At 38.1% G+C, this 144,179-nt stretch overlaps 1 protein-coding gene across 1 annotated transcript; it reads left to right on the forward strand.

The window, feature by feature from the left end:
• Positions 1–18,125: 18,125 nt before the first annotated feature.
• On the forward strand, positions 18,126–110,277 carry LOC140245097 (Krueppel-like factor 6). The gene is made up of 3 exons (XM_072324694.1): positions 18,126–18,391; positions 57,581–58,166; positions 108,437–110,277. Exons 1-3 carry the CDS (start codon positions 18,290–18,292, stop codon positions 108,610–108,612), a joined length of 864 nt encoding a protein of 287 aa, XP_072180795.1. The 5' UTR covers positions 18,126–18,289; the 3' UTR covers positions 108,613–110,277.
• The last annotated feature ends 33,902 nt before the right edge of the window (positions 110,278–144,179 follow it).

Below are 144,179 nucleotides of genomic sequence, written 5' to 3' on the forward strand. Positions count from 1 at the left end.
GTGTTGTTGTTGTTTTTTTTTTTTTTTGGAAGAGTATCATTTGGTTGGATGTACTTATCGAGTTCGACACCCACCTTACAAGTTATGCAGCCCACGAATCATGAGGCTCATGAGTCCGACATTCGGCAACCGCGGCCCACGAGTTCAACATTATTTAGTAAACAAGGCTCACAAGACCGACACAAGAATCTCTGCAATGTATACTGTTGGTCTCGTGGGCGTTTTTTCCAAATGTCGAACTGGTGGGCATTTTTTGCACAGTGTCGAACACGCGGACCTTGTTAGCCTAGTGTCGGACTCACTAGCCTTGTGTGCATAGTACGAACTCATGGGCTGTATGACTCGTGGACTGCATGACTCATGGACACCTTTTCAATGTTGAATTCGTGGGCCGTATGACTCATGGGTGTCGGTCTCGTGGGATGACCCCATTTGGTTACTCTAGACTTTAAAACACAGAGAAAATAAAACGTGAAACGGTCAAGTGTCCCTCTTACTATTACTTATTCAATCATTTTTTTTCACATGATATAAAACAGATTTAGACCAATGTTTAGAACAAAGAGCTTAAGATTCTTTAAACCATCAACGTGGTCAAAGTGACTCATTTCTAATGAAAGGTGATACAACGTTTTTATTGTTTTGTGATTTAGAGAATTACATTCGAACAACTGAACAATCGAACTATTTTTGTTGCATCCAATGATAATATTAATTTCTCTTTTTTTTTTTCATGAGAAAGGAAGCCAACTTTAGGGTGTAATATTTAAATGAATTACTGATTTTTTCACCTGTAAAGATAAAAGCACGTCTTGACAAGGCTGGAAAATAGCACCTCGTTTCCTATGAATATCTTACGGCAACGGGTCGTTTCCTTGACGCCCCCTACCTGCCCAGCTGCGCCAGTTCTCGTCTTGTCTCTTACGGCTTTCGAGCGGATAACCAGCAAGAAGGTGCGTAAAGGCGGTGTCACACCTGTCCGGTCAAGCTACGCGGGCTTGTGGCGAGGAGGTAGTTTAAAGCACGTAGAAGATTTTCCGCGGGCGGACAAGAATGTTTGCAATTTTCGCACTTGTTTCTTACTTACTAGACGCGTGCTACTTAGCTTCTACTTGCGTGCGTTCCGTGTGACTCGCGTGAGAGCTTTGAAACCGATCCATTTTCTGTTACGAGCGACTTACGGGGATTGCAAAGTACCTGCTTTGGAGTTGCCTGTGAGATGCTACCGGTAAGGGTTTCCTACTTGTGTTCTGCGCGTACCTCTACGGGCAACTCCCGTGACTCTTCCGGAACAAGTTTTGAGCATGCTCAAGGCCTTGTCATACCGTATCTGGGGAAGTTTTGCGGCTTGATTTGCGGGGAAACAAATTTGCTACCCGGAGCTCTCCGCAGTTGGTCCGAACTTGACAGTACCTAGCACTTATCTCGTCCTTAGTTGCCCGAAGGTGCGCATGCTAGTCCAATTTTCCCGCAGCAAAGTTTTGAGCATGACCAAAACTATTTCCGGATGAGTCGCGAGGATTGCCCGAAGAGTTCCACGCAGAATACCCGTAGGAGGGCCGTAGCCGCCGCAATTCACAGGCATTTGACCCACTTGAAGTAAGTAATTTACCCGCTGATCTATGCCTATGTGAAGGGAGTGCGTGCCATTTGTGGGCTCATTCTCTTCTTTGTCCTCTGTCCTCTGTGGCGTCGAGGACTACCTGGTCCCTTTCAGCAGCAATTTGATGCATTTGCTGTGAATCTTCCGGGCTTTGTGGCTGTCCATCCACTGGACGTTCTCTGCCCTTGTGCACTTTCGTCTACGGGGCATCTTCACTTCTTGAAAGCTAGTTGACAAAATGATTGTTTGCCCATCCACTCAAACCAGCCTATTGTTCAGGCTAACACTCACCTCGCAGGCGACTAGTACGCAGATAACACGCAGTTGTGGCGCAGGTACTTCGCAGAGCCCGTATGTCGCCCGTAACTGACATAAAAGAAGCTATCACGAAGCTATCACGTGACACCCACGCGCCTAACATGCAGTTCAACGGAATACACGCAAGAAGGACTTAGGTATCACGCGTTTATCATGTAATACCCACGCCAAACTCGCCCTAAACCTTGTCCGGCCGCAGAAATTATTCTGCGTGCTGAAAAATCCCCATACGCAATAAGCCCGCTTAGCTGGTGTGACAGGGCCTTTTTTGGCAGCGGGTAAATAGAGCCAGCGTGCGCACCTCCGGGTAACTACTTTTGAGATACATGCTAGGTACTGTCATGTGCGGGTCATCTGCGGGGACCTCCGGATAGCAAAAATGTTCTTCGGAAGTCGCACGCAAGGCTGGTGTGACACGGCCTTTACACTTTAAAATATTGCTGTAAACCTAACACCGCAGTGGGCTAGGTTTGATTGTTGTGTGTTAGCCAAATGTTAGCATTTAAATGGATAAAGGAAGTTTTTCGATGGAATTGAGATTACGCGTCTCTCTATCAGTTGATCTTCCGTATCCTTTGGATACTTGAAAGCCACCACAAAGTCAAACATATACATGTATAAGCAAAGGATGTAAAATGGATTTAGTAAATCAATGGCACTGTATCAATCAATCAGAAGAAAAAAAAAATAACGGTCTTAATGGTTGAAATGGTTGAAATGTCACATTTCAACGTAATTACTTGTAGTAAAACTGTATAACATACAAATCAACCCTTTTTATCATCCTTATACATTAATAAACGAACATGATACGACCTTCAATCTCGTAACATTTTTTGTGTTTTCTTATCCTATGTCCAGTGTACCTCATTTCACGCGGAAAAACAACCAACAGTCAGTTTGCTCGGGACCAGGAATACGCGTGGCGGAGGAAGCTCGGCTTTTTTTAGATGCTGATCTTTACCGCAGCGACTGGTTGTCGTAGCCTCACGGAACTTGTATCATGAACGCTGGATCGTTCAAATGTCGTTGAGCTTTTTCTTTCAGCTCTCACACTGGTCCTATCAGAAACCAAGTGAACACAGAGAAACTGAAATGTCCAATGCTGGTGTTTAAAAGCATTGTTTTCCATTTGCAGATGAAACAAAAACCCAGTTTTGTGCTTCAAAATAGTTAGAAAAGAAGTTAAGGATAGAAACAACCGATGTAAAAATTTTAATCACTGTAATCGATGTTAGGTATTGGTGAATGTTAGGTATTGTTAAATATACAAAATATGAACAATAGTTATGATAAAACTTCTTCTTAAATAAACCATCTACAGTTATGATTTATTTTTAAAAAAAATGTCATATCTCTTTACATCTATGGCTTTCTTCCAGAATCTTTACATGGTGAAATGTTTTGTGATACGACTGACCTGCCCATATGCGTCAAATGTTATAGCTCGAACATTTTCTAAATCACTGCTCCCGATAGTAAACAATGCCTTTAAATAATGAACTATGAATCTGCATTTTATCTGACAACTACCAGTGACTATACGCAAGGAAAAACAAATGAACGTTTTATCGAATGAAAGTACTATGATGAGTATCCAAACGTACTAACAAAAAAAAAAAGAAGAAAAAGATGCGATATCTGGCAATTCAAGAAAAATAAAGATTTGAAACACTCAATACATAAACTCCATCAAATTAGGTATCGTTTATGCATGTATTACTGCACAATGATACTGTAGAGACAGATTTTGGCCATGGCGTTAACGGTCAAGTGAAAATATCAAAACGTTATAATTTTGCCATATTTAAAAAGAAAAAAAAAACTAAAAGAATCTATGAAAATAGAAGTTGCCATTTTGTGAATATTTGAAGAATTGTCTGCTATAGGGTCTAGGTCAAGTGAAAAAATGCTCGAATTCAGAATGTTTGCTCCCTTGAACATTTTAGCAATCCATCCAAATGAAATCTATGTCATTACAATGTTTTGCCAATTCTTTGAAATGTCGTCTCACATTGTCAAGACGTACTTGCGGAGGCATATCAGTCGCCATATTGACATTTATAGTTTTACTTACTTTTCATTCTGTCTTGGGTTTTATGTGCATACATCATGTCATAAGCAAGCAAACTGACATTGTAGAAGTTCAGCATTGCATGTTTTCTTATCTGTATTCTAAATAACTCTTAATATTCAAATGTTGTATTGAATGGTATCGTATCAGTAATGGGTATTTCAATTTCTTGTGCAAGCTTCTTATCTCATATGAAACGGTGTAACTATTTTGAATATCGCATTATTTTGAAATGTTGTTAGCCGTCACCCCTTTGGTAAATTAATTTTGTAAATATTCTCTGGTAATGTATGGCATGGCTTATTTGCTCTTTTAGTTAATGGTATATACTTGGCTATTGAAAGTGAAATAATTATATCACATTATACTTTTTTATGGTTATACATGTCATGTAGTACCATTGATACCTTTATTTTGGTAATCTGCTTTATTTTCTATATTGATCACTGTCTCGATGTTTTACTTTTTAATTATTTAGCTGTAAATTTTATATCATTTTAAATTAGTATGCCGTAATTTTTGGACACATTACCTCCTCTTTTTCTCCGTCTATACTGCAAAGCTGAATTGATAACATGGTGTAATTATTTGATTTAATATTGAATTATACTTGCTTTATTTGAGGTAATGTTATGTGCATCTTGTCATTTAACCGCATGTTTTTAAATAAACAAATTGCATAAATCTCATATTTTAGCTGTATATATGATATATATACACTTATATATAGATATAACTTGCCTTAACACCACCCAAAATTAAAAAAAAATGAACAAAAACAGAATGTTAACTTTGATATATCATGATAGGAGAAAATGATTTTACTTGTATTAGCTAAAGATAACATTTTTTTTCCAGAATTTTCTATAACATTGTAAGTGAAAAAAAAAAAAACTATTATGACGGTATGGCATCATCAACTCCCTCATTTGGATATTCATAAGGAATGGTCAAGAAATGTTTTCCGAGGAAAAATGTGAAATTAAAGATGTCTTATCTTTTTTATCTGTCATCCGATTTTTGTCATTTTGTATCATTCTGTACGGAATATATTTCTCTTTCTTTTGAAGTTTATTTATTTTTGAGGTGGAATTCTTCTTTAAGTTTACGTATGTCCTTACGTAACACTCCTTTGCCTGTTCCTCCGTCCTTCCTCAATGTCCAAGCAATGTATGTGCAAGTATAAGTGTAACGAAAACTGTCAATGGACGTTTAAATGGTACCACATTATGAAGGGTCCCGTTGCATAAAACTTTTTTAGCAACCTTAAAAAATTCAGGTTGGGATTTGCCCAACCTGATTTTTTTAAGGTTGCTAACCTAAGAATGTAAAATCCGTTGCATAAAAAACTCTGGTTGGGAGCTTCCAACCGGAATTTTGTGATTTCAACCGGAAAAAAATCCGGTTGGAGTTTTATGCAACGGGCCCAAGGTGTGTAAAAAGTAACCTGTTCAAGCCAAACACAACCACTGAGGTACAGCGCCATCTATAGCTCGTTAAGACACAGATTCAGGGATAGCTCTTATTTTAGACATGTTAGAGTGATAATGTTCCAGATTTGTTTTTGTTATTTGTTTGATTGTTTGTTGTTGTCCTTGTTGTTAGTGGTGGTGATGTCCTCCCCCCCCCCATCTTTTTTTTTTTTTTTTTTTTTTTTTGGCATCGCCCTTACTATCCTATTCATTAACATGACTGTTATGTGTAGTTGAATGGTGGCTAAAGTCAATTTAATTCAATTCAATTTATTTTATATCTCTTGAAAATGCACAAACCGAGACATTATTATGTGTACATTATACAGAACACAACACGGAAATGTACATAAAACAAATTTAAATCACAAATAGTACAAGGACTGTTAACCGTAAAAACGAAAAATAGATTGAATTGAATTGAAATGAAAAAGAAAATGAATTGAAAAAAAAAATGAAAAAATAACGTATTTCATTTGCACAGCGTGACTTCACTGACTATCCCGTCTACCATATATTTGCTGTAAACGACACCAAAGCTGCAACTTAAAGGTACCCAACAAAACAAAAACAAACAAAAACATGTTAGTACTACATTCACATTTCACTCGCACACTTTAATAAGGGAAAATGGTGTCGGCTGCTTTTATCACGGAGACATTAAAAAAAATAAAAATAAGAAGAAAAAACAAAAGTAGTAGGATGCAAAACACATGAAAGTTATTTTATTTTTGTCATGTATGATTTTTCTGTCATTCATTATAAATCTCTACTTTCATATCATCAATCCATCATAAATCATACTAAAAGTCGACCTGATTTATTAGTAGGCCTGAAAATATAAAGTCGGATGAACTCGCTTTGCGTGTTTTCAGACTGAATAGCCAACAAAGTTGCGCTTTGTTTAAAGTAAACGTTTCGAAGTCCGAAAAATAAGTATTAAGCAGTGCTTTAACAGTTTATGTACATCCGTGATTACATGTCTGTTTTAAGTTGGATTTTTCTATCTTTCACAATTGAAAAACCGACAGAAATTTGAAAATGCAAAAACAAAGTGGGAAGCATGAATAAGTTTTGGTTTGTTTGCCAAAAAATGACCATAACACTCTATAGTGTATTAGTAAAACGCACGCACGCACACACACACACACACACACACACAATCATACAAATATTGTTTGCACATAGAATAATGATACAGATACATATGATAATATCATATAATAATAATAATAAAGACCATATGATATTCAAGACTTTAATTTCTCGAAGCGAAAAGTGACACCACGACAAACACAATGTCATTATCGAACAACACTTGTCGAAAGGACTTCTCATATAGGCTGTGCGAGTGTTTTAACTTATTTGCGAATTTTTGGAAATTATGGTAGCATTGAAAGGAGTCGGTAGGCCTATACGCAAAATTCTGAACAGTTTATTCAAACGACAATAACAGCAAAACAGTAGGTCGTCGACAGCACATTTGTCTAGCGCCCCGTATGGACAGAGTAACTGCCCCATTGTGTCTCAAGAGATTTGCAACACGGACGTTTAGACAATTCACATTGACCGTTCTCCTCTCTCCCTGCGTCGTGCTGAAAAAGTAGCTTTAGATTACGTGAAGACGCAACCTACAAAAAGTAACGGGTGCTGTCGTTATTCCGAAGGTTCGCTATTCCGAAGGTTCGCTATTCCGAAGGTTCGTTAATCCGAAACACACAAATTCCCTATACCTAGAGGTTCGTTAATCCGAACATTTGTGGCGTTATGCCGAAGGTTCGTTATTCCGGAGATTCGTTAATCCGAAAATGAAATTCGTAATAAAGAATCTTCGGACTAATGAGCCTTCGGAATGACGAACCTTCGGAATAACGAGCTGTAACCAAAGTAACATGGCGCCCCGTAATATGATAAGTTCATCAATATTTCACTATTTTATTTATACATATTAGTTTATACCACATTTCTCCAAGCTTGTCTTTTACGTGGGCCTCTTTTTTCCAATAACACATTATTTTGAACGTTAGTTTCACACTATCATTTATTGTTGTTTACATTGCATTTTCCCCTTGAACTTGTATCGACAAAAATGTGCTATTGGAGATAAAATCTCAATAGAAATTGAATGTAGTAGCTCTCTGCGTCGTGAATTGAACGTTAAAATAGCCCTGAACGCTTAGTGAAAACTCAGACGACGCTGAATAATTAGATAGAAGTTGATAAGCATTTTCCCCTCTGAACGTCCTCGATGCAAAAATCTTAAGCTTATTATTATTACGTAAAAGGGAAATGGATTTGAAAACGAAAATAAAGTTGTGAAATATCTTATATGCAGGTTGCTTAAATTTCCCTGCTTTTTGCACGCTGTGGGCAGTCACTTTCTTCAATCCGAGTTGCCGTTTCGGTGTTCATCGCACACAAAAGATGTCTTTCTCTGATCAAAAAAAAAAAAAGTGATTGGATAAATACATATGATTTTTGTTTCATTTCCAGAAAAACATTATACCTTCATAAACACAACATGATTAGATGAATAAAAAAAAAGTCTTTGCATATGAAAATAAACTGTTCAGGTAGTTAAAAATGAAGTCATGTGGAAGTAATTAAAATTGTGTTAAACAGCGGGTAAACAGGTAGACTGTTGGTCAGAAATGGAGGGGACTGCCACATTGCAATCCGCTCAAAAAAAAAAAGGAAGTTGGAACAAAGAAAGTAGATTGACAAAATGATGGATTGATTGATTGATTGATGGATGGATGGATTGATTGATGGATGGATTGATGGATTGATTGATGGATTGATTGATGGATTGATGGATTGACGGACTGATTTTCGAACGAAGAGGAATGAACGGCACCCCTGCAACATTAAGGAAAAGACAAAACAAAACAAATCTTATAGCGTAATAGGGCCGATTGGAACGTAATACAGTACGCTTGATGACTGCGATATTTAAACTGGCTTTGTGTGTGCCGCTATATCTATAACATACTATATCTGCGATACAAGAACTCTGAACCCGGAAGTTGTGGCGATGATGCGTACGAGTCGCAGGCATGTTTCGTATCCCGTTCCAAATAGGGGTTTGTGGCTTATTATGACGTTTTCTCTAGATATTTCGGAGCCACTGCGATGAGAAAAATAGGCGTACATGCAATTTTGATCGATGAGGGCTGTGTTTGTATTTCATTGATAAAATCAAAATAAATATCTTATATATTATGAAGAGTTAGAATGGGTTAGGCGCCACTTTTATACATTTTAATGTGAGTCTATTTGCAGACAGGGGAAATTAAAACTTGTTCTTGTGATATTTCACTTGTTTAACACCAAGGAATAGTAGCTATATCTAAAAATTATAATGTCTTTTTATTTCATTTTCTTGCAGTTTTAATCGCAAGTATCTTAAATTGATGCGAATGGAATTAACTCGCTTTTGTGATAAAATATATATATATATATATATATATATATATATATATATATATATATATAATCCCATCATATCGTACCTTATCATATCATATCAACTTATCATATCATATATAAAATAAATTGACAAAGGGCAGGCAGGGTGCCAGAAAAAAAAAAGTATATGTTCTGTAAATAAAGTGTTGGTATTAACAGAATGATACATTTATGGAGTTCTGACATGTGTTCTCCTACTACAATGTATATTGATTATGTCGTACAACCAACACGTGGACTACAAGTTACCAAACATTTAATTCAGTAATATTTTAATGAAAACCTGGCAGCTGATCACGATTCCACTATTTTCTGATAATGAGACGAAGGCAACAAGGATCATTTCTGAGCGATGATAAAACAAACAAAATCCAAAGACAAGAACCAAACTTTGTTGACATCTAAGATTCAATCCACATGCAGTATTTTTGTGAGTGTATTTTATTCTGATTCTAATGCGGTGGCCACAATGATACCCAGCCGTCTCGAATCTGAGACGGGGAACAAACGAATAAGCTAGTGTGGCTCTCTCTATCGTGTATATGAATATTTATGATGGGTGTATACCACGGGTTTGTATATATGCGACACAGCTGATCGTTCGCTAGCTACCATCGGCAATCACCGCAACCCCGGAAAAAAATGTCTGCAAAATGCACGTCATGTTCGATGATATTCTCTCATGGAATACATAACTTGAGAGTTGAGGAAGCCACTTCACACCATCGGGTACGGGAGCCTGGTTGAGGTGTCGAAAGCCAGAGGTAAGTGATAATTCTTCGTCTGAAAAAGCTGATTCTGATTGCGGGGGCAGTAGAATCGAGTTGGTGTGGCTGCGCGAGCGCATGTAAACAAAGACACACGTGTCGGTAAGCCTACCGCAGCTGCTTCCCGCACAGTCAGCGGCAGACCCTACTGCACTCGCGTCTATGTCTACCTGTCTTAACAAGTTTATATGCCGTATCCTAGGTATAGACGTTTGTAATTAAAGGAAGTTTCTCACTGTGTTTTGCTGTACGATTGCTCGGCATATTAGTTCATGTTAGTACGCGTTTCTAAGGAGGTACAGAAAGGCACTTTCCAGGTGAACATATAATAATACAATTCGTGCATAATAATGACCAGTTACGCCTTTTCACTGTGTGTTCTCTTTGTAGGTCGACTGAAATACAGATACATGTACTTGTATGTCGCTTCCTTGATTTGTAAGGCAAATGTAATTGTATAAGTTTTTCAGTGAAGATATTGCTTGCTCAGTGATATTACCATTGCTCCGTGGTATTCTTACATGTAAAGTGTATACATCGTCAATGCAGGTAGACAATGCACCTGTTCTTTTGTCCGTGGTGGTATGTTCGCGCGCTGTATGAACAACGCACACACTGGTAGTGGTGGATTTGAAATTCCTCCGCACGATCATGTTGACTTTCTGAATACGGGCAAGTACAGGTACACCGGTTAATGTGGAGGCACAAAACCTTATTTCACAAATCTGTTTCAGATGACACTGGCAATCTTGTGCAGTATAATATCGATAATACTTGTAATATAATGCCGATCGATTGTAGTCAAAATGATATACAGTAGTCTGTAGGGCATGAGAAATTGTTATGATGACTGCTAGAAACAATGTCAATATACTAATCAAATATATACAATATTTTTATGTGTGATTCACGTTCTACAAGCTTTACTTTTATTAAAAGTGGGACACTCTTTTTTCCATCACCATAATAACTCTTTTTTCTTTTTCTTTTTCTTTTTTTTTTGGGGGGGGGGGGGTGGGTTAGAATGGTAACAATTCACTACAATATTGTATCATATCATTGTATTATATCTAATGATTTGTCCTTCCAAATTGTTAAACAATTGAAATGATAAATGTATCACCTTATGTTATGCATTTTCTTTTATTAATGGAAATAAACAAAATATTGAAATGTATGTAGGATATAGAGGGGAGAGGGAGAGAGAAAGAAATAAGGATGTATGCAATGTGATGACTATTTGTAGGTATTCATTCGGTTTATTCCCGATACATAGAATCAACCTGTAAAAATCAAGTATAGACGCATAAACCTACGAACTATTATACAATACATAATGACTGAAATTGCGATATTTTGTACAACAACAATGAAATGAATGTGAGGGACCCCCCCCCCCTAAAAAAAAAAAGGGGGGGGAGGGCAAATTTTGTTTTCCAACGCTAGTCCCCTTTTTTTCTACAAAACCATGGATTAAAAATAGAATAATTATGATGATGATGACGATGATGATGATGGTGATGATGATGATGATAATAATAATAATGATAATATTAATAATAATAATAATAATAATAATAATAATAATAATAATAATAATAATAATAATAGTAATAACAATAATAATAATGATAATAATAATAAAGAGGAATAAGGGGTCGTGGCGTGCCTAAAGGTGGGTGGTAGTGATCTACATGGTATCGAACTATATGGAACATACTATATATCGATACCATATATCTTTATGGAACAGAATTTTTGCTAACTTCAGTGTTTGCTTTACATTGTGATATGCCGTGTCTTCATTCTCTTTTGTAGTAGTAACTTAAAAATGCTAGGTACTGCTTTTTGTGAAAGCAAATATACGTAATATTCATTCTCATCATAACATAAAAAGTGCTATGATTATTGTTAGTAGTACATTTGCATGATTTTTTTTATTCATGTTCCATATTCCACATTTCATACAAGTTTTATATTCCATTTGATTTTTGAAAAAGAAATGTTTTTAACACAATGGTCAGTTTGAACCAAAATTGCACAAATGTATAAGGACGTATAATTAACGTGAAATATGAGGAACCCACTAAAAAGCAAAGCTTGTAGGATGTGGGTTCCAAAAATATAATATAGGCTTTTAGTACAGTATACCAATTTTGTCGCTATTATACTCATAATGAAACTATTTTTTCCACATCATCGTATCAATCTTGAACTGGGATTACTGAGTACTACGAGGAAAGTGTGTGTGTGTGAGTGTGTGTGTGTGTGTGTGTGTGTGTGTGCATTTTTTTATTCTGCATATTTAGACAAACGCGAACGCAAAGATAACAACGAACTTACAGACAAATTAATTGATAATAATATTTTACAGCCACAGAACAATAACATTAATCGTATTCACTCGGCTTATGACTTATTCATTCGAATGAATTTTTATATACATGTATTTTATACACTAATCATTATTCATTCCATCTTCAGAGCAAACCGAGAAGAATACAAGAAAAACCGCCATCATATTCACCAAATTTGTCTAGGAAAGCGGCCTCAAGCATAGCCTTTTGTCAAGGCCCTCTCGCTGTATGGTGAAGAGAGCCAAGCTGAGTGGGGTTTACTGGCGCGCTCGTCTGGGCTCGCTTCGCTCGCCCATTACAGCGAGAGAGCCTTGACAAAAGGCTACCTCAAGCATAGATGCAAGATGTGCAATGTTTACCTCCGACCTTCCCCAGACTCACCCCAGACTAGTGCTTTGTGCTTTGGAACGATTGGAGACTGTAAACGGGGTTTGGGGGACTGTAAACGGGATACAAGATACCATCAAAGGTACAGTTTACCATTGGGAGCAGTGATTTTGATATGTTCGAATTTTCACATTTGATGCATAATGTGTAGGTCAATTGTATCAAAAAATATCCTACCATATACTGTATATATATATATATTTTTTTTTTGCGATAAAGCCTAAAATATAAGGAGATATCACTATTTTTCTTACTAAACCATAACTGCAGACGGTTTAGTCTAGAAACAATCTTATTATAACTATTGTTCACATTTTGTATGTTCAACAATACTTAACATTAATTATCCTGATTAAAATCTTTACATTGGTTGTTTCTATCCCTAACTCATATTTCAGAACTATTTTAAAGCACTAAAGCTGGGTTTTTGTTCCATCTGCAAATGGTACATTATGCCTTTATCCCTTTCTGTGTCAATGAGGCAAATGTTCACAAAAGATACATATGAAGAGTTTGTTTGCAAAAACCGATAAGTCCATTTTTGAAGATTTTGAAGTACGGTCTATGTCATAAAGTACAAAATAACACCTTTTAAATGATATATTGGTCAATACATAGAAAGGTACATTTTTGAAGTTATGGTCAAAAGAAGCAAAAATTTTCTTACTATTCTCTTTATTTTTCTTGACCTTCAGTCGCAAATATCTCCATTTGACAAATATGGACTTATCGGTTTTTGCAATCAAACTCTTCAAAATGTTCACAAAATTCAGCGTGGCAGAGGTTTCATAGGGTTTACAAACCGACAAGATTTGTCGATTGGTATATCGACTGCGCTTCAGTGACGGGACTGTGAACTATGGCTTACAGTATGCCATTCTGTGAGCTTTACTTCGGGTAGGAATACACCCGATGGTGATATAACTTGGCAGGAATAATGAATGAGATGAAGATAATCCTTAGTAAGGCATTATTCATTGTTTATGTTTCCGAAGAAGGTTTTTTTTTTTTTTTGTACAGGTTGATTAGAGACTGCAGAGAGCGTAATTTTCCTCCTGAGTGACATTGGCGAAATAATTCCCTCATCTTTCTATTTTATGATCGATTTTAATAACGCTTGAAAAACTTGTTTAAATGTACGTTCTATGCGTAAAGTTGAAGCGACTTATGACTCTTGATACAAGGGATGAAGAAGCAACACATACCGTCGATTTTACCCGTAATATATTTCTCTTTTCTTCTCTTCTCCTTGTACTTTCTGTGCGACAGATCGTTTGTTTCCCTCCTTGTTTCGAGTGTTTTTAGGTCGAATAAAGCGTTTCGCTCCTAGACCGTCAAACAAATGAAGCCCACAGTGGGAAGATGGATGCACCTGAATAATGATTTTTGATTATTTTAATTATTTTCGATTATATTAATATTGTAAAAAGAGAGTGGTAAATATTATGTGTATTAAAATTACATATTTTGCATAACTACTGCAACGAAGAATGGTGAGCCAACACTGTGACTGTGGTAGGCATAGCGCCATCTACGACTCGATTGTAGCATCTGTGCCAAGAAATGCAAGAAATTGAGGGTCGATTTTGAAGGAACCGTAGAAGTTATGAATGAGTGATAGAGAAAGGAGAAAAAAAAAAGAGAGAAAATGATAAGAAAGGGAGAAAAATAAAAGGAGCAGAAAAGAAGAATTGGGGATAGATAGAAGAGAAATAGATATATTAGGAACTGGCAGATGAACAGACACTTTTTCAAATAATATTTTTTTCATTTCCAGTCAAATAATACGAGAAACACCAATTCACTTTAGTATTTTCTGTACAAACATAGAATATTAATTCCTTTGCATATAACTGAAATAATTGTACATTTTCATGTTTCAATATAACAAAAATGGCAACAGTACAGCAATTACTTATTTAAGGGAAAAAAGGAAGTATATCATAAAGAAAATAAAACATATCCCCCATATCAATTCTCCCTAACCCTAGCCTCACAACCCTTCCTACCACTCTTCACTGGCACTTGTACACACACACACACACACACACACACACACACACACACACACACAAACAGAAGGGGAGGTACAGAGATTCAGGAAGAGAAAAACGATATACACAAAAAAAACCTTTGAATAATATATTATTTATTTATTAAAAAAAAAAAAAAAAAAAAAACTTGAATATATTATTTACTCATTACTTATCTAGCGATCCACGTCCCACAAGCTTTGCTTTTTAGTGGATCACTATTTTCCATAATCAAATCTATTTTCCGCACGCCCACGAAGTATATATGCATTGTTTCTCCTAATTATATAAATATATGTTATAAAATTTATCTCGGATATTACATGCATCTTTTGCAAATGTTTGAACAATATTATTTCATGACATGTATACTTTGTACGATGTTTTTATTTTCGTTGATTGGAAATAAACTATGATTGAATTGAATTGAATTGAATTGAATTGATAAAAAAAAGAAACTGCGTCATAAAGGGTAGATGAACAGTTGCCGTGTACGCTGAATATATTTTGATGAATAAATATGTAATATTTCTACTCATTTCCATGGCAGGTTGATATGGGTACTTTATACCAAAGTGGAGAATGATAGAGAAAAATTCACCTCTGGGATAATGATGAATTGACAATTATGAGAATTAGAATTCACGGTCAGAAGTCATCAAAATCTAGCTAAAAGAGTAATTTTCAGCTGTAATGTTACTTGCATAGAGCAATTCATAGATGATGTAATAGATAGACAAAAAGTGGGAAATATTTCCAATTATGCAAAAAGGTCAATCCTCAGGGTCATCGGTCTAGATCTATTAGCTTCATCAGAATGTAAATGAAGGGATTCTGTGTTACGAATGTTAATTGATTTTGACTACATGAAATGAGTACTGACGTCGACTTTGCACCATGAGTTTTTTAAAAAAAGTCTTTCCTTTTCCCCCTAAAAGAGCAAAATTGTTCTGCCTTCATTTATGACGCTGTAGTTTATGTGGTTAGAAATACACACATTCTTTCTTTTTCCCTTTTTCCCTCTCTTTCTTTCTCTGTAACTGTAAAAGGTCGTAGGCCTAGGTCGTCATAATCAGTAAGTACAGGGGGTATCTTACTGAGTTCCGAATGTTTGGGAACGTAGCAATTTTTAGCGAATTTTATGTTTCGTCAGGGTTCGTAAACAGTTGCAATCAAGTTTTTCTCGTCGCAAAGAAATTTTGAACACGTTCAAAATCTCTTTACGACAAGAAAACCGTTTACGTGATTGAAAACTGTTTGCGAACTCGTTTGCAATTGTTCACGAATGTGTACCCTGAAATTCTGTTGAACTCGCTACGCTCGCAAACATACGCAGCTCAGTGAGATACCACCTTTTACTCTTCGATTGTTAGGCCTTACGTGACCGTAAGAACGATAGTGAAATAGCGCCATCTACGTATTAATCCTAGCAAGTTGCTAGAGTCGCTGGCTGGAGCTGTGCGAAGTATGGCGTCTCCTGATACTGCGATTATTTGTGTTGGTCGACTGTAACTGTGGAAACAGCTCAAATGCTCCCAAGTGATAGGATCGAAGTTTTAGTTGTATTTGTCACTGGTAATACGGGAAATATTTCCCGTACAATATTGTAAACCTTTGTGGGTCTAATAACCACATTATGATTATAAGCATGTGTGATGTACACGTTGTATATGTTGTAAAACATTATTTTGTTACCTGAAACTTTCATTTTTTAAGTGTATTATGTTTTTTGTTCAACGATTTTTTTCTTACACGTAAATGTACGTCCCATTAGAAACCACAACATATTTCTTACATTATTATTGCTTAGTCTAATACCAATATAAATGACTAGCATCATGTGGTAGTGAATATTATTTGTTGTGCAAACAAAATGGCAATCAATATTCAGCAAAATGTCGATAATGTGCAATCGATAACAATTATTCAGCGCAATTCAAAAATGCTTCTGATGTTAAAAAAATCCAGTACGTGGGTATCTTCCAGATTTTGATGAATCAAATATTCGATGATGAAATGTCAAGGTTCATTCTTAAAGCGATTCAACTCTTTTAAGTGCATGAAGTCTTTAACTATTACAGGTATTTTTTACGTGGTTTAGAGTTGCATATTAAAATACTGTAAGCCTACATACCTCTGGCGGTGTCGATGTCATTCGTTATAGATGGGTTCATATAATTTCTTCGATCTTTTGAAAGAAGTATATCTTCTTTGAGATCTATTGTTGTTTGTTTGTAAATCACAGATGATTGCCATGACATCAAGGCCCCGTTTTAGCAAAAGATATAATCTATTATAAATTTGCTTACCACACAGGCTGCCATATAGACTCGTGATAGAAATCAACTATATAATCAATTATAAATCTTCATAAAACAGGGCCCAGGACTGGGTTTCTCCCCGCTCCTCCCCCCTCCAGTTGAAACGTTATCGATAAGAATAAATCAAGAGGAAGAGATTGAAAGTAGCGATAAATATATTCTATCTTATTTCATGCGCATATTTTGCATCGTGTTATTTCACTTCATTACATGTAGTTTCCAATGTCGCCCTCTATACATTTATTATATATATATATATATATATATATATATATATATATCAGTATATATATACACACACACATATATAAATATATATATATATATATGCCACTATATGCCAAATATATTTTATATTGGTTTAATATCTCTTTGATATTATTATTATTCATAAAACATGTGCATAGACATGCATATATATGTGAATGTGTACAATGTATTAACGGCATGCTGGCATGTTTTTTTTAATCACAAGTACTCACCATACATAAAAAGTAAGAACAACTTCAGTTTTACTATTTCACCCTAAATCACTGCGTATTCGAGGTGTAGATAGGAAAAAAAAAAATGTGAATGACTCCCGACTTTAATGAAAACATATTTGATTTGCTCTAGGAGTAAGGCGATCTCATAAGTAATCAATCAATTTTGTCCTGTGAAATACCAAAATATAGCTACTAATATCTCAGAATCAAAATAAAATAAGGAAATTTGCGACCATGCAATTTGCAAGGAAATATTTTTTTTTTTTTTTTTAGATAGAAAGAGGATAAGTCACGTGTGGTGAGCCCCTTTTGCCACAAAATCAAGCACAAATATGATTTAATTGAATTTGAGAAAGTCCATTGTCTATGTTAGTCTTGTTGAAAACGTGAGAAGGAGATATTCTTATGTATCATGATGTACACCTCTACTAAAGTAAGTTCTAGTACATCGGGGAAAGTGTCAGAAAGCGGAGATGGTTGTTTTTCGATGCAATCTCCATCACAACTTGATGCCCAACTGAAACCCTGGCAGAAGATAGCTCGGCCAGCTTATATACCGATCCAAAAATAGAAACTGATATATTAATCGCGATTATACCAAATAAGGAGCCGACTCGATAGGTCTCTCTCCAATCGCAGATTTGTTGAATAATTCATATAGGATTGGGCATAAAACAAGCATTCGGATTGGTCGATTTGGTAATTGGTTTTAGAGCAGGTGCATCTCTAGCTGCCATTGGTCAATCGTGTGGGAAACTTTATGAGCATAAAATGCATATTCATGTTCGCTTCCGCGTTCGATTCACGATACACCGTGCATGCGCAGCGACCGAGGGGGGCCGGGTCGTTTGCTGTCGGTCCGTACGGTCTGGTCTGGCTTATCAAAACATTTCCCCATGTCACTCTAGAAATCGGCTAGGTAGCTGTATGAAACCTGGTGAATTTCTGGAGCCATTTCCCTCGGTTTTCTTGACTCTGGACTGGAAATTGGACGGTGACTGACAATGGATGCGTTACCCAGTGGTGGAATTTTCAACGAGCTCGAAATTATCGGCGAAACTGGTTGTTTTTCTGCCTTACCTTCTGTCGAGGAAACATGGAGTCAGGTACAGGATAATTATTCGGAAAATCACAGTACTACGCCGTGTTTTTAGTCAATTATATTCTGTTTTTGACCTGTGAGGTCAAGCATATTTTGGAATATGTTACATCTATGGTATTTCTCTCAAGATGTCACCAATATGTCAGCCATTTAAGCGTTGGTGGAATTTTAGCAGGTTTTTACTTCGCCTCTTCATCGAGGAAGAATTCTCACGTGTAGTGTGCCCTCCTCCATAGGTTAGCCTGCAAAGCGAGCACCTCGCTCGCTCGCTCGCTCGTAAGCACGTACAGGGAAAAAAAAAATCTGCCTCGTCTGTGTGTACAGAGCGACGAGCGTGTCAAATGTCTGTGTGTGAGCGTGTGTGTGGTTCATACATATTAGTGGTATATGTACATCAATGTCGTATGTCTGTGTGTCTGCCTCCCTGTGTGTTGATATGTACTATACTTTACTGACAAAATTTTGTACGTGTGGAATAATTGTATTGGTGGATCAGATCAATATTTTTGTTTAATGTGATTGTGTATGAGATTACTAAGAGTATCACATTTGCAATGCATTTAGAGTTTAAGCATAGGTCCATCTACTGCAGACATGTTTTTGCATCCACAGGTCATGCCAATTTCCCGAGGATGCAAATCATGAATATTAATGTACAAGATTCATAAAATTAACCTGTCTGGGACCATATTTAAAGCACCTCTGCATGAAGATCTGAAATGGTCGGCTAACATTTGAATCAAACCTACGCTTTGATGTTGGCTCCAGTTGACAGAGATATCAGACAATATACTGTAAGCTACATTTTTTTTTTAATTCTCAATTATCATCTTTCATTTCTTCATATTTCTGTGTTATGAAGAAAATTAGTGTAACCACCAACTATTCAATTTTTGAAATCATTTTCTCTTGAGGCATTGAAATGTGGAGAAATTATAAGCGTCAGATTGGAATGGGGTTGAGATGAAAAATGATGCACTTGCTGATTATTTGAAAATTATTTGTCTTCTTTAGACAGATATTTGACTGAAAATTGTTCAAAGGGGATGGATGCATGCAAATTACATGGCACAATTGCAATAGGATGATACAAAAAGGGATGATTTGATTATGCTTGATAAGTCTAGGCTAAAACAGATTCCATCTGTAACTTTATTTTTAATATGATGTAGCCTTTTAATAAGGGGCTCTCTTCTGGAAAAAAACAAAAAACAAAAAAACACTCATATTTTCCAATGCCTTCAAATCAGACTTTATATGTCATCCTGACGCAACATTAAAAAATAATATTTTTCTGTTGATTTCATTGGAAACTGTTATTTGGTTATGAAAAACAGTGAAGAAAAAGAGGTTTCTGTCCTGTGATTGAATTGGCTTGCATGTACTGAAAGTTGATTGTGCATAGGATTTTTACTGTTTAATAAAATCTGATTGATATGGCTGTGTTTGATATTGTAAAAGATGTGTAATATAGATGTTTAGGTATTTGCAGAAAGAATGAACAGGGTCTTCATGAAAAAAAAAAAAAAAAACCGGACAGCTCATTTCTGGCATACTTTTGTAGGAAATGTAGCAACGGCTAGTTCTGCCTCATGTACACTGATAAGTATTAGCAGTTGGTGCTGCAAGTGTAAGCATGTGTACCTATACCTTCTAGGGCTGCAGTGTGTTTGTATTGTCTTGCAGCGATTGTTAATGTTCCCTAGAAGGTTGAAGCCACACACTCCGATGTCCTCTGTGACAGCCAATGACACGGCATGTACAATTGGTAGTTGGCCGGATACATGTTATGTAACAGCTTTCGCCATGATGTCACTCCGGTCTGCTGATTAGAACCTGCTGGTCACTCGGCTTCCTCCTTGCAACACTGAGGCTGTCGTGGAAAGTGATGACTCTGTGAATGGAGTCGACACAAACGTGGCATTGTACGATTTTTCGCTGAAGAGTAGTCGCCATGGTGTTGTTGAATCACTCATATGTATTTGAATTTATGTGTCACTTATATTCCCTTCATCCATTGGGGAGGGGGCATTTCATGGAGCATTTTGTCAAGATGGGACAAATTTACTCTCAGCCAATCAGATGCAAGGATTTCGGTAGCTTATAACTGTCAGGAAAAAAAAAAAGTCAGACAAAATGCTTTATGAAATGCCCCCCAGGAGCAGTTCAAAGGTAGCTTGTGTTGTGAATGTCTCATAAATGGGCATATGTGACCACCCGGCTCAAAACCCACAAAAAGTTGCAGTTGTAATGGACCAAAATAGTAATCTGGGTTGACCCACTCAAATTTTGATGATTTACCATTTAATCTTACCTGGGAGAGTGATCTCTTCTCTAACCTACTGTCAAAATTTGGCCACTTAAAACAAAACTACTATTAGCTTTTTTTCTGGACCATTTATGTATATATATATATTATTTTTTTTTCCCCAGACAGGCACTGCTTTCACTGTGATTTTCATTGATGCTTCTGCACAGTATGCCTCAGTGACCCTAATCTGTAAATCCTCTTTACTCCCCGTTTCTATAAAAATACACCTCATAACCCTCTCTTCTCTCAATCACTTTTTGAATGGGTTTAGGATGGTACAATCCTAACAAGTTATGTATCATGTTACAGGTTAGAGCTTACCTGTTTAACCTACATGTATGTAGAAAAGTTTGAATTCATTTTGACCTACTTTTTGTGAGTTTTGAGCCAGGTGGTCACATTCTATTTTTTGAAAGTTTCGAGAAGATGCAAACAACCAATGTGGCAGCCCTCTGTGGTGTTTTGGTGATTCCCCGAGTTGACGTTGCGTCATGTTGATTGCATGTCATGAGATATTATCATCCTGGTAGTCTGTGAACACTCAAATTTCCCAGAAGGATTTCGAAGGGGAAAAAAATAATGATCAGATATCTTGGGACATATTTTATGGCCACATTTCATATGTCATACTCGGTGCTGTATTCTACCTGATTGGTTCGAAAACGCTTTGGAGGAAACCCCTGGAAATAAAACCATTTGATCAGGATGATCAAGAATTCATGGTTCAGTCGTGCATTTCCAACCATTCTCGTAGCTGCCAATCTGTGGGCCTACTACTGTAAGTCCCACGTCGCATGCTTCCTTTAAACCGAAAATTATAATGCGATTCTCTCTCGATCCCCCCTTTCTCTTTCCCTCTCCGCATGGTCAGTATCTCTGTATAGGCCCGGAGCAAGGCTATCTGTACGGTAGAAGCTTAATTACTCCTCAATGGAAAGTTGCTGGCCCGTTAATTCAGCCCCTCGTTTTGATTCTAGTCTTATTCTCAGACTCTTGTCACTGTTGAGGAGGAAGGTATTGATGCGACAAATAGAATTTGACACACTGTCACCAGCATGTAATATTTGCAAATAAACTCAGTGTTTGTTCTGTGTAGACCATGGAAAAATATAATTTATCCCTGCCCCCCTCCCCCCCCCCCCCCACACACACACATTAAAGTAAACATCTGTAAAAACTGTGCAAGTTAAATTGCACATTAATGGTTTCAGGGAACGATATTGCACATTATGCAGACACAGATAAAATCTTGATTGTACTTTGACTGTACAGCTATCTTGTTGGGCCACATTGTACAAGTTATTAATACCCAATTCACTTTTGTTGGTGTGTGTGCATTTGTGTGTGTTTGCGGATCTGTTACTGAAGTTGGTCTCCTTTTAATCAGGATTTCGAAACGTGACCTTCCGCCACGTGTGGCCATTGAGGTCACCGAGCCACTTCCTGTTTGCGTCTCTCCTCTCAAAATGCATTTTCAATACAGGTGATGCAGCAATTTGGCAAAGCCTTGAGTCATGTGATTAATTACTATGCCACGCGAGATAAGAGCATCCGGCACAATATTTGACCGCCCTCTGCAATGTGAGCCACTATATTTGGGAAAATATTCACAGATAAGGCTAGAATCTGAAGCTCAAATTTAACAGTGAAAGATGGGGGAAAAAATCCCTCTTATGTTAGAACATTATCCCCTAGCCATTCAACCAGTCTGTAACTGAAAGTGGAGTATAGTATGTGTTACAAGATATCGTGTGAAAGGCATGACACCCTGATGTACTATCCCATACTGATATATTTTGAAACAAAGGCAGTCATAATAGTAGATATGATGAGAGTTTCTCATGCAGTTAAAGTAAATCACATATAGCGGATGATTGTTTAAGAAATACAGTTACCCCATATAAGTGTTCATACAGTAACAAAATACAGGCATAAGTATCAATTTTTATCACGATATAAATGCCATTGTTTGTGTGAAAATTGTTAATGGAAATAAGTTGTAGTACCATTTCTTCTCAACCCTATTGATAAATTGCATCGCACACTTCAAAAAAATAAAATAAAATAATGTCAGTCATGTGAGAGACTACCATCGCATGATGAAGATAAACATTCATGAGTGGTGTATGACCCATTCCCTTCCGATCAATGCTACATAGCACATTACCCATGCAACCTCACACTCCCAGACTTCCCTACATTATTTCGTGCCATATGCTCTCTGTTGAGCTGCGTGTTTGCTACAAGTTAGTCTGCTGTTCTTGACACGTTTAAATTCACGGTCATCGGTGATGCAACCAAGGTGAAAGGCATGAACAGCATTCAACTCATTGCAAAAAGATGATAATTGCAGGATAGTAGCTGTAAACATAATTGCATTTCCAGATGAAATATTAAATTGTACAAATGGTGTCTATATTTTTTGTTCAGATGTGGGAAACATAGGCCCTATCTGCGTAGGGATACAATTGTACATGCAGTTTCCCATAACAATTCTATGGAGGAGACATGGGCAAATCTGAACTAAAATACATGTACCAAGTTTATTTGTCATAAATGTTGGATCATTCACACACATCACACCATATCACGTTCAGGTAGTGCACATTGAAAGTAAACCCCAAAGCAATATTACCAGGGTCTTTGCTGTAGCCTAGCCTTACATGGTGTTGTGTAATTATATGCAGTTGTGTGTAAGCTGATATATGGCCATAAAAAAAAAAAAACACATATTGGTGCAGTCGTTGCTGTCTAATTACCAGGGTATTACTGGAGAGATTGTACCAATATCCCTTTGTGTTCTTTCATGCAAATGAGGACTACGTAGAGATTTTCAATGTCGATGATTCATCCCACGTTGTTTACGTTGAGCGAGGCCTCTTTGTTCAGCTGTAATAGAGACCAGATGAAAGATGGCGATCAATAATTCCTTTCTATGTGAGGTGTCTACTCTAATATCACATGTGTCTACAATTTTTCTAGCACATTGCACATGTGCAAATTTGACATAAAGTAATGTGTAACTGAATATAGGCATATTTGCACTTGCTTTTGTTAGTCTGTGTTCAGTTTTTCGAATCCCCAACGAGTCGATGGGAGAGACCTTTGTCATTTTCTTTTAACTCGTTCTATACTGAATTCTGAAATACCTACAGGAATAGACTATAGACTTAATACGCAGGCCACTAGGTTCCCGTAAAGGAATAGGTTAATATCAGATTTGTGACTTTCACAGAATTTGATTGTTTAATCTTATCATTTGGTGGTACAGTAAACTCATACTTCAGTCTGATAAAATTCTCAAGATGTATTGTGTGTTTTCGGTTTGTAAATGTGTGAGACCATCATTCAACATTTGTGTGTTTCCATGAAAAGAAAAATTACCAAAAGATTATGTTTGTGATGCTTTACATTTACACTTGTGAATGTGATTATCACAGTAATGTAGGGAAAAAAGTGTTCAGCTATAAATGAATTCCTCTGCAGCTCAACATGATATAAAGAAGTTGAGAACTGTTTGCTTTATGTGTGCTTGTGAAATCTATTTTGGGCATGTGAGAGAGGCTACCCCAGTGATAGTTCTTTACATTTACACTGTACACATGCTCAAGGTACATACGAGACATTTAAAAGTAGGTTGCCTGGTTACATCTTTGGCAGGGCACTCAGTTGACGGAGAATGTTTATCTCTGCTCAGACTTTAATTGAAAACTTCAGATTGCCATGTTTACATTAAAGATGATGTGGGGGGGGGGGTGGGGGCAGCGGCATTACATTTGTGCATTTCCTTGTCTGTCTTGATTATAAATATTGGATTGCAGTGTTCACACTATGTGTTTTGCGCTTCCTTCTTTGAATATTGCTCAGAATGTCAGAGTACATATTGCGCTGATCAAATATGTATTAAAGCAGTCCAAACTTCCTTGTTGTGCCTCTATGAATAGATTCTATCAATATGAAACACTATGGTAAAGGCCTGGTATAGTTTCAGTGTTAAAAAAAGATGCCCTCCGAAAGAAAAACATGTTGGTACAATGTATGTTCCATTCAGGTTTCCTAGTTAGATGAGTTCCAATGTGTTGTACAGTCTACTGTAAGTCATGTTTAGTGCCTGAGTTGTATTGTCCTGAAATTATTGATAATACAACATGCCTGTAGCATTCACTCTTAAACAAAATGAATGTAAAAAAAAAATGCAGGCATGATGGAATATTACTCCTTGCCTTTTTACAAGATCACAAGTGCCTTTTACATGTAGTGTACAGGAATGTATAATATTATGATAAGTGCCTTTTATCATGATTTCATGGACAGCAAAGTTGTTAGGCTGTGTATGGTGGTAGTTTCTGTAAGATTATATGAAAGATTTATGTGTTGATAAGTGTTCTAGGACTTGTGCTCATAGGAGGAAATGTGTTAAAAAATAGTGATGTATTTAAAAAATTTGGAGGAAGTGGATTCTAGAGATCATTGTGAAGAGAACAGGAAGGAAGGCGTGTCCTAGGCCATATGGCTTATTAGAGGAACGAACATTCAGAGTTGGATTCGAAAAAAAATATATATCATTCGTCAATGCCAAGTTATAAATAAAATGTCTCTTTATGCTCATTGTAGATACATGTTATACCTGTTTGGTGTTTCTTTTTCTCAGATTGACACATGAATGAATGAGATGTACTCGTAACTTATTGTTTCATTGAGCTGGAATAGTTCCTCTTCTATTATTCACAGATTTCGAATGAGCAGGAAGATTATTTTGGGTTTGTCGCTTGTAGACCATCAAGTCTCAATTTGTTCCAGTGTGCAGTAGATGAGTGGAAGAGGGCAGGTATCCTTGACGATTCACCGGCATTCATTCTCCGGGCAGGTGGAAAATTTTGGAAGATGATACGATGGCCTTGACTGTCCTCATCTGCTTGCCTCTTGGCGAATTCAAATCAGCTGAGATGATGCGGACATTTTTTTTTTTCCTTAGTGCTAAACATGCTTGACTTGTGAATATTCACATGTACACTGTAATGCCTGCAAAGCTTGATTTTTGATGATGTTATTTTCATATGTGTCCATAGTTTGGTGGTTGAGATGAAGAGTGGAGATGGGAAATGGAATTACAGTATGTGACTTTCTAAAGATCTCTCCTTGACTATCTAGTATCTATATAAAATAATCTAACATGACAGTGTATACACGAGTCTTAGAAGGCTCTGCATTGTATTGTTCCTGCATGCATAAGATATAAATTTCCCCACCCCCAAGTCTGAACTGTGGGTGACACTTCAGTTGAGTGACATGTGAAAGTCAATCATCACCTCCAGAAGATGATCTCATTAATCACAGAGTCCTCCTGCTCCAAGAAATTTGCTCAAGAAAAAGAAAGAAGGAAAAAGAACGCTAGACACATTTGTTCTTGACTAATATTTGTTGTACCTTTTTGCAAATGATAATATTCTTCACCTGTGTAAGTGTTTGCTTAAAACCTGTGCTGTCTTTCAGTTTTAGAAGGTAAAGTCAGGAGGGGGATGCAAAGGAAAGGATAAAAGTTAGATTTGACCCTTTGAGAAAAGAGAGAAAGTAGGCGGGAGGATTTGATAATGGGAAGCACGTATTGGTGAACTTCACAGCTTTAAAGTGCTCGAGCAGACTGCACAGCCTATCTCTACACTCTTGTTTAACGGACTTTGCTCTCAGCCAACACAAATATTTCCACGTTACGTGCCAGGTTGCATACAGTCAGCTCTGTTCCTCAGGCAGTGTATGACTTGACCAAAAAGAAAAGGAAAAAAAAAAGAAGAAAGTAACATTCTTTGCACATGATTCATCCAAGAGGTACAAATTGTAGCTTCAGTGTTTAAAAGGAACCTTGGACACGTTTGCTCAAGAGCATTAGACTATTAAATGTCTTATCTTCTGAACAACATGTTTGTCTCCTTTCAAATATGAACACTCAAGTCAGTTTGATCAAGTTGATGTCACATACATATGATTATACATTTGAATCTGGCTATTAATAATTAGGATCTCAAGTAAACACTGATGGAATTGCAATATTCTGAGCTTGTACACTTGTATCTGGGCTGAATTGTGCTTACCTGAATCCAATCAAGGCATAATGCTCTTTGAGCTGTAGTCATGCATGGCAATGATTGCATTATGACTTCTCCTTGTGGATTTTTTTTTTTTTTTTTGGCTGCAAAATAAACAGCTTGTTATAGTCACCAACAAATTTGACTGCCTATAATATATTGGAGAAAGATCCAATGGAACTAGTTACAAATGTATATCTCTACCAAAACAGAAAGGTATTTAAGACTACATGTACCAAAATTTACCAATACTTGGGAGAGAAATTGGGATCTTTTTTTTTTTAATGTGCTGCCATTTGAAAAATTTGTTGATAGATTATGAAGGTAAGAGACTTTTAAATTTCAAAAAAGAATTAATTATCTTTTGTTTGTTGATATTTTCATGAAATGAGAGAAAGATTGTAATTGAGGAATCTATACATGATAACACATAGGATTGAAACTGAGGAGCTAGTTGTTAGTCAATGCAGCATTCAGGTTTGCATGATTACAAACTTCTTGAGAACTAGTTCAGGTTTGATTGGTAGTTTGATCACTTTAGTCTTATATGTCTGCTAACATTATACAATTGAGAGTATATGACTGTACTCTCTATTATATTATGTACATCACCATACAACACACACATTGTATGTTGCGTGGATGTGCAACACTGGAGCTGAACATTGTATATGCCGAGCCTTCCTGCAGTTAGTGTTGTTGTACATGTGATCACATGACGTGGCGGCTTACTGCCTGCTCATTCTGTCTGTCTGATTCTTGCTGGTTGTGATCACGTATCAGATTTCAGGATGAGTATTTTTGCCGTTGGGTTTTAAAGAGAAATGTCCTTACTCTGAGTTTTCTTTTCCTACCTATTCTAGAGATAGGCGAAAGAGAAGCATGGAACTATACACACAAGTTTATTGTCTCTACAGATAAATAAATGTAATAATTGTAATGTGAATTCATATTTCAGCCGAGCAAATCTGTGCAGTTTTACCTACCAGATTAACTCATTCAAAGCAAAGCAAAATTATCAAATTTCTGAACTTTGATTTTGAAACCCAGTGATAGTCAACCATGTTGAGATTTTCTGTCTTTGTATTGAATGTGTTTGAAAGATTTTTGAATGTTCCACATAATCCTTACTTATCAGTCATTGTAGTGCTATAGCTTCCGAGCATATTAATCTGCAAATTAGAATATGACTGCCTATGCCATAATGAAAAAGGGCATGCATACATACCCCTATTTTCTATTTTGACATTAGATACTGTTGTACACGTAAAAGTGTCAAATGTGTATATTTGCATTTTATGCCTTTTGGTGCATGCCACAAAATGGTGATTATGACAGCCATTATTGTGGATGAACAAGAAATATATCATCTTTCATGGGGTGAAATATGCTGGTATGAACTTCAAGGATACACTGTCGACAAGACATGGAATAGCCCAGCTGCATTTGATACATTACATAATTATCGTGTACTGAGTTGTATCTGATGCATATTACAGTGTACAGTGTAAGTGGTAGAAAGATGTTCAGTATCTCTTTGATAGCATTTGAGAACAATCAATGCTTTGCACACACACAAAAAAGACTCATTTTCCAATATTCTCAACCGAATGTTGGGTACAGTACATGTATGTTCAAGCCAAGTTTAGCTGGGACAGTGCTCAAATACAAATGAACATGTGTGCAATATGAAGCATGTTGCACAGTCATACATGTATGTCATGGTGAATTGAATGAATATTTAGACTGCCATGGCAATTAAAAATGTCAAGATGTAATATTAGAATGCTTATAGTTCTCCATGAGACAAATTTGCCTTTAAAATTTCAGGAGTGGAGTATGACTCAATGGACGTAGGACAAGGTGCATCTTCCTCGCCATGGTAACGCTTCCCTCAAGAGTATTAGCTCTGAATATTTTGTGACTACACCTCCAAGTGCCCCGATGTGAGACACATGAAAACATTGTGCTTTTCACCCAGTTTTTGTGTATTTGGTGACTAATGCTGCCGCGCTCATTTATATGTGCATTTGGATAGTCACAGAGACTCCCTGGCTGTTACAAGCTGGCCATGATGAATTGAACAGGCAGTAAGTGTGAATAAATGGCCCTTTTGTGATTTTGAACTTGTGCTCAAATATCACAAAGTTCGTGAGAAACTCATCACCTATAGTCCTGTGAATCATACTTGTCAAACATTGTAGATTCTGCAGAGTTTTAATGTTATAATTTTTTTTATGGGCTATTTATGGTTTGTTGCATGATTTATGGATACTTTTTCAGGAGATGAGCAGGCTCTTTTTACTCTTGGTAATGGATCAATATTACATGTATGACAAAAGGAATTCAGTCATTTTATACCTTGTACCCTGGAGCTGCAGTAGCCCCCTGTTGATATAGAAATGAGCATTCTCATGTTCCCAGCTGTCTAGAGTATGTGTGTGAGGGTATGTTTGTGTGTATGTGTGTATACAATCCCCTGTATGTGTATAATGTGTGTGTGAGAATGAGTGTGTACCCAGGTGTTTCGCCACATGGCTCAACATGCCGCCCTGGTATAAATTTTTCATTACGCAGTATTTATCTTGTTCTGTCAGAAATCACGCCTCGTTGGATCTGAAGAAAAAAAAAAAACGGTGAAGGCCACACTGAAAGGACTTTCCCACACATAGCACCACCAACTCACCAAAGTTTGAAAGGCTCTGTTGTGATGGCTTACTCTCTTTCATGAGAGTCAATACCTCTCGTTTTTGGTCCGTATCAACCCCTTAGTGTAGATTTTGTTGTTCTCCTTGCTACATCCTCCATTCCAAATGCCAACCGCAAATGTGCGTAGGCACTAATTCAACATACACATATTGACAGTGGCGGAAATTGGCTGCAAATTCCCTCCACGCATTGGTAATTAATGTTTGCCCAAAATTATTATCTTACCAATCAATATTGAATGGTGTGTGACCCGTACGGTTCCTTGCCCTCCCACTGATTCTCTTTAATACCAGCCTAAGTATTTCATTCAGGGTGTCACGTTCAGGATCGTTCAAAGACATACTGCAAATGAAGGAAAAAATTCTGAATCATTCTGACATACCATGCAGCATTTTACATAGATTTACAAAGAAAGAGCCATTGCCTTCTGCCATGTTGTCTGTCTGTCTGTCTGTCTGTCTGTTTTTGTTCTGTTCTGATTTGGGGAAGTATTGATACATCAATATGTAAAGAAAAAAAAATGATAGCAGTTTTGACAGTCATTGTAGTGGTCATTTTGTATAGTCAGCGCAATAAAAATGGCGTAAAAATGTGTTTTCTCAAACATATGAAGAAAGTAATAACAGGACATTTTGGCGGCCACTTTCACCGACTCTGCGAAGTAAACACATATTTTCCAAAGACGGGACTAGTCTTCATTAAAGGCTGTTGTAGTCATAACATCCTCTGACGTGGAAAAGATGAATCTAAGAGGTACAACAACAGTGGACTCAGTATCATTCATACAATGAACAGTGTAGCTCTTAAGACTTCCTGCTCATATTGAGGCTTGTAATCATAAAGAGGTTATCAGTTACACAGTATGGTGTCGGCTAAGAGTCAAGTATGCAATAACTATTGCTCCTAATGGAAGGTGTTAGGTATTCTGATGTGAATGAAAAAAAAAGCACTTTGTATAAACAAGAATGCTACAGTATAATTAGAATGGGGTGATTGCCTCCAGTGACTTTTAACAAAGGCTCCAACCAACCGCATATTTGTTTTTCACACCGTTTCATCTTGTTTCTTCTGCATGTTGTTCAACATATTTAGAGTTCTCTGCTGGAGTCCTGCAAAATTTGTTATTTTGCTAGAGGAGAAGTTTTAGCTTCGAAATAAGCGGCAGTTTCTATCCCTTTGTGTGATAAGGCAAGAACACGATTTTCCAACCAGTACTAATACCCCAAGAGCTTGTAACACAGTTGTGTTACTCAAATAAAGTAAGCTTGTTTTAGAGAAATAGATACAAGTGGTAGGAATGTGTGAATTGTGGTGTAGGTGTGGACTAAACATGGCTTTCTTTCAAGCCCCACCCTGTGTTTGCTCTTTGAATCTGACCCCCTTGGTGGTCATCATGAGGGGAGGGATGGGGTGAGGGTGGGTGTGTAGACATGGAGGAAACTGACCAACCATCTTCCATATCATCTGATCATTATGTCAGCTTGATATTGCTATACATATATAGGCTATATAATTTTCAAAACAAAATGTAAAGATTTTTATCACCTTCCCTAGGAGTATAGGAAGATGGGTATTATATAGCATAGTATTGCCAATACCTACACTTGGTCAATGCAAACATTTGAAGTTAAAATGTTTTGATACTTAGCTGTAGATATTTATTATCAACACATGAATCAAATATGAGTAGATCAATATGGGTGGGAAAATAGCTGGAGCAGTGGAAGCAGAAAAAAAAAATGTACGGAAATAGAGAGAGAGAAAAAAAGAAGAGAGTTAAAGAAAGAGAGGGAGAGAGATATGAGAGAGATGGAGATATTCTGAGAGTGAGTGAGAGATTGTAATATTCAAGGGCAAGGTGGGAAAGTATGCATCCATGTGTGGTGCTGAATCACAACAAATGATGTCATCGAGTGCTCCCCCGTTGAGCTCGGTCCATGGGCTGCATCCACGGCTGGCAGCCCTTCTCAGCGGTTGCCATGACAGGCGAGAGAAAGTTCGGCAGGGATGAGCACGCCCTCGGTGGGGGGAACCTCTACGAGCATCTCCTGAGTGACCTTGTGCTCGCCGATCCCACGGAGATCAAGCTGCGACGACGGTTGGCCGTGTTTGTTGTGCTGTCCACCTTTTCCTTCTCCCTCCCCTCTGCCCCTCACCCACAGACAGAGAGACAGACACACATACACACATACACCTATGCTAACATACGTACAAACATACATATATATTCTCAATTTCTGTCTCTCTCACCCTGTTACTCTCTCTTTTCTTTCTTTCTGTCTATCTCTCTTTTTCCTTGGTCTACCTATCTATCTTTTTAATCTATGACAATATCTATCTCTTTTATCTATCTATCTATCTATCTATCTATCTATCTATCTCTATCTATCTATCTATCTATCTATCTATCTATCTATCTATCTATCTCTATCTATCTATCTATCTATCTATCTATCTATCTATCTAACTATCTATCTCCATCTCTCCCTCACTCTCTCTTTCTTTCTTTTTCTCTCTTTCTTTCTTTATATCCCTGAGGTCTGGTCTCAAATGGCCATCATATGACTAAAAAGTCATAATCTTTGCCCTGGCCTGCCCAGCGGGTGTGTAATTGTACCAGGACCCACTGAAATTATCAAGTTCAGCCATCTCCCATGGAGGTCATGGATGTACGCTCAATATCCCAAGTGTGAGAAGGTGCTTGAAAGCAGATGGGACTTTGCAAATGAACATAATCATTATAAAACAGGATTGTTCTGTGGTCATCTGTTTGCGGTAGTATTATGTTTGCTTTGTCATCCCCCCCCCCCCATCACACTTTCCTCGAGTCATTTTACATGATCTATGCGTAAGATCTACTTGTATCTAAAACTTCTTCCTTGTACTAACTCTATCCAACTTTTCCTTTTACATGTAAATTTTGATGATTATTTTACAGTTTTGAAGATGCTATACTTTTCCAGTTAAAGTTGTTGCTTGTTTATATTCCTAAAATGTTATTGGGAGCTCAGACAGGAAGGCGGGAAATGACGTATGGAGATTGAGTAGTTGAAACTGATAACCAAATCAAGTTTGTCGTGTTTTGAGTTGCAAAGCCGATATATTCCGAGAGTAAAATGTTTACATTCAAATCTAGAATGCTCATCTACGTGTATGTCCATTGATGGTTTTTGTACTCCACCCACTTTCTATTATTTTTAGACTGTAGGAGTTGGAGAGGCTAAGAAAAGAAAAAAAACAAAACAAAACAAGAAAGGTGAAAGCAGACAAGATGTTGTTTTTACACAGACCTGGGAGTGTTAGCTTGCAGTGAGCAAGTTTGTGAATGTGAAGAACTTGAGTGTGTGTGAGGACTCTCTGAGCTGAAAGTGATCTGCACTGTCCAGTTTGACACACTGTTTGGAGTTTCGTTATTTGATTGTTGTGCTTTTCCATTTAGCGAGGTTATTTTCATGGGCACTCAGTATTGTTTCTTGTTTGATTCTGTTTCTATGAAATGGAGACTCAACTTGCTCAGCAAAATGCCCAATGCAGAGAAGGCTGTGGAAATTTCCAACAAGATAGAATAGGGAAAGAGAAAGAAAGATGGGAGACGGAGACTTGTCGGTTAAAAAGGAATACTAGTATGTTTTTGATGTTTCTTTGTGTTTTTAATGTTATTTTTTAATGTTTTTTTATGTTACTGTCAGTGTTGCTTCTTGGTTGTTGTTGTTGTTTTTTTTTTTGCTCCTCTTGATTGACTTGAATTAGCTTATCAAAATTGGTAAACACCAGTGATACTGTTAATGCAAAAAATGAAGGAGAGAAAGGGGGAAAAATGTGTTTAGGCTGATCACATTGTATATAAATGAGAGTATTCATCTTGGAAGAAGTCCCAATAGATTTGGTACATCTATGTTGTACAATGATTTCTATGAGGCCATTTCCAAAGCTGTACAGTTTCCCACACTGACATAATATCTTGCTCTCTTTCTCTCTCTCTCTCTCTCTGTCTCTGTCTCTCCTTCTCTCTTGCTGTCTCCTTGTCACTCCTCTTCCTTTCATCGGTCAACATTATCCCACTGAACAATGTGTATTCCAGTCAATCAGCTCTAACTACGGCATGAATGGCCAGCTTCTATGGCGTGCAACAATTGCGGTTCTTTTCGAACAAAAGCGAAAAGCCTCTTTACGGAAGAATGGATTCCGGGTTTACTTTTGTGTTCAAAGAAAAGGCGAAAATTCCGATCTGCCCTGTGATTTTTTTTTTCTCTCACTTCTCACTACAAGTACCTTCATTCTCTGGATGTCTTCCCCCTCGTTGCATTTGAATTATGAAGGAATGAAGTATTAAAGAGTACTGAGGCATTTGTGGCCGCTGAGTCACATATAATGCTCTGCTGTCCAGGACCATGCCAATGATTATGTGCCTAGCAGCAAGTTCTCCATCATTCAATACTGTACGCTCTTTGGACAAACTTCTAATGATATTGGATGTTAAAATTGATGCTATTAATCAGAACTTGCTTGACAAAACACAAACTGTCATGATGGTTATTCTCTATACCTCTGCTTGATTTGTGCACTGGAATTTGTCATTGTGGCATATGGCTTCTTTAACTATGGGCAAGATTAGGGCATGTGGATTTATTCACCTAGCAAAGCAGTAATCCTGATCTGAAGTCAGTACCATGTAATTTGCAATACTTTCAAGAGTAAAAGGTTGAGATTACAGATTCAGTGACCAAAAATCAATTCAGTGATAGAACTGGTTAAATTTTCTGTTTCACATGTATACCTTGTCTGTGGTATTGCACTGTGTCAGCATTTGACCATCCTGAAATAAATTTAGAATATTTTCAGGAGTAGTTTCCCCACTTGTCCTTTTTCTTTCGAGATACAAATGCATGCTGATCCCACAGTTCTAGCTTTGTACATCATATGTATGTGCAATGCCTTTTGTTTTCTTGATAGTTTAGATTTTAGCATTAACTGTCCACAGTTGTTGTTGACAGCTTTAGAGCAGAATTCAATCCCCCCATGCGAAATTCAAGGTAATGCCACAAAAGGAAGTGACAGGGGAAAATTTGCTCTTGTGTAGACTAGCAGTTTCTTCTTTCCAGAAACATGCCCATTGACTGTGTTTGTTGGCAGTACTGACACAAATATGGGTATGTTGGACTGTTATTGTGGTTTGATACCAATGGCATGACGGTGGCTTGATTTTGAAATTGCAATCTTTAATTAATATTTTGTGAGGAATGTCACTATTATGCTCAAAGTGAAATGCTGCCCTTCTTGATCTAATCATGGATGGAAGTTTGTTTGTTTTTTTTTTTGTATCTGAAAAGCTTTAGCCTAGATGAATGTTATGCCAATTCAAACTATGATCATTCTGTTTCTCGGGCAGTAAATGAAATTCTGTTTCTACAATGGTGAGAGAAATTTTTCTTCATGAATTGTAGATGACAGAGAAAGAGAGTGTAAAAATCAAATTGTAAATGTCAAATTTGGAGGGAATATTTACCCACATTTTGACTATTTTTAGAAAGCTTTGGAAATTAGAAATTAAAATTTATATTCTGATTTCAAGCAGTAGGAGCTTGAGAGATACAAATGAATGTGGCTTCCATGTTTGTGAAGCTGTGAAAGAGATAGCAGAAGATGTACCCATGTGACTCTCTGAAACCAGTGGAATGAGGGATCCACTTTTAAGATGATGCTGTCCCCCGCAAAGCGAACTCACAAAGGGGCTAAGAATTTGTGGCTAGATAATCTGCATTATCGTCTGCACCTCTGGGCTATCCTCTCTAGCATCGCAGGGGCTTATACCGCTCAAATTGATGGCTAATTCAAAGTAAATTATAGAGGCTGTACTTAAAGCTTTCTTCTTTTTTTTTGGTGAATGCATACTCTGGAATCACAGGCTTAAATCTGGCTGCCCTCTCATGCAGATTAGAGTCGTGCTTGCTTCACTTCACTTTGTCCAGGAAATTCAGCGAACAATGACTTTAAATCTCCATCTCCTTTGCCCTTGAACTGCAGTTGCCAAAGACACCCCTTTCATCCGATCTTGGACTCACCACAAACATTCCTCTCCCGGATTTTACGGTTAAGATCCTTATCTTCTCAGAGTTCTTTCGCGCTTTGATTTTTAAAACAGTTTGGCCATTTTCAGTCCGAAATATCTCAGCTTCCTAAATAGCGTGTGAATTAATGCAGCTATCAGTTAACCAGGAATTAGATATAAGGATGCGCTGTCTTAATTCTTTAATACCAGAAATGCCTCTATCACAAAAAATGTCCACATGAAAATATTTATGTTTCCTCTTCCTTTTTATTTGGAATCCAATCGTGAAGATTCCATGAATGTTTCTCTGAAGTTGACAGTGTCTGTTGACATTATGTTTAGAGTAATTGTCTTCCTTTGAAGGTTAGAGGTAAAATGCTACTTTGGGAAAGAGTTTTTAGTAAATGATTAGATGCCAGTGTGTGGGGGCAGGGTGACCATCTGTACACTGTTCATTTGTCATACATGCATCTAGCTCTTCCAAGATTCATAAAGCTAACCAATGGGTTAAGTGGTAGTGAATTAATGGTAATCCACTGGCATTAACTCTAGAGCCAAATTGCTCCCAAGACCAAGCTGACAATTATCAGTGAAGAAGGCAGGAGCCACTGTTATAGATCTTACAGTATATTAAAAGGATAAGATTAATGAAAAGCTGATACTTCAAGGAAGATGAAGTTCACTGACTTTAAGTAGTACCGGTAAAGTCTTTGATGCTTTTTCCTTCTCTTTTTTCTTGTACTTAATGTATTTTCCAGGGGCTAGAGAATAGGGTTGCATATGTAACTGATACTCTGCAAAGTGACAGAGACTTTCATCAGGTTTTTCTTCTTTTCCTTTCTATTAGTCTTGTTGTTGGACTCTTTTTTCTTCTTTTTTTTTTTGGGGGGGGGGGTCATTTAAATCTCTGCCTGTTTCAAGCTCCAATTGTGCATGTACAATGACTTTGGTAGAATAGAGAGAGCTTCTCAATAGCATTCAATCGATACTGTCCTCGGACCACTCCAGGAGGGACAATTCATGAATGAATGGCTCCGACTTCCAGGGGACACTACAAATCCTGATTTTCTCCCCTCCTCCCCCCCCCCCCCTTCCATCTGAAGATCATAGAATGAAGGGTAATAGAGGGAGGGTGAGAAACAGAGTGAATAGTGTCTGATGTCCACTGTCGAAGCTTTCTCCCTTTCACCTTCTTTCACACCAGCTTTAGCACCTCATTTATCCTCCCTATGGCACCCCCCCCCCCCACAAAGCTCATTTGTTGTGCTTAGAAGCCAGTCTGACTGAGGCGACGTTGGCTGAAAAGACATAACTGTTTATAAAGAATTAAAATAAAGGCAAATCCTTCTCTACCCGACATGGTGTAGACATCTTCTAAAGCCCCGAGATCTTGGCATTGTAGTGTCCAGTACCTGTGACTTAAAGAGGGAGAGATAGAGAGAGAGAGAACTGTCCTTTTCTGCTTGACATGGTAGGCATTTTTTAAAGCCTGGAGATTTTTTTTTTTTTTTTTTTGCGTTGAAGTGTCCAGTACCTGTGATTTCAAGTAATACAGAGGGAGGAAAAAAAAAGTCCTTTTGTGAGTTCTTCATATGCCTTGTTGACTTAGTCCGTATAGATTGATTGTGGTTGACATGAATGCGATGAATAATATAATTGAAGGGGTCGGTGCAATATAGTGCTAACCCACACTTTTGTCAAAATTGAGTTACATGCATTTTCATAATCCTTATCCTTCACTCTAACCTCCGTGAAAATATCATATTTTGATTCAACCAATAAGATGGTTAAAAATGCATACATTCATGTTTTATTAATGTACAATGTATGGACTTTCCAAACATTCAACAGCGATTATCTCAAAATGACTATTGTGTGGGTTAGCACTATATTGCACCGACCCCTTCAATTATTAAAGCAGCATGGATTCCATCTCTGCTGTTACTAAAATTTCTCCTCTAAACATCTTGCTTTCGCTGCGTTTGCATCTCTCGACCGTTTCTCAGCAGATCGTAAAACCAGAAACATTCGCATCATCAAACTTTTACGAATTGGACCCGTTGGCATCTCACCGATATAGGCCTATGTATGAGATATAAATATAGTAATGATTGAAATACATGTCGAGTTAAAATGAAGTTGCTAATGCTGATAGGATTCCTTCAAAATGAATACAGTTCCAGGATTCATTTGGTATCGCCAATAAGGAAGTCATTCATGTTTTGCCCCTGCTAAAATAGTTTTTATCATATGTGCTCTCTTTGCTGAAGGAGAAGGAACAACTTGTAATGAAATATTGTAGGCTTGAAACTTCCTTCTCCAAGTTGGCAAAGTAGGAATCATAGCTTCAGTAAAGGGTACCGCAATCAGATACAGCAGTGTAGAGTTTACCATTGCCTTTTCCATAGTTCTATTGAAAGTCCTATTCCTGTTACCCACACCTGTGCCAATTCCTTCCTGTGAGGTCATGTGATTACTGTTGTTGTTGTGTGTTTTTTGTTTTTTGGTGTTTTTTTTTTTTTTGCATTTTTCTCGTTCTGTGGTAGAAATGTGGAGATGAGAGTGCCTTTCCTGTTCTGAGCAGGATCTGGGTGTCAGGGTAGAATGGTGCAATTGCCGATACTGATGCACGTGTGGTGAGTTCCACACTGGAATCCACGCCAGCGATATGCCAACAGAGGCCAAGGAAACTTTAAATGATGCACAATGATGGGATAGAGCTGTCTGCGATGAGTTTTTCTATGACCAACGCATTGGTCAATTTATGTCTCATACAGTTCAGGGTCAGATAGGAGACATGAGAATTCTTTTAAGTCTGTAATACGAACAGCAGAAAATTAAAATAGCAGTAATATTTCTTCTTTACTTATTCAATTTTAAGCACTCATGAGCAGTTAACCACGTACAAGACATTTATGAAATATTGCTATATGTACATATGTCCACTTTAAATGAGGTTGGTTTTCTTTGTAAGTTAAAGGGAAAAAAAAGGATGCAAATTCAGACTTGATTCTTTTTTTAAGTATGATGGTCATGCAGGATGCATAAGATACAGTAGAGCTGCCAAGAGCCGTCGTTGGGGAAGTGGACATATATATTTGCAATTAAGCTGTTCAAATGATGCATTCTAGCTCATCTTCCCTTCATCCCCCAGGGTGAGTGGTCACTATGGTTGATTGGTCTGACTGCATCTCGTCGCCACGGAACCGTGAGATGCAGTGTCACATTCCGTGATCTAGTCTCGTGATATTAGTCCCGCATAAAGAGTGATACAGTGGACTCCCGTAATTTATAACGATGTCCTCGAGACTGTCAGTTTTCTTTCGTTATATCAAAATTTCATTATTACCGAATGAATAGACAGTAAAAAACAGAGAGAGAATAATGTTATGGGGTGAATTTTTCTCTCATTGTAACCGGAATTTCATTAACCGTCTTTGTTATAATGGGAGTGCACTGTATTGAATGAGATTTTACATTAAATCTACATGCAGTTTTGTAACATGCAGTAAAAAAAGTTCTATCAGGTATTAATGTGTTGAGTAAAGCTGTAAAGATCATCCAGCCATACTTGTTTTAGATATGACTCTTATTACACTTAAAGGGACTGTACAGTACTGGTTGAGGTGGGGATTCATGTTTTGAACATTCCTGTAAAGTGAGATAATGAGAAACCTGTTATGAAATATGAAAGAGCATGTAATTTTAAGAAGGATTCAACGTTTATTTGATTAAGAAATTGAAGGTTCATTTCGACTGTTTTCCTGTCATAATATAAGAGGAGACATCAAGAACTAAATCTACCTGAAATTTTAAAGCGACATTATTTGAAATTGGTGTAAAGGCTGATATTTTTACAAACCTGTACTCGCTAGTGGCACATTTATAATGGATGGATGGCAGTGGCTTATGTCTTTGACAATGTGGACCAGCATTTTATAGTTTATGCTTATCTCAGACAAATTGTCTGTCACATAGATTTGTAGTAGGCCTATATTATTCAATAAGAAAACATCTATTATTATCTATTCAGGACAGTATTGCAATTATTCTAGGAACACTTTCACATGCGTTCTGGGCCTATGACAAGTGTTAAAATGTAATCCGTGGTCAGATGCATGTCTGGCATCAAATTTTCATTCATTTGTGCCTAAGGAGGAGACTAATCAATACCAAGTAGGTTGTGGTTCAGTGCATTTCCATACTATGATGCAGAGTTTTATCTTGATTGATCATCAGTATCCATTTATTGTTGGAGGGGAAATGATAAAACACAAAAGAGAAGGAAAATAGACCCTGGGATAATGACAGTAGATATTAGGAGCTTAAAACCTACATTATATACCAGGTTTGGTCTCCACAAGATTATGAATTGAGTGTTTGTGCCTCTGAAGACAAATTGGTCAGAACGCACATCATGCAACCGGCGGAATATAGTGCTCAGACAGCCTGTATCATTACAACTTTCTACCCTCTTTTGAAGCTGGCTGTTGTCACTGGAAGGCATAAAAGAGGAGTGAAGAATGAGGCAAAATTCCAGAACTTGTGTTGGTGTCTGTGTTGACAATACTAGCCAGTTTGTTATGTAGGTCAGTAACTCCTCTGCTATTGTTGGTAGAAAAGCCAGTTTTTTATCATCATTTTAAGGAAGGAAAAAAAAAAAGAGAGAGATTATTCGTGGGAAGTTGATGGAGGGACTGCAATAAAAAGGAATGAAATCTATTCTTTGAGGAAATAGAGGTGGAGAGAGAGAAATATTGACATTATTGTTTGACCTAAGCTTTGCTAGCCCAAGGCAATGAGAGAACAGTTGCATAAAGTGTGCATAGATTCTGAACTTCATGCTCGCAAACACCTCTCGTTTCCATGTAGATTCGCGTCGAAGCAGTGTAGTGGGTAAAAAGGGGGTACAGGCACGAGGGGAACAAATTTCGGTCAAAATCATTTGGCGGAGACTAGCTCGGCTTGCTCTTGATGGCTGGAGAGATGGGATTTGAAAAGTTGATGGATGCACGACTTGAGAAGGGCTGTCAAGCGGGGATTAATTCTAGGCTGTAAACTACTGCAGCAACTTGGCACGCTTATCCATGGAATGATGCTCGTGCTGAGCATTTAAATGCAGAAGCCTACGACCAAATGTTCATGAGGAAAGATCCCCCCTCCCCAAGAAAAAAAAATATTTTCATACATTTTTATTTTCTACAGTGGATGTGTCCCATTCATGCACACAAAACACAAAGAGATAGAAGTAAAGGATCAGTTTTTAATTTAATTTTGTGAGACAAGCACCACTTCATGAGGAATAATTGATGAATCAAGTACTCAAATTTATTTGCCTGAAAACTCCCAATTTGCAAGATGGCAAATGCAGGCAGATTGCCATTTCTTTCTTTGAAATATGTGTTCACTGTTATATTTAGACAAAGTGTTCTTTTTGGAGATTTACTCTATTCCTGTTCTGACACAGCATTGCAGTTTTTTCCCCTCATTTCATAAAACAAATACTACATTACAGTATTCATTAATAGTACATAGTGGATAGGTTGATAAGATAGGAAATTTGATGGAGAGATAGCCAAATGATCAAATAAATAAGAATGTGATGAATAAATTGCACATTAGCTCTCCATGGCAGAAATGGAAATGTTCTTGTGGTATTTGGATGAAAACAAGTCACCATGTGATATTTTAACTAAGGGGGGTAGATGTAAATGATATGTCACATGTTATTAAATCATACCATATGTCCCTATGTTTACTCACAGCTCATTGATTGGTTCGGAGTGGGCGTAATTCAAATCTAATTCGACGTCGTAGATGTGTAAGTGATGTGTGAGAACGTGTGATATCATGTGACACGCGTAAACTGATGTGACCGCGCGCTGCCCTCGCATGTGTACCTTTGCTGTCTTTTGCGTCATGCGCTGTAATTTGTCATGTGATGTTGCGCGGTCATTAGTGAGATCACTTCGATGATGTTGGCATAATGTTGGGTCTGCTGCAGATGTACAGCATGGAGGCCTACATGTGTTTATATACTGTAAGCAGAAAAGTAGGCCTACATCTAAGATTTTTCAAGCTATATCAGGTTCTTCTTTACCTGCAGCCGGAGAACAGTTCTATTGACTGCTTAAATGTTTGTAGTCTTATAAAGCTCCTCACCCAGTTGTGTTGGTATCAATTATATTCAGAGAAATTAAACAATACCAATATTTATTATTTATTTATTTATTTATTTATTTGTTTTTGGTGCTTAGGTGGCATAGAACAGTAGTGACATCAGAATAATATTTTTTTTTTCTCCTCACATAGATGCTTTTTTGTTTTTCTTAATAGCATTTGTGATCTTATTACAAGTATGCACACTAAAGCAGAAATGTATACATTACAGCAATATGTTCAGTTTTTTCACCTTGTATTGATAGTGAGAGTTGTTTTTTTTATCTTCAAGAAGGAGAGTTTCAGCATAGTTTTATCGCTCTGTAGGCCTACTTGAAGATCAGATGCAGTTCTGGCAATTTGTTTGGGATGAAGCCGCTCGGCCAGCTATCCCAGCAATCCGCTCTGTCATATCTCGATACGAGTTCAGCCCCCTCAGATTTATGGGATCCATTCGTCTCTCCGTTTCACAGTCAATTAAAAGGGCTGGGGGCCAAGAATTATGACAGCACCACTATGGATGCCAGTCTACAACTCTTCCTTACCACCATCTGCTTGTCATATTTGTCTCCCCTGCTCTGTAAGAGGGGGGGGGGGGGGAGATTGGAGGGTAGGGGAGGGGAAGAGGGAGTGGGAGGAAGGCTGTCTGTCAGACGTCCAGTACTTGACCATGATGAATTAATACAAATTGCTTCAGCCAAACTCCCATAAAATGTGTGAGATCAGGCATGAGTTCTAGAACATTCAGTCACTTCATCTGATTAGATCTGATGTAAAGTACTGTGATGATGTGATGTCGAGCTGTGAAACAACTAAAATAGTTTGTAAGAGTTCTATGCATGTGCAGTTATTGTGTTGTATTACATTAGGATCATGGTTCAACTTTAACCCACTGTTATGTGGAATGCTTACAGGTAGTGATCATCGAAGGGATGTTCTAATATATTTTCATGATCCAGTGATTTTCCAGACTACCTTACCTTCCAAAAGGGTTTGGATAAAGGAAAAAAGAAATACATACAAGATGTGCTGTTTTTGGAAAGCCTTCTTTTCCCTGCTATTTTGATATCATGATGCATCTTGTAGCATAAAGTGGATTAGTCTCAGGGGGAAAAGAAGAATGTTGTGTGGTATTATTCCCACGATGTGTGTTGCCTGCTAGAGTACATTAAATAGCCAACACCGCCCCACCCTCAGTCCCCTTCACTAGCTGGTTCCTTTTCCCCCAGTTTTCTTTCTATCGAGTGGGCGCAGGCGAATTTCCATGTTTACTCAAAGTTTTAATGCAGCCACAAGAGGTAGATGATAACACAGCCATCCCCGTGGTAACCAGTCTTGCTCTGTTTGGGTTGGAAACGTTGCCATGGTAACAACAAGGACATGTGGGAAGCGGGGAGAGGTGAGGGGAATGATTCCGAGCGCCATGGCAAAGGGGAAGAGAATTCCCACACTCTGCCCGGCAGACCTCCACGCTGACGAGTCACAGTTCCTGATTGAACATGACACAAATTTTTGGCAGCTGAAGAGAACTGTCGCTATCCATTGTAGCGCTCTTTTAATACGTCCCACCGATAAAAACCCGGCTATGTGTAAACGTCGACAAACTCTCATGCTATCTATCACAGTAGCTGTAGAAGAAGTTTTTGATGTGGTTGATTATTTGCTAGTATGGAGGCCCTGAAACCCCTTTGCTGCACACATCAAAGAAAAGATAATGTGAACATTTGAGGTCTTTTAGCAATAAAATAAAACTTAAATAATAGGTTAAAACCTAAATAGAAATTTGTATTGTGGGAAGAGAGAAGAAAAAAATCTTTTGTTCATTGCATTGGACTTGGAGAGATGAAATATATGTAGGATGTACACTTTATTTGGAGGCTTTAAAACATTTCTATGTAAAGGTTTCAGTGCCGGTATAAATGACATCAGTTGCCATCTAATGAACAAGAAAAGATAATATAAAGTTTGACAACTTTGCCCATACAAGATTACGACACTGTTTAGAGACAAACTATCCAAGACGTAATCTACATAAGAGAAAATATAGATACATATTTCTTTGTTTCCTAGTGTATTATATTGGTTGATCAAATATCTTTTTCCTTTTTTTTTTGTGCTGTAAGTGGTATATCATGGTTATAGCATTAGAGATGTTACACGTGGTAGAAACGTATTGGGTCCGTATGCCAGGGATTGTGTGTGGATGGTGAACGTGGTGCGTGACGTGTGTGGTGCCTATTTGCTAGTCAGCGAAGAGGAAGAGAAAGTCAATCAGAGGAAGCAAATCTCCTCAATGGAAAGAAAACATATGAAGCTATATGTTCTGTTTTGACAGCAGAGTGTTGAAAACGCTTGACTAACTCTTTACTGCCAAAGAGCAAGAGAGAGAGAAAAAAAAAAATAAGAGAAGAAGACAGACACAAGATGGAGCTGAAGAGAAAACAAATCAAGCTACTCCATTTCCAGGCTAATCCGGCAGAGCCCAAAACAAACTTTTTGAAGAGGAGATTCCACAATGAGGGGGATTGTTTGAAGGGAGACGGGATGAACCCTCAAGGAGCAGAGAAAAAGAGAGGAAAAAGACAAATATTGGCTCGGAGACATCTGAAAGGACAGACGGATAATAGTCACACCATTCCCCTTTGTCGAGATCACTGAAAGGGTTGAAGAAAGTAGGCTAAATGCCTCCTAAGCTCTCGGAGGATCGATGCCGATGTCCACATCTGTAGACATCTAAAATGCATCGTTGCATGATTTACCTGTCCTGACCGAATTTTGCAAGCCCTCTGGTGTGTGCGCATGAAATTGCAATTATGGTGAAGTTGTTTATTGCGAATGAACACATCCTCCTTTAACCCATTGAGGATGGGCTGATTTTGCTACACAACATCCCCCACAGACACTTGCCCGAGTATATACATTGGATTCGTCCTCAATGGAACTTCTGTTTTGTTATGAGTGACCATGATAAATGAAATATATCATGCCAGCTCAGGTCTCATAATGGAATTGTATTTGGGGAGAAATTCTTTTGAGATTTGTGCCAAGTGATTTATTAGGCAATTTCCATATATTCTGTGTAGTGGTCTTTGATAAAAGTAGGGCTTGCTTGCTAGATACAGTGAATGCTGAAAACTAACAGTGTTATTGGGGTTTGTGTGACTGCAGTATAATAGGTTGTCATTACATTACAGGGCATAATTGCCAGCAGTTTGGACTAAATAGTGTACAATTGTATGTTTATGTCTGCTTGAATGAAATTTCATGTATTTTATTATGGGCTGTGATGTATTTACTGGTTAATTTTTGTGGCAGTTCAGTATTTCAGTACAGCGTAGGCCTGTGGTATGCATTGAAATATTCAGTGGTCCTTCAAACTATTTTAGTGCAGCTCTCTTTGTGAAAATATTCTGGCCATTGAAGGTCGCATACCTCTTGAGATTTTAGGATTCACTCAGAAATTGTGAATAAAACTGAAGAGAACAGTAAGGTTCCTTTTTTTTTTTTTATTTGTCATCACCCTATCATTCCTGATGTAACAATTTACAGTAGCTCTTCAAGGCTAACAAATGCTAACAGATTAACAAGATGATGGCAACAAAAATTTGCACAAATATCTTGGTACACTTACAGTTGTTTGCTTGTGGGTAGGTGTAATATTGTATGTTACCTCTCTATGGCTTCCATATTTTCAGATCTGAGAAGGATAAGTTGTGACAAGGCACAGCATAACCCAGGCAATTTATGAAATGATTATATCTCCTGTTTATTATAAGAGGGGACAGCTTGTAAACATAGTTTGAAAGATCTCAGTTAAATATGCAATCCACCTGTTTTGGAGTTAAGAATGATACTTTAACTCTTTGCCTGTAAGAATCATACTTTTAACTCTTTGCCTATAAGAATCCATTGAATCTCACGCAGAGTTTGTAAGGATTGGAGACTTCAGTGCATTATACATAGAGGGTGTAAAGTGTCAGCATTCCACCTGTGGTATCATAAAGTGCTGAAGTCTGATGCTTCTATGATTTGACAAGCCACGGTGGGTAGCTTGAGAGCTGCATTGTAACATGACAAATTGAAGCAAAAATAAATTGCTTACCAGTAGTCAGTCTGTCTCTCTTTCTGTTTTTTCTCTCTCCCTCATTTCCTCTGAACAAAAAACACACAGTTATGCTCATCCCACGCACATTTTCAAGAATGTGTGCAATGATGAGCTGTTTGTGTGCTAAATCTCTTCCAAATAAGTATAGCAAAAAAAAAAAAAAAAAAAAGATATCATTTTTTTTCTCTCTCTCTGCCCTCAGGGGAAGTGTATGGTTGACATGTTAGATATATGAAAAGTGCACAAGTGTATTATATTTCAGTGGTGAAATACCACTGGAGAATGAGAGAAATGAACCAAAAAGTTTTTTTTTTTTCTCCTTATTATTATTTTTTTCTTCAAAAGCCATCAACCGCAATTGTGTACAAGTACAGGTAAATGTAAAGCAGAGCACACACCGCAAATGATGTCCGTGTCTTGAAAATATGTGAATCTTTTTGATTTGCCCTAACCGCAGGAATGTCCTGAACAAGGGAAAAACATATTTGCATTATGAATATTGTATGGCTGTGTAGTGAAAGAAGAAGTTTTTCAGTAGTGGTGTTTTTTGTCAATATTTGTTGGTATGTGTGTTAATGCACTGATTTATCTACCTATCTATCCATCTATATATTTATTTATCTATCTATCTATCTATCTATCTATCTATCTATCTATATATCTCTCTATCTATATAAATATTTATTTATGCATCTATCTATTCATTTATCTATCTATCCATCTATCTATCCATCAATCTATCTATCTATCCATCTATCTATTTATCTATCTATCCATCTATCCATCTATCCATCCTATCTATTTACCTATCTATCCATCTATCTATCTACCTATCCATCCATCTATCTGTATATCTACCTATCTATTTATCCATCTATCTCTCTATCTCTCTTTCATTCTCTTTCTTTCTTTCTCCCTTCTTTCTTTCTATTGCTGCCATTCAAAGTAACCATTTCTTAGGCACCTACATTATTACTGTTTATTATTATCATCTACTTGACAACATTTTTGTTTTGTTTTGTTATATTTTCTTTTAATTTGAAGCCGATGATGCGAGAACAATAGATACTTATTTGCAGGGACACATTGGATAAGAGCAGGCCGATGTCAATCTCAATACAAGTATTTCATAAAAACAGTGTATTACCCCTTTAAAAGGGATGGTACAGTATTGGTGGAGATGAGAATTGGGCTTTAAACTTTTTGCGAGATACCGAGAAAGCACTTATGTTGTAGTACAGAGCATACCATTTTAATGGGAATTCAAAGTGTTTTTTTGATGAAAATCGGGTCTAGAATGACTGAAACATTCAAAAACAAAGTAAAACAAAGCGATTGTAATTAAGCGTGGGTCTCACACTTTATTAGAATCACTCTTTGTTGGATATCTCAGCCATTTCTAAACCAATTTTCATCAAATAAACGTTGAATTCCCCATAGATACACATGCTCTTTCATATTTCATAAGAGGTTTCTCATTATCTCACCAAAAAATGTTAGAAACCTGAAGTTAGGTCTCAACGAAAACCATACGACCCCTTTAACTTACAGTGATTTTACAACTGCATAAATAGAGAGAGAAAGATTTGCTGGGAATGTTTACAGAAAAGCTGCAGTTGGAAGAAAAGTCTGTGAACTCTGAGATTTTGGTGATGCAGAAATTGGGAAAAAAATGACTACCTGGTCTATATTGGTAGAAAACCAGTCCACCCCCCCCCCCCCAGTTTGGACATTTACATGAGAACGGGGATTAGTCCGACTTAACTGTGTAGCGCCTGGAGTAGTGTTGGGATTGTAAGGAAGTGGTGTAAACAGGGTCATGGTTCACTTCCCAGGGCACTCTGGAGGGCTTTTTACACTTGTGTTTCTTAACCCCGGACTTTCTCTGACCCAGGACTATCGTTAGTCCCGTACCAATTTTTTCAGCTTTTTACACTCGCCAATTAGTCCCGTACTATCTCTTGTCCGGGGCTAAGGAGAAAACTGACCTTTTTACACTCGTCTTTCTTAGCCCCGGACTTTCCAAACCACATGAATATTCATAATTACGCTGTGTACTGTACACGTACACGCACGCACCGGCAGCACTTGATTACCTCGTTTCTGATTGGTCAGTGAGGGTCGCACTTCGTCTCCGTCGCTTAGCCCAGGATTATTTTTTCGTTCTGTTTACACTCACTTGCTTGGCACCGCAATTGCGGTGCTAGCACCGCAATTGCGGTGCTAACCCCTGCTATTTTGCAGGGCCAGATAGTACCGTACTATCGGTGGGGCTAGCCCACTTTGGCAAAAACGAGTGTAAACAGAAAGTGGGCTAAGGATAGTCCCGTACTATCGGTGGGGCTAAGGCCCCCCCTTAGCCCCACCGATAGTCCGGGGCTAAGCAAAAATTTACAAGTGTAAAAAGCCCTTGGGAGAAATAGGTACGGTGAATCGACCAATAGGGGTCCAATGTTTTCCGTGTAGCGTCTTGTTCATTCAGCTGTAACATACCAAGAGGCCCCTAGATGTTGTTTCTTATACTTGCAGTTCTCACGCACATAGCACAGGCATGAAATGTTTCTTCTTCTTCCTTTTTTTTTTTTGGTTCTTTATCAAGTTCCTTGAGGCTTTCCTGTACTGTATAGTTTCTCTTTGCATGAGGGAGCATGAGTTGTAGAACGTGCTTATACTGCCGTCTGATTTGAAGCTCAAAGAGATGGAATTAAAGGGATCGTATAGTTTTGGTTGAGACCTAATTTCAGGTTGAGACCTAATTTCAGGTTTCTAACATTTTTGGTGAGACAATGAGAAACATCTTATGAAATATGAAAGAGCATGTACATGTAATTCCATGAGGAATTCAACATTGATTTGATGAAAATTGGCTTTGAAATGGCTGAGAAATCCAAAACAGAGCAATTCTAATAAAGCGTGGGACCCACTTCTTTATTACGATCGCTTTGTTTTCCTTTGTTTTTGGATGTTTCAGTCATTCCAAACCCGATTTTCATCAAGTAAACTTTGAATTTCTCTTAAAATAGTATGCTCTGTACTATTTCATAAGTGTTTTCTTGGTATCTCACAAAAGGTTAAAAGCCCAATTCTCATCTCTACCCATACTGTACCATTCCTTTAAGAGTGCCTGGGAATGGGATTGTATGAAACAGCCTTCACTGATCGCAATTATAATTTATATCATGCGTGTACAGTAGGATGTGTGAAGGGAACTACTGCCTTGTGAGGTACGCAAGGGAGTGAAGTGTGTCTGTGATTCGTGGAGTTGTATGGAGTAAATCAATAATGCAAACACCAAAAGTGTCATGTGTTTTCATGAATTGGCAGGGGATTTTTTTTTTCTTCCCAGTATTGTTATAGGTGGAGATGAATCTGTGGACAAAAAGGATAATATCAACGACTCTTGTTTTTTTTTTTTCATTTTCCGATGTATAACATGTCAAGTCCTCTGCCATAACAAAGGATGTACCAAAAAAAAAAAAAAACCCGCCAATAGCAGCAACAACAACAAAATAGGGTATAAGGGACAAGAAGGAATAAGTCTTCTGAAATTATCCCAATGAAGCTTCCTATTGAGACTATACTGGTGTGCAGTTTTGAATTGCAATGTATCAGAGTCATATTCTGGTGACACAAATATGTGTTAAGTATAGGAAAATAAGGGTGAATGAGACAAAAAATGTCATATTGATGTATACAATCCTTGTGTCCTGGGTGTGAGTATGTAATGTGTGTGTGTGTGTGTTGAAGGGGGGTAGGGGAGGGTTTGCATCTCCCTTACACCAAGACATCCCCCCCCTTCTACAAAGACCCCACCCTATTCTTTAACTGAGCAAGTGTTTTTACCCTTCCCTCCACTGGCACTCACCTTATACTGGGAGTTTGTACCCCTTTCCACCAGGACTCCCCTTTCAAAGGGACAAAGGGACACCCCCCCCCCCTTATTACCTTTGGATACCCTTTTCCATCAGGACTTTCCCCCTTTCCCTTGAATGTTTTTCTAACTTCCAATGAGACTTTTTACCCCTTTCCATCAGAACTTTCCCCCCTTTCACTGGAACCTTTTTTCAGCCCTCCACCTTCAACTGGGACTTTTCACCCCATTTCTCAGGGACCTCCACCCCCTCGGTCCTCATCTCTTCTCATATTGCAGAACTTTGGCTTTTTATTCCAATATTATTTGGCTCCCACATGGTGGTACATTGCAGTTCCTGTTCACATAGTATTTGAAAGTCACTTTTTGAAATGTCAATTTTTGTGCGTGAATGGACCTACCAGTACTTTTTCTCCCAAGCTCTCCTGTCATGCATTTTACAAGGATAAACACAAGTGTCAAGTGTCACTTGCATTTTGTCCGATACCCAACGAGGAGAAATGTTTATAATATTCGGCTCTACCCATGCAGAGGGTTGTGTGTCAAATATGAAATATGGGGGAAAAGTATGACACTTCAATCTCTAAAGGGATTTTTTGTACATTGTCTTGAAGAGAGCTGTAAAAACATACTGCTTGCTTAACCCGTTGAGGACGAGTCCTGAGTATACTTGGGCAAGTGCCTATAAGAAATGCGTGTTGTAGCAAAATCAGTCGGTCCTCAACGGGTTGGTAAAGAACATACCTATTAAAACAAAAACAAAAATACTCAACTAATTGATCTTTGATGGTGGAAAGGAAACTGGCTTATCAAAGAGTCTTATCTTTTAATTTTTAAATGTTGCAACATTTTTAGTTCCTGACATCTGCAGTGTTATACATTCATCCCTTTAATATTACCTCATTTGTTATCATTGAATGTTGCTTGGCGACAGTCTTTACATGGAAACCATTGCATCAGTTTTGATACATTATCTGTGCAATCCCCCCCCCCCAAAAAAAAAAAAGTTGAAATGGATGATTTGCCTGTAGTCCCATACATTTAATGTTGCGTGGGTGAATGAGCAGTGATGTCAATCAGTATGCCCACGCTCTGTCTTTGTAGTTGTTTCCCACAGATTGTGTAGGCACTGCATAAAGCCCACGAAAATTGAGCAAAACAATTTCTAACTTTTTTGTTTACTTTATAAAATGGGCGGGAGAATGTCTGTGATAAGGAGATGTAGTAAAGTACAGCAGTCACGTCTTTGGTATGAAATACAGAAACATCGTCTACTGAAGATGGGAAATGTTGCATTCACATGTTTTCAAACCTGTACGAAAACAGGAAAAAGAAGAATTCTTGTTTTGCTGTACCTCTTTACTGGGTTATACATGGTGTATCTTGTCACTAGTTCAATTACTTTAACTGCCTTCTAAAGCAATTTTGTAAATATATCTTATCTTCTTCAAAATGTGGAGGAAAACAGATCAAGAGGCATGAAGTGTGTCATCATGTCAGAAAAACAGTGATATTCTATGACTGGATTTGCCCTCAAATCTTGCTTGTGCATTTTGTACTTAAGTTTAAATTACCACCCTAAAAACAGTATTTTGGTATGCATTTTGTGACGTATTTGCTGAACAAAATGTCGCAATATTTCACCATCAATGTAAACTTTCCTACCAAGTATTACCATGTTGTTGTTCTGCTCTGTTTTGAAGTCATGGCACTGAGAGTAAAATGCCTATAGGCCAAGTTGACCGAGATATAGTTGAAAGAGAAAGTTATTCCTGCACTGGCTAGCTGCATGTTCCTGTTTTGCATTCTCTGTTGCCATGGCATGAAATGGCGTGGGAAATAATATCTGCATTGATCATCATAGAGTTTTTCTGTTTTGGTTATTTTCTTCTTATGGGTATATTTGGGAAAAGAGAAACTGAAAGTACAAGTATATCCAGTGAAAGAATGTTTGATCTAGCCAGGGAGTTACTAGTAACTTCTTGATCTAGCTGAGTTTGGAGTAGGGTCTTGCCCAACCACTTTCTGAGAAGAAAATTGTCTCAAACAAATGTAAGGGGGAAAAAAAGAAGAAGAAGAAGAAAAAAAAGCTCCGTTAAAGGAAAGTCAACTCTCAGTGTCAAATTGGTATTTATTGGCACAAATTATCCAATCTCCAACCCCCTCTGCTTTTTCCTTGTGGTTAACCCAGGAATGCAGTCTGGAGGCGTGTCTTCCATGCTCTTCTCTCATTGGCTCTGGCCAAAGTTTGGCTTGTAGCCAAGGGGGGACTTATGATGGAAGATTATGAGAGGGCCCCTTTGACCTTGTGGTGATATGTAGGTCGTTTGAGAGCAGTTAGGATTGTGTTGGAGGATCAAGAGCAAAGTTTGTCTACTTAATGCCTCTGGAATGTTTGGGGTTCCACCTTTTATTTCAGAGTGGGGTGTAGTAATTCTCCACATGAAAGGCAATAACATCAAATAATGACATGTGTATATGCACGCAATATCCTTTATCCCCATCTCTATTCTCTTTCTTGACCCTTGTACTTATGGGTGTTCTCAGGACCCATTCTGACATACGTGGAAAGTTTTTGAAAATCAATTTGTGCAATGTGATGTGCAAACAGATAATTCTTGTCTGTGGACACCAACAAATCATTAATTGTTGTGATAAGTTTTGCAATTATTGCGAAAATCTGTCCAGCTTGATTTTTTTTTTAAAGCTCTCGCATTATTTACCCTTCGTGGCGTATATAAATGGCACATGAAGAAATTATCAATGATTTTCATTCCATAATGCAACTTGCTAGGTGCACACACTCGTTTGCTCTGCAGGGTCATGTCCATGCATTGTTTAGGCAATATGACTTTTGTTTTTGTTTTTGTTTTGTTTTTTTTGTTTTACCTGTGTGAACAGTTCCAAATTAAATTGTTTTTTGCATTGTAATGCAAAAAGAAACATTCTCCCGTGTGTGAATGCAACCACCATAGTTCTCTGGGGCTCTCAGTGCTGATTACCTTGCACTTGTTGCCATGCCAGTGAATGTGGCGATTGATGAGACTACTGAACAACATCTTCCATATTGGTCTGACATCGGTGCGATAGTATTTGAGGAAGCTGCAAGAACCTTTATGGTAGGAAGAATGACGCCAAGTTTTGGCTGTTTTAGGACAAACCGTTTCTTGGACCACTACTTTCAAATAGTAGTGATTTCAGTCTTTCAAGTTTTATCTGTAACATCATGTTTGATATACACAGTGAAATGATCATCTGTTGTCGTCATTGATATTCATAACTGTAAATTTGTCTATAGGGTGCTTAGCATACTTTGTTCTATACTAATGGCCAGAGTTGTGTCAAAATGGTTTGATTTACTACACACAGGAGAAGACAAAATATATGCACTGCTACCGAATACACACCATTTTTTTTTCTTTTTTATCTCTGTGTGAAACACTCAGAATCCTTCCAAAGAGTTGTGAGGCTGTATAATTCATTCTAAACTAAAGGCCCGGTCCCACTGCACTTACGGATGCAAAGAGGATGTAAAGCGTACAAAAAATCTTGCCATCCGTTGGAAAACGCTACGAATCCGCTGTGTACCCATCGCATACGTGTTTCATCCGCTCTATCCATCGAGCATCCGTCCACTGTGATTTCATCCGCGCAAAAAGTTTTAAGCTGCTTAAAACTTTTAGAACGGATGAACTTTCCGCTGTGTACGATGTAAATCCGCGACATACGAGCAACAAACGTTGTATGTCCGTGCGGCATCCCTTAAACGTCCGCTGCATCCTCTCTGCATCCTCTGGGCATCCTCGCAACTCACATCCGCTGCAGCTAAAAACGGAAAGAGGGAGGAAAGATATGGTACGTGGAACGTCTTTACATCGTTAATAGCACGTTAATAGAATGGATGTAAGCGTATGCATCTCGTATTTAAAGCATTTCGAAAGCATCCCCTCTGCATCCGCTCTGCATCCGCTCTGCATCCACTCTGCATCCGCTTTTTCTGCTATGCGTCCGTTTCGCAATTATCTCCGGTAACCCCTTCGGAGCTGTCATCCCCTTCCATCCGCTTTCATCCGCTAGGCTTCCGATGAACATCCGTTTAACATCCCCGCTACATACTACCCACGTCCGTTCTATTTCCGTTCTGTTACCGGCAATTTTCGCCAATTTTGTCAATTTCTGGAGCGGATGAAAGCGGATGAAGCCATCCCCGAAATTTTGCTCGTCCGCTGTGTCCTTTCTGCATACGCTTTGTGTCCGTCGGCCAGTGGGACCGGGCCTTAAGCTTAAGTTTCCTGTTGTTGATAGACGTTTGTTCATTAGCTTCAGTTTCCAAACAGAAGCAGTCATAAAGATCGCCATTCTGTGATAACAGAGGGTTTATGGTGGGGTCATTGCAGAAAGGAAGCATGGCTACCAAAACAATTCTTTACCTTTAATTCCTGACAGATTGCTGGACTACCAATCTCCTCCTATACTTACTACCCTCGTTTCTGAGTTACACATGCACTGTGAAGGAATTTGGGTGCTTATTCGGGGAGAGGTTACATAAAGTAACGGTAAACAGCAAGTTTCTGTTGCAATGTGAGTAGTCTAGAGATCTGGTTTACACAGGAGGCACCATTCTATCATCACTGGACAAGACCTGTGCTGAAATCTGCGCACAAATATCGTATCGCCTCCACCGCATAGCCACTTAATAACTACAATGAAAAATTATCCAGCAGTATGCATTCCATGCCATCCACTAGAATGGAGCATAGGAATTTGTGATGCCCTGAAAAAGCTTTATTTTAATATCCTGTTGTCACAATTTTAAGTTGTGCAGATCCATTACCACAGTGGAAAAGTTTGCAGAGAAATCTGTTTGGCGAGACACCTGCTCTTAACTTTTAATCTGTTTAGTCTACACTTTGTCTTAGATGGTTTATGTTAATTTTACAAAATATTCCTGAGTGTACTTCACCACCTCACCATTGGAATATTGTAAAAGCAATCACCAGACCAGCTAGGACTATAAGTTAATTCCAAATTTGTTGCAAATTCCAACATATCGAAACAACACAATTCAAACAAACCAAGCTCAAAATTTATCCTCGTAGTGCTCAATCCACACCAAATATGAAGGCATATGACATATAATAACTCTGTGTCAGCAAAAATCCTCCATTTCTGTCTCATCTTGCATTTGTCATAAGTTCCTAGTAAAGTCCTTTTTTTTTCTCTCTCTCTGATCTTGAAATTCACGCTTCACAAATACAAAAACTACCCATTTATATCGGGAGAAGTTAAAAGTTCGATACGTGCGAGTTAAGGTACCAGTATTCGGTGATTAGAGTCCATGAGCCTTTGGTCGATGAAGAGGAATCTTTCAAGGAAATTGGCAAGTCAACTGATTAAGTGATTAACCAGGTTGAACTTCCTTTTAATGTATTGAATTCCGAAGTGAGATCCTGCATTTATTTCCTTTGATCGCATGGGCCAAAGCTGGTGAAAAATGCGCTTTGGGTCCTCTTTTGACGTGATCTCAGGCCTCCCACGCGTAAACAGTAGCTTCTGCAGTTGAAGTGGAATCTGTGTCGATAGCGGTTGGGCAAGGATGGTCATGACACTTAACCCTTTGAGGACGGGTAGATTTTGCTACAACACGCATTTCCCGTAGACACCTGCCCGAGTATATTCGGGACTCGTCCTCAATGGGTTAAGTCTCTCAGCACTATGATAGAAGATAGCCTTTGTCATTAAAACAGAAAGAAGTTTTGGAGAGAAGTGACAGAGTTAAAACCATTGTCTAATCTAACTCATCTGTACAATTGTAGTATAGACTTGCAATGATAGGGTATATAGAATATGAATAAATCAACCCATTCAATAACTTGAAAATATTGTGTAAACATGGTAACTATTTTAACAAATATGTGGGTATTATTCAATTGATTTCCAAACTGCAGTTTTCCTCTACCAGAACATATGATTATATAGCTGGATAATTTGTACTCATTGTTGATTTTTATATTTATGTAATATTATATGTTTATTCTCTTTTGATAATTGTAAAGTGCTTAAAAACTTTCATCTTAAGCAGCTCTATGTAAATTTTCCATGTTATCATTATTAGGATTATATAGACATTAAGATCAGTTACTTTTGCGATAGTTGAGTCAGAAGATTTGTGTGTAGGTCTACTGCAGACTGCTCTGAGAAAGGTAGGGTGGAAAATCGTAATCTGTCACAACTGATGCTAGCACCCTATCATCAAAAGCAAAGGCAGAATAAAACTTTTATTTTGTTAGGCCTGTAATTGTTCGATGAAAAACACTTGTTGGAGATGATGTAACACTAACCTTCCTGAAGTGGGTGGCTGTTACATAACCAAGCAGGAAATCTGTTTAAATGAGGAACCTACACTTTCATGGTAAGCTAGTCAGAATGGAAATAGACAAAAGGAACAGCATACAATGTATGTGTGTGAGATGTGTAATCACATATGTTACGTATTGCACATGAACAGATTTTCTAGGTACTGCGAGATTGTCGCCTCGTCACATGCAATTTGTGCGAATGTTTGTGGACAGTGTTCGTCTTCCGAGTATCCAAGTGCGTTTGAGTGTTCCTATATATGCTGACTTTCAGAAAATGGCCTGTGGGTGATGTGATACTTCACTGAAAGAGTCTTCCACTTATTATGATTGATGCAAATTAAGAGCACTGATGCATTAGGGGAAAAAAAGGTAAATTGGACAAAAATACTCACAGTTTTGATACAGAAAGAGAACAAATATTGCGAGAAGAAACTCTAATCTTTCAATCGATGTAGTGATTACTGAATTGTGAGATATATCGTTTTTCTGCCAGACACATCAGTTCTCAAACAACACACTTCTGCAGCCTTGTCTCATGCATAATTGATACTCACATGTATTCCATGATGTGTGATGTTGTGGATGGTTTTTATGTGATCAGGAAAGATGCCTTCAGCTGTATATGGCATGCCTGAAATGCCATAGTCAGCAGTGGGTGAACTGTTGGTGATTTCCTCTCAGCTTGTACGGTGGACTATCTATGGAGAGAAATATATGTGGGAAGTTGGAGGAGGGATAACTGCTACAACATCCTCTAGGAGGGCCAGCATCTGTGGTTGTCAGGACAACATATGAAGAGTTTGTTTGCAAAAACCGATAAGTCCATATTTGTCAAATGGAGATATTTGCGATTAAAGGTCAAGAAAAATAAAGGGAATGATAAGAAAATTTTTGCTTCTTTTGACCATAACTTCAAAAATATACCTTTATATGTAGTGACCGATATATCATTTAAAAGGTATTATTTTGTACTTTATGACAGAGACCGTACTTCAAAACCTTCAAAAATGGACTTATCGGTTTTTGCAAGCAAACTCTTCATATGTACTCTGTGAATCCCAGCAGATGGGTATTTAATGCCCCCACCCCTTCCCCTCCCATCTCCTCCCTCCTCCCCCCCCCCCCTGTTTATGTACGCCAGTTGGGCGGTCAATCAATCTTTGTTTTAACCCACGTTTGTTCTTTAGCAGCTGGGACCAAATTGCTTGCAGTGCAATAGTATACCCGGTACCACAAGCTGTGCGCATAAACGCATTTGTGATATACTACAGTCATTTGATTCGAAAGTAGCTCTATGAGAGAGAGAAAAAAAGCAGAGAGAGAGACTTTTAGACAGACAGAGAAAGCTGTTTGTGTGTACTTCAAATAATTTTTTTTAATGTTTCATTCAAATAAAAAAAAAATAATGAAGTGAAGGTTGATTTCAGCTGACTAGATATTGTAGCTGTATGTGTCTGTATTCTTTAAAACTGATTTCGAAATGACATTGTTCTGCAGGGAGTTGGGTTTAATACGAAGCATCTGTTTTATTCATTGTCATTCTACAGCACTGCCTCGAAATGGAAAGGTTGCTGAAGTCTGAGCCTCGTCCGATACGGGAGAAGCGAATGAAGGAGCCTGAAAACCCTTGGAATAAATTCATTTTACCTTGCCAGGACCGTGTCGTCGAGAAGGACTGCGACATCCTGGGCTTCTCCGACAGCGAGTGCAGCGACAGCCGGTTTGACACGATAAGCCTGAGCTCGAGCTCGAGTGGAGTGTCGTGGGACAGTTCCGGTGAGCTTTCGCCATCGCCGTCGATGACCACCATCAACTGCGATCCGTTCAAATCGGAATTCAAAGCAGCACGGATGATTTCGGAAGCAACACTCACACCTCCCTCCTCCCCTGAACTCGGCCGTAGCCGACTAGTCAGTATGCCTATGGGACTCGTAGCGGTCAGCGTAGGGAGTCTAGTAACGGACAGAGCGACGGTCAGAATGAGGAGTTTAAACCCCGCATCATCACGTGGTAGCAGTAAGCGGTCAGAATCGCCAGACCCCAAGCGAAGGACTCACAGGTGTCAATTTAGTGGTTGTCGGAAAGTTTACACAAAAAGTTCGCACCTCAAAGCACATCAAAGAACGCACACAGGTATGTCACAAAATGATATTCTTTTTCTTATTTCCATCATAGAGTTTCATCAAATACACTGTACGATGAATTTGATTTTAGGGACTGCCCTTTTACCATTTATGTTGAATGACTTGATTCAAGTTTTTTATGTTTATGGTTCATTTGTGTCATCTGCAAGGTTCTTGTGTAATATTGTAGCTTGTAATTTGTATTACTTATTGATTTTAATGACAAGTGAAATGTTGGTGTGACACTCATGCCTTTTCATTTTGATATATTTAAAAAAACAACAGTGCTTGAATGTCTGTTTATGTGAACAAAAAATCCTATGTATGATGTTTAATGTCCATTGAGATTTTACTTCAGTGTCTGATTGCTTTAATTGCAAGCTTTATGGTATGTTATTTAAGCCTGATGCTGTATGTGTACTATCTTTCCGTAAATAGTGGCCATTCCAGAAGAGTGAAAAAGGTCCATAGAACCTCATGTAGTAAGCCTTTCTTTGTCAATGACTTGTCTTGATAAATTAGAAAAGACCTTTTAATGCTCACCATGAAATTTATAGAGCTTTAGGATACTTCACTTTTCAGCGGAATTGTGATTTGATATGCCTATGTTTAAATCATGTTATGACTTGATAGTTGAGCAGACTGCACATACAAGTGCACACATACATCCAAGAATACATCGTGGTATTATGGACAGACTGCTTTTGTATTGACAGATACGATCTGTAGAACATGTGCAAGTCGTATACATCTTTTATACAAAATTGTCAATGGCAGTACATTTTTTATAGCTTGATTGCATGGATGCCCCAGAGGTTTGTAGACTGTGGACTGTTTAGTAGAATCCTTGCCTTCCGGCAAATCTCCTCACAGCAGAAGCCACAAATCAAATATGGAGATTAATCACAGGGATTAACGAATCAGGCGCCCCCAGTCTGCACGAGATTTTTTTGTTAGGACCGTCCACTCGCGAGCTGTGAAGGGCTAATTGGCTTCGATTTGGTCAGACAGCTCTGCTTTAAAATTGGCAGTTATTGATTTTTTGATCTGTGCAGTCAAATGTTTTCGTGTGTAGTCTGCAGAACAGCTTACTTCTGACTCCCTCTGGTTTGGTTGGGTTTTGACGAGCGCTGAGATAATGGCTGTGCTCTTTTGGCCAAGTCTGGAATTTGACAGTTCCTACCCCCTTTAATGCACGTAGCGTAGACTCCAAACACAAGCACTGTGTATATTGGCGATTGCTACTGATTACTAAGGATAAAGTTCACTTCTACTCCATTATCAACAAAGTGCACTAAGTTGGATCTTTCTGATAATGTTTCATATGTTAATGCCATTCACAGACTGTCTCCTTGTCGCAGAAATGATAGAAAAAGGAAGGAAAATCTTGTTTGAATACCAAATAAGAACTTCTATAATAGCTGTACATGGTAATTTCACCACTAAGCTTGGTTCCTTGCTAGATGTGCATGGCAAAAATATGCAGTTTAGGTTGTGATAGCTAGGGAGAAATTGAAATGCAATCCGGCTCCCCATTCAGGAGTACTCCTATCCTGTTTATAAAAAATTTAAAAAAAGAGGAAATGAATACAGAAAACAAAAATAATGCATGCTGCCTCGAGCGTGTGAGATAAGTACGGAGTATATGAAGATCAAGCGCAGAATATGTATGAAGTCTGAAGTGGCGAATTGTAAATGCTGGTGGTGAGTCAAGGGAGCTATGCATTAGAGGTTCTACTTCCTGCTATGGGGTTTCAGGCAGAGTATACTGCACGAAGTGTGAGCTGGGACTTGCTTGATCGTCTTGTGTACTTTTCAGTTTGGGTGAATTGGCTTACGGGATGACTCATTAATGCATAATTAATGATGAAGGAAACCTTTTTTCCCCCCTTCCTCATAGCAGTAATAGCCAGGATCTAATTCTACATGCCCGGTCAGTCTCATGAATAATTTGAACTCGGCACCATCTATCTGGCATTTTAATGGTCTCTCACAATCCCTTGCTAGATTGCATAGAACCATTCGATGTTTGTTTTGGGTTGTTTGTTTTATTTTGTCTTGATTTTTGTTCTAGAGGAGTTATGGTTTAATTTTCTTCTATTGTGTTCTGATTATGTGCTAACAGTGCTGTCTTCATCCCTTTTCTAACTACTCTCACAATCGGCATGAAAAGTAAATAATGTCATGGATATCATGCCCTTATGCAGGTTTCATGAGATTTCTCACTTAGAATGAAACATTTGTGTGTGTGTGTATGTGGTCCAAGTGTACAACAAATTTTTAGCAAGTTATGTGTATTGTGTAGGGCAGCTGTTGTAGGGCCCTATAATTCAGTGTTCACTTGGGTTGAAAAAAGATTTGAGAAATAGGCCTACCCAGTTCTTGGCGGTAAATGGGGAGATAGTCTAATCAGATACTTAGCATATTTAGATCAGATACCACAAAGCCATCATGTTCCTCAGAAAATGCCTTCATTTTGCTCCTGAGTCAGGCACTTCCATAGATGCTGTGTTTTATGACATTGTGACCATAATGTTGAACAGAAGTCTTGGACCCATGCACTAAACTCATGGAGAACCTAGAAATGAATCTCGTACGGACTCGATAAAGTTGTACGGGGCTGAGAAATAGGGGGGCTTGATATTACCCCTTTAATCCAGAGAGTGTAGGTGTAATGGCTCCACTGCACAGAGAGATCAGTGGGCAGCCAAGCTTGTCGATTTAAATCATTGTGATTGCTACGGCTTAATTGCATTCTTATCCGCATCCACTCGTTGGCATCCGACAGCCAGCCCGGAAGCCCACTCATGCGAAGAGTGACCATTAACCATCGGAAAGATGGAAAATTGAACTTGTCATATCACTCCAGAGCCTTTCTCTCTCTTTTTTTTCCCCCTGTCCCCTCCCCCGCTTGTATGATTCATCTGTGTTCAACCCATTTATGTCTCTATCCTGCATGTTGTTTGAATCTATAAATCTATCTCTCTCTTCCATATTAGAACCATATATTTTATATCTTTCTTTCATTTCCCATTACTTATGAAAACATCTGTACGTATTTTTATCACATTCTCTCACTTGCATTTCATTCTCTGTTTTATATCCTCTTGCATCTATTTTTACCCATTTCTTCTGCTTCCAATATAATTTGCTTTTTTTTGCAAAATGACTTGCCATATTTTAAATGAACTATATCTTTGGCATTCAGAGAACAGCACTGTTTGCATTTTTTGCTTCAATTTTGTCCCCACTTTTGTTGAGATATAAAAAAAGAACAATTTTGAAAGGTCTTGGAAAAGGAAATCATGAAGAGCTTTCAAATTCCCACATATTTAGGATGCTTCATTCAATTCAAAAGGAAGTATATATATATATATATATATATATATATATATATATATATATATATATATATATGTATGTATATATATATATATATATATATAGAGCAACAAAAACAAAAATAACAGCAACCTTGGCTTAATGCTCCAAATATACCTCCAACTTGAATGGGAGATCTAAAGAATGCATCAGTCATAAATAAACAATCATTTTTCAGACAGAGAATATGAACTGCAGGTAAATGTGAGCCCAAATAAGATCAATCATGTTTCTTTAAAAAGCTGCCATAATTTTAAACTGAGCTGAGCCTTTTTAAGTACTGAAGCGTAACTGCATTTTATACTTACTGTACTTGTCCCCTGATCTTTCTTCTCTTTGTGTGGTTCTAGAGTTTGAGTCATAACAATAACATGCTAACAAATAATTTAATCATTGAGTGTAGGAAATTTTGCTTCTCTCAACAAGATGATCCAGATCATGTGAAAACTTTGAATAGGCTTGTATAAGTTCCGTATGTATTTTGAAAATTGCATGTAGATGAACTGTCAAAAAAAGTGCAGAAGAAAAATGCATCTGTGTATATTCAACCCAGTTGAACAAGATCCCTTAATAAAGCACAAAAACAAAAATAGATGATTTGATGCAACATGTTATGTCATTGCAATGTTTGTACTCTGGCTTTAATTTCTCTTCACTTCATTTTTTTTTTCCTTTTTATTGTTTAGTATTTCATTTTGTTTTGATAGAGAATGTCAGCAAACATGTTTCAGTCACGTTTTCAGGACTCTTGGCTGTCTACCGAGAGCTTTCCCTGTGCCAAATAGACAAAATTCAGTCTGCTGTCATTGACCCATTTGATTAACCCTCTACATACTGAAATATGTACTAAGTCCATCTCATCTTCGGCAGGTTGATGTCTGCTGCAAAATCAATCTTTGCCATGAATCTGATCCTCTAGAATCTTTATATCTTTCAATACAAAGGGAAGAAATGTACTTGATAGTGGCAGTAAGTCATAAAGCTAATCAATCTTAACTCTTGGATGATGTATAAGTTGTGTCATAACTGGTAAAAGGAATGTTGGGAGTAAGTGTAATACAAAATTAACTTATATACAATTGTATCTTTTAATTTGGTTGGCAATGACTGTATTCAGGACATGCTGCTGTTGAGGGCTGTACTTTCCTGGAGCCATGTGCCTAGACAGTAAGGTATTACTGGCATGGGGGGGGGGGGGGGGGGCAAGAGTCTACCCAGGGACTTCAAGGGGGGGGGGAGGGGGGTGGGATGGGATGGTGTGAGGTTGAGAATGAATGGGGCCAAGGCCCTACCCCTTGGGATTGTTTTTGTTGTTTCTGTTCTTGTTTTTCTTTTTAAAGGGAGGGATGGGTGGAAGGGATCCCAAGGTTAAAAAAAAAAAAATCAACCAGGCTAAAACCAAAACCCTGGTGATTTCAGAGGGACCCTGGGGGTTTGGAAACAATTCAGGCCAAAGACCTACCCCTGGGGACATGTTTTTGTTTTGATTGCTGTATTTGTCTTGTTATTTATGGGGGGGGGAGGGCAGACCCTTGGGATTGAGAATGAACCAGGCCAATGACGTACCCCTGGGGATCTCGAGGGGGACACAGGAAGGAAAAACCAACTTCCGTCTGGAGCTTCAGCGGCTGCTGATTGTAACATGATCAGAAAAGAGAGAGGAGGTAGTGAAGGCTTCGAAGCCCGCTGGCACGTGGGATCCTGTTCCGGTATCATGAAGGAAGAGAAGATGGAGGATAGAATGGCTACATTAGGTGTGCTCATTAAAGGAAATCAGTATCATTATCTATGTATTGTATGCTGAAAATTAGCTAGTCATCAATGTAAAATGTAGAGGCCTATATGATGATGATTCCTGTAAGAGTCCCTTAGCTTATCTTATATATGGTGTAATGATACTAACTCTCCCGAAAATAGATTGAAGTTGATATTGCTAATCATGACTGGAACTATAGCAATATTGTGGAGCAGGCATTTAATATGCTTGATGATATGGGCCTTGAGAATGTGTACATGTAGTAGTTAACTTTCCTCTCAAATGCTGGGTAGAATTTCTAGTTTGTGTTTGATGCTGAATTAATGGCTACACTAGTCACTTCTCACTCTGGTTGTGGAATCAGAGGCAGAAGATGGAAAAGGGAGAGTGAATTGGATCAAGACTAGTCCTGAGACTCAAAGAAACATCTCAGAAAAGGTTGAGAAAAATGCAAGCATCTGGGTTCAGGCTGGATGGAGGATGCATCGGCCAACCTTCCGAGAGGGGAGGAAGATAGGAGAGAAACATGGTTCTAAAGAGTGGGGTTCATATACTTAAATGCAAATAAGCAGGATACAAATCTTGAGATTTGCATTGCGATCCAAATCATGTGTGGACATAAGATCCTACTAAATGGCATGATAAACATTGCGATCCAAATCCCAAGAAATATTGTGATTCTTTCAGAATCATCACAATAATTATAGAGAAATATCATAGTGATTCACACTGCAGTGAGCGTGTGAACACTAGAGTAAAATATCTCGAGATTTTTTTTTTCCTGTCATTCGAAACATACATCAGGACAGTGCATGAACATGAGGACTGGGGTCACCATTCTGTAAGATTTTCATATGCAGTTTGGTTGACAATGTAATTGACAGGATATTATATCCATGTGAACGGATGCAAAATATCTCGGTATTAGGATCGTGATTGTTATCCAGCTATTTCGTCCGTATGAAGGCAGCTATACATGTACATTGTGAGGTGGAAGTCGTGAGGATTGCTTGTGGATTCTGGGGATTACAATGTGTGTCGTCGCCGGGGGAAACTTGACTCACGGAAGGTGACAGGTTGATAACCAAGCATGAACCCTTCCTGCCACACACATTTACCCATGTGGGATGGGGTAGCATTTTGTACTCTTGTCTTAAAGGCATAATGTACCATTTGCAGATGAAACAAAAACCCATTGTTAGTGCTTTAAAATAGTTCTAAAAATGTGAGTTAGGGATAGAAACAACCACTGTAAAAAATTGAATCCGTACTATCAATGTTAAGTATTGTTCAATACACAAAATGTGAACAATAGTTAGAATAAAAATGCTTCCAGACTAAACCGTCTACAGTTATAGTTTATTAAGAAAGATATTGATATCTCCTTATATTTTAGGCTTTGTTGCGAAAATTTTATATGGTAGGATGTTTTGTGATACAACAGACCTACACATATGCATTAAATGTGATATCTTGAAAAAATTTTAAATCACTGCTCCCAAAGGTAAACTGGAGGTTTAAACTCATGCCTTATTGCAGACAAAGAATATTATTGTCCTATTGGCCATCACCATGTTATCATCTTTTAACTAAAAAAAAATAAAAATAAAAATAGAAATATCATCAAGATGCAGAGATAATCAAAACTGCAGACTCTGCGAATACATTATTAGCTATTTAACTTCCAACCTGCATATTACTTCATTAAACTGGACTGAAACCTTTAAAGAAATAATTTTTTTTTTTCTCATGTACATATGTGTTTATGCATGGGGAGAATCAGTTCCTTGTTTTCAAATGTGCTTGTCATATTTTCCACAACATCAGAGTAGAACAATGATGTGGCTTCTAGGAAGTCATAGTCATTACTACTTTTGTTTTATTTTTTTTTTATCTGTCAGTTCATTGTTTATTCAGTCTTCCCTCCATATCAAAATAATTCATGCAGATAGTTACCACTCAACTCAGCCCTTGGGGAGGGGGGGGGGAGGCGGTGGAGGGATGGGGTAGGATTATCTAATGCACCTCCTTACTGCTCCATGCTGCACATAATCCATGCACATTAAGTGGGGGGGAGGCCACTTCTATTTGCTTGCTCTGGCGGCCAGACATGCTTAAACGTGAATACATGTCATAAATTACTCATAAAGCCCCTTGCTGATTAATATTGCGCTGATGCAGTTCCATCAGGCGTATGTGTACTCTACAACGATCTTCTCCATCCCACAACCGCAAAAGTAGTACCTCTCTCTCCATCTCTTCTCTCTCTCTCTCTCTCTCAACCCCCCCCCCCACCATCTCTTCACCCCGTCCCCTTATTCTCATTCTGCAACCCTCGTACAGTATGTTCCCTGAGCTGCATTTGGTTATTGCCAATAGATACACTCTAAGGTGCATGTTTAAGTTCAGACCTTCTTCATTAGTTAAAAGTAATATAAATAAAAATAATCGAAATGAAGAATATTCCCCCCCCCCATAAAAAAAAGAAAAAAAAAATCAGTGCTACCTTGAATGCAGTTGCATTGACTGTAGCTGCATTATTAGATTTCATTCATGAATCATCTTTTTGCTTTAGATGACCCTGTCAGGGGAATGCTGCATGTCTGCAGGGCATTACAAAGATTTTTCTGCCATTTGCCCGAATTATCGACACAAATGCAGTCGTATATAGAGGAGACATTTTCCAGCAGTGACATGAAACTTTCACTTTATCTAGGCAATCTTATTCCTTTCGTGCAATTTCAGTGCCCTCCAAGTCCCAAGTAATGACCAGCAAATAATTTCTGCTTAAGAAGAGCGAGGCACTCATTACCGTGGGCTTAAAAGACAGCGTTAAAGGACGCGAAAGTGGCAATAAAGTACGGCAGGTTATTAATAAATTTGTCTGTTGACTTTCAGCAAAGGGAAGGGGGAGGGGGGGACCTGCAGGCTAGATGTGAGGTGGTTTTTTAATAAAATGCCCTTCCACGGCCGGTCAATAATTTATTCGGTCGAGTCAGTTGCCTGATTAGCCATAACTCGTGCTGCAGAACACAGCCGTAGGTAAGCTTTGCTGAGAATAAAGGTAGATGTGGCATGGATTTAGGGCACTTTATGAAAACAAAGATGTAAAAACCACTCTCAAAGTCACATACACGATGAAAAGCGTCGCTGTGAATAATTCACAGACAATTTGTATGTATTGCTGTCTCACCATATAGATATTTTTTTTTTAAACAGATTTATTCTGGAATCCATCTTTATGGAGGCTTTAAAAGTAGTGCTATTGTGAGAGTTTCCTTTGTTATTTTGTTAAAGAGAGAAAGTAAAAGATGAACAATTTTCACAATGTATTTGGCCAGTTGATAATTGTATAGCATTCAGTTCATCCCCCATGAAGTATTCATGATTTTTTTCTAACCTTTATTGTTTTTGCTTGTATTTCACAAATGTACTGAAGTTAGTAAAAATAGGAGTATGAAAATACAAAAGGATCTGCCAGGAAATGCAATATTGTTCTGTACAGGGTTGGTGAGAGAATTAGAGGTATCACTTTGTCATTTTAGTTACCATTTTTTTTTGTTAACAAGCATACTAATTGTTCAAACAAAACTCAATTTCTCAGAAAACTTGAAAATCCTCCTCAATGGCACAAAACCACAGGATATGGTTACTACCACAAAATGTGATTTTTCTGTTCATATTGATATTGACTTTGAATACTAGAAGGGCATGAGAAGAATGATGATAATTGTAATGTGTGATGACCTCAAGGCCTTCAGTGGTTACCCCTTTGCGTATGGGAACCGAGTGTGGTGAGTATGAAAAAAATTAAGGTCAATTACCTCTTTCCAGAGGGAACGAGTTAAATACTTCCACCATAGAGTAGGGGGAAACAAGGTTGGAGCAATTGCATCAGAAAATCTGTCGCATCGTTCTGTGATCATGTACATCATCTAGACTACATTATGTCTATTGGAGTTTTCAGCTTGGGGAGGAGGGGGGGGGGGGTTAGGAGGAGGGGGAAGGGAGAGGGGAAGGGGTAGGACAGAGAATGTTTGCATTCTTGTGCTTCTCGTTTCATTGACTGCATCATGAGTTGTTAAATTCGCAGTCGGGCAATCCCTTCTAGAAAATGAGGTTAGCCACTTGTGACTGTGACTTTGTTCATTTATCATGAGAAGCTTTATTCTAATGCCCAGGGCAGTGTGGAATCTAGGTCTACCAAGTAGTGAAGGGGGGGGGGGGGATGTACACCAAATACAATACTAGGCCTGTTCACATTGGGAAATATTCTGAGTTTTAGTGATTGTGATGCACATGTGTGACTGACTTGGCAGTACATACAACAAATGTACATACATGTACATGTAACCATTGCAATGATGTAACAATAGCCTAATTGATGGCAAGCTGCAAGTCTTGTGTGTAGCGACAGGGAGGAAATAGGACATCGTGTTGAAGTCTCACAAGAAATATGGCAGCTTTTCCTTGAATGTTATATTTCCGGTGGAGCGATTTTAAAATGTCCGTGTGAAGTGCCCTTTTATATGCTATTTGTTGTATACTGAAAATTAAAGCATAACCTTCCTCTCCTCAACTGTAGCTCTGTACTAATCAAATCACATGAAACAGATTTTATCAAGTAATTGCAGCTCTTATTCACAACTCCCCTCCCCTCATTTCAGTTTACCTTTTTATGTATGAAGTCTGTCTCTTTACTGATAAATTGATAAGTCTGCGAAGGAGACAAATACATTGTACAGACACTTTCATATGCATTCACCTTTTGAAAAATTTAATGAAAAATTCTGAGAAGGTTTTTTTTTCCTTCTAGCAGTGTTTGCAAATGAAGAGTTTGAATGCAAATGTAGATAAATACCAAAGTCAATCTTTTTCAAGTGAGGTTAGCATCAAACAGAGAAAAGTGAAATATTTTAAACTATAGGCCTACTGTACTTGTATGACAAGAAATATTTTTGAAGCTGCTAAAGTTATCCCATATTAATATTTTTAATATTTTCTGTGCTTTTAGTAGTTTTCATATCAAATATCTCAAATTGATGCAAATGGATATACACGTGTACCTGCTTTTTCATAATGAACTTTTTTTTTCTTGTTCATCTCATCTGTAGGTAAATAAACTTTTGTCATGGAAAAAGTATGACCCTACTCCCCTCCCCCCCCCCCCCACACCTTTCACCCTTGATCAGTATTAAACACAAAGATTTTTCAGGCTAAATTCCCCATTTAGATCAGTCACCAAAATGTCATCAAATTACTTGATTGGGATTTCCTCATTTCCCTCCTGTCCTTCACAGCAACCAAATAGTGATTTTCAGGATAATTTGTGAAATTATCTAACCAGTCAATAATTGTTAATTTGTAGCATTCTCTTTCCTATTCCTCCATAATTACCAAATATATATTCTGGGGGGTTGGGTGGCGGTGATTTAGTTTACAGACGAACAATAATTTTTTTCAATTGTTTGCCAATTAGCTCTCAAAGTGAGACATTTTTTCTGAATCATACTCAAAACAAAATGAAATATAACAATGTCAGAACACATGAATGATGTGGCAGCTATTTAAAACATATGACATACATGTATAATATGTCTTTCAGTATTGCATAATAGAAAAGTGGAACCATAAGGATATAAAATCAGTCAAATTTATCATCATAATGCCGGAACTGTAATCTCAAGGAATATGTTCTATTTACAATACAATACAATACAATACAATACAATACAATACAATACAATACAATACAATACAATACAATGAATAGGGCGTACTTTGTATGCTGTTCTCAGAAAACTCACATGTCACAGCACTTACAGCAATGTGTATGGAGATTATTAGGCCTATAGAGTTAAAATTATAAATCCTTGGATTCTGCACATTTTTCTACATTCAGTTTTAAAGTAGTGTAACACATGTCTGACTTTCACCTTTGTGCTACACTTTTTGTGTGCTTTGGTAACAACAGGCGGGTGCTGAAAGTACTGCATTTTACATACTTATATTTTCTTCTTTGAAATATCCTAGTCCTGAGCTCCATGCAGAATTTCATATTTTTCTGTGGTCTGTGAGATCTCTCGATAAAGCTATATCAATAAACAACATAAAGCACTGCTGTGTGAATCATTCACCTAGAAAAAAAAAAAAAAATTGGTGATCTATGATTTCAAAATGTCAACCAAAGATTTTTTTTCCCCCAACCACTGGACCACTGTAAGCTTGGCCACGTACTGTGTGTGTGTGTACTGACCTTGTAGATGTGGGCCATTTCCTTTTCACTGAGGAGATAGATTCTAAGGGAACCAAAGGGGAAAGGTTGACTCAAGGTGCATGTATAAATATTTGAGTGTTAGCATAGCCGGAGATTAGCCTCAAGATTTGCCAGGCCCATTTGAATTTTCAGCATACCAATCCCCCTCAAAATCTGCTTGGACAAACTAACACAGACCCTCTAAAACATGGCCCTAAAATAATCAATTGGCAGCAATGCAGCTTTGACAGCGAAACAGCTAGGCTACAAGGACAGCCTCTTGTATGTTATTTAGCTTGGTACTTTGCAGATTTGTATTTCCTCTTTGTATGGTTCTGGAAAATCACTCATGCAATTATGTAGGCAATGTAAAGTTAAGCTCCTACTTCACTGTACATACTTGTAAGTGATCATTCAAAGAAGGAGGGAGTAATATGAGTTATAGAATATTTCAATCACAGCAAAGTCAATGATTGTATAGTGATTGATATTCAAGAAAAGAAGGAAAAGAATATTGAGATCAAATAAAGCAGTGATATTTTATGAATAAAGAATAAACATAGTGTCAGTGGTAAAAAGACATGAAACTACAAGCTGTATTCAAATTATTTTATTTGAATAATAGTAAGCGGGCAGTCGTAAATGGGCTAATGATTTTTAAAGGGCGTACAAAAGCATAACTAAGATGAAGATATAGGTGCCAACAGGTTAAAAGGAGGCTAGCTCTGTCATCCCACCTGGTATGAAGTTTATTGGCCATTAAAGTTTCCTTTAGATGGGGGAAGAGTAATAAATATTGGGTCATAAATCCTCCTAATTAGACTATAACATGGCCCAGTTAATTCAACATAGTTGAGTAAATCTAGTTTATACCCAGTTTTGTTTGACCTTCCACCCCTTTCTTAAAACTCTGTTTATATTTTAGTAGCTCTGCACAAATTCTTGTAGGTTTATGAAGGCAACTGAAAAGATAATCTCAGTCTACCCACAGCTGGATGAGGAAGTGAAGTGAGGAAGAAGAAGAGGGAAGGGAGGAGGAGGAGGAGGAGGAGGAGGAGAAAGAGGAGGAAAATAAATCAGTATTTGACTTTCAACAGCCTTCACAGTAAATTGACACAAATTACATGTTGATGTAACATGCAACACACAAGTTCCAAATCAGGGTGCCATCTGACAAGAATTTGTGTGTTCGGCCACTTATTCATTTGCTGATACATTGTGAGTCACCTGCATGACGAATCTCTCCGCTAGTCTTAACGATGCGGTTGCCACGGCAACTAGCCGGTCCACATTCAGACCTGAGATGTAGCATCAGGCCATCATGTTATATATTCATCAGTTGGTCGCCATAGCCAGCGGGGAATGGGGTTACCGAGGGGGTGGTTCTTGGAGAATCTACAAGGTATGAGGTGAAATTTCTAGAGCAAGGGGATGAGTGTGAATGCTGGCTTGTTCAATTGTCACATTCTGTGTCTGTGTCGCTAAATCCATCCAGATCTTTTAGAATCTACAATTATCAATCCTATAGATGCCAAACTTCATGCATTTTTCATGGAGAGATTCTAAATCTAGGTCTATTCCTCTCTGTCTCTGCCTTGCTAAATTGAAAATGTCTCACCTACATAAGCACAAAGATGTGTGAGCATATCACGTTAGCACTGATAAAAAAAAAAAAAGGAGTTAAAAAGTCATCGAATTCTGTGTTACGAGAATGTGATTGTTTAGTCTACATTGCTACAGAATGGAGGCACAAGAGGTGATAGTGAGAGATAAGCATGAAATGTTTCACCACAGGATGATCTCTGGAATGCACTATTTACTGTATCATGAAAGTGATAGCATAGGAATTGCACACAATTTCCACATAAACCAATGACCTACCAAGATTGCCATAGCCGTTTAGATAGTCCAGCGCTCAGTCTTGTATTGTGAATGCTACCTGAAAGTTATAGGCCTCACGCTCCTTTTCCGGGCTCCCATATAAACCTGTGTTAAATGCAGCATATTCCATGAATCATAAAAAATCAATCGAATCGTAGAATTTTTTTAGATTGAAGTAGATGAAGGGAAATTTTCTCTGCTTTCAAGCAAACAACATATTTTGGGATGTTGTCCAGCTCTAAAAAAAGTTAAGAGCCTCCATACGAGACTAGTCATCCAGTCACTCTCAAAAATGATAAAAATAGCAAATTACCTCATACATCAATAAAAAATCATTAAAAATACAAAAACCCTGATTCATTCAACTTCTTCATAACCTGCAAAAGCTCCTGTCCTCAAGCAATGTCAAACACTACCAAAAGTGGCAATTTTCCACTTGACTGATTTTTAATGATTTTTTTGGTAAAAAATAACATTACCTCATCTTTGTACTGCCTTCCCGGTAGGCAATGCGCGAGTTGAATTAGGAGCGTGAGGCCTATAGAGCAGTCAAGTGCTTCCAAACACTTTTTGAACGCTTTCATCTTGTAGAGATATTAATTCCGACTACAACGATATAAAACTTTCTACATTTCATGCTTGTTTTCAGCAGAGTGGACCCCATCAAGCTACAATGCACCATAGTACTGAAATCCAATCAATGCACCCTTGCTGGCATTATACCTTGGGTTCGGTGAAATTGGATGTAGGGCCCAAATAGACAATAATTCAATGACATTCATTCAGTCCAATTTGAAGGTTTAAATGCTGGATACCCTGAAAACCTCCCAAAATATCAAAATAATTATTCATATTATATCAAGGTAAATATTTAAGTTCAATGAGCAAGAAATGGAAGTTCAATTTCACTGTTCCATGGAGCATTTGAGCCCACCACCAGGCCATAAATATACTATGATGTACTTTTAAAATATATATCACTGTAAAACTCGATATAAGGTAGGGATTAGAGTTCAGAGGTTAGAATATGAAGGATAGAATAAGATAGGATGGGAAAATAAGTGGGGGGGGGGGGGGTTCCAGGACATGCCTACAGAATGGCCCTACATAAGGGCAACAACAGAGAGCATGAGTACAGGTTTATACATTTTATGTTTTGTGGGGTTAGTGAGATGCTTCTGCTTGGATCTGGAGTCAGAATGCAAGTGTTCTTTATTCACTGTTCTCCAGTATTATTATTCCAACACATTTACAAGGTCACAGCCTTATTGACTCGGCCTGTAAAAAGCCAGCATACCACTGGATCATCACCCGCACTCTTGTCCATCTTAATTTCTAACTGTTTGGAATAATGTTTGCTCCACTCTTCCGCATTCATATCCAAATCTTCTTGCTTGTCGCCATAAAACATCCCCCCCCCCTCAAAAAACAACAACAAAGAAAGAAAGAAAGAAAGAAAGAAAGAAAGAAAGAAAGAAAGAAACAAACAAACAAACAAACACTGTTGTATAAAAACGTTCATGCACAAACCTGCTGGCTCCCTCAGATCCAGGACCAGAATATTGTGTATGACAACCTGCAACACAGATATATTATTCATTAAATGTCAGTAAATGACTATGACACTTTGAAAACTGATAGTCCTGCTACATTTTTCTGAGAGAATGATGCTGAGTTCGTTGTTAGAATGAAATGCAATGGAGTGAATGTGTAGACCACGAGTGGTGAATAAATGGCATATGGCTGGTGCGTGAACATGAATTCGTATACAGCAAGGAAACTTCCAACACAAAAAACCACTGTCTGCATGGGACCAAGCACGTCCATCACAGTTTTTACACACATAGCTCTCCATTTTCACAGTAAAAGTGAAAATAATACAGTTACACTGTCACTGGGTGCTAGTTTTGAGGTGTACAAGTAAACTTAAGGATATAGGCCCACAGTTAGGACGAGGGGAAGCTAGGCAGGGTGAGGGCTAGGGCGTTTCAAGTTACTCGGTCTAACTTACGGTCGGACTATGGTACAGTTCTACACTAACGTTAGCTTAGACTGGTCGGACTAGAGTTCGGTCGGACTAGAGTTCTACACTAGCTTAGACTGGGTTAAATTTGAGCCTTGTTCATATTACTAGGCAGCTAGGGTTAAATCTGGGGTTAGAATCTGATTTTGGGCTGAAATCTTACTTTGGGTTGGCATTTAGGGCTATGGTTTGGATTAGGGTTAGGGTTAGGTTAGGGTTAGGGTTTGGGTTAGGGCTAGTTAGGACTGGTTAGGGCTAGTTAGGGTTAGTTAGGGTTAGGGTTAGTACAGGGTTAGGGTTAATAGGGTTTTAGGGTTAGGGTTTTAACAGCTAGGGTTAAATTTGGGGTTAGAATCTGATTTGGGGCTGAAATCTAACTTTGGGTCGGCAATGGATTCAACTTTAGGGCTATGGTTAGAGTTGGGTTAGAGTTTGGGTTTGGGTTAGGGTTAGGGTAAGGCCAGGGTTTTAAAAGCTAATGTTAGGGTTAAATTTGGGGTTAGAATCTGATTTGGGGCTGAAATCTAACTTTGGGTCGGCAATGGATTCAACATTAGTTCTATGGTAAGAGTTGAGGGCAAGGGCTACCTTAGAAATAGGACTACACTTGTTTACTAGTGGTCTGACTTACCCCTTAAAGAATATTTCCGAATTTAAGCTAGCAGGTACCATGGCAGTTACCCCGGGAACCTTCCCGTACACTCTGCACGCCGTTTGCTGGCGAGAACATCGCATTCTAGCAGACGACTCTCATGCCCACTGCCTACCAGTCTCACAGTATAGGCCTCACGCTCCTTTTCCGGGCTCCCATATAAACCTGTGTTAAATGCAGCATATTCCATGAATCATAAAAAATCAATCGAATCGTAGAATTTTTTTAGATTGAAGTAGATGAAGGGAAATTTTCTCTGCTTTCAAGCAAACAACATATTTTGGGATGTTGTCCAGCTCTAAAAAAAGTTAAGAGCCTCCATACGAGACTAGTCATCCAGTCACTCTCAAAAATGATAAAAATAGCAAATTACCTCATACATCAATAAAAAATCATTAAAAATACAAAAACCCTGATTCATTCAACTTCTTCATAACCTGCAAAAGCTCCTGTCCTCAAGCAATGTCAAACACTACCAAAAGTGGCAATTTTCCACTTGACTGATTTTTAATGATTTTTTTGGTAAAAAATAACATTACCTCATCTTTGTACTGCCTTCCCGGTAGGCAATGCGCGAGTTGAATTAGGAGCGTGAGGCCTAATAGTGTACATATGTGTCGTTGGTGGTAAAATGTCTGCAGGGTGCTGGAAACCCACTCATCTCGGACATGTAAAACTTGCCATGGGGCATGTAAAATGAATAGGCTCATTCTTTGGGCAATTGGGAAGTGTTGCCTTCCCGACAACTGTCAAAGTGGATATTTCTCAGTATTAACAAATACCTGCTAAAGTGCTATAGTGTTTTGACACATAGGTATGACGATTGAGATATCAAGTGTTATGGACACATGGTAATCTCGTTAGGGTAACTAAAGGCTAATTTCCCCCTAATTAGCAAAAGAAAATGTTCAGCCCCAGTAGATGATGTTGCAAGTGGGGAGCTGTGAACAAAGGTGCCAGTGGTAGAGAAAACATTCAATAGGCAATACAGTTCTATGTCAGAGTGGATTAGTCATGAATGTAAGCATTTGCTCCCGTAGGCACTTGCCCTTCATACATGTGATTTTGATTTTGCAGTTGAAGGAGTCGGTTTACAGAATATAGGGCATGATTTGGTGATTTACGTTGTATAGGTTTGAGGTGACTAATAGCGAGAAAGAGCAATGTTGTAAATCTGGGCATGTTTGGTGAGCATACTTGTAATGTACGTGATGTCGCTGGCTCAGATCCACTCTCAGTTCCGAGCCACACTTTTAGACTCGCATGGCTGGCAGCGGAAAATGAGTCACCTTCGCTTGCGCTTTGAGGTTTCCTTTTCAAAGTCTCTGGGAATTCCTTGTTGACCTTCGACCTCCCTCTGCAGGTGAGAGAGGCGACAAGCTCTTTTTCAAGGTGTTGGGTTCTGCTCACAAGTTTTCTAAATTGAATAACGAGAAGAGGGTGGAGCAAAAAAGAGACGCTGTAAAAGCATACCTCCATGAGATAACAAGGTTTTCTGTGGCTGTTTCGCTTTTCATCCATTCAATGACCGCAAGTGCATGTTATGTCTAATACCCCTTTCATAAACTCAATAATGCGGATAATATCCGCAACATTTGGTCGTAAAATCGGAGAGGGGAAAGAATAATGCGCATTATTTCGACCCTTCTATTATCCGCATAATAGCAGCGTCGGGACGAGATTTTGAGTTTATGAACGCAAACCCAAATAATGCGGATAATTGCCGGGGTGCGGTCAAACCTCACCTGTCTTTCCCGCAGAAGGGGGGTGTGCAGTCACCATGACGATTATCCGCCTTTTTCAGGACGGGCGCTCGTAAAAATAATGCGGATTATTTTCAGAGTTTGTGAACGCATTTTTTATTGAATTGTCCGCATTATTCTTATGCGGATAATAGGAGGATGAGTTTATGAAAGGGGTATCAGTCCTTGATAAAATTGGGTCAGTAGTATAAGAAAAACTTATCAGAAAAAAAAAGAGAAATAAGAAAAAAACTGTAATCATTGCAGACTAACTGGCAATATCCAAGATTACCCTTTTCATGTTATTGTTGTTGGTATCATGTTTCTGGCTGGTGGTATCAAGCAATAAATCATGTGATTTGAGAAACAACAGATGCAAGACACTTGAGATTATGAGAATGTATTTTTATCCAACAGATTGTCCTCTTATACCATACTTAAGATGTCTGGCTCATGTTTTAGAGTTCAATAGGTGATTTTTAAAGCTCTTGGATATTTATTTCATGGAGGATATAGTGCATGTGAGTATGCTACACATTCGAGGATAACATTTTGGATACAATTTTGTTGAATATCTGTAAGAAAAAAGAAGAAAAAAAAAAGGAAAGGACATATGAAATCAGACTGAGAGCTCTGTCAAGAGTGCGGTTACGCTTTTGTGGGAGAAATTCCATTGTGTTCTCCTGAGTCGAACTCCTCATTAGCGAATTCTCAGAATGTTATTGTGTAAGTTGTCCAACCATAGGCATGTCCTGCCATATTCAAGGTGCGGGACGGGCAGGGGGAGGTCATCTGACTGTTGGTCAAGTCTCCTTTCCATATGCAAGATTCTAGAATCTTGATTTTATAAGAATGCTCTAGAAGAAAAGCACTGGTGGCATAGAAAATGAAAGACATCCTAATTATATCTTTCTTGTGTGGGTGGTCTTATCATATCTTTCTTGTGGCCTTCCACAAATCAGAGTGTCATATCAAGTGACCAGGTCCCTTTTCAATTAATATTCAGTTAATATTTGATCGCAACTGAAATCAAATGAGATATTAGGCCTTTACTCTGTCAACCGAAAGTTGTCTCCAGGTGAGGTCCCGATGGAAATTACTCCATGGGCAATAAATAGAGTTTGATTCTCATTTTAACTCCTTCAGTCTTGTTCTAAACTGTCCTAAGCCTGCTTACCTTTGTCAACCAACAGTTTTTAAACTTTCCTGTTAATAGTTCTGAGACTTGTGTGCAATTCTGATGAAGGTTTAAAATTGTCATCATTTAACTCTTTGTGAGCTTTGAATGTAGATTTACACAGATTAAACCATAGTGTTGTACACTCTTTCCAAATTCCTTGACACAAAAAGGGTTAAAATGCCAGTTCACACCTGACTGCCAGTGGTGGCTTCCCTTGGATTGGACAAGAATTTGACATACCCAATGAACTTGTAGTTTGCACTTTCCTTTATTCCTTCTTAATTTTTCTTCTTTTTTTTTCTTTTTTTTTTGCAAACAAGTGTTGACAAACACATTTGGAACTCTGAATGCCAGGGCTGATACAAATCCATAGTGGGAACCACCGATCATACAGACCTGCTGTAGCCTTGGAAAGTGTCATGGGCAGATATGGAAATAAAATCTACGTAAGGGCAGTTTATTTATTTGCGAGTTCCTCAGGGGGTGAGATCGTGTGGAGACGAGAGTGGAAGTATTTCAGCAGTGCCCTGCCGGCCTCGTGCACCGATGCCCAATTAGGCACTGATGGATGCGATTCATAAACTATACAGCTTCATCATCGCAGGTCGCGAGTTGATGGCAGCCTGAGAGATTCCTGGTATGGCTGCCAGTCTCCCTTTCAATGGAAAACAAACACATTTGGTAGTGGACCAGCAAATGTCATATAATTTTTGTTTTATTGTTTATGGGGCACCATGGCAACCAGGTGAAGCGGAATGATCGGTATTGCTATTTGAAAACCTGACAGGCCGTCTTGTGTTGCTCCAAACCCTGTTTGTACATCCTGTTGTGTCCACTCTATGGGGGCGATGGACATTGGGCGTTTGATTGACAAGATGGTCTTGTAATGCAGCCTGCATATGAAAGTTGAAACACATTTTTCTCACGTATCTTTCATTTCACATCTAAACTCATTTAGTTCTCACTTTCAATTAAGAATGGATTTTAGAAATAAGTGTACATGCAGTGTGTAGTGAAATTATATATATTTTGATCATACAATTCTGGCAAATCTTTGTGAGATTGAAATGAACCAGTCTAGTCTATGACTACTTTTCATTTTATGGGTAATCAGCACTTACCTTGATGTAGTAATCCCTTCTTGCAGATCTTATACAATTGATGTAAAAGTGTCAAGATCGAGAAATATCTTTCATATCCTTTTGTTCTTATAAAAGATTACCACACTGAAATGTGTTACTTTTAATACCAATGATTAGTCTGTATGTTTGATATCAGTTCTTCTGCAGATTTTTTCTTTTACAAAAGCAAACATACATTCCTTTTCAAAAACAACAACAACAAAAAAAAGATGGAAAGAGAAGAAGAAAAGGAGAAATTGAAAGAAAGATCTCTCACGAGATGATAGCAGCAGATTCAATGAGGGCTGAGAAAGCTTTGCCCGCTGATTTATCACTCCGGACGATCTGACGCATCCCGGCAAGTCGAGAAGAGACGAGGATGTTGTTTTGGGGTGCATCTGAGCCATCATGCTCAAGATGCCGCTCCTCTTCTTCCCACCCCACCCCCACCTCCCCCTTTGCTGTGGTTTAAACCGGTGAAATGCAATGCGGGTAGATGAGGCACAGATCCGCTGCAAGATACGATAGATATAAAAAAGCGACGAATCGTGATGCATCGCAGTGCCAATGGTGCAAATCAATGCAGAGTCTGAGGAGACCAGACTACACATCTTCACCTGTGGATGAACCTGGTCTTGGGAGATGCTGCGAGGAGGAGGAGAGCGGAGGAGAAGAATAGATTGAGGAAGATGGCAGAGGATGCGGGAAGTGGGAGAGATCGGAGAAGAAGATGGAAACGGAGCGAGAGGGGGGAAAACGAGAAAGAATAGAAATCATGGAGAGGAGTTTATTTGGGAGATGTTCATGCCGAGTTTATGGCATCCTGGGATGGAGAGAACGAGAGAGAACGAGAGAGCGAGGGGTGACGAAAAATGAGATCAAGAAGAGATGTGAAGACATTACAAATGAGGCTGAGTGGAAAATGGTTGAACTGTCTTCAGGTCAATGTTGTTTATTGTTCGGTGGATGCGCCATGTCGTGCGAGCCTCTCTTGTTATGAGTATTCTGATGATGCAGTTGTGCAGGCAGATAAATGTCTCTGTAGGAATGAGGATGCTAGCTGTGCATTTTAATACCTCTACAACAACATATAAGCCTTTCCTTGCTGGACTGATAGCGTTTTACACAGCTTTGCTTTTTTGGGGGGTCGTACTTGGCAAATGATAAAAGTCATGGGTTGTGTGATTTGGTGACCAAATCACACAGAGTAAAGAAAAAAATTAAAAAAAATGTTGAAGGATCATGGAAGTATTCTGTTTGCATGGATTTGAAGATTGTATTTATATTGGTCTCTGCAATGTAATAACAAACTTTGTCACACTGTGAAGTTTTGGAAAAGTCATGCTTTCCCATTAAATTTTATTTTAAGATAGAAGTTTCATACACGTAGTTTTATATTGCACCTCAAGGGAATGTCTGCATGATATCATTATTGTATGGCAATGTGAATAGATATAATGCTTCTATATTATAGAAATGGTGAGTTTCAGTCTAAAACCATACCAAGTGTTGATATGACACAGATGCAATGTACAACATGTAATTCTGTGTAGGCAATGAATAAAGCAACCATAATAAAGCGTGGAAACCACATAAACCTGGATGAAGTGAAATATGAACAAAATATTTACTTGATTGACAAGTTTTCTTGTGACATAAAATGCATAGCTGGACAGGAAAATTATTTGAATTTATCCTTAACTGACATGTTTTCCACTACTGCAAAATTTATAGTATTTGTAGCTTTCTCAGAGTCCTGTCCATTTCAATTGGAATCTCCGTAGAATTATGCGTGCAACAACCCCGCCACTAAATGAAGATTAATGTTGACAGTACCCTGCAGGGATTTCATTGTTGTCGCAATCAGAATGTTTATCATATTGGAAAGATTTACCCCGATGTGCTCCAAATCATGTCCCAAACAACCGAGATTTATCTCTCAGGCCATGGCTAATCATAGCAATAGAAGAGTGATTGGCTATGTCGGAATGTTACCAGGCAACAGCCTTGGAAAGAAGAAGATGATAATATCCAGCTCGTCATTGCAGGGATTGCAGCGCAGACACAATTTTGAAAATGGGAATCACCGTAATTTCAAAACCGCTGAATAACCATGGCGACCCTCTCCTTGTCCCTACAGCAAATAGAGCAGACAGTCAAAGGCATAATATTTGTTACCATGCCTGAACAGATGGATAAAAGCTGAACTCGGGATGAACCCACACAATGCACACCTCGTCTCTTGTCCGTGACGTCGGCAGCCATGGCAATTTCTGCTACAAAAGAGCTGTGCTTGATTAAAAAGTGTGACTGACGAGGGGGTATGGTGGCAATAAATAGGCGCAGACCAAACAAATGCTGCCGTACGACATTTTCCCAAGTCTGCATGAAGACCATGGCTGTCTACAGTTAGATTTCCAGTTCATAGACTCAAATATAGATCGTGCTGTGCTGTGTGTCATCTCTCTGTCACGTGTTTGCTTTTTTGTACAAAGTCAGGAACTTGTGAGGCGCTATGTGCTTTATATAAAAAAAAAAAATGTAGTTATTTGCTCCTCTGGGTCTGGTATATATTCAATGTACACAGAGCACTTGCTTTAGCTCTTTCCATGTTTGAAGAATAAAGCCATACTATTCACAGGAGTATAAACCATCGGAAAATGTGTATATAAAAAGAGAGAGAAAGAAAAATATATGTACTTACAATGTATATGTGCCATGCATACGAATTTACATTTATGTCTGGAAATGTTGATGTCTTAAAGCATCCAAATTATAAAAGCAGTACAATATAACATGAGCAATGTTCAAAGTGAAGGCAGTAGTGTTGATCTATGCCATGTGCAAGTGCCATTTGATAGGTAGAAGGGTTTAATTTTCATGATCAGATTTTGTATGGTGCTAAGTGCATTTTGGTAATCAAATGGTGAGAAATTCACCAGCTTTGCACCACTGTGTTATACTGGTCAAGTCCATACGTAAAGACTTTATACGACAGGAGGTTAGAAGGCACAGTGAGTCACTAGCCTGATGAAATATTTATTTATGGCTGTGACTGAACGAGCATTCTCCTAGAAGTGAGTAATATTCCAGAACGTCATAACTGGACAGGCCTGTGACTGTGCTGTGCAGAGGTCTGTGTGTGTTACAAATGCATTCCTATGTCATTTCTCAGCTCATGTCTGGTTCCCTCATAAATCACACTCCAAGAATATTGAGAGGAAAATATGTGGACTACGTGTGTATGTCTGTGAGTGTGTGTGTGTGTTTGTGTGTGTGTGTGTCTATGTGAGCGGTTGGGCCAACTCCAGTTTCTTCCATCAACGAACGCACATGAAAGAGCGTCTTGCTAAATGTCAAATGAATGAATTATACAGTAGAGAAATGGCCTCCCCACTTAATTCCCACAACACAGAATACGGACCTTATGACATATCTCAAGAGGTAGAGGGAGAGAGAGAGAGAGCAGAATATTGAGAAAGAAAGAAGTCATATTTAATAAATAGTGTGAAAAAAAGAGAAGGAAGACAGAGAAAAAGAGAGAGGAAAAAAATGGGAAACAACAATTGAGATTTCCTGTCTTTGAAAACCACAATAAATCTGCCTTCCAGACTAGTTTTGCCCCTTTTTTTTTTTAACTATTTTTTTTACGGTAAAACCAGACATTTTCATGTGCATTAATTTGTAGGTCCATGATGAAACTGTGCAAATTTCCTAAGGAGCTAAGATTTGCAAAAGCTTCTTTTTTTTCCCTACACAATGCATTGAAATCCAGCAGGTATTTGCGGAAGTAACATGCTGAAAAGTAGGCCGTCGGCTGTAATTTGCAAAAGTTTCCTGTCATGAATCCTTTCTAGTTTTACAGTATTTTGTTTCAAAACTCCAAACAAATATGTCAATTCTGTTCATGATGTCTTTATCCCATAATGCTTTGTCACTGATCTGATGAGAGCAGCTTTAACTTGAAAACTGCATGACCATGTTCAAATCGGGTGGAATTTACCAGGGTAGGGTTTGTATGGGGTCAGGGGAGCGACTGGGAAGGAAAGATGGGAGTTCTCCGATTATCATCACCAGGTCCTTCCCATTCCTCATCACATGCCTACCACCTGTACAAGAGCCACTGAGCACGAGGTAAACTGACCCATCAGACCTGGGAACCAGCTACTGTGTAGTCTGACCAAATCAGACCATTTATACTTGTACATTGTATATAACGGCAAAAAGCAAAACAAAACAAAACAAAACAAAAATTAACTTTGATAGATGACTTCAGAGATTTGCATATCTAAACATCATTTTACTTTGATTTGATTCAGTGTTGTTGTAGTCTTTTTTTTTCTTTTTTTTTTGCAGATATTTAACATGTGCCTCTTCCAATAGCTCTTGACCATTATTATTGTGAGATGTTCTCTCTTGTAAGAGAGAAAAAACATTGTGTGGAGTATCTATCCCGTTTAGATGAATTTGGTGTTGGCCAGAAATAGTTATGGTGCCTGAAATAAGAGACTGTTGATGGCTCTTGACATGCATTCCCCCTGAACTTGTCTGGGGAGATAAGATACAGACTGTGACCTGTCTGCATCTCTGATATGTAATATGTATAGCGAGAATCCTAATTGGAAGATTTGATACCTGTCTGGGATTCCAAAGGAGAGCATGAGACTTACCCATTTAGTCTCGGTGTCAAGACACTGTTACAATACAAAACCAAAGAGAGTGAGAGAGGTATCAGAGTTTTAAAAGCATGACAATTGACAAGCAGACAAGGCTTTTTGTCTATTGCATCTACCTGTGTGTATCAAGCAAGATATTGATACCGGTATGTGCTTGTGGTGGTCATGTGGTGGAGACCTGAAACAAATTCTACTTCTTCATCTCAATTAGTGAGGATAACTATAAATGTAGAACATGTTCCCAATTCACCACCTATCATCATAGGAAGTGGAATATATTTCTTCTGTGCAAATACATTCTCTGTTCCTTCTGTGATCACATCACTGTAACCATGTAAGCCTACATTGTAGGCCCTTTGTGTATCTGTGCCCATTTTTACTCTGACCTCCTACCCCAGCCTCCAGGGGGTATATTTTGTAGAAGACTTTACTCCCAATAATAATTTCAAAATGGTAGTTCTATGATTTTTCATATGTTTCTTTAGAGGAGGTGATGATGATTATTAATTGAAATGTACTCTTGAAATGTACTCATGTATTTGTTATGGACCAGTTTGGTATTGACCTGTTATTAGGCCAGGGAAATCTGATTGTATTCATGGAGGTTAATCTTTGGATTTGAATGGGAATGAATCATCCTCACCCCTTGCTGTTGGGTACTAAATGACTTTTGATTGTTTGGGTCCCTCTCCTTCTAACATCCAGTATTGCAGAGATTAGTTTTTGCCTCCAAGGAATAGAGTACTAAACCTTCAAATCCAAACAAAAACACCTTTATTATTAGACCTTACCACTTACCGCACATCGTATGCCAGGCTCTCCGGAGAATATTGAATCACTGCATTCGTGGGATTTGTATGCATGGTTCAGCTTTCTTTCTATTTCGATATACATTTAATAAAAGCCTGTGTGCTATCAAGCCACCAGTGTAGTGAAACTGTGCCTGCAGTCAGCCTGCCTAAGTTTCACATACTGAGTTACTTTTTCATTTCATCTGAATTTGTGGTCATAACCATTCACTTGAAATGTATATCACAGTATATTTCAATGAATGAGAGACTATGATGTGTGACTTACAAGTACACTTACTCTGCTGCATTGACAGACTGTGGACATGAATCATTTTATACTTGATATGCGTATGAAGTTTCAGTCACGCAACTTATTTGCATCTTTCACTGCATCTCTCTTACTGGATTTCTGAAATTAGAGTGAGCACTTGAGACATTAAAAGCATTTTTTCATATTGACACCAGGTATACCATGCATTGAATCAATGGGGAACCACCACATTTCAGAGGTAATGACGTATTAAATTTAGTTTTTATATTACAAACTACATGAAGCAACCTGAAACGACTGGGAAAGACAAGAATGTTCCATGTTGCGTCAGAGGAGATCTGCGTGAGAAGATGCATTTATAAAATGAGAATCTGTCTGTGAGCAGGTAATGGTGGGAAACCATTCTGTTTGGTTTAAGGAAGAGATTATCTCTGACCACCATTCAGGATTTGTCCTTATAGCTGGGGCTTCTATACAAAATGGTATGTGGCCAGACGCTAAGTAGACCAAAGAATGTCAATTATTGTGTTGGACAATCACTACCTTGTTCTGAATATTTTGATATGGAGGGACAATTTGATTTCTCTGTTGACCTTCGTCGTATTTCATTGAGCCCTCTATCCCCTTGAAAGTGCGATTTGTCAATAGAACGGATCTCTTTTGGTCTTTTTTTCCTCCTTCTTTTGCATATGCAAGAGGTTTAGGGAAAATGGGGGCAGATTTATTCTACACAAACAACCAGCACATTTGGAAAAGTGCAGAGAAACACTGTAAAGATGATAAATTACTTCTTTAGAAAGTTTATAACGCCATTCACAGAGTTATTCTGTATGAGTCACTCTTCTTTTTAAGTTTGTCAAAGCAATTTTCTCTTCACATTCTAAAAGATCCTGTGAATGAGCAAGAACCCATCAAACCAGGCCCAAGCTTTCAAAGAATATTGTAGAATGTTCCACCACAAACCTGAATAGTAAGAATCTCTTTTCATAATACCAGTTTGAATGAATCTGCTTCCTAGCTGTGAAGGAGAGGAGAAAATAGCAGTGATAATGCCAACAGGTTTTGTATTAGTTTTTTAACCCATTGGGGATGGACTGATTTTGCTACAACATGCATTTCCCACAGACACCTGCCCCCAAGTATACTCGGGACTCATGACTCGTACTCACCGGGTTAACCCTTTCTCTGCCAGTGAGTCAAATGTACACAAATTTCACACACAAACCTATGGACAAGAAAATGTGGCGCACAAAGAGTTAAGAAAGCAAAGACGGTCTGAGATGAGACTACCTCTCTGTCCTTCTCCTTCTCCTCCTCTTCCTTCTCTTTCTACCGCTCTACCCCTCCCCCCCCCCCCACCACCACCACCACCACCACCACGATATTGAATGAATGTTGTGAAAACATTGACGCCTGGCTCATCACTTGTTTGATTGCACCAAGGATCCAAGCTACTGCATGCCGGGGCCAGATGAGACGGGCTTGGCTCGGGTTCGAGGGAATTTGTAGTTCAATGACACGAAGAGCGTGAACTGGAGAAGCATCGCCTATTAAACCAGATGCAGACATAGCTTGGTGATGACGTGCCTCCATGGTCGTCAATGTTGATGCCCCTCTCCATTAAAGGGAAGGTAAACCCCAAAAGCAATGTGGATTGAGTGAAAGCAGCAACATTAGTAGAACACATCAGTGAAAGTTTGAGGAAAATCGGACAATCGATGCAAAAGTTATGAATTTTTAAAGTTTTGGTGTTGAAACCGCTGGATGAGGAGACTACTAGAGGATATGACGTATGAGTGGACAACAATACAAAGAAAATATAAAGGAAATTCAACAAAAATTCACTTTTCTAGAATTATGAAAGAGCAATGGACCAACCTCTTTCAGAAAGCAGGGGGAATAATTACTACCCCTAACATATGTCAATGTCAAGTTGATGGAATTTGTAATTTTCATGAAAAATGGATTTTTGTATAATTTTCTTTATATTTTCTTGGTATTGTTGTCCACTCATATGTCATAACCTCTAGTAGTCTCCTCGTCCAGCGGTTCCAACACCACAACTTTAAAAATTCATAACTTTTGAATCGATTGTCCGATTTTCTTCAAACTTTCACTGATGTGTTCTACTAATGTTGCTGCTTTCACTCAATCCACATTGCTCTTGGGGTTTATCTTCCCTTTAATGTTACTCCAGATGATTGTAGATGCTCTCCATGGCAATTGTGGAGATGTGCAATTTAGTTAACACTCTTGAAGTAATATTCTAAATATTCCTCTTGCTTTGTAAACCCTATTGCTTGTGCCCTTTAATGTTAGTGTACCCCCCCTTTTCCTTTCTACTGTACATTCATGCTCTGTAAATATACTTTTATTTAATTAATGAAAGTAGTGTCTTCCATTCCTACCAAAACATTTGATGCCTCCACTTTCAAGTTTTGCAGATGAGAAGTACAAGTAAACCAGCTCTAAGGGTTTCTTCCAGATGTTTGACCCATTGAAGACTAGTGAAGACTAGTCCCATGTATACTCAGGCAGGTGTCTATGGCAAATGCATATCATACATCAAAAGCAGCTCATCCTCAATGGGTAAAGCCTTGGACTGTCATATCCCAGAGTAAACCCATGTGGAAAAGCGATCTAATTTTTGCTTTAGTGAACTTTGTGGAACAAAGTATCTAGAGTATTTCTACTTTATGTGTAATCTAAAGCTATAGGCCTATTTTTCAATATTTTGACTTATAATCACCAAAAAGATATTAAATATGTACAGAGAGTATCAAGGTTCTGATCCACATTGTTTATGTATAATTGCTCATTTCATATTACAAGGAGATTGGATTTGTTCACACTGAAACCTCTTTTGAAAGTTATGCATATAAATATGCGTGGAGCTGAAGAAGTACAGCTATGGGAATGCTTGCTTGCAAATAAAGCAAATCATATTTAGAATCACATACTTTAAAGGGACTGCACAGTACTGGTTGAGGTGGGGATCATGTTTTGAACATTCCTAAGTGAGATAATGAGAAACCTCTTATGAAATATGAAAGAGCATGTAATTTTTAAGAAGGTTTCAACGTTTATTTGATGAAAATTGGTTTTCAAATGGCTGAGATATCCAAAAAAGTGCTAATAATAAAAGGCGACATGCCACAACTTTATTAGGATCTCTTTGTTTCACTTTGTTTTTGGATATCTCAGCCATTTCAAAACCGATTTTCATCGAATAAACTTTTGATACCCCTTAGAACTGCAATCTCTTTGACATCTCATAGAGTGGTTTCTGAATATCTCGCAAAACGTTAAAAGCTAAATCCTCACCTCGACCAGAACTGTACACATCCTTTAAAATGGTATTTTCAGCCCCTCCAAAATAAATGTGGTTTCACTTTCATGTCATAAACATTCCAGTGCTGGTCTGCTTGCAACTTGCCATGCATGAGATTAATGTTCTGTGACTATATTCGTCGGTGACAATTTCTCTGAGAAGTCAGCTTAAAAGAAAAGTTGGTATGCTGTTCTGCAAACTCAATAATATAATCACAAGGAGCTTGTTAAACTCTGCCGATGTGGTAGGCCTGCAGGAGATGATATCAAAATGCTTGCATGTAGTACATAGAGTGATTCATGTTATGTGAAAATTGTTGCATCTCTGCTGAGAGTAGCATAATGTTGTACAATTGTAACTGCCATTGCAGTATTTTGTATAAAGCACACCAATTAAATGGCATCTCTTAAAGTTTAATACCCCATTCATACAGGCGTTAGGAGTGCAATGTACTTGTGAAGTGCTCCAAACTCGGTATGAACAGTGCTTTAGAGATATACCCTTTCAAGGCTAGGTTCAGGAGCACTCTGTAGCACTCTAAACTCTGTAGCGTGCATTGTGTAGGCCTATATAGTTTATCCATGTTCAGAAAGGTTGCCGTAACAGTTATGGCTGTCTTAGCCATATTATTGTAGCTGGTCTTGGTGTGCAGTGACTCTCCATGATCAAACTCAAATGGGCATATAAAGTTAAAGTGCTTCAGGAGTGCTCCTTGGCCCAACTTTGTGTATGAGTGGGGCATAAGGTCTCTTGTTGTGATATGATGAATGTCATTATGGGATAATATGGGGGGGGGGGGAGAAGGGGGAGGGGTACAAGGAGGCGACACTTTGTATACATTGTCAGGTGAGAATCAGTAAGGCATTTTTTGTTGGCATGGATAATTGATTGGTCTTTAAGTTCTGCAGCATCATGCTACATAATTACATCATGTATTCATAAGGAAGGAAGGAAGGAACAGCTGTAAGTCATAAATTCATTTAAGTGTACTGCAAAAAGGCTATATCTCACCCAGGGCCATTACAGCCCACGCTCATTTGCGACCTCTGACCATCCAACATGGCCGACGACAATAACTGTCAGAATATCGGCAAACCAAATAGTGTCATCCGAGCAGCAAAACGGCTGAAGGGTGCTACTGAGCGCAGCTCATTCTTCTTCTGCACACATATGACTGTTTGCCTGAATTCTGGTTTTCTAACATAAATATCGTGTGGAACCATACCAAATGATGGGGGGGGGGGGGGACAAAACTTGACAGGTTACTCCTGGTCAAAATTCTATCCAAAACAGACCAGGTTTCCTTGGTTTCACTACATCTGTCATTGCCAACAAGCCATGAACATCACTTCTTTTCTTTCTCTTTTCATAGTCGAGGGAAAACGATGGCATTAGATCACAGCTCGGAGGAGGAATGCCAGGTTGAGAATTACAATTTATGTTTTCCAACATCTGCAATTTATGTTTTCCAACATCTGTTTTGGAATCTCCTTTCCAATTTTTTTCTCTCTCTATCTATCTCTTTCTTCCAAGCTCCATGATTCATGTGTTTATATGTTTCCTTCGAGTTAATCTGTCCACACCTGTCTCACTCTCGCTATCTCGTTTTCTACATATCATTTGTTACATTTCCACAGATGAAATCTGTAGTCTAGTGAATATTACCAGAGAGTGAGATCATCGAACCTTATCATGAAAAGGGGAATTTTAGCCCCCATCCAGTCAGGTATCATGTGATTATGCTAGGCAGTTCAGAAGGAACATATATCAGTCATACCTAATGGCATATAACTCCACAGAGTGGACATGATATTTCTCTCAACTTCCTGTATATTGGAAAACCAGAAATATTCATGGCTTGAAATTTTTTGCAAAATGGAACCAAGAGCCTTTTTTTTTTTAGCGGCATGAAATTTTCACAAACTACCACTGGCATTGAATCTTGTGAATCTTGGCTCTCGCAAAATTTGCAAAATTAAAATGCATCCAAAAATTTCTTATTTTACAGTAACCTTTCATGTATGGAGCATATCGATAAAATGCCTGTATTATATGCAGTTACTGTGAAAGATGGAATGTAAAGGAGTGTGGTCTAGATAAAAGGCTAGTGCCACAAACACACTCACAAAAGACACACACACACACACACACACACACACACACATACACACGCACACAAACATATGCAGCAGAATCACAACCCATGACTGCAGGGTACAGTGGCGGAACAGTAGCAGAACCAGAGCCAGGGCCTCTCGGAGGTGATGACAGACTGGCCTTTCCCTTCATAACATGGGGGGCAGACAGACAAACAGACAGACAGCCAGCCAGACAGATAGACAGAATCACTGACAGATGTAGGTTAGGAGGGTTCTTGCCATCCCTGACAGGGTTCAATTGAGGTCGCATCACCACCATAACACAGATGCTGATTCTAGATTCGGTGTTGGGTTTCCCCCTAGTTACAAGAGCCGGTGAACCCTTCTTTCTTTATCTTTCAGTTGCCTTTCCCCTATAAACCTTCCTCCTGCCTATTTTGGACTGCACTCCACACCTGAAGTACCCTTGCCCTCAATGCAATGGGATCGTAGAGGTGTTGTTATTTGCAAAAAGATGTTTCATTGTGCTCTCCTTTCCTCTTTCTAATACTCCTCTGTGATTCTGTTCTCCTCTGCTCATCTGTTTATCTCTATATTTCATCAACGATGCCGTTGCAGAACTGCCAGGTCTCTTTTTGAAATATTAAAAGAACGGTCAGCCTCTACTTACCAAAAGATGCAGAAAATGCCGCAATATTTTACAATGGTTTTAAAGGCATTACTTCCCATTCGTAGATGAAACAAAAACCCAGCTTTAGTGCTTCAAAATAGTTCTAAAATGTGAGTTAGGGATAGAAACAACCAATGTAAAAATTTGAATCGGTACAATTAATGTTAAGTTTTTTAAATATACAAAATGTGAACAATAGTTATAAATAAAAATGTTTCGAGACTAAACCATCTACAGTTAGGGTGTAGTGAGAAAAATAGTGATATCTCCTAATATTTTAGGCTTTATTGCAAAATTTTTACATGGTAGGATGTTTTGTGATACAACTGAATGACCCATATGCATCAAATGTGCTTTCTTGAATATTTTCGAAATCACTGCTCCCAATGATAAACTGTTTCTTTAAACTGATTGATCTTATATTTGAACTTAGATTAAACTGCAGTGTGAGGGATTGATATCATTCAAGTGCAAAGGAGCATACTTATTCATACTCCTGCCCACCACACATGAACACATCGCATTATATGCACATGTTTGTGCATGGGTATGTACCAGTATTGGTATCTGCAGGCAGCCCAGGGGTTCGAGAATGTTGAAACTAGCGTGATGGTGATATAATCTTCTTATATTGACAGAGGGTATGCGATATAAGGAATGTTTATTTTCATACCATCATCCATAACTCAAAGTTGGGAGGCATGATTCTTGAGAGGTCTTAATGATGCAGCCATCATGGTGTAATATCCGTGGAGTATGACATCAAGTCGGTTGTTATGATAAAATGAGGCAGGTTTGCCTATTTTTTTTCATTAGGATGGAATTTACAGGCCTAGGCCCCTGAACCAGGATAAGACACGGCTCATCTCAGCCATTTGTCACTCTCTGAGTCCAACCCCATGCCCATAATTTTCTCATCCTCTCAACTTTCCCTCCTGAGATGAATTGCAAGACTTGATCACGGTCCTGTCGGGCTTCATAGTGAGATGGCATCTCGTCATTATACCGGTAGCAGCTCCATCCTTGCCCCCGTATTTCCCTCCCATCCTTCCCCTCCCCCCTCCAGGGAGGCAGCAGATATGACGGGTCAGAATCTTAATGAGAAGGCATAGAGGATGGAGCATCTCGTTGGTAGCCTTGGAGACAATCCCAGAGATGATGAGGGCAGTGATGATGATGATGATGGTGATGGTGGCCTGGTGGCTGATGCTGTGAGGTCACATGGTGGCGTGAGTGTGCTGATGGCGTGACTCGATTTATAGCTCAGAGTGAGCGCTCCATGCTGAGTTATCGATAATGATCATGATCCAGCACACAGCATTCACATCATAGTATGTGCTATGTATGTGCAAATAGAGCTTTGTATGACCACTATATAGGTCGTTGTCATTTGCACCGTCACTTGGAGAATTTGTGTGTTACGTGTAGATAGTGAGACGTATGTTTTAAATTGCAAGATTTGTAGAAAATTGACAGGGAGATATAGATGTGCATTGCATTTGTGGCTTTGAAAGAGAATGCTGTTGAGAGTATCCCATTAACTTTCACTACTTCTTGGCTGGCAGTTACATGGGCGGTATCAGTATCGCTTCTCAAATGGTCCTCGGTGCTCATGGCGGAAGTTGAGAATCGAATGCTGCGAAACATGCCAACTAGCAATGAGAGACGTGGACGCATTGCTTGAATAGCCGGCAGAGAAAGAGGATACGGAGTATGTCGTGCATGACCACCAATTCAGGCCGTGATCTGGTGACCAATTAAGACAATTAGGTCATCAAGCGAGGTATGGAGGCCCCGGGGCATTGGCCAGCCGTTATCTCTGGAGGCTTCAAATGCATAAAGAACAAATGTAATATGTCAAGCTTACGAAACAAAAACCCAGAAGGAATTTTAAATGGTTTCCATGCATGATAAATTGCATAAAGACAAACGAACAAACCCACAGAAAGAAGAAAAACAACAACAGCAATCGCATTATGTGTCGGGAATCGCAGTCACTAAATCCAGAAATATTTGTCGTGCCATTAGAATGGAATGTTCGCCTTGTGCAATGAGCTACGATGTGCCATTTCCTTTGCGCTGTCTTCGCACATTAACGGGGTCGAATGTCTAATTCATTGCTTCAATGGCAGAGGAGGACGATCCAACACGGCTCGTTATCAATACCATTGCAACTTAATGAGTTTGTCCCCGTTTAAACTGGTGTGTCCTGGGTCACATACGACATTCCTGCCTCGCGTCCGCCCTTGTGACTTGTGTGAACGACCTCAAATGAATTGCCGAGATTAAGATTAATCATTTGTCTGTTGAGCCCTCTGTTGTCAGCTAAGGTTATCATCTTCATTTTTGTTGTTGTCGTTGTTGTACTATCAAATGTCTTCTTTTTGCTATGCTGTAATTTAATACATACCATGATCCAGTTTGTAATTGATAACACGCAAAATTGGAGCATCATTTGGTCAAATGTGATCTCCCCAGGAAGTCTTTTGGTCCTGTGTGCATAAACAGTAAATATATTAAAAGTAAAAGTTCAGATGGAAGAGGTTTTTAGTTTTCATTCCAAAGGTGTTTGTGTATTACTTTCTGACTGTTTATTTCAATCACAGAGTGTTTTATCTTAAACATATTTGGTCGTTTGTTCTATGAATACTGACAGTAATTTCAAGAACCCAGATGAATATAGCTTTATACCTCAGTTACAGCACTGATATTGATCTCTTTATTTTCATGGAAAACTCTCTCAATTTTTGTTTGGGGAATACTTCATGTGTCGTATTGATCATGTAGACTTGCAGAAGTAAAACAATGCAACATGATAATGCTGCACATCTTGTTAATAGTATTTACAGAGTAATTTATACACTATAATGGATTAGAGTGATATATTTGTTAAGGCTGAGAAATTGAACGTTTAGCCCAGTTCTTCATCTTCAAATCTGTGGAATCTGTAGAATGATCATCTTCAGTTTCACACTGTTTTTGTAGGTTGTTGTTTGTGGGCCACTAAAACATTATATTTCTTGAGGATATGATACAATTCTGAACGTAAAATCCTCTTTTCTTTCGTTGCCATATGGAAAATATAATATATACTGTACCTGTAAACATGCTCATCCCTTTCTCGTGTTCAAATAGCACATAAATCCAAAATAACATCTGTGGGAGAAATCATATTTGCAGAATGAAAATTACAGACTCGTCCCTCTTCTGTCAAACAGGTCGTGAAATGTGGTGAGAAATGTCTCAATTTTGACAGTGGATCGTTTGTAGGAATATATTATATGCTGGATGCTAGGTCAATTTGATAGAATTTTTAGGAAACATCTGTTGCATCTTTTTGTCTTGAAAAGTAATAACTCTTCTGTTTGAAAGCTCTCTTTTCTACAAGTATTTTGCTGTCTGTATTTCATTCACTTGCACACACACACACACACACACACACTTACTCTCTCCCTTTTTTTATATTTTTTTCTTATCTTCTGTAACATAATTGACAATCCTTTGCCTACAGGGAAGGATTTTGCCCAGTGCAGAGCCTGAGGAGTTTGTAGAATATCATCGCAAAGGGATTAGTAGCCAAGAAGAGACAAACAGCAAATGTGAAATGAAAAGCTTCTTTGTTTGGGATATCGCTATTCCACTGATTTATCTTTCAGATTTTTCTCTGTGTCTTACTTCTTCTTTTTTTTTTTAAATCTCCTGGGATCATGACTGAAGGAAGTATATCATTCTGTCATCAAAGTGCGTAATGACAGCTGGTACCGAGTTCATTCTCCACTATTAAATGTAAACTTATACCAGGGATGTTTTCTACCCACCCCTGATGTTTTTCTAGTTCTACCAGTGCAACCGTATACTGGCAATGCTTTCTACTAGGGACATTCTGTGCCAGTGATGTTTTATGCTAGGAAATGTTTTCTACAAGTGATGTTTTTATTATACTAGTGATGTTTTTTACCAGTGATGTTTCCTGCCAGTAATGTTTTCTATCAATGATGTTTCTACCAATGATGTTTTATACCAGTGGTATTTTCTGCAAGTGGTCTTTGATACTAGTGATGTTTTCTGCCAGCAGTATTTTCTACCACTACGAGTAATGTACTGTGCTATTGTATGGCACTATATTGACAAGTCAAGTCAAGCTACTGGTACCCAGTCAGTTCTTTTTGACATGGATCTAAAATAAAGCTTAATGAATGAACGCTTGATTGTGAAATCATGGCAGGATTAGATTACTCTGTAAATATTCTTAATTGCAGTTTATTAAGAAATTATAGCCAGTAAGTGAAGAGGCCATGCAGTTAATTTCTTACAGTGCTTTTATTTCATATTCAATTGAATGTAAAAAGAGATAACTATCGATCCGACCGATGGGTGTTGCAATTCTATATGTATATAGTTTTAGTGGCTTGTAATTGTGTACAAATAAACGATACAACTTAAAACAGGATTCTTGGGAGATATTCATTTCATGAGCTTGTAAGCCGCCATCGACAGGAATTTCGTACCAGCAAGGATGCAGTTCATTGGTGTCACTTGAGACGATTTTGTAATGGAACGCTCTTTGAAGTTTCATCTTAACATCTAATGAAGATGACCTTCAGAACCTGTTTCTGATGGTCAGAGTATACAGTGATATCAAAGGCCCATTCACACACACACACTGAAAAAGTTTGATGTGAATTGCAATTCAAATCACCTTTTTTTTTTTTGCTCGTTTCATACTACTGTATACATCATATATTTTGTGAAGTTTTTATTTTATAGAATTTTGCAAGGTGGATACTATTCACAAATATAGCAACATGTGAAAGTATCAACTCTGAACCCCAACATGAATGTGACATGCACGTGTATGCAGTATAAGGTTTTGGCATGCATACAGTGTGAATGGATGTATGCACTTCTCAATCATTGCAAATTTAACCTCACACAAAAGTGTTGGGAAATCATGATTGTATGAAAAGTTTGACTGGCTATGATATGGCATATAGGCCCTACAATATTCATAATATAGCAACTTGGAAATGGTGATAATGATTCGGTGATGATAGTGACAGAATCTGATGATGATGCTATGGTGATGATAGTAACAGCCATACAATACATTGTAGCAGTGGATCCTGTAACACACATTCAGACTACCAGTAGATCCCGCGTCTCAGTGAGCATCTCCCATCTTTATCTTTCAAGACTATTGTGTGGAGAGGCTCAAAGCAAAAGGGGCATCTTTCTGTGTCCCTGCATAACGTGTTGAGTTAGGGAACAAACTTTGGCGGGGAGAGTGACCGCTGGTTCGTAATTGATAGCGCCCAGCTGTATTCATCACACATGAGCATGTGCGAACTCTAATGTCAAATGGCAGTGTGGGCCTCATCCGCACCATGCATGGCCAAAATGGCAGAACTCTCCAAGCAGTTTGGGAACAGTGGATGGTAGTGTGGATGGTCAGTCGTAGAAAAGATCAGATCTCTCCTAACCGTCCGAGAGACAAGGGATCCAGTTTGAACGCAGGGTTAGTGATGAAAGGGGCGATCCTGGGGTGTTGAGGAGAGACGGTCCCCCAAAACTGCCTGTTTTATCATTTACTTGCACTTCCAGAGAGGCATAAAATGCCCCACTAGCGGACAGAAGGGTTCCAGAGTACTCAGCTCTGCTCCCTAACCCCATGTCGCATTGCTGGCATACCGCAAATAATTGTGCTTTCACAGACCATTTGTGGTGAACTTGATGGTGTATATAGTATTTTTTTCTCTTCCCTTCTCTCTCCCCCTTTCAGTTTCTATTTATTTCCATGAAGTAGGCATTTCAGTGAGTGCTTATTTCACCTCTGTGCTTTTCACAACGTCCCATCAACCAGTGCACAGTCTGTGTCTGATTGCCGGCCGAGGCCTCAAACATATTCCCATACTGATATACCGTACATTGTATCATTCTCTTTCATTTTCACCGGGCTGCATTATCTTTAGCTGTCTATCCTTCTGGCTATCTACATTTGTATATATGCCTATCAATTGGCAAATTTATCTGTCTGCCTATGTCTATTTATCATCTTGTTGATCTACTTCACTATCTCCATTTTCTGTTCATCTGTCTGCTGGTCTACATGTACATTGTGATCTTTGTTTAACTCATCCCATAACTTTCTGCCATCATTATGTTGTTATAATAAATTTTTCACTGACAGTTCCTGCTTGATTGCACAAGATATCTGCATTCATGCATTTTCATCATTTGTTATATTCTCTTGAAGACTTTTATTTCTGGCAATATATTCCTCTCTTACCCTGCCAGGGGTATCTCATGCAACAGATAAGATACCCTTTTGTCGCCTGAGGATATTCTCTTTACCTCTCCATCTCCCCCCCCCCCGCCTTCCTTTCTACCTGCTCCCCCCCCCCTTTTTCTTCTTGCTCTCATATTTTCCCTGCTTGAGGATGTGCATGAAAGCAGCTCTGCTGTCTGTTTGTTTTTTTGTGTGTGTGGTTGGGGGGGGGGGGGGGTTGTCATTTACGAGATGGTTAAGTCTTTCCGAGAATGGAGCCACCAAGATGGGAGCAATCCTCCGGTATAATGATGCTCTCCCTTTCCTCATCCTTCAATATTCGTGATTATCTCGAGTGTGGGAAGTCATCCCAGTCGTGCTCGGACGGTGATGATACTCATTTCGCCTTGGCCGTTCGGGGAAGTTGGGGGGGGGGGGAATTTCCTCTCTAGCTGATCAAATTGTCTAGGACGCCAGACGCGCGTGCAAACAAGAACTGTCTGGTGATCCCTGTACACCGTAAACCTGACATCCGAGAAGGAATGTTGTGCAAAGGAATATACAGGGTCTCGGTAACTTTGCACAATCCGTCAAAATTATGACTTTGTTGTAGCTATAGCAACACAATCATCTAAATGATGCCTTTGTACACCCTGAGGAAAGTTACATCAGGAGAAGTCACTTAACCCTTCAGTTCCCAGAGGTTTCTTATTAAAGCCAACTTTCACTCTTGGATGGGAAGAAGGTGTAACTTTCACACTTTGCATGGATCTGGACAATCGATGCGGTATCCATGGAAACAAATCCTAAGAGTGGGATGATTCAGGCATGAGTCAAACCATGCAAGAAAGCATACATTTTGAACACAATGGCACACAAGTTACTTTTTTTTTTGTAGAGGAATGTAAAAGGGTAAAATCATGTATTCTGCAAGAAGTGTTTGCAATACATCATACTACTTGATATGGATTGCCATTTTATCTCTTTGGAGAGTTGCTTGTGATAGCTGCTTCAAGTGTGTCGGTAATCAGTAGGATTTATTGGGATGACCCAAGGAGAATAGTATTTGATCTTTTGATTCAAAGAAGACTGTGATTGATTACCTGTGAGAAGACTTAAGCTGTATATGTTAAGATTGTCTACCAATGAATGGTTTATAGTGCTCATCAAAAGATGTGCTTAATATAGGCCTATACCAAAGTGGGTCTAAAGATCTTTTCATCTTCATTTAGTCCTTGCTTTCGAAATGGACATTGCATGTGTATCGCTTCTCTACACCTCAGATCCCATCCTTCCAATGGAAGAGGGGAAATGGTGTGGGAGGAGGGGAGGGGAGAAGGTTTTGCTTTGATGTAGAATAGTAGTGACAGAGACACGCCGTTGATGCAGTATTACTAATTTATGTCTTTCCTCGATTTGATGCGTGGTAATTCATCCCTGCCAACATCCCCTTTCTTCTCTTGCTCATCTTGAAGGACAACTCGGGTTTTGTGCCTCCCAGGTAAATGTCAGCAGCATTATTGAACTTCCCCCTGAACATTCGGAATGAATGGCCCATCATTGTTGGTATGATCCGGTGGAAAGGGCACCTTATGACCTCCTGATGATCATTACAAGGATACGCTATGGCGACACATGACTCGGCCCTTAGCCTCCCTGATGTATTATCTATTCATCACCATTTTTATGCCTCTGCCCGAAGGGTGCCGGAGGCATTATTTCAAGGTGCATTTTACTCTACCTGCATAGATCTTTGCTGCTTACTGAAGATGTTTGTACTAGAGTTTATTAGTTTGTTTGAGAGATTATTTGTTCGTTTCATTCAGACTGTTGTGTTCATTGGAGAATTGTATGGATAAATGAAGTCATGTGTTAAAATTCAGTTTGCATGTTGAAAGTGGGCAAATTGCAATAATGAAATTTGCCTGTGTATCTGGCTGAGAAGTACCATCAGGTAAAAGTCCAGCCATGTGCAGGGGGACTAAAAGCGGATGCGGTTTGTCTTTAATACCTCCAGGATATCTTCATTTGTGATATGTGAGATAATTCCTCCACAACCTCAAGGGCAATGTTACCAACTAAAAAAGTGGACAGGATGCTATATGAGTGGAGAAGGGCAGTTTAGAAGGACCCATTCTTCAGTGGGTTTTTTAACGGAACTCTATGATATCCGCCTACATCCTTCCTGTTTTTTTGATGCGGAAGAGGTCTTCTGCGGTTGGGGGAAAACAAAAATGAATTGGTGTATTTAAAAAAAAAAAAATTGGATGGTAAAGTCACAAACTTGTTCTTTCAGAGAAGCAATTGTATGCTTCATGCATGCACATACATTATCTATGGCAGGTTTAACAATTGTGAATTCTATTTATAATTATTTGCCTTAGAGTTGTAATTTGTGAGCGTGGACTTCAAAATGTCGCAGCCAAGGAAATCCAAGTGCTTTTGTGATATACTGTAAAAGCTGATATATTCACCTACAGATATTTGCGCAAATAAGGTAGTCACATACATTTTTGTGAGATGTTGTTTTCGCAATGCAGTTGACACTGAGACTATCATAAGTGCACACCACTTTACTGTACATGAAGATATTTTCGTGTGTTGTTAAATTTGCGGCCCAACAGTGATTTGCAAAATTCTCAAAAATAAAACCCATGTGAAAATAACAGCCTTTTCAGTAGCAGCATTGAAGGCAGTAACATGTAGACGTGTGGATTTTTATGAAGAGCTGTGAAGTTTTCAGGAGCACTGAAAAAATTTTTCTCACCTTCTGAATAGATTTTGACATTTTGCACATTATTCGATCCTCTTTGCCACATGGTGCAATTCAAACATAGATTGAGGAACTGTTCATACTTTCATGCATTCCGCTAATGCAATTGACACACTCATTTGCCCATCCCTCCATCCCTCCATTCTAATCTGTCATTCATTCCTGCATTCATTCATCAATTCCCAAACCTTTCGTTCAATCCATCCATTCATTCATTCATCTTTCATACGTCCCTGGAATGACATTACGCCACCGGGCAAATTCCTGTTCCCACACCTTTCCCCTGATTCTCAGAAATAAATCATCTCCCCATTATTGTTCATGTTAAACCGCATCGACATGGTCTATTGATCGGAGCAATCTTCGAACTCATTTGTGACAACCTGACTCAATAGTCTCTCAGCCTCTAGTACCCCTCTAGTACCCCTCTCTCTCCTCCCCTCCTCCCCACCTCTTCCATCCTTTCTCCTCCTGACCTGGAATCTTATGCCCCTTTACAACCACGATTTGTGAGGATTCCTTGGATCATGTTGTCCAGATTTCTATTGTACCCCAGCTCTGCCAATCTTCCATCTCCTGTGTTGGAGGTGACATGCCTAATCCTCGAGTCCTCATCCCAATCAGATCGGCAAACACTGTGCCTTTGAATTCAGTACTAGCAGTCCGGATCGTGTGAACCCCCCTGTCATTGATACAGTGCAGTCCATTGATCCTCACTGGGCTCATTAGGTCGTAAATCCTCGGACATCATTGGTAGCATTACATTCATTGTTACATCATCATCATTTACAACTTACGTTTGTAGTCTTTACAGCACATGTGCCTGTATACCACTGTTCAAATGAATAGAGTCTGCTATCTATTCATCATCTCTGTCTCAATGAAATATGTGGTGTTTCCTTTGCTCCCCCCCCCCCCCCCACTAAGACTGTCAATTGTCATGTCAACTCAACAATGTTGCTACTTTTTATTCAAACGGTATTGTCTCATCATTGTAGTTGAAGCTATTTTTCATAAAGGAGATCAGAGTACAACTGTAATAGTCTAGTCCTGCCTCTGAATGCACTAAGTTTATCATGTACAACCAGTTGTAGTGCCTACATTTTAGGGTCTATATATAACAATGAGACATACACTCCATGTTGTGCCCTGTGTTTATGTGCAGATGTACCAGTTTAACCTTTGCTCAAACACCTGTGATCAATGTTAAAAAGGTGTGTTTATTCTCCATGTTAGAATTGTCATTGTCAGGCCAGTATAAATTCAAATGATACTGTACAAGGAAGACAAGCCTGCTATACTCGTTTCGGCTCTTGGCAATCAGTTTAAAACAATACCTCCGCATGCTATATCAACAGAGATAAAAATCGTAATCGCACAAGTGTGTGACTCATTGAGGAATATAGCAAAGATATAACCTGCAGTTGAGGTGAAGATTGTAGAGTTGAGATGAACTGAAAGATTGTGATGTTGATTTTTCAGTGATCCATACCCACACCCTTGTTTAGAAAACAAAGATGGGGAGAGGTTGAAGGAAGAATATTTTCGAAATATAGCTTGTATGGCGATATCTTATGGATGATTCATGCTACCTGCACATCTACAAAATTCTTCATCAGCAGATGTCTGGTATGCAGTATATGAGAGCACTAAATTATAAGCAATGCAGGAGCATGTATGTACATATACAATACATTTATGCTGGTCACATGCTAGCCCTGTGCTTGGTCGTGAAATATTATGTTTTGAGCTGTCATGTCTACCCGCAGAAGGGTACCTTGATCAAAAAGTCCAGCTTGACACCGTTCAAACAAAATTGGGTCACGTGCATAAACAGTGTCTTACTCTGTCAGTAGTTAAGATCCGTTTTGGAATAAAACCATAAAACTGATTAACCCATGAAAGTGTAGGCCTACACTGGCAGATGTCAACACAAATAAACAAGAACACTTCGGCATTTGTTTGTTTGTTTGCTTGCTTACTTGCTTTCAATGTAACAAATGGTCACTTTTGAAAAATGACAGTACTTTGTACATAAATATTATTTGGAATTTGATGGTATTGTACAGATCATGAATTTATTTTAAATCGGAAGTATAATCATCTCTTGAGTTTCGTGTAATGTAAAATATTGAACATTATAAGATGCACAGTATGCAAATGAAGCTGTTGGTTTAGGGTGATATGTATGATTATGTAACCTTTAGAAGTGCCAGAAAAAAAAAAGATTTGATTGTAATTTGTGCAATAATTTTTGTTTCACTTTGTGTATTTTTTTTTTCTCAGCTATAACCCCCAAAATAGGAAAAATGAAGCCATTGACAGATATAAGAGGAGGATAACACTGCAATTAATGGAAGGACACCAACAAGTCAAACTTTGCGAGCAATCCCACGCAATGAACTTTGTCTCTTCCCTGCAAACTTACTCACCCACGCGTTGTATCCACGGTAACCAGGATGACAGGCTGGTTACATAATGACCTGCACACCTAATGATTAAGCCAGTCTCTTCTTAAATGTTAGGCCCTGATGTTGACACAGTTTTATTAAATATTGTGCTCTGTATTTGGCTTTTTTATATAATATGTATGGGGCAGGGATGGAAAATCATGAAATATGCCAATGTTTCCAAGAGTACAATGTATGTTATAGAGCATTCATGATATCTTGAAGGAACGAGGTATAGAAGAGGAAGTAGAGCTGATGAAAATATGAACTGAGCATGTGAGAAAAATTGAGACAGCGGGTTTAAAAGTGAACACCAATATAAGCCAACCTGCCTTAACAAAAGCTATCATATGCTATTGAATCCATGCATGGGTTACTACAGTCTGTACACAATTCATTGATGTTTTAAAGGAAGGGTTGAGCAGTTGGAAATGAGATACAGTTCAAGAAATCAATGTTCCGAATCATATTTGTCGTGTGAACGGGTCTGTCTCTTGCTCACTTTAATCTTTGCAAGACAGACAAATATTGGTTTTCAAAGCAGAGTGATGTCATTCTTTACATAAGCGTTGTTTCCTACGCCTGTCCTGTTTGTATTCCAGGCAGCACCGTCTAGCGACCTAGGCGTGTTGTTTGATATCTGATGCATATCTACCTGTGCAAACTCATGCAAAGAGAAAGCAAAGGAAAAAAAAAAACGAAATAAAAAGGTCCATGTTTTCAGATGGTAACTGAGGTTGCAACCTTCCCACCATTAAGCAGAGAGAGGGAGAGAGAGAGGGAGAGATTGAGATACAAATGGTTAAAGAGAAATATACAGATGTTGTGAGTGTACACATCGGTAAGGGGTAGATTTCAAGATGTCCTTTTCACGTGTATCATCAATAACTAGGTCTGTCAAATGTGCCAGCATAAGCAGTAATTAATTAATATTCCTCCAAATGCAAGCCTGTCACAGAGTGTACAGCCTGCCAATATTCCCCCCACTCAGAGACGGCGAAACGCGGGAATGCTACATTCATTGATGTGACTATGTCGACACGCTTTCCCTCTTCTTTTTCCCCCCTTCTTTTCCCTCCCCTGCCAGCCATGCTACGAGTCACCATAGAGGGTAATTTTGCAGTATACCACACTTGTGTTATGTTCGCATAACTGATCGAGCGCGTTGTCATTCATTGTCATTTGCAGTGTTGTCTCAAGCGATTTCATTCACTGAAATTAGTTCAAGGTCGATATCGGTTTTGCTCGCGACAAACAAGTAGAATATCGCGCCTCGGCAAGACAAAGGGAGAACTGGTTGTCGGGAGAGCTGTTGTCCAAATGGACACGCTGTCCAAGTCGAAGTCAAGGACAATTGGTCAGTGTTTGAGACAATGGAAGATGCAGATATAATCTCAATAGAGTGCACTCCGTGGCCAATGGACAAGGCTACCCATTCGTCTAGATATTGTTGTTGTCAAAGAATTGAAATTTGGATGTAACGCTTCGCCATGAATGCACCCCATACAGAGGATCAGAGTGATAAATCCTCAGTCTGCAAGCCCCCACTGCCACCCTCAATATTGAGACTGACAAGCGTTGTCACCATCACTCCTGTTGCTTCGTGCTGTGCTGAATTTCATGATCCATGCATTATGATAGTCCGATACATAGACTTTTCCTGTAAAAGACCGTTTGACATTTTGAATTAAAGTTGATTTCACTATTAAAGTAAACTGGAACTCTAAATAGATATTGTGAAGCCTTTAGATCTCATTTATGGATAATTTAGTTATAATGCAATGAATTGATATCCATATTTTTTTTCAGTTGTTGTGACTGCTCAAAATCATGAGTTGAATATCACAATGTGGCACATAGAATCTAAATAATGAAATATAATGAAATAAATTGATTTGTATGTTTGTATGTTTTTTCAGTTTTTGTTACTGCTCAAAATCATGAGTTCAGTATCACAATATGGCACATAGAATCATGGTCTGCAACAAACTAAATGTATTCTAGAATGGTGAAACAAGATATAATGAAGTGGTGAAATGAACACTGGTAATTTGACAATCGATCAGAAGAAATAGGTCAGATCGCTAATGCTTTGATATTCATGGTTACCGGTGTGTTTTCTTTGAGGACAAAACACCCTACCTGTTCATTCTCAGTGTATTTCAGTACTTTGAATTCAGTGTGCATGGATTGATTGTTGCAATAACAGGCAAGACTTAAATAATCCTTCTGGTTGTCACCAAAAAAAAAAAAATGTTTTGAGTATGTTTTATGAACCTGTTATTTCTCACCAGTCAAATTCATAAAACCATATGTCAGGTTTGTTTGTTTGTTTTTAAAGGAGTAGCACAAAAAAAAAAAAAAATCAGGGTGTGAAATGTGCTTCAGGGCATACTCCACTAACTACCACATTCGATTTGATACGTTTGTTGTTGTTTTTTCCTCTTTGGAAGAAATTGTCTCCAAAGTGACAGTTAACTGTTTAAATGATGCCATTCTGTACCATTAATTCACTTTCTACAATCTGGGCATACAGCTTTAGCTTCCTGTTTGTGCGTTTGTGAAGCCAGTATAATAAAGCTAAAAAGTTAGCATCATTTTTTCATTTGCTTTCCAGTCTTGCAATGCAGTGTGAAGTCTGGGAAGTGATACAGTACGTGGCATTCTTATCGCATACATATTTTCAAGCATTGGTTGCTCTATAAGGCCCATTTCCTATTCAGTGCACTTCGAAGAAGAGAGCGCAGGGATAGATATTCCATGAAAGCGTAGTTCGTATTTGCATTTCATAACAAGAGCTGGGGAATATTCTTGCCTGGAGACATAGGGGGAAAAAAGGGCTTATCATCAGGCAATTTATTACCATATCGGGTAAGTCGGTTTCGCTTCAATTAACTTTGGTGTTGTGAATGACAACATGTCGAAATTTTAATGAATTAATCCATCGAGAAAAAACAGGAATGAGTTGTGGGGGGGGGGGGTGACGTGTCTCCTCATCGTCCAATCAGGATTTGGAAATAAGATTTCGAGCTCCGTGAAAAGAGGCAATTGCAGGCCTGTCTGCATGAATCCTTCTCTTTCGCGGAAAAAATGGAGACTGGAAAGAAATTGTCTTCCTGTTGCCGTGGTTTTGAGAGTCTGGAGGAAGTGTGAACGCTTAATCAATTCTCGCTGATGACTTAGGGAGGTTAAAGTGGCTAGTCTCGATTCTAAGTACTTCCTTAATAAATTGTCTGCACATAAATAGTTTTGTCAGCACTTGTTGGACTGACTACAAGTGTTGCCCTGCTGTCAGTGCTTACTTTTGTAGAGACGTAAAGATTGTCAAAAGATGATACGATCAATCGGGTTTGAAAGTAAGATTGATGTACAATGCCTTTAGGTCATCCTTAAGTTTGGAGCACATGTCCAAATCTTTTGATGATTATCGATCAGTCCATCAATATCTGTGCCTTCATCTTCAATCCTTGAGAAACACGAAACCTTCAAACTGATGCCATGTTACTGCTATCGCTTTCACACAGAGATAAACGGTGTGTAACATGTAGGTCAGAGTGTTTTTTTATCATTGTAAGCCTGAGTTTCAGACTAGTAGATCAGTATCGTGCTGTTTTTTGGTGAGTGCCGACAAGGTCATTAAAAATAACAGGAATGCTTCAATAAGGCGCAACAGCGAGCAACAGCGAACAACAGGTAAATACGCAAGTCAGGCCACTACGATGTAGTCTCACATACAGACTCCTGACATAACTTTTTGTATCGCTCGCATGATACATTTGGGCAATACCAGCATTGAAATAGAAAGCAGTTTGTACACTGCAGACTACAAGTTATTGTGTGTAGCGCAGTTGCTAATTTCCCTTTGTTAGATATGCAAAGCTGCAAGGAATATTACACAGGAACATACTTAAATGATGACAGCATTAATTCATTAAAACGTTTCATACCAGTAGGTACACGTACAAAGTGTAGTTGCTCTCTTAATTAACTTTTACCATGCATTCTTTCTAATTAGTGCATACTACAAGGCAAAAAGCAATACATTCTACCCGTAACACATACATTGTATGCACTTTGAAGTGGAGTGGTATCTTTTACAAATGTTCTGAATGCATCACAAAAGTGAAAGATCTGTTGCACATTTCTTATAAAACTCTGTCAGTACTTGTATTCCCCCCAAAAGTGAAATGAGCCTGCTGTAACTGACATGGCCATGTTTTTAAGGAGACATACACTATTTCAAGAATTCATAATTCTTACAATCTTATTCTTATGGTGAGCCCCCACTCATGCATTCTTATGGTGAAACTGCTACCTTGTTCAGTGTAATTTGTTTGGGGTCTTCAGAGCATTTGTTTCTCTGCTCAAGGACCACATTTAATTCCACAAATCTAAACATGAAGCTGTCGATTAATGTACTACACAATGTGAAATTATGAAAATCCCCTGCACTTCCCCTTTGAAGTGTCACCGTTATTTCACAGGATAGTTACGCCCTTGGTCATGACATAGTTCAATGATTGTGCATTGAGAAAGGTCACTTTCAGCCACAAACCGTGCCAGACTATTTGGTCCTCTTTTTATGCAAGCTTACTCTCATCTAGATATGATTATTGCCTTGCATGATTGATATCAGTTATATTTCAATGCATTATATGACCTGTGAGACCACTTTTGTTGTTTGTTTTTGGTGTGCACATACATGAGACACATGGTGATGTAGGTATATCTATATTGTACCTTTAATATGGTGGTGTTAGTGCATTGCGTGCAGTGATAAAACCATTTCCATGCACTGTTGTTTGGTTTATGTGAATGGTCTCATCCTTTTATGTGTATGTCGTGATACTAGGCAGGACTTATTTCTAGAGATGACACTACCTCTTATTCCAGAACTGACAAGCAGGTCTGTCATTGACAGAGTGTTGTGCTTTCACAATATCCCTATCTTGCAAGAGCGAGACTTCAAATCATATGTCAAGAGCTTTAACTGCTATGAGTTTGGGTGGGGGGGGGGGGGGGCTTGGAGTCTGAATGTTTTTGAATGATTCCCATATATTTCACAGAAGTTTGTCTGAACACTCCTATAGTCATTATCGAAGCATTGTATGTACCTTATATGCATATGTCATACTGATGCAATTACCGAGCGTGTGTGCAAGCCACCCTTTCTACTACTCGTTCACACTCCACCTCCCCCGATCTTCACCCTCGGAGTAAATAACCGTTTCTGAATTCTTGACGAAGTGATGCAATAAATGAACTTGGAGAAAAAAAAAAAACCTCATGCAGAGAGGAAGAGGGCCTGATGCATGACAAATCACGAGGGTAGAAGCAAGGTGCTTCTCCAACGAGACAGGAAGTGTATCCTGTTTTTCCCCCTCGTTAAATTAGAGCAGAAATTGGATCTTGTGGAAGTGCGGAGCAGCTTGCATCGATCTATTTGTTTTGATTATGCCTTGCCCTGGATGCGGCAGCCCTGAATGTATGTACGGTGTATAGCAAGGTTAATGTAATAAGGATATGCCAGGAAAAAAAATTAAATGTTGCCAACTAATAGCTGTTGTTTTTTTTTCTGTGCTCCAAAATTTATACTCTATTCTATTGAGTGTGGAAAGATTCTGAGGTATTCCAAATAAAAATGAACATGTGCATTTCCCTGTGCATTTTTACATCTGGTGTATTCTGGGGTCATGTGAAGGCTGAAATAGGTTCAGAAGAGTAGAAATTCAAGAGGAGTTTATAAGGCAAATGTTTTCTATGCCAATGAAATATAGACTGAAACAAGCCTAAAACTTGGACCTCAAGTATTGTCATTATCATACCAGCATACTACTAATAATTCACAAGAAGTAAAGGCAGTCCAACTTTGGCTAGCTGTGAGCAATTTGAGAGAATAAGACATATTTCGCATCTTGTCAATGAGGATTGTACTGAGAAGTCATTACATCGGTATGTTTATATTATACCGTAACACCCAAAATATGACTAGAAATATGCACTGACCATGGATCATACAGAAAAAGAATTGTTTTTCTTATTGTCAATATGAAATTCTGTCTGCTTTTCCCTCGTAACACTGTGCTCCTGGGGTCGTTGAAGTGAATGATGCGAGCTTCACCCTTTCAAATGCCATGTTCATATAGACCTTATACTGTGAGGGATTAACAGCCGAGAGAAATTGACTATTTTAGGCCAAGGCAGGATGTACACATGACAAGTGCTGTCTGGTGCCTCGGCGAGCATTTCACGCTTTTCTTCATCCCGCCACCAACTCCCAGAGTGGTTGAATTATTCGGTGACCCGGGAGTCAGAGTTTCGGCCGGTTGCCCTGTATGAAGCATACATGTATATGTACCACAGCTAGCTACTCTAGCTGTACAGAATGACACTGCATTGGAGAAACGGAGGACTCCTGGGTATGTGGGAAGGGAATTGATTAGTAATCTTTGATTCATTTCCTTTTTTTTAACCCTTTGTATGTCTTGAGTGCCAGTTGGTGCAGAAAACACCATAGCATTGTACTTACCAGCCAAAATCTGTGGCATAGGAGGGGTTAAATATATATTTTCCTTATCCATTAGACAGAGCAGTTGAGATTTGGAGGATGTTCAAAGCTGAAACAGGAGTGTAAGGCCTACAGATAGGATGCAGAAGTTGTGCTGGCTGGTCACATTTGAATGAAGTGCATGAATTTCTTTATTGTTGTCACGTGTATGGCTCATGATGTTAAAGCCACTTTCATCCTTCCCACCAAAATCGAGAGTATCGCTTTCGCTTTTAAAGATACATGTGTACCTCTGCCAAATAAGGATATACAGCATGGGTTTGATTGACCCGTAGGATGCTTTCGTTTATATTAAATAAATGCGCAACCTTCAAGACTTAATTGAAACGTGTGTCTCATCATATCCATTCTAAATCAACCTTTCCCATTTTTGTTTTCTTTCTCCAATGTGCAGGTGAGAAGCCATACAAGTGTACTTGGGAAGGATGCGAGTGGAGGTTTGCGCGATCGGACGAGCTCACGCGGCACTACCGCAAGCACACGGGGGCTAAGCCATTCAAGTGTACCCACTGTGAGAGGTGCTTCTCACGATCGGACCATCTGGCACTCCACATGAAACGCCACCTCTGATGAAGCGCCGGCGTACGGTCCCGCCCCGTCACGAATCACTGGCGACGCGAGTTTTGCGTTCATTACCGACGACTTTATACTTTTGATGTCTCCCAAGACCATTATCCTACACACAACCCTTCGTACTTTCATGAATTTTTTGACCGAGACATTTCTTTCGTCTTTTTTTGAAAGAACGGACAAATCTTTCTCTTGCTCTGAGCCTTACGACTTAGGTGGATCTGATGTGGACTGCGTCATACTACAGAGCCACATTGTACATTATTTGTTCGTATTGTGATGTCAATTCCACTGCATTGATTTCTCAAAGAGGACAGTGTATTGCAACTACAGTATATGTGAGTGACTCGACCTTATTAAGCACTGACTGTTTATGACAGCATCTCAAAGTAAAAACTGATCAAAAAAAGAACAACAAAAAAATTAGAAAAAAAAAAGAGAATTTGTTTTCTTTCAAGAAGTTTACGAGTGAGGGGTTGGTGAGGAGAAACAGCAACGGTTTAGTCAGTCAGCCATGTTGCATTGAGATTCGCTGGTACAAGTGCAAACCACAGAACAACAACAACAAAACTGCACCGTTCGTTTCCAGTGATCAGTTTGAGACGTCTGGATTCATCGCTCGATGTCAACCCAACTCCCAGGACGGCGCGGAAGCAGACGAAAGCGCCATCACAAAGCTAGCAGTGTCGTGTAGAATATCAAACACATAGTTGAGATGGTGCTCTGTTAGATAAGCACTATAGTACAATTGCAGCTGTAGACTCGTAGCAAAAAAAAAGGAAAAAAATCAATAAAAATGTTATAGCAATTTATAGTTATGTAGCATTAGAAAATGATAGCGTAGTAAACCATGTAGTGTAGATCACGTGAAATGTTGTGATGTAAATCGTAAGCTGCCTCCTTCAGGAGAGGTCACCATTGTTGAAACCAGCATTTTGCAGTATGTGACATTCTGTTTTATGTCTTGTCCTGATGTGTGTCATACTATGTATGCTCGACCTGATGGGGTGGTTTTCTGGGGTCGTCTTCATCGTTTTTGTCGAAAACGATGGAGCGACACAGAGGTGGAATCTTTGAAAGATAAGACAGAGAAAGAATTAAGTTGTATTCACAGAGTGACACATGCTCCCGGATTTGTAAAAAGATCTATGCCCTTCAGGACTGGCGAACTGAAACCACTGAATGCAGCCTGCAGAACCATTTGTATTTTCTCAGAGTATTCAAATTTGACCCAAAATTGAATCCTTCCAAAATGATTATCAATATCTACAAAAACTTGTTTCAGATGAATGCATTATATATGAAAGCATGTTCTTCATTTGCAGGAATGAAGAGGAATTATCAAAGGCCAATGTTGTTTGCGGAACAAAGTTACTATGAGTCTGATAAACACAGACACATTATGAATTGTTGATCTGACAAATTGGATTTTGATGAGCAAAATGAATTATTCACTGATTGGATATTATGTAGTGCTGTATTAAAAGTGGAATGGAAATGCCGTAATGAGACACGAGTGATCGGGTCGCAAACAAGTCTCAAAGAGGCACAGAAATGGGAGCACAGATACGCGGGACCGTGGGGATGTGTGTCGATTGCATTGAAGACGCAGACCAGAAGCATTTGCGGTGGACTCTCAACAGTTATCACAGAAAAGAGGAGAGAAAGAATGAGGAGATGGGAAAGTGTGAGAGAGAGAGAGCGAGCGAGATAGAGAGGAATACAAGTACCTGCTCATGATGATGGCTGTGTATTTATTGTGTCCGAAATACAGCCGGACGGAGAGCAGTGTGCACGGAGGAGAAGGGGGTGGGGAGGAACAGCTTAACGTGGATACATTCTCGTGTAGATAGGCGTAGTGCGAGCAGAGCGTAGTCATGGAGGAGGTTAGAGCCCTACCCGCCCGTTGCTAGGCAAAGGATGCATGCCCGTCTCATTTTGAGGTCCGGTAGGCATACCGTGCCTTTGTACCCTTAGTAGCCATCTTTCATAGATTCTGTCATTGTCCAATTGGTAGGTAAGCTGTGATCTATTTTTTATTTAATATGTGTATCGACTGTATGTCTGGTTGCATTTTAGAGTATGGAAGTGTCTCGTGCCATAGTACTATAATTTGACTCTAACAACATTCCCACCTCCTAGATTGATAAATTAAGTCACTTTCATAGATTTTGATTTTACAATGAAACACCCATCGTCATTGTCACCACCATTCTCTCTTTGTTAGGGCTTTATAATCTTTTAAGTCCAGGCTTCAGTTCAAGAGCATAAATGAATGTACAATATTCGAGAGATATGATAAAAGGATGTTATTCAGGGTTGTTTCATCATTATTAAACAATATTTCTGTTGAAATGTGAAAAGAATGAACTCATGGGAACTTTTTAATCTTCACAAACCGAATAATCGTGTTCATCGCAGTGAATCTGCCCAGGCAAGTGCTCCTGAAAATGTATTGGACAGCAGTCCCTCAACAGATCTCAATACAGAAAGAACCAGGACAGCTGTACAACCTGCCTTTTCCAAGAAAAATTGCTATCTTAGATGGAAAAGGATGTAAAATTTTGTACTCCAGCTCCATTTGGCAAATCCTTGCATCATTGGAGATGCAACCCTGAAAATGAGTACCAGAAGGAGGTATCTTCTTGGCCTTGATGAAAAATGATTCTTTAGCTTATTTATCTATCAATGATTTACCAATGGGTTTTGGAATAATGGTAGTGGCTCTAACCTCAATTGTTATGTATTGAGCTTGTGCACTGAAAGCAGCAGCAAACAATGTTTGAAATGCAAAAAAGCAAAACAACAACAACAAAAAACAGTTTAAAAAAAAGTGGAATAAAGTAGCAAAAATTTCCAGTTGTAGTATGAGGCTTGTAGATACTGTGCGTAGTAAAAGTAAAATGTAATTATATCTTTACATCACTGTTATATATATATAAACAAGTGAAAATGATGAAATGATAGAATCCTACTCCCGTATGTATATCAGTATGTGTTACAATGACAACATATTGGGTGTCAAGGTGATTTGATGTGTGAAAAAAAAGAGGTTTTATTGAAATTGAGCTTTAAAGTTCAGGCTATGGTGATGTCTAGCATAGGAAACTTGGTGGAGGATACAGCGGCATTTTGTATAAAGTGTTTTGAGATGATGAACAGACACGGAGAAGAGAGAGAGCTGGTTATAGAAATCTGAGTGTGAGAGATAGAGAGAGAGAGAGACTTAACAGAGTTTTTAAGTTATAAATTATTTCTTTAAATGTTGAAGATCTTATAAAAAAAAAGTCGAGAGTTATTTTTATCAACCATCATCCTTTTTGCCTTATTTCCAAATAATTTTTAATGGAGCATTGAAAAGTGGATGCCTGTTTCAAGAGTGGTTTGTATAAGTTTGTGTCTCTGCATACAAAGATGTTGCAAGAAAGATCAAGTCACTGGAAAAGATACAATGTAAATGTCACTTGTAAGAAGGGAGAAGTCTACTTGTATAGATTTTATTTAAAAAGAAATAAATGTAACATGGTTTGACTCTGTGTAAATAACTATTTCTTGGGGAAATAGGTGAAAAAAATATGTTACATGAAAAGAAAGTTGTTTGGCCAATAAGCCACAAAGGAGGAAATCAACTGCTAACTGCAAAACAACCAAAAAAAGATAAGATAAAGATTTAAATATGAAAAAAAAAAAATCCTTGTAAATTTATGTTTGTAATATATAAGGTAATACAGAGGAAAAAAAACTAAAAGTACTATATATATGTAAAGATATATATGAATGATATGAATATATGGAAAAAGTCCAGTAATAGTAAGGGTTATGATGAAAGAGAAAATGTGAAGGGGGTGACAAAAAAATTGTAGGACCCTGTGTGTCCTGTGCACAAATATGTTTTCCCTTTGCTCATGGGAACTAAGTGTACCGTCTCGCAATGTAAGAATTACAGTTACAATATTTTGGAAGCAAGTGGTTAAGGTAGCGTAGTCGAAACTGCATCCATACAAGGAAACAATGAGGGGGTGCAAAAGTCAGTACCATGAATTATGTCATTTACAAGTGTAGAAATGGATATTAATGTGCAAATCATCATGTTTCGTGTAGATCATCAACCATTTTGCCATTTCCTAGCAAATTGACAGTTGGGACAATGGACATTGTCTTGTCATTTTGATCATGTCTTGGAATCAATTCTTATGACCTTGAAAGGCAGAAGGTCGTTGTTGACAGGAAGTCTATCTCTGTAGTGTGGGTAGCTCTTGAGCGTATTCCATTGTATGTTGGAAAGTTGTGAATCACCCAGTGTCCATTGTCAAGACAGATGAAGTATTATCGCAGTACAGGCTTTAATGAATTGCTATGAGTGATCCATAGGGCAAACTTAATTACAAGTTCAAGACATGAGCAATGAATTCTTGTATATCAGAATACCATGGAAAGAGTTTGAAATCTCTTTTTTTCAATTGTTGATTGAAATTTGTCAAACATTACATTTTTACAGTGTGTTGATATAGTATTATGGAATACTTTCCAAGATGTCTGACAGGAAAAAAAAACAGTTTGTCAAATCAATTTGAATTGAAATGTAATATCATATGATTCTAGTTAAAGAATATTAAATTGATAGAAATATAAAATTTTGAACTTTTCACATGATGATTAATGCATTGCAACATATTGTTTTGTGTAGATTAAAAAAAAACATAAATGGAAGCTTTAATCCTTGTCAGGCCCTGTTAAAGTTTTAAAGTTGAAAGATCAATTTGAAAAGCTTTCAGGGAAAGTATGGCCCAAAGTCTGCCTTTTTTAAGTCCAGTATAAGAATACTGTGATAATGCAAACACAATATTAGATTTTTCCCCCCATAAATTGATTGCAAATATTTAGGAGTGTGGTTTTTTAAGATAAACTCTTTGGATTCTACATCTGCAGTAAATACCCAGGAGCAACTAATTGAAGTGCACATCAGAGTATGACGCGAGTAAATCATCTGTAGGTTGTTTTTGAAAAGCACACTCCACTATTGGAGTATTTCACATGGGGGGGGGGGGGGATAGTGAGAACTCGGATTATTTTTCGTGTTTTCTAGTGTCTTTTGACGTAAGGTCCATTACACCCTCTTCAGCGGAGCATTAGAAATTTGCTGTGACACAAACCACGGCAATCAGAGAAAAGCGAGGTAATGTTGTCGTGGATGCTGGAATGTGTGGACAGACTATGTGCACAGAATCAAAAAGGCTTAGCCATGTCTATGTGCTTCCCTACACTGTAATTATGCTCCTCCTTTTTTTTTTCCCTCTTTTTTTTTCGTACGGGATGTCAGTAAGGTAGAAGTCTCAGTTATGCAGTCCGACGATGTGTCTGTCGCTATTTTCGTGTGAGAGTAGAACAAAGACGATTGGGATGAAGTGCAGAGGAGATCCCACTCGGCAGACAGTCATCCCCAGTCGGATTCTGAATGCTTGGATACTGTAGGATTTGAATGGGAAGGTATACTTTACAGCTGCAGAACTGAAAATGATACCAAGTGTGATGCCTGTGTAGACAATGGCTTGTTTAAAACATGATGGCAAAAAACAAAAAATGGAAAAAAAAATCTTCATCTGTCGTTGATCACTTTTGATTCCGTCACTGTTGAGATTTTACGATGCCTCGCATTATAGAGGTTATGACTGAAATGTCTTGGTGTTTTTGTTTTTCTCTCAAAACAAAAAAACCCACATGATTTTATACACATTTTGTCAGTTTCGTTTTTTATATTACAATCATTTATTCCATAGTGGTTACAGGCACTTTTACAGAAACCAAAGTTAACTTGATGTCATTATTCTCTCCTTTTTTTTTTTTTTTACTCTGTGTCGGAACGTGTGAGTCACGTGTAGTCAGTCAATGGTAATGCAGCTCCGTTTGACAGGTGCACGTATAGATATGACCCCAACGTAGGTGCACGTTACGAGACCGACATCCACGAGTCATACAGTCTACGAGTTATACAGCCCATGAGTTCGACACTATTAAAGCAAACAAGGTCCACGAGACCGACACATTAAACCCCGTGTTGTATCTGTCAAATTCATGGGCTGGTTTTACCTAGTGTCAGTCTCATGGGCCTTATTTGCCTAGTGTCGAACTCATGGGTTGTAGGACTCGTGGGCTGTATGACTTGTGGGTGTCGGTCTTGTGGGATGACCCCGTGCAAAACACCTCCTGACATTACGGGAGGGGTTAATGATAATAGGGTCTACCCTTCTGGAGAGCCAGACGGGTAATGTCGTAACAGCTTCTTCATGGAGCTTGACCCCTTGACCTTCCCCTTGACCGTGCAGGCAATTCTCCTGTCACCCTTCAGAATTTTGTAGTGTGCCACGATTTGCAGCATTCTTTCAAATTCAAGAGTATTGTTGTGTTGCCACATGAGGAAAAAAAAGAGCATAAAGTTAAAAGACTGTCACTTATACACCATTCTGGGGATCATGATATCTTGAGATTGGAGCCAAAGTATCAACTCAAGACATGGTGATTATCTAAGGAGAGTTCTTTCCATTTTTAAAATCTTATGAAGACCCATGTTAGATGACATGTTGACCTTCAAATAACCTTAGCATTCTCACAGGTTGTCTATACATTTGGTAAATTCTGCATTGATCTGTTGCTGTCGGTTTAAGTACTTTCATTTCCTATGACGTTTCACTCAATTAAATCCTCCCTAAAAAGATCATGCAAAAGTCCTCTTTTTAATTGTTTTATTTTTTTTTGTAAGTATCCATTACACTTATTTACACATATCAACTCGCATACCTCAGGTTATATGTTGACGGACTGCTGCAATTTTTTGTCGTTATTTCAAAAAACAAAGCAAAAGCAATTATGAAAACACCTCGGAATTAAACTCACTCCGTACAATTCCTGTGCAACGTATGTTTTCTTTTTTACTGTCAATGACAATGTGATATGGATTCTTTCCAGACCTGTTTTTTACTGTCACTTTACTACCTAATTAGATGCTGAATCTTTGCATTGTCCAAGCATCTGTTAACGTTGTTTACATATTTCAAGAGCTTGCCTGCACCTAAAGGACTGACTTTTCATTTGTACCCTTGTTTTCAAGAAGTAACTGATACCCCGAAAGTATCGCTGTATGGTGCAAAAATTTTCAGACTTATCAGCATAGCCATTTATTCCAAGGATGAATTCCATTAATCCAGGTGCCAATTGAAGAAAAAAAAAATGTCATATTTTAGAAACCACTTTGTTTTTGTTTTTAATAGGTCATTACCCAATAGAGACCCCTGTAGTATTTTTTATCTTTTTGTTGCCAATTTGAATAACTGCAGATTCCTTATTCATGCAACTCAAACTTTTTGTCGACAATTTGTTAATAAAAGCCAGGAGATGGCTTTATAGCATCCCCTGACAAATCCAAAATATGATTATTAGATATACCCATTGAATGTAAATCTTCCCTTGATATTTTCCCGAAAAAAGGTGTGAAATATATTCAACAGAAGTGAATTTTAGAATACTAGAAATCTCTCAAGAACAGCAAGAATGCAGAAGTTACCATATAGGATCTGCAGTTATTCAGACTACAACTCTAATTAGGTTATCAATACCAAATGTAGTTTTCTTCTTTTTATCACACCCTTTTTATCAGTTCAGGTTTTTGTTTTAATTATTATGATTATTAGAAATACTATGATTATTACTATTGTTATTATTATTATTATTGATATCATGATACTATGTTTACATGCATTTGTATTTAAGACAGAAATATTAATTTTCATGTATAAAATTTTGATTATCAATAAAAAAAGTCAGTACACCATGTCAAACAGATATTCTAGTCTGACTTGTTTTTATGTTTGTATCCTGTTGTGTATAGAGCCTTTTACAAATGTGAGTGTAAGAGCCTTTATGTGAGTGTGTATGTCTTTTTCTGTCTGTTTGTGATTTTGTGTGTGTGTGTTTGTGTGATGTAAGTATTTGGTTGTAAAAGCAGTTGTAGGTTACAACAATGGCTAATGAAATTTCATGTTACCCACAAGGTTAAAACATACCATCAGGAATGGAATGTCTCGCACCGTCGATGCATTTGATGCTATTCTCATACACTGATGCTATAAATATTGAAACATGATAGTTGTATCGGAAGAGATGCAATATTATGTGTTTGATTTGTTTTGGTTTTGTATTCAACAAATAATCCAGCTTTTCATTTTTTTTTTTTTTTTTTTTTTTTTTTTGGGGGGGGGGGGGGTAATGATTGATTTGTGCCAACCCACATTTTCTTTTGATCTACAACATATTTCAAAAATGGGCAAATTCTCTTGACAAGACATTCCAAGAGTCTTCATTTGACAAGCAACTTATGGGGTATTACTTCTGAGGTCCACAGACAAAGCTGAGACAACAGATGCGCATTAGCTTTGTCTGTGTGTATGGATTTGTGTGCATATGAAGAGTTTGTTTCCAAAAACCGATAAGTCCATTTTTGAAGATTTTGAAGTACGGTCTCTGTCATAAAATACAAAATAATACCTTTTAAATGATATATTAGTCACTGCATATAAAGGTACATTTTTGAAGTTATGGTCAAAAGAAGCAAAAATTTTCTTATTATTCTCTTTATTTTTCTTGACCTTTAATCGCAAATATCTCCATTTGGCAAATATGGACTTATCGGTTTTTGCAAACAAACTCTTCATATGTGCATGTGAGGGTGTGTGTGTGTGTGTGTGTGTGTGTGTGATTTAATGATTTAGCAGCACAAGAGAGAATACATCTGCTTATTTTTGTTCATATTAATTTCATTGTGAACATGGACCTGATATTCAATGAAATTCAAATGAAGAATATCATAAAACAAAGTGTATGTTGGGGATTGTTATGTTGTTAGTGTGTGTTTGCGCATTTGCATGCATGTATGTGTGTGTGTGTATGTGGTTATGTGTACATGTATGTGCACGTTTGTAAATTCCTCAAGTATGGATCATTCCTGAATTATGCACTTGTTGGATACAGAAAGCAACCGCAAGATAGCCCTGAATGTCGCCGTTGGTTGCTGGCTATGATCTTTTTTTTGTTTTGTTTCATTTACATTGCATTCAAGAAGCTGAAACGGAAATACATGTTTATCTGTGCTTTACATTCTCCTGCTATGGGAGCTTTGTCCACATTAAAACCACATAATATGACACTATTCCAATAATCAGGAATCCACTTTAATGGGAACGCCACTTCAATGCAACAAATTTCAACATACCAAAAGTTTTACATGTTATTTTCACCTCTTACGGTAATGGTAATCGGAATCACAAACCGCTTTATCATAACATATTTTGGCTGCACCACTTCCATCATCCCCTGTTTATGTCGGAAAATGATAGGCCTACCCAAATTCTTGGAAGTAATCACGACGATTTCATTGCCTTACAAAAACAGTTATTTTCTAGTCAATACCACATAGATTCTGCCAATTGTAAAGTCTAAACATTTGCTGTTGAGCAGTGGGACCTTAAAGGACAAGTTCACCTTCATAGACATGTGGGTTGAGTGAATGCAGCAATATTAGTAGAGCACATCACTGAGAGTTTGAGGAAAATCGGACAATCCGTTCAAAAGTTATGATTTTTTGAAGTTTCTGCTCAGTCATGGTTGGATGAGAAGACTACTATAGCTTGTGATGTCACATGAGTACAACGATATAAAGAAAGTATAAAGAAAATTTAACATATTTTCACTTTTCTCGCATAACAAAAGAACACTCGACTTCTCTCTTTCAGAAGGCAAGGGGAATAATATTTCCCGTAACATACGTCAGTAACGAGTCGAAGAAATATGCACTTTATTCAAAAAACAAAGTTTTGTGAAATTCTCTTTTTATTTTCCTTATACTATTGTACGCAAGTGACATCATACACTGTAGTAGTCTCCTCATTCAGCAGTGATTGCGCAGATGCTTTAAAAATTCATAACTTCTGAACGGAAGGTCGGATTTTCCCCAAACTTTCACTGATGTGTTCTACTAATATTGTTGCATTCACTCAATCCATATGTATATGAAGGTGGACTTGTCCTTTAATACACTGGTGGTCATATTGAGTGTAGTCAGATTCCACCCATATCATGATATGTACACTTCTGCACGTATCCAGATACAAAGCGGGAGCCCAACTTTTATATAAAGAGGGAAAAATATTGTCTCCTTTTACTTGAATCATCTCAGTCTCACTATGTTATGAAAGCAACTTATATCATTTTTTCCCCTCTATTTCCCTCTTGTATTTTTGCTGTTTTGTTTCTTGGGGACATTTTGTTTTCATTGTTGCTGTTCTATCAAATAAAATGACTTTGCTCCCTCTCAATAGGGTTACACCTGCAGGGGTAGATGAACTTTTCCATTGAATGTTTAATGTTTGATCTGGCTATGCTTGGCTGGATATACGAAATGTTATTTGTCTATTCTCATTTCTTCTGTATCCATTTATAGAACACTGTTCAGACATTAATCTCTCTTTTCAATTCCTGCCCCCACCCCCCCCCCCCCCCCCTCACAGCCCTCCAAGTTTGATATTCTGTAGGCCCCATGTAATCATACATGATCATCAACAGTTTGTGAGAAAAGAAAAACAACCATCCAAGTTCTAGACAAGAGTAATCGTAACATTTGCATTTGCCACCTCGCTCTCCCGCGCTCACCGCCGCAACCTTCGCGACTCGTCTGCGCATAATGCGCACTTGAGCTTTCTGCACGTAGAGATCGAGAGGCATGTTGTTGAGGATATGCAGGAATGGGAAGACATTTAAAGAGAAAGTGGGAGAGAGAGAGAATGACAGATAGATGGACAGACAGACAGACAGACAGACAGACGGATTTAGAAAGGAGAGCAGACATGAAACAACAGGCCCCAATCCATCTCACACCTCTTCGGCAGTATATCCACAACCCAAACAAGCGGCCAATCGATAATCTCTCGTAAAATGCGTGGGCAGGAGGGGCTCGCCCGGTGGATGTTTCCCAGGCTGTCATGAACATGTGTGTGCGTTCTATGTGTGTGTGTGTGTGTGCTCTGCGTGGGTGCGTGTCGCATGTGTGTGTGTGCATGCATGTGTGTGTGTGTGTGCGCGAGGCACGCTGCGAGCTCTCCCAGTTTCGAGGGGTCACTTACAGGGATGATTCACAGTGCACGGAGGGCTCTCAGCCAGTTTTATATAGAGATACTTTCACTTTCTTTTTTCCATTTTCCTTTCTCTTTTACACTTCAAGCACCCAGTTGCGCATGATATGATACAATGCTGCCGTAAAATCATAATGCGAGTTCTGCCAAGAGATTGTGCCATAGTGGAGATTTGTTCGTTTTTCATATTTGGACATGAAAGGACTGTGAACATCCCAATACAAAGGAAATTCACAAATCATGCACAGCAAATGATAATAATAATAATAACACATTTTTGTAGAGCACATTTCAGATCTGACAAAATTCCCCATGCTCTTCACATCCAAGATAACACTTTATTCTACACTTACTCTACAAAACAATATTAAAGAGTGAAGAAAAAGTATTTGAAATCAATCTAAAAAACATGGTTCCATTGAATGCATCATTGAAAAGAACAAGAAAGTTCAGGGACATTCAGTGATTTCTCATTTGTTATCAGTCTGGTTTCAATAGATACGAAAGATCTACCACATTTAGTTGACATAAACTATAAATATATACATATATTATATATATATTATAAAATATATTCATATATACATATATTACATATATATTACAAAATATATTCATACATGTATGTGTATATAGACATATGTTCGTGTGTGTTGTGTGTCTGTAATCTGTTGGTGTCTCCTTGTGTGCATATAATGCTGTTAGTTCAGTGAGCTGTAAAAAACATAAAGGTCATGCTATGAAAAGCTCTCGATGCCAGGTCCAGCAGACACGGTTTGTCCAGCGAGCTGTCACCATTATTCTGCGGTCAGTTGGAGTGAAAGGGTCCTGCAGGGATTCACTGTACCGGCGGCTGATACAATGCGCTTCACAACTTTAAAGGGACTCATCAAGCACTGAGACAGACAGATCTCAATAGCAAACACTTGGTGAAACTGCCAGACAGATTCTACTCCTTTTTTTAATATATTTTCTGACAAGTTAACTAAATGTCAGTTGCACTGGATTATCATGACATTTGTCAGTCATATAAAGCACTCTTTAATGTGTAAAAATATTGAAATACATTCTAAAAAAAAAATCGAGTGCAAATATTCACTCTTAAAAGAGTGAATACAAAAAAAGAGTGAATTTAGAGTGAAATTGGAGTGAATTTTGAGTGAAAATGTTCATTTTCACTCATTTTGGAGTGACCTCAAGGATCACTCGCAGATGACACTTTTCTTGGATTTCTAATATGCATGATATCTACCTTTGCAGTGCTGCTGTACATTTGAAATAAAAATGAAATATTTAAACACCTCAAATATTCTCCCCACTCATATGCAGTGGATTGTAAGAAGACGTTGTTTACATGGAGATATGCAAAGGTAGATACTTGGTGAGACTGAGTTGCATTTTTTGACTTTTGTTGGTCATTCCAGTTCTTTTTGTATTATGAACTATGAATAAGTTTAACCCATTACCGAAAGCAACCTCATATACATCCTGCAAGCTGATTGGGATTTTATTTATTCATTCATTCATTCATTCATTCATTCATTCATTCATTCATTCATTCATTCATAAATTCAGTCATTTATCCATTCATTCATTCATTCATTCATTCATTCATAAATTCATTCATTCATTCATTCATCCATCCATCCATCCATCCATCCATTCATTCATTCATTCATTCATTCATTCATCCATCCATCCATCCATCCATCCATCCATCCATTCATTCATTCATTCATTCATTCATTCATTCATTCATTCATTCATTCATTCTTATTTAAATGGAGTCCTCTGTACAAATACATGATTAAATGCAGAAATGAATATAATAAAATTCATAAAAATCACATACAGGTGTAACACAAAAAACAATACAAATATTCTTTTTTTTCAGTACATACAGTACTGTACATACAAGACTGACACATAAAGAAAGTAACATACATGAAATGAATTATTCAAAATCATAAACATATGAATTAACTGTGAAATTTCCATGATCACAAAAATAACAGCCAAGTTTCAAATTCGACAAAAAATTGTTGGTGGAAGAACAAATTGTCATGGAAAAATACAGTTCGGTACAATCAAGTTCAAATGAGTTATTGATGATAACTTTAGAACATTTTAATGCAAAAAAAAAATTGAGGAGTAAACAGCATTATTGTTTTGTCTAACCAGCATATAGAATTTCAACTAATACCTCTTAATTTTCCAAGAAAACATTTGTTAAACTTCAAAATTCCAGAACTTCATTTTTTTTTCACTCCAACTTTAATGAAACCTTTACTTTCTTTCACTTTGTTACCACTTCCCTCTTCTCAATCCAGTCAATTTGAATGCAAAGGAGGTTCACTTTTCATATCTCTTTTAACCTGTCGAGGACGAGTCCCAAGTATACTTGGGCAAGTGTCTCTGGGAAACGCGTGTTGTAGCAAAATCAGTCTGTCCTCAATGGGTTACAGTGAGGACATTGAATCCAGCAGTTCAAAACAGAAAGTGCATTAAAGATGCAATTAGCATGAATCGTGATCTTGATGTGGTTTCATGGTAAGCATTGTCAGTTTTGGCATAAACAGATATTGTGACTGATATTACACTGAAATGAAGCATACAATGTATATCATGTTTCTTTTCAATTCATACAGCATCTTGAGTAGCACAGGGGATAGTCACTTCTACAAAGATGTTTAAAGGAATTTGCAAAATACACACATCCTTCATATATATAGTCACAGCAGGGGTTGAGCAAAAAAAAAAAAAAAAAATCCTGCTCTAAATAGATGACCAAATATTTGCCATCCTACCTACTGCACAATTTTTCTTTTCATTTTGACAGCTTTTCCCTGGAGCACCCTTTAGATTTCCTACATTTTCCTTTAATATCACCTTCTCGGTCTATAACTCATTTTGTCTCTGCCATACCTTGGAAATATTTACCCATGCCCTGTTTAGGTGATCCGAGTATCCTCTCGGATCACCTTCTGTATCTGTACTGATTCTTTGTTCTTTTTATTTTCCTTTATTTCTAACCAAAATTTGTGCAGCGGTTAGCTCAGAAAGTGCATTTCCTTTCAATGTCAAACTTATACCATATATGTATCATGTCCCAAAGACGGCAGATCAAGTGAAATCATAGTCATCAGTCGACCGTGACGTCACTATGACGTCATTATATGAAAACACATTTTCATTCATATCTCATTAATGGAATGGAATTTTTCAATGAAATTTACGTCACATACATTTCAAGTTATGCGCATTTTACTCATATTCTCAAAATTCATATTTTCTCTTAAAACGTGCGCGTACGCGCGCGTTGAAATATTTGTATGCTCAAATCGAGCTCAAATTTTTTTTGCACACGTTTCAGACCATTTGGAGCATTTTTTGAAAAATTGAAAAAATTGGACGGACGCGTACGCGCGCGCACATATACGCACGCACAGCTCATATGCAATAGAAATTTCCCGTTTTTTTACACTTATCGGATGCCTAAAACGTCAAGGAATATTTCTACCAAGTTTCAAGTCAATCCGACTCAATATGACGTCATACGGGCCCGTTAAAGTTAAAATTCCGCGCGCGCGTCAATGGCGATATACAGTGCAACGATGCCAAAAAAACGCCAATTTTAAATCCGATTTTACTCGTCAGGATGGACGGTAACCCCCCATTTTCTTTACGTATTCTAAAAGCTGATGAGTTGGACATGTTATTTCAGAGGTTGGCGATGCTGGCAAAATGATTAAAAGATATCAAATATCTTAATAAAGTAAAAAAAGTAATTTTTCAAAATGACGTCATCAAATTTCAAGTTCACTCAAGCGTATCTCACTTATCCTTTGCCAATTTACACCCAGATTTCAGTATGTTGTAGCTTATTATATGATCTTTCATTAATATAATTACTACATTTTGATTGGATGACGGCATCACCTCGTAAAAATGGATTGAAAGTAATATTGTCAAATTTGACCAGTCTACGTGTTATCTCTATGGGAGAGCAGTTTTTCTGGCAGTGAAAATTGACATGACTCTCTTTTTCGAGCACTAGCTCACTTATGCTTCGGTGAATTTCTCCCAGATTTTGATATGTTGTAGCTGAGATTTTGCGCTATCGTGAATGTGCCCTTCGTTTTTTCATACGGTGTCGGGATCACGTCCAAAAACTTGGTTGAAATTAAAGCTTATCTTCGATGTATTGAGATATTCCTTTCTTTTTGCAACTTTCTTTACAATAACTCAAGAAAAACAAGCCCTATCAGCCCAATATTTTGCACATGTTTAGTTCATGTCACGTACATTATTTCATAAAATAACAACTACTTGATCAGACGTCATCTCGGGTATGTAAATTAGGGTCAAAGGTCATTAATGTATCATCTTGTATCTTGGTGAATACATGTCCTATCTTTTCCATATTTTGCACACGTAAAGACCATGTTACAAGGATCATTTCACAAAATAACCACTTTTTGCTCAGATGCCATCTTGGCTGTGCAAAGTGGGGTCAAAGGTCATATGTACTTCTTTCTTTATCTTCATTATGACGTGTTATCTCTATGGGAGGGAATTTATGTAGATGTGAAAATTGACATGATTGTCTTTATCGAGCACTAGCTCACTTATGCTTCGGTGAATTTCTCCCAGATTTTAATATGTTGTAGCTGAGACTTTGGGCTATCGAAAATGTGCCCTCCATTTTTCATACGATGTCGGGATCACGTCAAAAAACGTGGTTGAAATTAAAGCTTATCTTCGATGTATTGAGATATTTCTTTCTTTCTGCAACTTTCTTTACAATAACTCAAGAAAAACAGTCTCTATCACCCCCATATTTCGCACATATTTAGTTCATGTCACGTACATTATTTCATAAAATAACAACTACTTGATCAGACGTCATCTTGGGTATGTAAATTAGGGTCAAAGGTCATAAATGTATCATCCTGTATCTTAGTGAATACATGTCCTATCTTTCCCATATTTTGCACACGTAAAGACCATGTTACAAGGATCATTTCACAAAATAACCACTTTTTGCTCAGATGCCATCTTGTCGTGCAAATTGGGGTCAAAGGTCAAATATACTTCATTCTGTATCTTCGTTAGTGTATACGGAATTGTGTACCATAGATGGCAGGTCTGACTCTCTTTTCTAAATGAGAATCCAAACATCACACGGCCAATGTCCACTAAACACAGATGAAACCGGTATGGTCATGCCTATATTGGGATCAGGAGACTCAAATCGTTGATTTACGAACAGATCGGATCACCTAATTTGTCAGTGTTGACAAATTCCAAGTCTAGTTTGCTTTTGGAGCTCCCACTGCTTGCAATATCTCTCAAGTCCAAAATGTATCCATGCATGCATGAATATACACATGTGGGCGCACACATTCAATAGATCATTGTGCCTCATTCATCCATAAAAACTTATATCTACTTCCAATGTCACATAGTATAATGTCTCTGTGTGCATTTCCATCATTTAATATATTTCTGTCTTTCTCTCTTTTTTCATTGTTAGCTGTATATCAACAAAACAACAGTAGTGAATAAGAGGTACACGAATTACATGACATACTATGTCTATAGATCAACTTCAAAAGAAATATCTAATCTCTGTTCAGTATTTCTATAGCCTTCCACTATCTCCTCTCTCTCTCTGTCTATCCATCAATCTTTCTATCTATCTATCTATCTATCTATCTGTCTGTCTATATATATATATATTTATCCATCTATCTACATCTATCTATCTATCTATCTATCTATCTATCTATCTATCTATCTATCTATCTACATCTTTCTCTATCCATTGTAACCTAAATCACCAAAACAACATGGATGGTATATTGTGCCCTGATCAGACTGAAAAGAAATATTATGTATGTTCAGTATTTCTATTGTCTCTCACTATTCTCTCTCTTGTTAATTTATCTATCTATCTATCTATCTGTCTATCTATCTATCTATCTATCTATCTATCTATCTATCTATCTATCTATCTATCTATCTATCTATCTATCTATACCTTCATACATACATACATATAATATGTATGTATCTATCTATGTATATCTATCTGTATATCTATATCTCCCTCTCTCAAACAAGTTTTCTGTATATCTCATTGTAGATCTATCTCTTTCTCTCTTTTGTATGAAATTGTATGATTCTCTTACCTCTTTATTTTTTTATTCTGAAAGTCTATCATATATTTAACTTTGACTGTTAGTCTGCTCACTTCTGTATCTTTCTTACACTCCTTCCTACCTCCTCCTCTCTTCCACTCCATTTTCTCTCTTCTATTTGCAATATCTCTCTCCCACTCTCCTTTTCTCCCTCTCTACCCAGCTATCTGTGAATTTTTATCTACCTTGTTCTCATCTCTTTCCCTACAAACCGACAAGTGTGAATGTCCTTTGTGGTTCACAGAATGAAGTACAAACATCCAGCCAATGATCAATGATTAAAAAGAAGAGAGGAGAAGGAAAAAAAAATGATGTTCACACCATGTCCTGTCCCTGAGAATATTTTCACAGTCTGTGAGGGTTTGTTCACACTGCCAATTCAGACAACCAAGACCGTTTTCATACGGATCGCGGTACGTCATTGCAATGCTGAATTACAATTACCATTCAAATCCGTACACACAAACGAGGAAGGCTTCGTGGATTCTGTAGTTTTGAATGAGAGGAGGTGTGGCCTCTTTCCAAGCTCATTAATCACTCTTGAGCAGTAAATAGCACATGCTTTTGGCTGCACTGCGAGCGTTTTGAGAAGTACGTTTTTTGCTGTGGAAGTGGTTGAAAGGTCACTGTAAGCTCCACCCCAAAACATGATTTGGAGGTCAATCTGTACACACGACTGTTTTGGTCTGTGATTTTGGAGAGTCGTGATTGGCAAACACCCTGCGGACTGTCATTTGAATCACGATTGAAATTCAGATTCAAATCACCCTCCGTGATTCCAGTTTGCATACACATGGCCAAAATGTGTCATTTGAATCATGATTCTAGAGACGCGTCATTACAATCGTGATTCAAATTGCGGACACTCAATACGTGTGAAAACAGCCAAAGACACAAGAGAGTGCAACTTGCATCATATTTATGTTGTAATCAAATATCTTGTTTCTGCAGAAGTGAGGAGACAAAGAAAAACAAAGGAAGAGAAATACAGAAAAAGAGAAAAGGACAGGTACAGTGAATCTTCTTCTCACTTTTTTATTTTCATGTCCCTTTGTGACATTCTAACTTCCCGCTCATTCGTTTCACATTTCCCATCTCCAAGTTTCATGGGATTCTTCCAACCTAAGTTAGTCCTTATTTCATCACACATCTCCTGTTACTCTCCGTCTCAGTGTAATGCTTATCCCAGTCTATTTGCAGGCTCTCCTTTTTCACGATGTGTTGTGTAATCCAATCCTGTCTCTTAACATAGCTCCTGCATGCTTCCAATTTAATTGACCTATCTCACGAACAAACAACCTGCAACAACCTGTTGTCTATTCCAATGCGGTGTCTTCTGAAGAAACATTTTATACATAGCTCTAGTGATTATGATAATATTACTACTTTTATTGATTCCAATGATTTATAATGTTGTTGTAGCCAAAGGCTCAATTGCAACTTTTTACATCAAATGCATAAAAACAAGATAGCTAAAAAAAAAGTATGCACAAATACTAATCTCATTGACATTAACATAGTTAATATCAGCATCATCATTGATTTCACCATTTTTCTACGATTATATTTATCATCAAAACCATCGTCAGTATCATTACTATAATTATAGCCATTTTTGAATTTATTATTATCATTATTATTATCATTATCATTATTATTATTATTATTACTACTACTATTACTACTATAATTATGACTATTATTATTATAGTTATTATCATTATCATTATTCCTATTACTATTATCATTATTGTTATTATCATTATTATTACTATTGTTATCATCATCATTATCATCATCATTACTAAAGCTATCAGTTTTATAATTTTTCCACATTCTCTCTTTATTCTTAAATCGACACTAGAACCCTTCCACAATATTGTGGTGCTTAAAGGATCTTTCCATGCATCATCACTCTTGGGATTAACAAGTCTGCACCTTCAGTAAATCAACTGCACTCCCAGGGGGGAGCAACCCAGCCAGGGCTGTCCTCCATTCTGGCACACACCTGCAAACTCTAACCACAACATACAGTGTTTATAACCATTAGCTTGTTTTGAGTGCCGTTTGGCACCAAAAAACTCAATAGCATTGTACACACCGTCCACAGTCCCTGGCACAGGAAAGGTTTAAAGGACAAGTTCACCTTCATGTGCATGTGGATTGAGTGAATGCAGCAATATTAGTGGAACACATCAGTGAAAGTTTGAGAAAAGTCAGACAATCCTTTCAAAAGTTATAAATTTTTAAAGTTTCTGTATAGTCACTGCTGGATGACAAGACGAGAACGAGAATTCACACAATTTTATTTTTTGAAAAAAAGTATACATTCCCACGACTTGCCATTGACATATGTCAAGGGTAATATTATTCCCCCTGCCTTCTGAAAGAGGCAAGTCAAGTGCTCTTTTATTATACAAGAAAAGTTAAAATATATTGAAGTTTCTTTATATTTTCTTTATATCGTTCTACACATATGACATCACAAGCTGCAATAGTCTCTTCATCCAGCAATGGCGGCACTGAAACTTCAAAAAATTGTAACTTACGAACGGATTATCTGATATTCCTCAAACTTTTTGAGATGGGTTCTAATAATATCACTGCATTCTCTTAATTCGCTTGGTGAACTTGTCCTTTAACCATCCTACCAGGTACCAATCTACTCACCTGGGCGAGGGCGGTAGTGGTTAGGCTGACTTTCTCAAGGACACAAGTGTCACACAACAGGGCTTAAACCTTGTGTCGTCATCTTCATGCAAAAAAAAACAAAACAAAACAAAACAACTAAACAACACTTGGTGCATTCACACCTACTGTAAAATGCAGCAGTTCTGTATTTTCTGCACAGTTTGCAATGTGAATGCAAATACACACCAAGAAATAAATCACAAAATACATTGTGAAAGAATATAGTATTGAGGGTGGTAATTCAAACTTTGCACAAGATACGCATGCAAGGTTACAAGTGTGATTCAAGTCAAGAAATACCACCATTCTACAGGACTTTAGTGCGGTATTTCTTACATAATCTGACACACTTCTCGTCTTTCTATCTCCAAATCAAAAGGATTGAATATCTCTAAAGGGGGAATTCCCCTTTCAGAAATATGCAATCCTTTTGGAGATTTAACACATGTGCAAACACTCACTTTGGAGAGGTGTACTTTTGGGCCAGAAATACCGAGGTATTTCATGAATTGTACCAAGTGAATTACCACAGCATCAGTTAACATGATATTTTACCAATGAGAATGTTTCCCACAAATCCAGGTGTCCTTAAAGGACAAGATCACCTTCATAATCATAAGGAGTGAGAGAATGCAGCAATATCAGTAGAACACATCAGTGAAAGTTTGAGGAAAATTGGACAATCAATGAAAAAGTCATGAATTTTTAAAATAAATTTTTGTGTTGGAACCGCTGGATGAGGAGACTACTAAGGCTTGTGATGTCATATGAGTACAACAGTATAAAGAAAATGTAAAGAAAATTCAACATATTTTCACTTTTTTTCGCATAATAAAAGAGCTCTTGACTTGCCTCTTTCTAAAGGCAATGGGAATAATATTACCCATAACATATGTCAGTAACGAGTCAAGGGAATGTGTACTTTTTTCAAAAGATGAAATTTTGTGAAATTCTCTTTATATTTTCCTTATAGTGTTGTACGCATGTGACATCATACACTGCAGTAGTCTTCTCATCCAGCGGTGACTGCACAAGAACTTCAAAAATTCATAACTTTTGAACGGACTGTCTGATTTTCCTCAAACTTTCAATGATGTGTTCTCCTAATATTTCTACATTCTCTCAATCCTTATGTTAATGAAGGTGAACTTGTCCTTTAATACCAAGCTATTATGTGACTGTACTAAGTGCTCCATTCACTGAACTTTGACATCTTTCATCATCTGGTGACCCTGAATTGTGTTTTAGCTGAGCACTCTTTTATGTCGTTATGATTACTTTTTTTTTGTTACCATAACAAAGTGTCCATTGTTTCTTTTTTTTTTAATATCATTTGTGCATATACTTTATATTGTATTTGACGAATTGTCCTTATCAGATGAATGAAAGTCAAATTGACAACTTGTAACTCTTTGAATCATTTTTTTTCCTTTAATGGAAATAAATAAACTATTGAATTGAATTGAATTGAAATTTTGGGAAAAAAAAAAATAAAAAAGTCATATTTTCTGTTTGCTTCTTAATCTGTAGAGACACTACAATCCTAAAGCCAAGGTTTTGATAAGTGCAGTTCTGGTGTCAAATGCTGAGATGGGCTGAGAAGAGGACGCCTCTCCCTTTAAGTAGTCCTATCATTGGCCAATCTGGCCCCAAAATGATCAGTGTTTATGCAGGCAGCACTCCGGCATGATATCAAAAATATGTATCAGATTCTCGTGGGTCTGACGGGGAAGCGTGTCCGCAGGGAAATAAAAGGGCTCAACTGCCCAACTCCATCTTCTCCTCTTACAAGTGGTTGTCTTCTCCTCGGCAGTCACGTACTGGAGCAAGAAAGCAGACACTGCCCGGCAGGAGGGGTGACCGATATATCTATCGGGTGCGCCCCATAAATCCTCCAGGGCGTGGTAGGTGCAAGTGATGCGCCCTGGGCGTCACCCGCTAAATTCCAAGATCTTGTTTAACAGAAGGTGCATTACATTAGGCCCTATGTGTTTTCTCCCCCACCCCCAAAGTCTGCAGCTCCAACTTGTAATGCTGTCTGTCTATGAGCAAAAGGGGCTCTCCAACACAAATTGACTTTCTGGAACTTACAACAATTTATCATTAACTAAACGTTTCATTCAGTTAGCTATTGAAGTGATATGTTCTGATCACCACATTTAAATAACTGACTATACAACCATGTAACCATAACCTGTTTTCACTGATTGGCTCATAATCTCTAAATTTGCACAAATCTGATATTTTGTTTCACTGTTCTCTATCTCACTTTCACACACTCCTTCTCTGTGACATGACTCACCTTTAACCCATTGAAGACAAGTAGGCCCTACTTGAGAATACTCTGGCAGGTGTCTAAGGGAAACATGTGAAGAGTTTGTTTGCAAAAACCAATAAGTCCATTTTTGAAGATTTTGAAGTACAGTCTCTGTCATAAAGTACAAAATAATACCTTTCAAATGATATATTGGTCACTACATATAAAGGTATATTTTTGAAGTTATGGTCAAAAGAAGCAAAAAATTTCTTATCATTCTCTTTATTTTTCTTGACCTTTAATCGCAAATATCTCCATTTGACAAATATGGACTTATCGGTTTTTGCAAACAAACTCTTCATGTGTTTCAGAACAATCAGCCTGTCCTCAATGGGGTTGAAGTTCATATCACTTTTTTATTGGAAGTCATGAGAATGTTCTGTCCTTTCAAATGTGAAATGAAATGGTTGGCAACAAGAAAGTAAAAGCAGCAACAAAACAGCATAGAATCTGCAATAAAATGTTATCACTTATTCAGATTCTTCCACCACACCCTCCCTTTCTACCCCCCTCCCCTCCCCCCTCCACCCCCACAACCTTGCAGTATATATCAGCCAGGGCAGGAAAAATGTCTGCCTCTGGTACTCATCCCTGATCTAGGAGTGGCTCCATCAACTGGGATGATTTACAACATTGATACGAGATTTGACTCTCTCGCCAACATCTGTCAAATTTGCCGCTTGGGAATAAAAGAAGAAGAAGAAGAAGTTCAAATCCATGGCCTGCCACTGGCATCAGAAGACGACTTCTTTGACTATTTTTGCAGTCAGAGCAGCCCAGCATATGAGATGCTTGCTGAGAAACTACAAGTCATTAAAATGATTCTTCCACCGGCAGGCACACATCTGGTGTTGGCATGCTCCCCAGTGAGTAGAGATTATGTTCAATTAAAACAAATATTATGTAGTATTTGTTACAGTATTGCGTCTCCCTGCACCCCTCCCCCCCCCCCCCAATAAAAAAGCAACAACAACAACAAACAAACAAACAACAACAACAATGATGATGTACAGATATATTTAGGAAAACAGTTATCCACCTGTTCTTAAATCAGAAAACAAAGCCTTAAAAACTATGCATTTTTTACAGGTTTTATCAATTTGTGCAAATGATTCTGAACTATTTTTGCAGTGGATAATTACAACCAAACAATTCATGCCTTATTTTTATGCTTCCTTCAATTTTGGGATATATTTCTTATACTACAGATATATATTTCACTATGCAATTTGGAAAAAAGAAAGAGAGCTTAATCAGAAATGAATTCAGCAAATAAATAAATTACAGTTGAAGTTTCAAAGAGAGATAGAGTATACATGGGTCTTGGAAAATTTAACGACTCAGTGATAACAACTTGCAACTGTGCAGTACAAGATATCAATGGTGTTTTTGAGAGAAGTGGTCTTGAGAAGGTTAATTACGAGAGCAAGTTAACTTTTCTTTTAGTTACCATGGCAATGAAATTCAGAGCGAGACCTCAAAAAGAGGGCATCCAGGCAGCTTAGGTCTTCATCGCTATGACAACATCATCCACATCACTTGCCATGTCTCTGCACGCAGAGCAGCAGTATGTGATCCTAAATAGTTGTATATCTTTGACCCTGTCCACCCCTGCAAGAGGGGAGAGCTCGAGACTTATTACCCTGTCCACTCACTCCATCAAAAAGAGGGGACCACAATAACCCCGCGGCCCAAGGATCAGAAGCCCGCCCAGTGTCAGCGCCACTCTGTCAGACGGAGATTTCATTGTAAAAACAATGCTGCAACTCTGGCATGCAATCGATGTGTATAACCTCAAGACTTGAGACAAGTTCATTGTATCCTGTGGCACAGATTCAACAATTCACTGGAACAAGTGTTTTCTGTTATCTGACACTGCAGGAGCAGGGGGGGGGGGAATAATAATACAGTGTGGATGGGATTGAAAAGAAATATCAATGAAAAGAACAAATCAAAACAAAATGGTACTGACTACAATGATGATGATGACAATGACGATGATGATGATGATGATGATGATGATGATGATGATGATGATGATGATGATGATGATGAAGAAGTTGGAAAATAGGTCTGATATGGTAAAAAATGATATATAGTATTGCAACCATTCTGCTACCTACTGGCAAGATAACCAATACTTAGTCACTTCTGTGGATCAGATTAGACAATTAACTGGAAGAAAAAGTCGTCTGGTCTCTGACACTGCAAGAGCGCAGTAAGATAGACAGCATGGATGGGATTGAAAAAAAATATGAATGGAAAGAACAAATCAAAACAAAATGGTACTGACTACAATGATGATGATGATATTGATGATGATGATGATGAAGAAGAAAATGCTTGAAAATAGGTCTGATATGGTATGATATACAGTATTGCAATCATTCTGCTACCTACTTCCCAGATAACATATATTTACTCACTTCTGTAGATCAGTTTTGGTAATTAACTGGAAGAAAAAAAATCTTCTGGTCTCTGACACTACAAGAGCGCAGTGAAATATACAGCATGGATGGGGTTGAAAAGAAAAATGAATGAAAAGAACAAATCAAAACAAAATGGTACTGATTACGATGATGATGACGATGATGATGACGATGAGGAGGAGGAGGAGGATGATGATGATGAGGAGGAGGAGGATGAGGATGAGGATGATGATGATGAGGATGATGATGATGATGATGATGGTAGTGGTGGTGGTGGTGGTGGTGGTGGTGATAAAAAAGCCTGAAAACAGGTATGATACACAGTATTGCAATCATTTTGCAACCTACTGGCAAGAAAAAAAAAAAACCTAACATATTCAGTCATTTCTATGAGATGGTCATCTAGACTAGGTCCATAGTTCTCCCTTCCTCAGCCATACCTGGTGTCACTTCGATCAAATCTGACATTGTGTGAAATATCCAGTTTCTTTTTCTCCTTGCCATATCACTCTGTATACTCAAATGCAACATATCAAGGCTGGTCACACAATATGCAATGCAATTTAGCCAAAGGCTAAGGTTACAGGATTCAATTTAAAAGTCTAACCGCTTTGAAATGCAAAATGACAGAGAGGGGAAAGGCAATAGCATTTAATATTGACCTTTGACAGTGCATACATGGAAAAATACAGTCTTCCCTTGATCGAAAGTTGACCAATGTCATTCCACACATTACTTTGAGTGACTTGTGACAAATTTCACCTGTTGATATGAATGTAGTATTAAACTTGCTCCAATACAAATCTTTCACATAAGATCATGCGAGTGACTCTACCAGTACAAGCATGCTATGGAATAAAAAAAAAAAAAAAAAAAAAACACCCTCAAATATGTCCTTAGCAATAAATCTAAAGCCGCCTCATCATAAAATACTAAAAACTTTTTGGTGATACCAGTGACACAAACAGAAGATTTTTGAAGCAGACAAAATCATGTGGATATTTGCATCAAGTGGCTTGTCTGATTCTTATAGTATCATTAGTTTTTTGGGTTGTTTAATGAACTTCTATCAATTAGTAGTTTGGTCTAGATGGTTATCTGTGCTTGATATTTAGCTAAACCCACATGTTACCTTACAGTAATTTTTTTTTTTAAACAAGTTCCATCTAATATTCTTCTCAAGCAAGACTGTAGTGAAATTCAGAGATGCCATTTCGCCCATGACAAGATGATCAGTTTTGGAAGCAGATGAAGAGTTTGTTTGCAAAAACCGATAAGTCCATATTTGCCAAATGGAGATATTTGCGATTAAAGGTCAAGAAAAATAAAGAGAATAATAAGAAATTTTTTGCTTCTTTTGACCATAACTTAAAAAATATACCTTTATATGTAGTGGCCAATATATCATTTAAAAGGTATTATTTTGTACTTTATGACAGAGACCGTACTTCAAAATCTTCAAAAATGGACTTATCGGTTTTTGCAAACAAACTCTTCAGATGCTCCTTGGATTCGAAGGGTTAAGGAAAACTTGTGATGTTTGGAAGACCATATATGCTATACACCAGATGTAAGCAGATGGGAATCAAACTGAAGAGCCAAGGGTAAATACGGGGGCAGCCTTGCGCCTTGGTTCCAGGCAATTGCCCGCCAAAGAGCATTCAAGATATTGGCTTCCGTGCGCGCCGTGAAAGTTAAATGTCGCAAACTCCCATCTGTACACTCTCCTTGAGGGCCGAGATCGCACGGAGTTACGAATCGAGAAGGCGATGGGGAAGGGGGGGGGGGAGGAGAGGAGAAACGGGGGCTCCTTCAGACATGCTCAACCCAGATGCAGGAACAAACAACGGCCCGAGTGAAAGCACAATGGGAAGAATTCGTTCCACAAGCAAAAAGCCCCTCAATGCTGTGAATTGAGTGTATGAGATACATGATTCGCATCAAATGAAAGCGTACTCCAGTCAATATTGGATGTGAAACCACCTGGGAAGGGGAACGTACAACCAGGAAGCGGGTGGCGGAATGCACTACTGTTTCCCAGAATGTCGTGCTTCAAACATGATGATGATGATGATGATGAGAGAGAGATTATATCATATGAAAATATTTTCCATGCATCTCCCCCTTCCAGCTTCTATAATCTCCTCTGGTCTACAAATCATATCTCTGCAGAAATTCTTCATATTTCAACTTCTGTCAGTTCTCGTCAGACAATGTACATTTTCGCAAAGTGACATAGTTTTTATAAGCAAAATTATACGTATCATATAAACATTTTTTGTGTTTTATTATATTTCATCATTATTGTATAATAATAACTTATTAATATTATTATTGTTATTATCATTATCAATATTATTATCATTATCATTATTATTATTATTATCATTATTATTGTTATTATAATTATTAATACTTATTATTATCATCATCATCATCACCATTATCATCATCATAATTAGTAGTAGCGGTGGTAGTATTGTTATCCCTGTTATTATTATTATTATCATTATTTCACATTCCACAATGCCTTGCCGTGCAACTGTAAGGTAAGAATCTTTGAGCTCAGTCTTCACTTCTGGACTACGCCCATGCTTGCATCTTCTTCCTGTAATGATAATCACCCCTGCTATACAATATCACAAAGCTATAAGAATGATACTGTCATTATAGTAAGTAAGAAAAAAAAACTCAATGTATTAAAGGAATGATAGCATGACAACTACAAAGTTGTTGATTATTGTGAACTCCCCCAGAAAGAAAAGCCAGCCCACCGTAAGCCAACAAAATTAATCATCACCTTTTAATTGAGAGTTTTTGTTTTGCTTTGCTTTGTTTTGTTGTGTATTGTTTTGAATGGACATAATATGAATATTTTTCCACCTTCTTTTAAATTCAATACAATTCATATCCATTATCAACAAAAAATAATACATACAAGTATGCATATTTACATATAAATTGATAAAATGTCATTTGGGTTATGGTTATCCTTGTGTGGAATTTGATCGAGAACTGAACTTTCGGTGAAAATGCCAGGATTGAAATAAAAAAATAAAGGTTTACTGGCATAGTGTCCAAATACATATAGCATATATTGTTTCTGTCATATATTTCAAGGAGGTTACTGTATTCATTTTTTTTCCCCTGTGGAAGTATTTTAAGAATGTGGATGGAAACCTATCACAGGGTACTGGTAACCCCAGATCTTTGCAAAACCAGTTTTCATCGGCCGTCTACCTTCTGCAGTTGCAGTTGGTTTACACAGTAAAGTCTTTGCATTATAATGCTTTTGCAACTATTGGTAGGAAAAAGCATCGACTTTGTTGAAGCCATAGTGCATACGGTCAAGGAATAACTCCTTGTACCATGTTGGTACATTGTGTAAGAAAGCAATGACTTTTTATCACATCTTGTAAAATATAATGATACCAGCAATTACAGTTTACTTGAGTAGCTGTAATATGGTGGTATACACTCACATATTAATATGAATATGACACATAGCAAATATAACCCTGTTTATGACTAGCTGAAGGACAAATGGAAGGTCAACAAACTATCAAATGCAGCTGAAGAAAAATGAGTGATTTAACATGCATCCTCACATTTTCAAATAGTTAGAGTATTTGAATATGATAGCTGATAAGAGACAGAAACTATGTTGTGTGTTGGAGATGAAATGTGCAAATGTCCAAGTTAACACTAATATTTCTTTTTTTTTAAATCACAGATTCCACTGACCTTTAAATAAAGTGAATACTTCACACTGCATGCTGATAGGATGCAATGGAAAGTTTTGCATGAGGTGTCCACTAAAAAAAGGGCCAAGATTTGATTAGCTACCAAAGGTACAACCAACTCTGTCCATGAGACATCTACGCCACTATCATGTGCGATGCTGCTAGTTAAACTGGGTGAAATAATCAGTGCAAGTCAAGCTTGGATGAACAAAAAGTGGGTGACCCAGATACTCCAATAATCACATTCTTCAAAAGTTCCTGCTTGCAGTTATGATGCATGGTATAACTCTATGCCAACGATACCTGGCTTTAATATCAATACACGCATCCACACTTAATCAACTCTTCTTCTTCACTATGATCAGGAGTGCAATGATGACTTAACAAAGAAAAAGAGAGAGAGATGAAAAAAAGTCTCATTCCTGCATGTTAAAAGGAGCTCAAAGGAGGCAAGTTAAAACATCTCGGACTAGACATTATCTCCTGCTAATTAATCCTTGACTCTTTCAAATCAAACTCCATTAGCATGATGAAGAGAGAAATGTCAGACAGACACCAAGAAAGGAAAATAAGAATTCTAGAAATGCTACGTATAAAGAAAAATAAAAATGAATGAATATCTTGCCAACTTGTAGAGCCTTACATAAAATGCAATCTATCCATTCACTGATAAAAGCCTCCTCCTGCACATTACTTTTATCTCCACTAGCCGGGAGAATACTTTCATCTTTATCTTCTTCAGCTCTACAATGTCTTCATCCCTTTCTAGCTTTAGAAAGGTCAGAATGATTTTCACATTTTTTCCCTGGATCGACCTACCGACTCCTTTGTCTGCCAAACATCCTTTGAGAGCGTCCGCACCGTCTCCTCCCCGTGTCGCGTAATCTGCGCATCAAGCACAAATGTGATGTTACTGCCATTATCGTTTGGCAAGGGGTAAAACAAAGCAAGACAAAACAAAAACAAAAACCTCCAAGAAACTGATGATGTGGTTGTCGTGGTAACCCATCGTCACTGGGAGACCCCCATGCGCTCACTTTACATGATACCTTTGGGTAGCACATGACTTCCTGCTGGGGAGAAAGAGCTTTTAGCTTTAATGGGGTGGTTGCAGTAATGATGGATTTGGACATATTTCTCAGTCTTTGCAAAACCTGTTGACTGAAACATGACACGAAATATGAACATGAAGTCTCTCTAACCGCATTCACACATGTCATGATGCAAAACTTGAGTTTCTTTGCAATCGTTCACACATAGACTTCGCAGGACAATTAATCATCGCTATGTATTAACCCACTGAGGACGGACTGATTCTGCTACTACACACATTTCCAATTGACACTTGCCCGAGTATACTCGGGACTCGTCCTCAACGGGTTAAAAAATCAAATTGACAACGAAAATCACTGAAAACAATCTTAAGAAAATGCGCGATGCAAAATCAATGCACTATTGTTTAAACCTGAACCAGTCACGATGCTGAAATTGCAGTTAGAATCTCATCTAAATGCACACTAAATCTGATTCCTGTATGCAATCCTAAACATTCTTGCCAATTGATCCCTTCTTTTGAAAAAGGAAGAAAAGACAAAAAGATGAAAACAAACCCATTCATCAAGTAGCAAATTTCAACAAAATCACACAAGTCTCAGGTTGTGAGAATTACCTGCACTAATGAATGTCTATGTTACCAAGTCTTTCAACTCCTCGACTGCGAGGTATTACTATTTATTACTATTTCAAAAGTCTCACTATTTGGCTTAGGTTGCCATTGGCAATGCAACATAGTATCACTGCCGTGAAACTGTTTTGAGAAGAGATACCACCTCCCCACTGAAGCCACCAGCCACAGTGCAGCTGATTATGGGCTGTCCAGCCACTCCTACTTAGGTGGAAAAATGAAACAATCATACCATTACTTTAAAGGGATTGTATAGTTCTGGTTGAGACCAAATTTCAGGTTTCTAACATTTTTTGGTGAGATAATGAGAAACCTCTTATGAAATATGAAAGAGCACGTAATTCCATGAGAAATTCAATGTTTCTTTGATGAAAATTGGTTTTGAAATGGCTGAGATATCCAAAACAGAGTGATTCTTACAAGGTGTGGGACCCACACTATTTTTACGATTGCTTTGTTTTTCTTTATTTTTGGATGTTTCAGTCATTCCAAACCCGATTTTCATCAAATAAACTTTTAATTCCTCTTAGAATGGTATGCTCTGTACTATTTCATAAGTGTTTTCTTGGTATCTCACAAAAAGTTAAAAGCCCAATTCTCGTCTCCACAATACTGTACCATCCCTTTAATTCTGCTGCAGCATACTTCTGTCCCACACACAGAATTTGGTATCATTTTTCAATGTGCAAAATGTTTTGGTACAATATATGTCTGCAATTTGCGGGGGCATCATCATGTAATCTTCTACTTCCTTCAGTGTTTCCTGTTCATGTGATCTTCTGTTGATTAGATCACCTGACTCGGAACAGAGTCTTCTTGCTGATCACATGATGGACCCACCACCACAAAAACAATCTTACCAAGAATTTCTCCCCCACCCCCTCACCCCCACCCCCAAAAAATATATAAAGAAGAGTTTGTTCGCAAAAACCAGTAAGTCCATTTTTTAAGATTTTGAAGTACGGTATCTGTCATAAAGTACAAAATAATACCTTTTAAATGATATATTGGTCACTACATATAAAGGTACATTTTTGAAGTTATGGTCAAAAGAAGCAACAATTTTCTTATCATTCTCTTTATTTTTCTTGACCTTTAATCGCAAATATCTCCATTTGGCAAATATGGACTTATCGGTTTTTGCGAACAAACTCTTCATAACTATACTCACTACATTAAATGATAATAATAAAACATTCTGTCATAGCATTTTTCCAGAATGTGCAGTAAACACACTCAGTGTAAACATATATGGTGCCCAAAGCTTGTAATTGCATTATTGCTCATTCCACACCACAATATACCACAATATAAACTCCCTCGTCGCATATACATGTGTATCTACAACTTGTTAGTATACAATGTCATGCAGTCCCATCTGTTACAGATGGCTACTATGTAGGCCTACCTGCACAGACTAGTTACAGCTACACATATAACTTTGTTATTTGCTTTTTGTTGAGGTTAATTCCAAGAAATTTTTCGAAAGGACAAGGAGAATTCCACAAAAGCACGAGGAGAATTCCGCGAACAGCAACAATGGTTGAACTCGTACATCCTGTCTCAGCCATCATCTTAACCCATATCTGCCAGTTGTGTAATGCAATTTAAAGGCTCTTGCTGCCAGAGGCTATTTCACGTGCGTTCACTAAACTGTGCCGTCTCAAATTCAAGGTGATGTCACCAACACTTATGAAAAGAAAACTATGGAAAACTATTATATCAATTGAAAGAGAAAGTAATGGCCATTCATATAAGATGTAAATCAGCATCATGTCATGAATTATGTGATGTCATATGATTTTAGTACTTTCGTATGATTTACATATTATGAATAATCACATTGCTTATTCAAAAGAAACCACTATGTTAATTGAAAAATATCCATAGCCTTTATACAGAAAAGACAAATATCAATTTTGAAATCTTCATAATGCAAGCTTTCCAATGGTATATGTAAACTCATAGGGTAGGAATATGAAGAAATATTAAATAATAACTCAAAGATCTGCACTCTGTGGACTAGTGTAGTCTATAAACTCATAGACCCTATAAATGGGACTACAGTTAAGTCGGCCTATACGTACGTGTACAGCAGTGTTCTATCTCACATAGATGTAGACCTATTCTGTCAGCAGCCTGCTGTAAACCTCCGAAGTGAATACATATCCAAATGAAAATATAATATCAGTAACAGGAAGTGATGCAAAGGACTGTGGGATATCAAGTCAGAGTTCACAGGCTATAATAAGCTATAGAAATGACGTCATCGTCCAAGCCATTCCTGCTACGGATTATCCCGTAGATCGGTGTGAACAGCGTTTGTGGAACTTTGGGATATCCCGTAGATCAGCGGATATGGGTTAATGGTTGCAAATGCTTATTATACACTATGCTTAAATGCAATCCGCTATCGGGCACCAACATGGATGGAAATATGTGGACTGTTTTGACAAAACATGGTTTATAAGCGATCCAATTACTAACATTTTGGCTTAATTGTGCTATAATCCAAACTTATGCACACATGCTGGTTGCTATTGGCATACTTAATGAGTTTGAGGATAAAGCAGATTGGAATTTTGCATTGTTACTCTTTAGACTGCCACAATATCAATCAGTTTCTTCATAAAGTCATGTTTATGAGCAGTTAGTCTTGTTTTTGCTTGCTTGCAGCAAGATAAACAATAATCAGTGAAAATGTGGACTCCTTCAAACATTTCCTGTTGAAAAGCTTTTTCACTACTATCTTAACAACCCGACAACAAGCAGACTGTATTTGGAGGAGAAAAAAAAGACATGGATTTTGTTTTCTCTGCTCAAAAATGATCTACTCTTTTGAACTCCCAGAAGAAACAGCATAAAGCACTCCAGCACATGTTTACATGACTGCAAATGCACTTATTCACTTATTCTTGAATATTGTAAGAAGGGCTTTCAAATGAAATTGTGCAAACAGACGATTGCCAAGGCCCATGAACTTTTTTTTCCAGCCAAGGCCATGAAAAGAGTCCATAAAAGGTATATAAAAGTTGCACATAAACACGAAGTCAAGTTGGGGCATTTTTTAACAACACACTTGGATTTAATCCCCCAAGCAGAGCCAAGTTCTCAGCCTCGTGGAAAAGAAAATGGCATTCAGCAGTTACAGCAGTTAAACCAAAGTCTGTTTAGAAACAGACTTTGGAAATATTCTTATCCACTACACAATTCTTTCCTATGTCTTTCTCAGTCCATTTGTATTTTGGCAAATTTATATAAAAGTCTGCTCAACTTTGACATTTCACCCTTGATCACAGGGACTAGGCTTTAGAAATCAAACATTGATGCTTATTGTTAATTTTTGTCTTTCTTGCTTTTAGAATTATATAATAGTGCTATTCACATGGTACTAACATGGGGGGGGGGGGTGGTGGTCTATACCACATGAATGCAGTCATTACTAGTAAATGCTGTCCTGTGCAAGATATCGTGCTACAAAATCTGATTTACAGTTGTATTGTAATGTCAACATGGGACATTAGTAAAAGCCTTCTGAGAAATCAGTGAAACTATATAACAGAAATTAGGATGCTTTTCTTTCTTTTCTACCCTCGGCACTGCAAGACAACCTGCTTTTGAGCTACACTTCTTAGGCCGTTTTCACACGTACCGATAGTGCATAATTGAAACATGTTTCTAATGACGCATCGCTACAATCATGATTCAAATGGTGCATATATTTGGTTATGTTTATGCAAATTGGAATCATAGAGGGTGATTTGAATCATAATTCCAACCATGATTCAAATGACATGACAATCTGCAGCAGCTGCAATAGTTCCAATAACGATTCCCAGAATTACCGAACGAAACAGTCGAATGTACAGATTGATCTCCAATCATGTTTTGGGGGTGTGGCATACAGTGACCTTTCATCCATCTCCACAGAAAAAAAAAACAAACAAACAAACAAACATGTGGAGGATGAGTCCCAAGTATACTCGGGCAGGTGTCTATTGGAAATGCGCGTTGTAGCAAAATCAGTCCGTCCTCAACGGGTTAAATGCTCGCACTGCGGTCAACGCGCATAGGTGCTACTTACTGTTCAAGAGTGATTGATGGGAATTCAGAAAGAAGTCACGCCTCCTCTTCTCGTTCTGAAATTCAAAAAGGCAGAATCCGCAAAGCCATCCTCAGTTGTGTGTATGGACGATAATTCTAATCGTAACTGTAACTGTAATTGTAATTCAGCACTGACGTTACTCGACTGGTGTGAAAACGGTCTCTGTGTCCCTGCCTGGGAAATTATGTCATCAAATGAACTTTAGCTGATATCGAGAGGACAGGAAAGGGCTTTCAAATAACATTTAATTTCATCTTCAATCATATGATCTCCTGCTTCAAGTGACCTTTCGAATGTTTAATTGCTGATGACTCATACACAAAATATATTACCTTGACTTTATCTTGTTTGTCTCTTTCCTTGAAGCAAAAGAAACTCAAAACTCACATACCAGCTCGAATGTTTCTTTTTGATTACATATGATATTAAAATCTAATGGTGATACATGATATCTATTGCTTTGGTTTTTTTTTTTTTTGCTTTTTTTTTATATTTTGATTGCATTTTGGTTGTAATGAGAGTAGATTTTAACCAACTGAAGACTAGTCCTGAGTATGCTCGGAAAAGGCGTCTATGAGAAACGTATGTTACACTTGTATTAGCAAAATCAGCTCACCCTCTACAGATTAAAATACTTGATTTCACTTTTTTTTTTTCATTTTAAGCTCTTCCTCTCTCTCTTTCTCCCCCCCCCCACCCATTCATTTCTCTACTGGTATTTTTACATGTATCTGTCCATTCATCTATCAACCTACTTCTCACTGTTCCAATAACCTGTTGAAGACTCGTCCCAAGTATACTTCGCCAAGTGTCTATGGGAAACGTGTGTTATAGCAAAATCAGCAATTCCTCAGTGGGTTAATCTATGACCAGGTCTGAACAGTTGTTGGGATGCTGGAAAGGTATTATAGCAAAATGTGGTTTACCTCCCATATTTTTCTACTCTGACTTTAATACACTGATCAAATTATCCTACAGGCTCATTTACATCAAATATAATATGATGGAAAAGGGTAAATCATTGGCTGAGAACTAGAAGGGTCCTATCCGGATCTAAGATTTGAGCATAAATAAAAGTGAAACAATCAAATTTCATGAAATAAACAGTTTATCTAATCAAAAGTGGGTGAAATTAGAAGCATTGTTCCAAATATCATGTAAAAGACCACCCTCGTGGTTGTGATCTTTAACATTTTACTGAAAATGAGAATAATCTAT

Source organism: Diadema setosum, chromosome 22, assembly GCF_964275005.1.
Source record: "Diadema setosum chromosome 22, eeDiaSeto1, whole genome shotgun sequence".
Taxonomy (NCBI): domain Eukaryota; kingdom Metazoa; phylum Echinodermata; class Echinoidea; order Diadematoida; family Diadematidae; genus Diadema; species Diadema setosum.

What these genes read in the sequence shown, in the direction of transcription:
- LOC140245097 (XM_072324694.1), top strand. Translation starts at nt 18,290, where the DNA reads ATGGATGCGTTACCCAGTGGTGGAATTTTCAACGAGCTCGAAATTATC. An exon ending in TCGAGGAAACATGGAGTCAG is followed by an intron (nt 18,392 to 57,580) that starts GTACAGGATAAT and finishes GTCATTCTACAG; the next exon opens with CACTGCCTCGAAATGGAAAG. An exon ending in ACATCAAAGAACGCACACAG is followed by an intron (nt 58,167 to 108,436) that starts GTATGTCACAAA and finishes TCCAATGTGCAG; the next exon opens with GTGAGAAGCCATACAAGTGT.